The sequence below is a fragment of the Trachypithecus francoisi genome, unplaced genomic scaffold (genome assembly GCF_009764315.1).
Source record: "Trachypithecus francoisi isolate TF-2019V2 unplaced genomic scaffold, Tfra_2.0 Lachesis_group13, whole genome shotgun sequence".
NCBI lineage: Eukaryota > Metazoa > Chordata > Mammalia > Primates > Cercopithecidae > Trachypithecus > Trachypithecus francoisi.
The window spans coordinates 77,455,020-77,587,847 of record NW_022681458.1 but is presented as its reverse complement, the minus strand read 5'-3'; the positions used below and the strand labels follow the sequence as shown (position 1 = coordinate 77,587,847).

General features: G+C 36.9%; 1 protein-coding gene and 1 long non-coding RNA gene across 4 annotated transcripts; one reads left to right on the top strand and one right to left on the bottom strand.

Annotated features, from left to right (window-relative positions):
- Positions 1–11,770: 11,770 nt before the first annotated feature.
- SLC38A11 (solute carrier family 38 member 11) lies at positions 11,771–70,081 on the bottom strand. 2 transcript variants are annotated; one of them, XM_033231271.1, is made up of 12 exons: positions 69,734–70,081; positions 69,152–69,266; positions 67,234–67,308; positions 60,189–60,323; positions 59,167–59,232; positions 53,601–53,707; positions 51,474–51,553; positions 30,956–31,026; positions 30,164–30,325; positions 26,343–26,455; positions 23,360–23,491; positions 11,771–14,269 (listed from the first exon to the last, which is right to left on the bottom strand). In XM_033231271.1, the coding sequence occupies exons 1-12, from the start codon at positions 69,827–69,829 to the stop codon at positions 13,976–13,978; spliced, it is 1,446 nt and encodes a 481-aa protein (XP_033087162.1). In that variant the 5' UTR covers positions 69,830–70,081; the 3' UTR covers positions 11,771–13,975. The 2 variants fall into 2 exon arrangements, with proteins under 2 accessions (XP_033087162.1, XP_033087163.1); XM_033231272.1 differs by lacking the exon at positions 23,360–23,491 and having other exon boundaries at positions 69,734–69,855.
- A 38-nt stretch (positions 70,082–70,119) lies between these two features.
- Positions 70,120–78,617, top strand: LOC117094925. Of its 2 annotated transcripts, none has more exons than XR_004441728.1 (5): positions 70,120–70,246; positions 73,606–73,701; positions 73,813–73,882; positions 75,435–75,503; positions 77,469–78,617. It is a non-coding gene; the product is annotated as an uncharacterized LOC117094925 (long non-coding RNA). The 2 variants fall into 2 exon arrangements; XR_004441729.1 differs by lacking the exon at positions 70,120–70,246 and adding an exon at positions 70,270–70,359.
- The last annotated feature ends 54,211 nt before the right edge of the window (positions 78,618–132,828 follow it).

The window sequence follows — 132,828 nt, the reverse complement described above, 5'->3', positions numbered from 1 at the left end:
TACCCTCATCTGCTTCCCTTGTTACTTGCTAGATTATTTTGAAGAAAATCTCAGGTATAATTTCACCTATACATATTTCAGTGTGCATAAAAGATGGGATCCTTCACAAAACATAATCACAATATCATTTTCACACATAAAAATTTAAATAATTATTTATTATCTTCAAAGTTCTATCAGTATTTACATTTTCTCATTGTTTCACTCTGTCACTCAACTTGTTTGTTGTAATCAGGATCTAAAGAAGATTCATACATTGTAATTGATCAACATGTCTTTTGAGTCTCTCTTAATCTATAGTTTCCCTTCTTTATCTCTTACAGATTGGAAGTTAGATTTCGAGGCTTGATAATTCAAGTTTGATTTTTTCTTTTTACATTCCTACATAGGTGGAGTCGCAATCTTCCTTTGATGACAAATGCTATCAAGTTTTTTCTTTTGCTGATGTTAGGAGCTATTGGTGATCATTGCTTAGATTTATATTTCATTAGAGGGTCATACAATGATGATATTTTAATTCTATCATTCTCTTTGCATTTATTATCCAGAATATTTTAATAAAGAGAAATTTCTCCCTTGAATTCTTTGGTTATCCAGCAGTAGAACTTTTAGAAGAAAGCCTACAAAAATGCTTGATTTTCACCCTTTTACCGGTTTTCTTTTTTTTTTTTTTGAGACAGAGTTTCGCTCTTGTCACCCAGGCTGGAGTTCAGTGGTGAGAACTCGGCTCACTGCAACCTCCGACTCACTGGTTCAAGCAATTCTCCTGCCTCAGCCTCCTGAAGTAGCTGGGATTACAGGCACCTGCCCTCACGCCCAGCTAAATTTTTTTTGTATTTTAAGTTGAGACAGGGTTTCACCATGTTGTCCAGGCTAGTCTTCAACTCCTGACCTCAGGTGATCCACTGGCCTTAGCCTCCTAAAGTGCTGGGATTACAGGCGTGAGCCACTGCGCCCAGCCACCAGTTTTCAAATAATGCATTGGCTCCCTGGAATTCTCCGAGGATAATGAATAAGTTTTTTGTTGTTGTTTTGTTTTAAAAACATATACAAATTGTATTTTAGACCACTAGTGTTACTATTCTGATTGATGCTCATATTGTCCCATCTTTGACTAATGGAAACAGACCACTCCAAGATGACTTGCAAGGAATTTCGATACTTCTGCCTCTTTGTTTTCTACCACCAAATGATGCTCCATTTTTATCTTGTAACTTTTCTGTCCCACTCCTACAAGGAACCACTTCTCCAAAGAGCCCTGATTCTTTTCAGTGGGAAAGGCATTTGGAGACCACAATATTGGCATTGCTGTGTTCATTGTATTATGCATTGGTCATTGTTTCTCAGTCATTGCAGTTTATAGAACAAGGAAATATGTTTTTTAAATTTTTGGAGATAAAACATTTTTGAATTCATACACATATTTCCTGTTCAATTTTAAGATGACAGGAATTTTACCAAATGTTATGTATGTATTATATTTATTTATTTATTTTTGAGGAGGGTCTTGCTCCATCACTCAGACTTGAGTGAAGTAGTGTAATCACTGCTCACTGCAGCCTCAACCTCCTGGGCTCAAAGGATCCTCCCACCTCAGCCTCCTGAGTAGCTGGCACTGCAGGTGCATGCCACTACACCTGGCTAGTTTTTGTATTTTTTGTGGAGATGGGTTTTTGCCATGGTGCCCAGGATGGTCTTGAACTCCTGGGCTGAAGTGACCCACCTGCCTCAGCCTCCCAAAGTGTTGCAATTACAGGCACGGGCCATCTCACACAGCCTACAAAATTTATTGATGTTATATCTGCCTCTCCTTTATGCCATGTCCAAAATCTTGATTTTTAAGGACACCATTATAATTACTCCTTTGCCTTGAACCATATGCTCACGTAGCAGCCATGGAATACAATGCCTACACCACCACAGGTACCAACAATAAGGTTACAGAAAATGGTGTTTGTTTTTGTTGTTTTAAAAAAGGTCCTTTTCCCCCTTAAAGTATGTCTCTAGGAATATAGAGTCAAAACATTATGCTTTAAATCCATTTGGAACAGATCTTGCCTGATACTTAATATTTTTGGATGGTAATATTCACTGTTGATGTGTGGCAAATGGACCTTCATGTATACTAGTGACATTTTAAATTAGTATAGTTTACCTCAATTTTGAGTTTACAGCACAAAAAAAGGAAGAGCCTTAAAATTTTTATATTCTCTAATTCAGTAATTCTATTTTTAAAAAATTGTATTAAGAATAACATGAAATATGGTAAAAAGATTCACATGAAAGAATGTTCATTAAGTTTATTTATAACACAAATGAGGAATACCCTAAAAACAGAACAATAGCAAAATGATTATGGAACATAGGAAAAGTGGAATGTTCTGCAGCTGTTAAAAATCAGGTCTGCCTTGAAGAATTTTAATGGCAGAGGAAATGCTCGTAACATGATAGTCAAAAAATGGACATACCTCAATCTAGTGACAATATGCATAGAAAAATGACTGCAGGGTAATAAACCAAAATATGAAGTGTGCTAACTTTTTAATATTTATGTTATTATGTTTTACTTATAATGTGCATTTTATAATTTTTAATAAAATAAGACATAAACATAAACTGTGATTAATTAAAAAATAGGAGACAATAAGTGTAAAATATCTACTGGAGTTGAAAAATGACTTTTACAAAAATTACTAAAAGCTCTTAGATAAAAAATATTTGACCATGTAAAATGAAAAACTTCATTAAGTAAAAAATAAAATTAAAAGACAAATACAAAATTTATTTTAATTAATATTAAATTATTTATAATGGCATAATACTATTAATTCATCAAGGAAAAAACCAAGACCCAGTGGGAGAAAATAAGTAAAATACAGTGTATAAAATAATTCAAATGATCAATAAACATAAGAAAAACTCTCACAGAAACCTAGCATATGATAATTTCTTCACTTTAAAGATGAGGAAAGGAAGATCAAAAAGGTCATATCGTTTGCTTACATAAACAGTGACGAAATTCAGATTCAGCCTTGGAACTTTGGATCTCATGTTCTGTCACAATCGGGACTTAGGAAACCAACTGGCCTTCATCTAGATGTAACTTCTTTGGGCTTACTTCCTTTTCCCCCAGCTTTATTCAGGCACAATTGACAAACAAAAATGTTATATATTTAAGATGAACAGCAAGACATTTTCATGTCTGTATATATTGTGAAATAATTACCATAATTGAGCCAATTAGCATATTTATTACCTCATATAGTTACTTATTTTTTGTTTTTCATGTTAGTGAAAATACTTAAGGTCTCTTAGCAAATTTCTAGTATACAATCTGATATCAACTATAGCTAGTATGGTATACACTAGATCTCTAAAACTTCTTTATCCTGCATAACTGAAACTTTTTACCCTTTGACCAACATTTTTGCCAACACACCCCTCCAGCCCCTGGCAATCACCATTCTACTCTTGACTTTTATGAGTTTTTGGATTCTACATATAAGTGAGATCATGCAGTATTTGTCTTTCTGTGTCTGGCTCATTTCACTTAGCATAATGTTCTCCAGGTTTATCCACATTTGCAAAAGGCAGGATTTTCTCTTTTTTAAGGAAATTTTTGTTGTGGTTCCCCTTATTATCAAAAGTTCTTGAGGTTAGAATGAGGAATATTCCCCTTTCCCTGAACACCAGAACCTCACTAAGTTAAATTAAATTATGTGATGCAGTTACTGCTTGCTTATAAATAGATTATATTTTTTATTAAGCTATTAATGTGACCAAAATAATTGCATGTTCATTATTATTAAAGTCAAAATGTATTTTAAGTGGCTTTTCAGTCAACTTGGAGAGTATGTCTTATGATATTGAATATTTTATATTTAGTCAACCACTTAATCTAGAAGCAACATAAATTTTAGAGTAATTTTTGTGACTCTCATATATTTAACTATTAAGTTATCCTCTTTTTGCATTCAAAGTAAGTAGTATATTCAGGCTTTAAATGTTTATTGCAATGATTACCCTGTCCACAGCCCATCTCCTATTTGTTTGATAACAGATATGACTACTCTAAATTCAAAGCATATTCCCATCCTGAAAACTTTCTAACTGACTTGTTCATTAGGGTTTTTAAAATACAAACTAGAAATCAACAGGTTGTCTTTAAGCTTTCTTCATTTGTAGCATTATTTCTACCATAGTTAAAAAGAATTTGCCAGTGTGGCCTAAATAAAAGGTATGGATGGTGTGTTTCAATTTTAGGCAATAATGGCAAAAAAAAGTTTTATTTTATCTTTTTGAGATAAGGTCTTGCTCTGTTGTCAAAGCTGGAGTGCAGTGGTGTGATCACAGCTCATTGCAGGCGCAGTCTCTCAGACTCACGTGTTCCTACTGCCTCACCTTCGTGAGTAGCTAGGCCCACAGGCTTGAGCCACCACACTCGGCTAATTTTTGAATACCTTTTTGTAGAGATGGGGTGGGGCGTGGTTCATGATGTTGCCCAAGCTGATCTCAAACTCCTGGCCTCAAGCAATCCTTCCACTTCAGCCTCCTGAGTAGCTGGGACCACAAGTGCATGCCACTCTGCCTGGCTAAATTGGAAAAAAAATGTTTTTGACCACATGAATACAGGTAGAACAGATACAAATGGGCTTAAGTGTTATAGCCAAGAACCTTTTTTCTTCCCCAGGTTCCTGAAAGATTACCCCTCATTCTCATGCATGACAAAAGCCCCAGTGTGGGCGTAATAGACTCTCCAATAAGTGACTGCTTATTTAACTGTTTCCTAGCTGATTCTGATAGGCCCGAGGGACAAGGTCTCTTTTATGCTAGTGCTTCTCAAACTTAACTGTGCACATGAGTGACCTGTGGCTCCTATTAAGATGCAGATTCTGGTTCAGTAGGTTTGAGGCAAGGCTTGAGATTCTGTATTTTTAAAAAGACCCCAGGTCATGCCAATACTTTTGGTCCACAGACTATACTTTTTGGGATAAAGCAGTACAACCACCTCCAAGCTCTTAATCACCAGTAGATGCCGCACATTTGTGCACCCAGTTATGGGTCGGATGCATTTGTTTTTATCTGTGGTTAGGGTTCATTCTGCATTTAGTAAACCTTCTCCATTCAAATGGAGCAATTACAGAATTTGCAGCTCTATTTGCCACAATTGTTAAACAGTTTCTTTAACGTTTCCTGCAAATGATCCTTTCCTTAAGGCAGAAAGCAGAAAGTATGACAAGGAGGAAGAGAATAAGAGCAAGTCTTGCATGCTTCTCAGCAGTGGCAACAAAAATTCTAGCACATGGATAGGCCCAGTGGTAAAATAAACATGAAGTTGTTGTAGGGTGTCTCTAGCTCCCTGTGAAATCCCATGCTTCCTGGGGTCCTAAATGCTGGAAATCTGGTGCTTCATGGCACTGCTGTATATCTGCTTTATTGTCTCCAGGTTGTCCTCCCTTCCCTTTCTTAAGACCCCTTCAAAAATCATCTGGCATTGTCCAATCCATCCATTTTCTTGAACACTTATTTTGTACAAGGTGGTCTCAACATGGAAAAGAAATGAGTGGCCTCTCTCTATAAAAGACATGCAAAAGTAAATATTAAGGGTGTTCCATAACAGCTGTATTTTATTTCAACAGAAAACACAAGGCAGTACCTAGAAACTCAGCATGAGAGGAGAACTTAAAAATCATCAAGTTCAATTCTTATCCAGCACATTGCGGGCAATTGTTTGTCAAACCTTTGTTTAATTTGTTCCAGGAACAGAGGGTTCATTAAGACCCAGAGTAGTTTGTACCAACACTGGTCAGCTCTAATTGTTAGAAAGTTCTTATTTATAATGGATGACTCCTTCTAGCAAGACATACACTTACAGGTTACAGAGGAAGAAAAGTTATCGTCTGCTGTTGAAGGCTGGGAAACCTCTTAGAGTAGGAGGTATTTGGACAGAATCTTATACTCTACCGGAATTTAGGAAAGTAGAGAGAAGTTGGGAGGGCAGCATTCTCATTCTCTTAGAATTACACTTTCTAATTCTTCATCTAGATCCTCTAATTATGCTCCAGTGTTAATGGATATTCCTACTTTGAATACTAAAAAGCCATCAACAATGTGTCAGACACCATAGTATCATTCCATAGATGATATTTGAGAAAACATGTAGGCTTTTCAAATTCCCCTCACTCATAAAGCAGATGATTATCCACCCACTACAGCTGGGCCTGCTCTAATCTAATTCTAAAAGGCTAGATTTATCCAGAGGGCAAACGAAGTAGGCAGACACACAGCTGTTGTTTGGAGAACAGTACAGTGTTGGGGTGAAAAATAACACTGGCTAAAGATAAGCTCAATAGATCTGTCAGAGCACAGCTTTAAGCCACGTGGCTTCACTGCATCGGGAAACCACAGTGGGAGCTGGTCAACCCTGTTACCCATCTGGATGGGACGGTTTCTATTTAAAGCCATTAACCCAAGTTTTAGTTTTATGCAAGGCAGAACTTTTCTGGGCTTCTCTTTTCATGGAGAACAAAGTGACCAGAAATGTAATTCAGAATATAAACGAGAGTACATACGTGTAAGGGAATGGAAAACATATTTGTATTGATAGCTTCCATGTGATTTATTTATTTATTTATTTATTTATTTTTGAGATGGAGTCTCACTCTGTTGCCCAGGCTGGAGTGCAGTGGCACGGTCTCAGCTCACCAAAACCTCCATCTCTGGGGTTCAAGGGATTCTCCTGCCTCAGCCTCCTGAGTACCTGGGATTACAGGCGCCTGCCACCACGCCCGGCTAATTTTTGTATTTTTAGTAGAGATCACGTTTCACCATGTTGGCCAGGCTGGTCTCAAACTCCTGACCTCAGGTGATCCACCTGCCTCAGCCTCCCAAAGTGTTGGGATTACAAGCGTCAGCCACCGTGCCCAGCTGTGATTTTTTTTTTTTAGAAAGTGATTAGCATTTGTGTTGGGATTAAAACAATGATAAGGTGTGGGGTAAAGGTTTTTGTTTGTTTGTTTGTTGAGGGGGTATAGTGGGTCTCCTAGAAGTCTGGAGGTGCTGGGACCTCCCTGAGGAAGTGAGAGGGAAATATTCCTTGTTAATTCGGAGAAGGAGATGCAACATGAGAGGAGGAGAGGAGGAGCTCAGACAGGGATGTCTGAGAACTGGTGGAAGGCCTTTCTCTGGGATATGACCCTTCCTTGCAACCATTCTAAATCTTCAAGAGCTGCAACAACAGTATCAAAACATTTACACGCTGCATGATGTAAATGGATTTTCATGGAAATGATGAAAGGATTGTGTTTTGCATCTAAAATATTATGGAGCTTTACAGATACGGAACAAAAGAGTAATGGTTTATGGCAGCATAAGGACATACGAGAAAGAAAGCCCGAAGAATTTGCAGGAACTATGGAGTAGGCTTTGAACTGTGGAAGGGACATGTCCACAGCTGACATTTACGTTTCACATATAAAATTGCTTGCTCCTAGGAAACTCTGCACCTGAAGCTAACATTTTTTTAAATTGCTTATTTTCTTTTAAGAAATGTCTACTTTGAAAGGTCAGGCTGTCTTCTAGAATATGGAACATCTCCCACTATGTTTGTACAATTGAGTAGCCTCTACAAAGTCCTAGGATTTTCTAAGCCCTGTTTTTCTAAATGTTTAAGCTTATTTCCTTTCCCTCGTCTATATTTATAGCTTTAAAAAAAATCTAAATTTATTTTGAAATGCTTTGAGACATAGAGCACGTAAAACCCAAGGTCATATTAGTCAATTTCCACTCTACGTCATTCACGTAGGGACACAGTAGTTAAAAACTGTAGCTTAGACAATTCTTAAGACTTTACAAGAAGGCTAAATTTTGTTAGAAAAGTTATGAATCACTCAAAGACTGCCTTCCTGAAATAAAATAATTTTTCCTTTTTCTTAGAAGATACTTCATCGTTTTATCTTCCAGCACCTAAAGATTTAAAGAACAATGTTGTTATGTGATGGGACTTGACTATAAGAAGCCCGAACTGAATTCCTTTTTCTGGAACTGGCCTTGCTATCCTCTGGCAAAACAAAATTTTGAAAATGACAGATATATCACTGCCACTGGGGCTTGGAAATACGTTTCCAAAGTCTTTGAAAATTTAAACTGCAAGCTGAGATATAGCTTGAGGTGTTTCTCTTAAATTGTTCTTAAACTGCCTCTTCTCAGCGCTATATTAAATTACTGAGCTGTCTGCTGAAGTTAAGCAAGGTGATGGTTGTACCTAAACAATAAATGCATTTGGGTTTAAAGTTTTGACCCTTTGTTTCTTTTGAAATAATATTAAGTGAAGGGGATTAATATAGGTTTTCCTGCTAGGGTATAAATTAAAAGGGATTAAATACACATAAATTAGATAAATTCAAGTCATTAAATGTTTGTCAAGCATCTTAAATAAGATATATGAGCATACACTGGCAAAAAATAAAACTATGACATTGTCTCAGGTGTCAAGGAGCTTATAATTAAGAAAACTACAGGTACATGTTTATTTAGTGACAGAAAAGTGAAAAAAATATGTGCAGACTGGTGTGTACTTGAGTGGTTTTAAGAATATTTCAAGTAACTTCTCTGAAGGGTCTATGCATAGTAAAGAAAAACAAATAACCGAATTTAATTATCTAAGCTGGCTTGTTGGATGAATGATCACGTCACATTGCTACTTTACTGAATGAGAATCATTATAGCTGAAAATATCCAATAAAATAATTTGTGTGGCTAGAGGTGCAATTAACCATCTTCTCTTTTATACCATAAATCTCACATCAAATACTTAAGTGTTTGCTACATTTACTACATTCCAAGGTGCCACACTATAGGCTATGAAGAATAAAAAGAGGCTTTAAGACACACTCTTTGTTCTCCAGGAATTTTTAGACTGATTGGCCAGACAAGGTTCCTTCGTACAACAGTACTACAAGAATTCCAGAGCAGGAAGAACTAATTTGCAGTTAGAGTTGTCAGGAATGACAGGAGTATTGATAGAATTTTGATGGGGGTATTGGACATTTCAGATGAAAGAATGATAAGAATTCAGGGGTAAAAGTTAAAGGTGTACAGAGCATTTTTAGGTAAAGAAATGTTTTAGTTACATTAGAATAAATTGTTCCTTCCTGCAGTCGTGAGTGATAAGACCAAAATAGGATGTTGAGGACATATTAGAAAAGCTTTGAGTAGAGACTGCAGAGCGAGTACATCATTCTATAAGCATAAGAGTTTCATGGAAAGCTTTTGAGCAAGCAAGTGGTCAGAAAGCATTAGTTATCAAAGCATTTGTTTAATAAGAAGATTCTTGAAGTGATACATAAATTATCTTGGCAGGAGGAGTCTGAAGGCAGTATGCTCAGGTAAGCGGCCATAGCATTAGTTAGTGTGTGAGTTAGCGTATTAGTCCATTTTCATGCTGTTGGTAATACACGCCCGAGATTGGCTAATTTACAAAGAAAAAGGTTTAATGGACTCACATTATGGTTCTATGTGGCTGGGGAGGCCCCACAATCATGGCAGAAGATGAAAGGCATGTCTTACATGGTGGCAGACAAGAGAGAAGAATGAGAGCCAAGTAAAAGCAGAAACCCCTGATAAAACCATCAGCTCTTGTCAGTCTTATTCACTACCATGAGAGCAGTATGGGGGAATCTGCCCCCATGATTCAATTATCTCCCACTGGGTCCCTCCCACAACACACGGCAATTATGGAAGCTACAGTTCAAGATGAGATTTGGGTGGGGACACAGCCAAATCATATCATTTGGTAAGGACCAGAATCAAGTGAGAGAAATGAAGAACAGAATAAATCTGGTTTTTTGTTTGTTTTTGTTTTAATGGAGCATTTACATATTACCATACATGAATACTATCATAAAAATGCCAAAGCTAAGTGTATTCATAATCTTTATTATCAATGAGCAAACATTAATGGAATGAAAAAGTGTCTTATAAAAGACAACCACATAAATTCTTTATCTGAATGATGTTATCGTTCATAACCCAGTTTTACTCATGTTCCCTATGTAATTTTCCAAGTAAGCCATTCTGCTGAGAGTTTAGTCCTTGGGAAACTTGATGTTCTTTTGAGAAACTGATATATTTTCTTCCTTCTCATAATGGTAGCCATAAAGTTAAGACAACCTTCCCTGAGTGCTGGCAGGCTCAGAACCAGGCCTGTAGCTTAACCAGCATAGGTGTGTTGATTTTGGATTGTAATCTCTATTTTCTCCCGTGTTCATTCTCCTCCCATGTCCTTTGTCATTGCTCTTCACTAATATTATTGTCTTGGTTTCTCCTCTTCTCACTGTGTCTCTAAATGATTTTTCAAAGAGGCAAAGTATAACACATTTAATATGTATCAATTGCTCTCCCTCCTACATCTCCAGTCTCATTTTCTTCCCTGAGATCTAGCATGGTATTCCTACATCTTGCTTGTATTGTGTCCCAGCCTCTAAATAAATGGCTCCATCTAGCACTTTCTTATGTCCAACTTCCAACCTTTTTCAAACGTGATCCCTGAGCCAGCAGCAGCAGCAACATCACCTGGAAACTTTTCAGAAATACAAATTCTGAGGCCCCACTCCAAGTACTGAATCAAAAACTGTGGGAGTGAAGCCCAGCAATCTGTGTTTCAACAAGGCCTCCGGGTGATTCCAACACATGTTCAAGTTTAAAAGCCACTACTCTAGACAAAGACTGGGCTCTTTGTTTTCTCTCCTGGTCTATGTGTTCTCTAGCTCACAGCATCTCTGGTCCACTCTACATACTTGCTCTGCTATCATGGCAAATCTTTACACATTTTTTAGAATAAGCATAAATTCTTAAGAGCACTGATTCTATTGAGGTAGCAAATTATTATCCTTGCCACAGTTAGTAAAGCATTCACGGGTACCCTCACTGATGAGTGACCATGAGTTCACTCATGGTCACTCATTGATTCATGCTTGGGCCACTCTTGGACAACCCGACAACACTTGCTCCAGTCAATAGCCACCCCTAATTAAAAGACAGGGTATAATTCCTTTCCTAAGCAAGGCTACAGCACATAAACCAGGAGGAGACCTGTTCTGTTCAATAAATGTATCTTTAATTAAGTAGATGTATATAGTATGACTTCAGCAGAGGACTAACTGAAAACTTCTTAGTTTGGTAAAATGGATGCAGTCTCCGTTTAAGAAAGACAAGAGGCAACAATTATTGTTTGGCATCACTGGAAATAGTCCAGGCAAGGCAGTTTACCTGTTCTCCCATCCAAGTATTAACCAGGCCAGACCATGCTCAGCTTCCAAGATCAGATCAGATCTGGTGTGTTCAGGGTGGTATGGTCATAGACAGTTTACCCATTCTGATATTTGAAGACGGTTCAAGTTAGTGTTGATAATAAAGACTCTATAATAAGTGAACAATGACTCAATTTCTAAATTACACAGATGCTATCCAACTTATATCCTTAAGGGAAGTGTATTGCTAGATGTTCTCATTTGTGTGTAAAGATATGGTTCCTGCCTACCACCACCTTTTGAAAGTTAAGAAGCACTTTATACATTTAAGTGTAGTGACAGCTTCAAAAACTGGTTTAAAACCTTCAAGTTGCTTTGTTAGGGGCAACAAGTGGCAGGGATGGAAAGATTTTCAGGGGAATCTCTTATTGAACTGAGGCAGAAAATAGATTGGGGGGTGGGGTTCTTGTAGTTATGCATGGTGGCAAAATAGGCATACAAGTATTCTTGCAAAATAAATGTGAGTTCCTAGGATTTATTCAATTATAATTGGAAAGATGTCGGTAATCCATGCAGCTAATAACTGGGTCATAAGCAGTCTTGTTCTACAGTTGATTAAAAACAAACAAACCAATACATATTTATTAGGTACTAATGCTGCGCTCCCTTCCTACCAGGAGCTTTTATCTACTTGAAGAGTATGAAGCAACACTGAAGTACAAGATAAGAGATGGTTACGTGCTAAATTATGTTATCCTTGACATACTTTTCTTTGTACATGTTTAGAGATCTCATCCCTCATGACTTTATTTAATAACTATGTAGGTCAGTGTTTCTCAGTCTTGAGCAATGTAAGGACAGACTGTGGCAAAACTTGCTTACATTTCCTCATTTCTTACATGGAATGAAAGCATTTTTATTATACTTTACCTAAACACGTACCAATCTAAAAACAGGCACAAACTGCTTATACTATGACCCTTAACTATAAAAAACAAATTCATAAGTTAAATACAGAAAAGTTACTCAACAGAATTTAAATTAATTTAGTGGCAAGGATAATATTTTATTGAAAAAACAAATCACCACTAAAACTCTGAGCATGGTTCTACCTGCTAAAATGCATCCTCCTTTGTGTTCAATAGGCCTTTCTCACTATGAGTCACACAATGACTCAGCTCTTGCCACTTTATTCAAACTACTATGAACCTACCCTTTATACACTTCCTGTAGGTTTTTTGCATTTGATTTGTACGAACTTATCATATATGTATTAACTCTGCTTGTGATAGTTTCTTGTTATTTGGTAACAATTAATATAGTACCACAGATGGAAAACCTGGTTGGAATACAAATGAAATGGAAATCTTAGGTGATACTCTATATAAGGAAGCCATCCAGATGGCCCCAAATTTTCATGTTACTTTTTAAAGACTGTCATAGATACAAAGACACAAAATCCTCATTAAAAAATCATTTAAAAATCCTCGGTAAACCGAGGGCATCTGTGGTGGGCACAGCTATGTGTCCCAGATACCCCTGTAAGGAAGCATGTAGTGACCAAGCTATCAGTAGACCACCTCCAGCTCTCAGTTCCTTTAGGGTTTGCTCTGCTGCAAAAAGCTGCCTAGCCCAAGAACTCACCCTTCTCCAGATGCTCACATTCAATGACTGATGGAGGCAGCAGTATCAAAACCGGGTTATTACCCCCGAACAGGGACAACTCTGATGGGTCATGTACGCACCAGCTTCCCTGTGGAGTTGGCTGAGGTCAGCCTGCCTTGCAGTTCTACCTCTCCCTACCAATCCTGCTTTCCCCTCTCCCCCATTAGTTATGATAAACTCCATCTCACTATCTGCTCCCAAAGACCCAGTCAACAAGAGCTCCCAGAAATCTCTCTGAGGAACCCCCAGTGGACTGAGAAAGCTTCTTCGGTAGCCCTGATTCTTCTTACACGTTTCTAGTTTCAAAGTTCAGCTTCCCATTGTATATTCCTGACAGCACTGAAAATTCAACAGGTCCATATCACCAGTCTCTTAGGTTCTTGCCACAGAAATTTTTTTTTTTTTTCTGTTTTAGAATGGCGCTACCGTTGTATTCACACAGCAGCAGAAGATGGTGATTTTGATACCTCACTCACCTTGCTCCTCACAGCCAGTTTATCATTCAGGCTTCCTCACAAGGAGAGGTCTGTGCTCATTTCTCCAGGGATCCACTTCCCTTTGAATAAGGGATGCTGCTGAAATGATAATGGAGATCTCTTTGCTCTTGGGATATGTCTTCATTTCAATAGTTTTGGGTTTCCCTTCTCTTCAGTTCCACAGATTTTTAAGGACAAATAAAATGCCCCCCGCCCCCGACTAAAAGACATCTACACAAAATTCCAACCCACAATCGCCTACTTATTTTGGAACACAATATACTGGTTTGCATATTAAATAAAAGGGGGATGGCAGAAAATGCTAAAGGCTTCACTCTCCCTTCTTCAATCAGCATTAGTGTAGTGCAGTCATTAGAACAAAACACTTATTTTGTTCCAGTTAAAGGTGAAATACATTCAATTTTTCTTTTCTTTATCTTTGATATTGCACTAAAGAGTCATGAAAGCCAAGTCTTGAAAAATGCCAAAATACTAATTTTATATAATATAAATACAGACTAAAACATGTAAATGTTATGTGTTTTAAAGTCTATGAAAACATACATATTTTTTTAAGCAGTCAACTCATTGAAAGATACTAATATTTACGATAGAAAGTTGTGTTGTCTGCTGAATATGAGACTCTGAGGTATTTGTGAGCGAGAAATTGTCAGGAAAGCAGTAGAACATTTCCTGCCCGTGGGTGCAGTCTTGAGGATTTGTAATAGCCATGACGAATCCAAAAACCATCACTGCAGCACCAATGGGAAGCATGACATAAGACATAATCTTATCGGAGTGTGTCCTTGGTTCTTCAGACAGTTTCAGATAACAGGCTGACGGAATGATAAAAATGAGGGGAGTTGCACAGAGCACACCCTGCATGTTGAAAACAAGAAACAAGATAATGTGACTAGATGGAAACATTCTTCGGACAGCTTTGAAAAGCATTTACAAAATGTGTTTTTCATGCACATGTTAAACATGTGATGGGTTCAGATGAATCAAAGGGAGGAAAAATAATTCTAAGAAACACTTAGAAATAGCTGTTGCCTTTTCCACTGGCATATTTACAAATGAAAATAATGAAATAGTATAACAGTTTATCAGACTTAAGAAAATATTGTCAGAAAATTATATAGAAAATAAAGCAGATAATAGGACTGACTTCTGGCACTCTTGAAATTTCCTGTATTTTCAATTCATCGTATTTCCTTATATTCTTCATTAAAACTACTATGTATCCACTATGCCCTTCAAACATGAATGGTCTATTTGTCATTTGTGTATAAGAGGGAAATTTTGGGAAACTGAATAGGGGCCACGGTGTCTTTCTTCTTTACCTGAGCTTGTATGGAAATTGTGCCTATCTGTGTGAGAAAGAAAAACCATAACCCTAAGGCATGTAATGTGAAATAGCATTTCTAAATGCTCTTTCAAATAAAACTAAGCACATTAATTACTGAGAAAGTTGACAGCAGAGCTAAATGACTATAACTCATTCACCCTTGCCCGCATTAGCTAGGAATAAACCCAACCTAAGGAGGAATGTCAGATCTAAAATAATGAGTGGTAGAATTGTCTATTATAAAAATACCAACAGCTACTGATATCAAAGGAAGAGACTTTCCCCTTGAGTAGGCCTAATTCGCAATAGAAACTTAGCAAATAATATAAATGTTAACATTTAATACATTTTAGGTAATATGTTTTTCTAATTATGTTAAATTTTAATTATAGTATATTTAACAATGTAACATACATTAAAATTTTATGACCAATATTCTCTTAAACCATAAAACATGTTTTTTAAAAATAAATTCTATTGTGTATATTTGAGGTTTATAACATGATGTCATAGAATACATACAGATAGTAAAATGGTTATTGTATTGAACTAACATATCTATCATATCACATAATTATTTCTTTGGTGATGAGAGCAGCTAATATCTACTTATTTAACAAAAGTCTCAAATATAATACAATTTTATAAATTACAGCCCTCATATTGTACATTAAATCTGTAGACTTGTTAATCCTACATATCTGCTACTTTGAATTCTTTGACCTACCTCTCTACATTTCCTCCTTTTGTTTCCTGTCCCTAGTAATCACGGTTTTATTCTTTTATCTCTAACTCTATATATTAGATATTTAAAAAAATTCCATACGTAAGAGAGATCATGTAATATTTTGCTTTATGTGTCCAGATTATTTCACTTAACGTTCTTCAGGTCTATCCATGTTGAGGCTAATGGCAGGATCTCCTTTTTCAAGGCTGAATAATATTTCATGTTACAGACAGATCTATATGACATTCTCTGTATCCATTGATACATCAATGAACACTGAAGTTGTTTCCATCTCTTCACTATTGTGAATAATGCTTCAATGAATGTGGGAGTATAGATATCTTTATGAGGTGGTGATTTCATTTTTTTTGAGTATATACCCATAATAGGGATTCCTGGGTCATATGGTGGTTCTATTTTTAATTTCTTTAGGAACCTCTATTCTGTTTCCCATATTGAATATTCCAATGTACATTCCCACCAGCAACGTACTAGGGTTCCCTTTTCTCCACACTTCTGTCAACATTTGTTATTTCTTTTCTTTTTTATTATAGCCATCCTAAAGGTTATGAAGTGATATCATCTAGTGGTTTTAATTTGCGTTTTCCTGATGATTAATGATGTTGAGCACTTTTTCATATACCTGCTGGCCATTTTCATGTCTTCTTTGGAGAAATATCTGCTAAGGTCCTTTGCCCGTTTTTTAATCCAGTTAATCATTTTTCTGCTATGGAGTTATTAGAATTATTTGTAACTTTTTTATAGTAACCCTTTATCAGTTAGATGATTTGCAAATTTTTTTTCCCAATTTGTATGTTGTCTTTTCATTTGTTGTTGTTGTTGTTGTTGTTTTTTCACTGCAGAGGTCTTTTAGTTTGATGTAGTCCTATTTATTTATTTTTGGTTTTATAGTCTGAGCTTTTAGTGTGATATTCAAAAAAATCATTTCCAAGGCTAATATCAAGGAGATTTTACCCTATGTTCTCTTCTAGGAATTTCATAGTTTCAGGCCTTACACTAAGGTATCTTATCCATTTTGAATTGATTTTTGTGTATAGTGTAAGATCAGGGTCCGATTTCACTCTTTTATATTTGGAAATCCATTTTTCCCAGCATCATTATTGAAGACTATCCTTTCCCCATTGTGTCCTCTTGGTGCCCTTGTAGAAAATTAGTTGACCCTATATGTTTGGATTTATTTCTTGGCTCTCTTTTATGTTCCGTCAGTCTATATTTGTGTTTTTATGCCAGTACCATACTGTTTTGATTACTGCAGCTTTGTAATATCATTTGAAATCAGGAAGTGTGATGTCTTCAACTTTATTTTTCCTTTCAATACAGATTGTTTTTTCTATTTCTGTGAAGAATGCCATTAGAATTTTGATAGGAATTATGTTGAATCTGTATATTGTTTTGGGTAGTATGGCCATTTTAACAATATTAATTCCATTCACAGGATATCTTTCCATTTATTTATATATTCCATTTATTTGTGTCTTTTCCAATTTCCTTCATCAAGATTTTATAGTTTTCGGTATACAAATTTTTCACCTCTTTGGTTAGATTTATTCCAGAATATTTTTTGATACTATCATAAATGACATTGTTTTCTTGATTTCTTTTACAGCTAGGTTACTATTTGTGTATAAAATGCTACTGATTTTTGTATGTTGGTTTTGTATCCTGCAACTTTACTGAATTAATCAGTTCTAACGCTATTTTTGGAACCTTTGGGATTTTCTACATATAGGATTATGTCATCTGCAAATAGAAATAATTTTACTTCTTCTTTTCCAATTTGGAAGCCTTTTATTTCTTTTTCTTGTCTGATTGCTCTTGCTAGTACTTCCAGTACTATGTTGAAGACAAGTGGTGAGAGTGGGTATCCTTACCTTTTACTGGGTCTTAGTAGAAAAGCCTTCAGTTGTTCCCTATTAATTATGATGTTAGCTGTGGGTTTTTCATAAATAGCCTTTATTATGTTGAGGACTTTTCTTTCTCTAAACTGCTAAAAGAGTTTCTATCAAGAAATTATGCTAAACTTTGTCAAATTCTTTTCCTGCATCAGTTGAGATAATCACGTGTTTTTTGTTTTCTCTCTCTCTCTTTTTTTCTTTTTTTAAAATTTTTTTTTTTTTTTTTTTTGAGACAGGATCTCACTCTGTTGCCTAGGCTAGAGTGCACTAGCATGATCACAGTTCAGCCTTGACCTCCCAAGCTCAAGCAATCCTCCCACCTCAGCATCCTGAGTTGCTGAGACTACAGGCACATGCTACCATGCCTGGCTAATTTTTTTGCAGAGACGAGGTCTCACTATGTTGCCCCAGCTTGTCTGGAACTCCTGAACTCAAGTGATCCTCTTGTCTTAGCCTCCCAAAGTGCTGGGATTACAGGTGTGAGCCACCGCACCAATCTGATCATGTGGTTTTTAGTTTTCATTCCCTTAATATGGCATTTCACAAATGTTGTTCTCTGAAATAATAAAATGTAAGTTTTTAATATATAAAATCAATAACAAATGTGATATTACTTTACAACTAAATGCAAGTTTTCATAAACTATGTTTTTCTAAATTTAAAAGTTAATTTGTAAGCATATACAAAAGTAGAAAAATAGTATAATGAAATCCTATGCAACTATCATCTATGGTTTAAAAGCTTTTTGACACATTATTTTGGTAAATTTTCTCCAGGGAAAATAACAGCAAAGTGAATTTGAAGTTGGATGATGTAAAATTACCTTAAAAATAGCTTTAAAATAACTATATTCTCACGCCAGTTAATAAAATTGCTGTGTGTTTTATACAAAGCAATCTCTCCATACCAGAAATATTATGACTATGATCCCAATTATACAACTTTTTGAATTTTTACAAAAACAAAAGTATCCAGAGAAAGAGTAGTAGGGACCACACTGCATGGAAAATATTCCCAAAGTAAGAGACATAAGAATGAGAAAATACTAAAAAATACCAAAATCATGTTCTAATTTAGAATATATGGAAAATATAATTTTGCCACTCATAGCACTTGAATACAAATTAATATCTACATAGGTACACAAAAAATAAACAATTAGTTGTTATATGACTAGAATGAAATGTATTATGGATTCCATAGATTCTATCATAATATTTGGAATTAACAGTGCTTTTTAAGTTATGAAAGATACTGTAACACTTGGTCTGTATTTATAACAAAAAGTATTACCCTCTGATTTCTTTAAAATAACAATTTATGAAAACAATAAAAAGTAATTCAAATACAAATATGTGTATGTGTGTGTGTCTGTATATGTGTGTGTGTGTGTTGTAGTCTCCTCTTTGTAGGCACAAACATGTGGCTAATTCATCTGGAACTGTAGATTGTGAAAGTACTATCAGAATGAAAACTGCCCCCAGCTTCTGCTAAGAAGCTGTCATCAGTCAGCCTTTTGGTACTCTTCCAAACTTAACTTGCTGGGCAGTGCGAAGCAATGGGTGTTCTGTTTGTTATAATTCTTAAGTGTTGAGAAAGTAGCAATTAGAGGAAAGACTATATAGCTCATATTTCTACTAGAAGGATTCCAGTTGAGTATCTTGTTTAGATGCCAGCTACTTTCTTGATATTTAAAAACTCAGTCTTACTAAAGGTTGTTGCTAGAAGTCAAGATCAGGAGTAAAATGATAGTGTGGTTGCATCTGATCTATTCCCTACGAACTAGTCCAGATTATTTGCTCTATTTAATTAGACTTGCTTAGGGATACACCACTGGCTTTGGAATAATTTTTGAAATTGCTTGACAGGATGTAAAATCATAACTGCTTATTAAAAAGACAATAAAATATAGTCTAATTTATAAAGGCGGGACAATACTTATTAATTGATAACAACACTATGGATGTCAGGGCATTTTGCAGTTTGCTGGAGAGAAAGGACAGAAGCTATTGAAAATTTTTATTGCCAGTACAGATTGAAAAAGTGTCTGAATGTTCCTACCTGAATAGAAATTTCTCAAATGATGCAAGGAAGCTGAAAACTAAATAAAATAATGCTTATATGTCTTTTAAATTTCTACTTTATAATCAATCTAAACTCATGAAATTCACTCCAATACTTCAAAAAGAAACTCTCTCTTGCTCAGGAAGTCTTTGGCAATTGGGACTATGGCTTGCTCACCCCAAAGACTGTATTTCTCTATCTGGGCCATTGCTGGCATTTGGCTTGCTTTCTTCCTTCCACTGTAAACCACACATAAGGCTTGTTGAGCTGGTTACGCTGGCCACAGGCACCAGCTGCTTCATTTTCTCTCTTTGTACTGCTGCAAGTAGAAACCCATAGGGCCCAATTACTGCAGATGCCTCTTTTCTCCAATAGCAACGTTAGTGCTAAGATGCTGGATTCTTGTTACCAAGAATAGTGCTTATATTTATTTGATTTGCTTCTAAAATGAAACCTTTAAAACTTAGTGTGTTTGCTTTGGAAAAATATTTCATTGTTGTCTACTGCCATGCAAACAAGAAAAAAAAGGAAAGCAAAGTTCTATTTTTTTAATTTAATAACTAATATTACCTCAATTCATTTTATTCTATATTATTTGGTGATACTAAATAGTAGCACTTCCTTACTTTGCAAGACCTGATTCATCTCATCTGTGAAGCTCATTAAAAAAGAATTTTACACAATTTAAAATCTTATGCTTAGGAAATCTCAGAGTAGTGTAATGGTTTAAAATGTGAGCTTTAGGGTCCAAATGCCTGTGTTCAAATCTGAATTTTTTTACTTTTAACTAGTATGACCTCAGACTATTTAATCATGCAGTGCCTTAGTTTCTTCATCTGTCAACTTAATATAGATAAAAGGAGATGATACTGCAAAGCACCTGGTACAGAGTAAGTACTCAATACATGGTAGCTCACATTATTATTATTATTCATTTTTTATTTTTTAAGATGGAGTATTGCTCTGTTACCCAGGCTGGAGTGCAGTGGCGCAATCTTGGCTCACTGCAACCTCTGCCTCCTGGGTTCAAGCAATTCTCCTGTCTCAGCCTCCCAAGTGGCTGGGACTACCGGCATGTGCCACCACACCCAGCTAATTTTTATTTATTTTATTTTTTATTGTTTAGTAGAGACAGGATTTCACCATGTTGACCAGGCAGGTCTTGAACTCCTGACCTCAGGTGATCCGCCTGCCTCAGCTTCTCAAAGTGCTAGGATTACAGGCATGAGCCACTGCGCCCTGTCCACATTATTATTATGAAGTGGAGCACAGCATGCCTTAAGTTATTTCTAAAGTGTTGCATGATCCAGCATGTATTAGTTACTAACAAACATGACGCTTGATTTGGCTCTATTAGATATTGTAAGTATCCACACAAAAAAGAGTTGAGTAAAGATGTGAATATGTTCTTATGCACACCAAAAGACATACTGATGTGGAAAACACTTATTCTCAGGTGGTCTGAGAATGGAGATCCTAGAGTTTATTAATTCTTACAAAGTGCTTTAAAACTAGTGTAATTGTCTTGGGCTATCAGGTCATAACAGACAATTTGGCACTCTAATTTTTAATGTATGTCTATATAATCAGGTTTTAAAAACATCCAAAGATCTAGCCTTTGGCCTATGCAAAATTGGGAAGAAGGTAAAAGTTGCCTTTGACACTTGCTTACTTTCCTATGAGCTTTCCTTCCACTGTTGGTAGAATAGATAATTACCAGTCTCCTGAGGTTTTGGAAACTGCTTACTCCTCACTTTCCATTTACAAGAAAGTCCCCAGTAGAGTACCTGACTGAATTCCTTCCTGCCTTTGTATGGAATTTCAAATCAAAATGGCATCTGGATGACATAGTAACTTGGGCATTGACAATAACACCTTCACCTATGCCTCAATTCTCAATGAAATGAGTAAATGATGACTTGGGATCCCATCTGTATGGGTTTGCCCTCCCTGTGGTGCATGACCAATAAATGCTAACCGGTGGGTGATTCTGATGAGAAATTCTGTAAGGATTGAGAAGATTAGCCACTTTGTAGTGGTAGAACAACTTCCATTCCTATCTTAGCAAATGGTATAATTATTCTAGTTCCACAAAATAAAACCAAGATGTCATTCTGCTCCCGTCTTCCCAATGGAATCTGTGTCACCAAATTGTGCCAATCTTTTCTCAAAAATGTGTTCTGGGAATCCATTCGCTTCCCTCTGTCTTCTTCTTCTTTTTCTTTATTCTTTCTTTTTTTTTTTTTTTTGAGACAGGGTCTCACTCTGTTGCCCAGGCTGAAGTGCAGTGGTGCCATTGCAGCTCACTGAAACCTCTACCTCCTGGGCTCAAGCAATCCTCTCACCTCAGCCTCTCAAGTAGCTGGGACTACAGGCACGTGCCACCAAACACAGCTAATTTTTTGCAGAGATGGGGTTTCACTATGTTGCCCAGGCCGGTCTCCAACTCCTGGGCTCAAGCAATCCATCCACCTTGGCCTCCAGAAATGCTGAGATTACAGTGTGAGCCACCGTTCCCAGCTTCCTCTGTCTTCATCACCTATATTGCAGTTGAACTTTTATGTTTATTTGTGAGAATGCATAGATCCTTTCTTATCACATTCATCCTTATATTCTATTGTGTGGCACATAGTAATTAATAAATACTTGATCAGTGAATAAAGGAATTAGAAGTTGCACTGGATCTGGCTGGGCGCAGTGGCTCAAGCTTGTAATCCCAGCACGTTGGGAGGCCGAGACGGGCGGATCATGAGGTCAGGAGATCGAAACCATCCTGGCTAATGTGGTGAAACCCCGTCTCTACTAAAAAATACAAAAAAACTAGCCAGGCGAGGTGGCGGGCGCCTGTAGTCCCAGCTACTTGGGAGGCTGAGGCAGGAGAATGGCGTAAACCCGGGAGGCGGAGCTTGCAGTGAGCTAAGATCGGGCCACTGTACTCCAGCCTGGGCGACAGAGCGAGACTCCGTCTCAAAAAAAAAAAAAAAAAAAGAAGTTGCACTGGATCTTAAAGTCTTTGTAAAATGTAGACAGAAATGAAAGAAAAATAATTGTTATAGGAAATAAAAATCAGATAAGACAAAGAATAATGGAAAGAATTGATACGGCTTATTCACAGGCCAAAAAATAAGACTGACTAGAGCTGAGCAAAGATTTTTGGGAAGTAAATGGGAAATAGTTTTACATAGAAGACAAGATTGTAGAAGCAACAGAATTTATACTCGCTCTGGTAGGAAAATGCCGATAAACTGAAAGCAGAACTTAAATATATGATAGTTGAAACACAGCTGAGATTAATTCAACTGTGATATTATGAGGACTTCTATTTGGATGATGGCAGTGCAGACTATAAAAGAAAGGTCTGGAGAGAGAAAAATATTTAAATAAAAAGAAATTGTGTCATAGCAAGTGAATGGATATAACTTGAATCCTTTCATATTTTTCATAAATTTCACTAGATATATTATTTTTCAGCAAAGAAAAGTCCATATCACCTTAATTTATGGCTATTTTTAGTAACATTTATGTGTTGTAGTAAATTAGATATACAAAAATAAACTCTAAACCAGGGTTTATCAACCTCAGCACTATTGACATTTTGGATCAGATAATTCTTTGCTGTGAGAGGCCTGCACATTGTGGGATGTATATCCCTGGCCTCTGCCCACTCGAGGCCAATAGCACTGCCTACCCAGTTGTGACAACCTCATAGGTCACTAAACAACCACTGCTTTAAAACTATATAGTTCCATAAAGTGCACAGAATCATCATTGAAAATATTTACTATTACAAACATATTTTCATTCCACTTCAAAAGTGATACTTTTGTTAAGGAAAATAAATCTTACGTTAAATGTAATCATTGTCTTTTACAGAGAATTTTAGAGTGAAGGGGTAAATCTTTGAATGTACTCACATTGAGTTCTAAAACTATCCCAAGGCAATCAATCAGCAATGACACAAGCGTGGCTACAGTGATGACCACCACTGTTACAACAATGTGGAAAACCGACGAAAGATTCCCACCAAAAAACACATTGGCAATTACCTGCCGAATAAACAGATTATTTTGAGAGGGACTTTTAAAGGCATGCAGGATTTGCAGAGGGAGTATTTCACAATGGTCTTTAGGAATGTATAAAATACTACCAACAAGGCTATTAATCAAATCTCAGGTCACTAGAAATGTTCTATCTTTTCCAAAGTACTTACATATAGACACACATATCAATAACAAGTATTCTTTGTTGAACTATTAGTCAGTGGATTATATTACAGACCTATAGTGTGGCATACCGATGTTTCAATACATGTATCTTTCAAGAATAAGAGAGACTTTGGAAAGTTATCTTATTCTTCTTTCTTGAGTCCAACAGGTTACTACTAAAACAAACTAAACATGCTATTTAGATTATTTGCAGGGCCTCTAAGAAATAGCTGTCACATTTCCCTTATTAATACTGGATGTGTAATATCCTTTACTAACAGGAAATTAATTCTGTATAAACTAATTCCTATTTGTTACAATTTAAGTCTATTTTATCTTGCCTTTCCTCAACAAAAATGGGAAAGAGTTCATCACCATTTTTCATGACTACTCAGATCAGGAAAGCAATAAAACATTACCGACTTAATGTGTCCCATACTGTGATATGGTTTACACAGATAAAATGTCACGGAAATGATTCCTATTCTCAGGAATTAATTCTTGGAGGCATACAACCAAACTTAAAAAAGCAAGTAGAGATCAATTTATAACAGGACAAAAAAGATCAAAGAGAATTTAGGGCTAGAAGGAGCTTTAGGTATCTAGAGCTGTCTCCTTAGAGTAATCTCCTTTACAGCATCCCTGAAATATGCTTGACCTACCTTGGCTTGAGGTAGGGCTTGAAACATGCACAGGATTTGGAGCTGAATTACAGGCCGAGACAAGAGCATGAAAAAGAGCAAAGAGGTAAGAACAGGAACAATACCTATGGAGGATAAAGAGAAGATAGTCTGAATAAGTAGTTACCCTGTGCAAAAGAACAGTGAGACAGGAGTTGGAAATGACAGAAGTTCAGATACTGAGATATCATAAAGAAGCCAGCTCTCTAAGCGGTGCTGCCTGGATATGCAACATCTCCCACGTGTCACATACCACCATGACTTTGTTAATAACTTAATGGTGATATTAATAACATAAGTTGTAATGTCTCTCCAAATATTATCTTATTTAAGATCCGTTCTTACAGATGCCTCTATGATATCCTTGTGAGAGTGAAAAAATCACTTAGAGAGGCAGCTAGTAAGAGATATTTATTAAGGGTAGACAGCCTTTTTAGTGCTTTTATGAATCGAAACAGTTTGATTATATTTTTGTCAGTCGTACATTTGTGTGTGTACATGTGCATGCATGCAGAATAAAGAGCAAGAGAAGGGAAAGTTATAGACACCATTTCTCTGCTGAGTATTTGCTACTGTGGCAGAGATCTTGATTCAGTTCTGTCTTCCTGCCACAGCAGCTGGAAAGCAAACTCAAGTTTCAAGTACTAAAGACAGAAGTTGTGCAGGTGAAGTGACTCAGCCCGTCTGTAGGGAGTTTACCAGCAACCATGTGAGAATGCACCATCTGTTCTTACTTGTTGATCTAGAGATCAGATTTGAACCTACGTACTGGGCAGAAGCTAAAATAATACCATTTCCTGAATCTAACAATAGCTAGTAAAGTTTCAAAAGGCTCTTAAATTTAAAACAAAATGAGTTCAGTCTATTTCTCCTTTATAGTCAAGGTAGAGAACTGGCCTGTGAGTTGCACATGTGTGAGGGAGAGAAGTACTAGTTGTAAAGGACATACACAGTGCTGAACATTTCCCTCTTCTGTTTCCCTGTGCAGTCAGTTCCTTATCACTGGGACTGACTTAAAGTAAGCCCTGGCTTGCCTCAAGAAGCCTGCTGATTACTTAGTGTATTTAAAGCTCTGTAGATATCTCACTTCTCTCATTAGACCCTTTCACATGGTGTACTGTGTAAATAGCCTCTAGGAACAGATCCTAGATCTGAGCCCTTTTCATTGTGGACCCTGAAAGACCCACTGTGAAGCCAGATCACATTTTACTGCTCACTGGTAGAGTGGATTTTCAGCTGACAGCATAAGGGATTCCTGACGGCCATTTTATCTAATTTACACCAAATAATGAATTCTCTTTCAGAAAATATTTCTCTACAAATCCAAGTGGAATATATAACACAATTTAGAGCTGACTTTGACAATATATGTATATGTAAATAATATCCTATATATTTATATTATTATTTTATGTTATGTATAGTTGTAAATATATACATCTACATGTATAAATACATAAATAAAATATATCTGTAAAACTAAAAGTTTCAGTTGAACTTTGGTTCTCCAGGGAATATAAGATATTTTAGTTTTTTAAAAATAACAAAACCAGTTAGAATCTGTAGATTCTACAGTGCCTTTAATACATGTTGACTGATAAAACATCTAATTAAAAAGACAGTTTTGTAAAACATGTTTTAAATATTGGTACTTAATTTCTTTGTAAGAATGCCTTAAAAGCAACAAGTTTAGTTTGGCTGTTGCTAAAGGTTGGCAGTCACTTTGGAATGCAGTTGTATAAATATTTGTGCTCATGGTAATATAAGCCAACTCCACCAAACCTAATTTTCAAACCCAACTTTTGAAAAATTGTCTTGTAAACATCTGAATATAAATTCATCTTTAAACTACATAAATGACTACATTTTATAGTCAAAAAAGAAAATTTTATGAATTACACCATTTGTCATGCCCTTGGGAATTTGCCAAACTGTATTATTTATAAATCTTCCTAAATTAAATGTGGCAGAGAGATCACCTGGGTAAAGCGTTGGGAAGGAACTGTGCTTACCTCTCTCGTCACAAAGCATTCCATAGGGTATGTCAAAATGACAGTGACACCATAACAAAATCTTCCAAATGTTACCAGGTCATCATTTCTGCAGTAATTTTCAAATAAGTCTCCTAGATAATAACATAAAATAAGTTCATTTACTAGATACTAAATGTTTGAGATAACTATCTAATAAATGAAATATTAGATATTACAGTCATGCATCACCTAATGGCCCACATATATGATTACAATGCTGTATGTTTACTGTATTTTTTCCATGTTTAGATACATAAATACTTTCCATTCTGTTACAGTTGCCTACATAATTCAGTACAGAAACATGCTGTACAAGTTTATAACCTAGGAGCAATAAGCTATACCATATAGCCTACATGTGTAATAGGTGCTACCATCTAGGTTTGCGTAAGTATACTGTATGATGTTTGCACTATGAGGAAATCACCTAACAATGCATTTCTCAGAATGTTTCCCTGTCATTAAGCAACACATGACTTGTAAGTGAATCTCCATAAACTTCATTCCATTTAATTAAGAGAATAGATGACCAGGTCTAAATATAAGTTTTCGAATTCAATAACGATGTAGTTTTTCACTGATTTAAACCAGTACATGCTCCATGTGAAGATAAATCCATCACTGATAGTTTTTCTCTTATTATCTGTTTTTGGTAGATTTGCTGCAAATTTGTACTGACTTCTGAAAAATACTTTATCCATTGTCTTCTTACATCAGAATCAACTCCCTAAATTCTTGGGCACTGGCTTTGTAAACTGGTTTCTGGTCTTTGTTTCTGGTGAGTAAGTGACTTCATTATTTTTTAAAAATGTCTGTTAAAATAAACAAATTTCCTTTTGAAATGCTATTCTTAGATCAAGAACAATCCTGAAAGGAAGAGTAGACCAGTACATCTGGGGAGCTGAATTTCCTGTGTATCATGCTATAGGGTTTCATTGCAACCTTGGGGCCACAGCAAGAAATTCCAAACATATGTTGCCTTTCATGGCATCTCATGAGCCCAAGTGTAAATGCAGTGATTCAAAACTGTGAAAATATGGCTATGTCCCAGAAAGAACATTAAATTTAATAAGTTCCAGACTAGATGATGGACTAAATAGACCTTGAAACAATTCTTATTTAGAGACTATATTTCTCAGCTGCCTATGAAGAAATACAGGGATCTAACTAGGGCACAGATGTCATGTCATCAAAAAACAATTACCTACAACTGTACAGTAGTCCATGGAAGAAATAAAAAATAAATAAAAATAAAACAATGACTAATGCCAAAACAGAGTATTTAGGCTTGCTTATTTTCTGAATATAACACACTTAGATGTTAAAATTGTGGTTCCCTTTTTAAAATTAAACTTAATTGAAAATTAGGTCAAAGTCACTCAATACTACACCATTTAAAAAGAAGAAAAACTATACCTCGGAACTGTTTTTTTTTTTTTTTTATTACAAAGCTGAATATCCATTTTTTTTTTTTTTTTTTGAGACGGAGTCTCGCTCTGTCGCCCAGGCTGGAGTGCAGTGGCCGGATCTCAGCTCACTGCAAGCTCCGCCTCCCGGGTTCACGCCATTCTCCTGCCTCAGCCTCCCGAGTAGCTGGGACTACAGGCGCCGCCACCACGCCCGGCTAGTTTTTGTATTTTTTAGTAGAGACGGGGTTTCACCATATTAGCCAGGATGGTCTGGATCTCCTGACCTCGTGATCCGCCCGTCTCGGCCTCCCAAAGTGCTGGGATTACAGGCTTGAAAGCTGAATATCCTAAATAGTTTGCCTCTTCCCAAGATTTACTTGAAGTGGCTCTCTCCCCTCCCCCCATCAACTAGAACAAATCTACATTACTTTAGAACATCCCTTTTGGGCAGGAGGGGATTAAAACACAAAGGTGGCAGAAACCTGCTTCAAGGTTGACTGAAAAGATTCCAGTACTCTAAGAAAAAAAGACTGAAGTTCCCCGTTCACTAACCTCCACTAAAAAAAATGAGCCCTACCATCTTTCCAATAGAAATGTCAGGGAGAATCTTGAGTTCCCACTGCCTCACAAGCTGAAATTTATCTACTGAAAGAGGTTAGAAAAGAAGAATGCAGTATACACAAATTAGACTAGATTTACCCAAGGAGAGGTGGCCTGGAGGTACAATGTCAGCTTATTGCAGCCTGAATCTAACTATATTTTAAACAATTACAGCTAGGGGGAAAATGACATCAAACATCTGTCAGCTTTGTTTTATAAAGATGTAATTATATCTGAGCAATTACCACTGATAAAAGCTCCAGGAAGATATAACTAACAAAAAAGGTTTATGTCTTACAGAAAAGGCATTTAAAAACAAAGGTCCTGTACGGACCAGAGCCCACAGGCCATTTGCATTGGCAAACTATGTAGCAATAGTGATACATGGCAATGCTTTGGAACACAATTCTTATCAGAACTTTCAAGGTCACTTTGTTACTGCACTCTAGTGGCACATGCATGTATTATATTTTTGACTGCATTTGAATTTTGTTAATCATTATTTTTTGAAGTCATCTTCCTTCATTTCCTGAGAAATATTTGCCTAAAATCACAGTGATCTATAACCTCTGTTCAGAATAAGGCAGCCATCCTCCCAAGAGCACCCAAGTTTTCAGAAAACTAAGCTAATGGGAGCTAGAGGCAAAGGGACAACTTTCAGAGGGTCATGGTTGACCAAAATAGGGGAGGCAGAAAGAGGATGGAAAGAAAACTGAATCTGAGAGTCAGAAGACTTGTTTTCTGGTTTGTCACCAGCCAGCATGAGCGAGTTACTTCATCTCTTTGTGTTTTAATCAGGGGGTAGAACTAGTTATTCCACTTCCCTTCAAAGGGTTATTTGAAGGTCAATGAGATAATAGACCTGCAAGACTTGTGAAATATGTGAATTGCAGCCTATTGCTGGACTGTCCTGAATATTATACTACATTGATGATTGAATGTAAGGGTCAAGGGAAGTAGAAGAGAGGACTGCTCAGTTGTTGGGCCTGGGTGAATGCAAAAAAAGAGAGAAATATCTTTGGAGGGAGGAAGAAAAGGTCTGGTTTTAAGGGAAACATAATGTTTTGTGATTAAAACAAATACAGAACAACTGAGTAGAAATGTCCTACAGGCAGCAGGTTGGAGACAAAAAGAAAGGTCTGGGTTAGAGTCAAAACAATGAAAATATCTGGAAAATTGTTTGAGAGAAGAGCAAACAATAGGAAGGTCTGGGTTAGAGTTAAAACAATGAAAATATCTGGAAATTGTTTGAGAGAAGAGCAAACAATATGCTTGAGACTTTTATCTGGGTGGTGTGGGATGGAGTGGAGTGGGAGATTAGAGAAGGTACAGAAAAAGAAAAGAGAGAAAAAAATTAACAGAGAGAAAGAATAACAATGATAATATAGTAATACTTTTTCCTCTAAGGGAGGAAAATTTGAGCAAAGAAAGGAAGTTCAGTATTGGTAAGTGATTCAGAGAGATTCAGGAGAATCCAAATCGAGGTTGTTTGAAGATTGGGAGGCCACTGCTACCTTTGAAAATGAAGCTGCAGTGGAGGACAGCCAAAAGTCATGTCCTGGGAAGTGACAGTGTGTGGAAGGAGAGAGTATGGGCTACAGAACTAAATTGAGCAGTTTAAAAAGGTAAAAATTTGGAAATAGACAGGAGGGGGCAGGAGGATAGAGAGAATGGGTGGAAGAGAGTAATCTTGAAAATAGAACACTGGGCATACCTGTACAATAAGGAGTAGAACATTGGGTATACAGGTACCAATGCACATCAACACTATAACTGAATCTCTCACTTTACCTTGGGTGAAGCCAGTAAATGTCAAGTATCCACATGTAGCAAAGAATATACAGATAAATACAGAAATCACGATGGACATATGGATAAGGCGGGACCACTTAGCTACTGTGGGTTCTTCTAAAGAACTGTAAACTAAGAAGGAGTTATGGTGGCAAATAAATGCTGCAATACAAAAAAAAAAAAGGCATTATTAAAGCAAGCATCAGGGTTTTCTTTTTTAGTTCTCAAATTCAGAGACATGTACTACTTTAGATGCCAATGAACTGCAGTTTAAATATACAAATTTATCAATATGTCAGCAAATAATTTTTCTAATAGTTCTAGAAATGAGACCATTCACATCAGGCTTATATGGTCTTTTCACGTCACTCTGGATATAAACCAGGCCAGTCCGACCTTCTCTCCCATTTTCCTTTTCCTAATGACCCTTCCCATCTTAAGGAAAATCTAAATACCATCATTTTCATTCTGTGGCTTCCTTTGCCATTTGGGACATAATAAAGGGTTTGAAGAAGTCCATAACACTTGCTAGTCTTCCAAGTTAAGAAACAAGATGACTGTAATGAGTTTTCTGCATGAGAAATAGATTTCTTCAAATTGAAGCAAATTTCAGTGATGAGTGAGAAAAGTTTGAGCCTAATTTTATATTGGCACAAACTAGATCATATGCTGCTAATAGGAAGTCTAAAACTTAGGACATCTGCTATCCAGACATAAATATGAAACATAGCACTTTTTTCATGGAATAGAGAACTCCACATTGAGAAAGGGCCTTTGAAACCAAATACTCACCAAAAGACATAACCCCGACCGCTTGAATGGCATTGGGCTTTGCAAATACCCAAGCATCTTCTGTTTTTGGTCTAGAAGGAAAATCAGTTAACTTGATAAATTATTAAATAAATTCAAGCATAAGTATATCAGATAACAAGAAATAGTATCACAAATATAAACTGAGTGTCTTTAAGCCAGAAATTAATAAGGGGCTCCCATTAATCTTATGTAACCATGAATAAATTTCCCAGGAGCATGAGTGTTATCTCTTAACCCCAGTCCTCTAAAATGTATGTCAAATACTTGGACAGATTCTATTTTTACATATGTAAAATATCCAGACTCTGTAATTTTGTGAATTTGTTTATTTGCTCATCAATTTAACAGAAAGCACTGATTATACACCCACCAGTTAAGCTACTTTTTGAGGGAGATACAAAAATTAATAATGTCCAGTTACTGCTGTTCATTCCCCCCTTATTTTTTTCAGGCTTAACCTATCCAAGAAAAATTTAGTTGGCACTAAAATTTATTGAGGGAGGTAAACATGAACTAATACTAATTGAGGATGTACTATCTTCTAGCAACTCTACTGTGTTATCTCATTTAATTTTCACAATAACACTTAAGAATTATTATCACCATTTAACACATGAAGAAAATCAAGCTCTGGATGGTGATATAATTTGCCAAGCTTCCACAAATAATGAGTGAAGAAGCTGAGATTTATCTTCTTGATTTATTCACTGCCATATTTTTTCCGGGCTGTACCATCTGACAGTGGCCTCAAATTCCCACCTGTAGATGTATTTCTCAAGGGTATTTTGGAAATATATGCACTTTAAACAGCTTGAAACAGGCTACATCCTAGTGGAATTAAAATATTTGATATTGGCAGTGATCGGTGTACCTGGCTAACACACCCTGAGTAATGATGAACAGCATTGTTCTTCTGGCCTCTTTCCACTTATTAGCTGTGTGATTTTAGGCAAGTTACATGACTTCTCTGTGCTTCAATTTCAACATCTATAAATTGAGGATAATTGTAGTATCTAACTCATTAAGTCACTGTGTAGATTAAATGAGATAAAATATGTAAAACTTCTGGAAGAGAGTTTATCACATAGCATGTGTTCAATAAACAGTCATTAGTATTAATATTATTATCCAGCATTATTAATAAAGGTAACAAAAAGTCTAAAAGTATGATCAACTTCCTTGGGAAGGGAAGGCTTGAGTGAGACTCAGAACAATGCATGAAGAATGGAACAGGGAGATTCCTAGGAAGCATGAAAAGGCACTGGGTGTTTTCAATAAAAAACAGGAATTCATTCTAAAGATGAAGACCCATCTATTTCATAAGTTTATTCATTCTCTATGTAAAGAAGGTACACACAAAAAAATCTTGCTTGTTGTCCACACTTTGTGGGATTTATGCATTATGTTATCTTTTTTCCCATAAGCAGTTGCAGACACAAAGAAACTTTACAGAAAGGCTGGCCTGTAAGGGTAGGCCACGGATTGTTACAAGACTTGCTCCAATTCCCAGTTTTGGGAGTGGGAGCTACTGCCACCTGCTGCCTCCACTACTCTAAATGCAGTTGACATTAAAAGCAGCATAACCTGTTAAATTCCAACGTTAATGTGAAAAAAATACATATTTTGTACATGATCCTTAGAAAATGATTTAGATCAGGCAGCTCTAACAGTTGTAGAAACTTGAGGCTTCTCTAACTTTACAATATGTTTTAAATGGTATGCTTTCCCTCTTATGGTTTTTGCACTTGGAAAATATTCCCTCTTACTCCCCAACCCCAGTACAGATTGTGGTGGTGTCCTACTTTTTAAATCTTATATTAGTAATAAAATGTAGAAGTTTAGTTTTCATTTTTTCTCTTCCATTTAAATTTTTTCCCTAGGTCCATATGGTTCCTTGGGTATATTCCCAGAGTGTGAAACAATACCTAGAGATAATTTTGGATTTTCTCTGTTCATCATAATGATGATGGTTTTATAAGATGGAAAGTGCCAAAAAAGATGTTACAGATAGGAAAATGCATATGTCTAAATCTAGGGAAAGAGAAGGAAACAGATATTGAGTATGGCTTTCCAATCATTTATAAAATAGCCTACGATTGAGTTCCAGATACAACCAGTTGTACAGGAAAAAAAAAAAGAGAGAGAGAGAGAGAGAAGAAAGTTCTTGGGTATATTTTATGAGATTGCTGAAACTTTGAAACTCAACCTGGATGAAAACATAAAGTTATAGACCTTTTGACTTTAAAATGTAAATGTTGAAATATGAAATAAAATGTTTTCAAATGCCATCAAGCAATTTATAAGATAAGGAATTATGACTATGAATTTTTTTTCAATAAATGCAAGGGGAGTTTAATAACAAAATATTATTATAATCAATATTTATTAATAGCTGTTATATTAATAGATATTAGTGTAATTTACCACATTAACAGATTAATGAAGGAAAGAAGCTTATGACCATTTCAAAATATTAGAAAAGCATACAACTCAGTATTTATTTTGAAAAACATGCTGAGCAAACTAATAATAAAATAGAACTTCCTTTACTGGATAAGGAATGTCCACCAAATCCTACAGCAAATGACATACTTAAAAGTGAAAAGTTAGAAATATTCCACTTAAGGGATGAAATCAGATAGGATGTTCAATATCACTGCATTCAGAATATATTATTGATATTCCTAGCTAATTCAATAAAATAAGTGATGTGTAATCATTGAAAAGATTGTGTAAATTATTTGTACACAATATAATTATGCATATGGAAAATAAGCATATTCAGCAAGGTTACTGGATACAAGTTCAATACACACAAAACATCAAGTGGGTTGATGTACACTAACAACAACCAAATAAAATGTTTTTTAAAGTGTCATTGACAACAAAAACACTAAATACTTTAAAAGATGTGCATGATGTTAATGTCACGTTAAACTTTTATTTAAAGACACAAATAAATGGAGAAATATACCATATCCATACATACAAATGGGAAGACTCAATATCATATAAACATCAGTTTACCCCAAATTAATTTTTAAATTCAAATATAATAAAATACAGAAAAAAAGAAATCAAAGAATAAAATACAATATTGAGGCTGGGCATGATGGCTCACGCCTGAAATCCCTGCACTTTGGGAGGCCGAGGCAGAAGGATTGCTTTGAGTTCAAGACTGGCCTGGGCAACCCAGGGAGATCCAGGCTCTACAAAAAATAAAAACATTAGCCAGGCATGATGGTGTGTGCCTATACACCCAACTACTTGAGAAGCTGTGATGGGAGAATCACTTGAGCTTAGAAGGTTGAGGCTGCAGTGAGCCATGATCACCCCACTGCAGTCTAGCTTGGTCAATAGAGTAAGACCCTGCCTCAAAATAAATAAAATAAAATAAACAAAATATTGAAGGAGGAAAAGAAATTCAAAACTCAAAAAAATCTATAATATTAAAAATATAATAAAGTTAAAGATAATAAAACCAATGGAAGGTAAATATAAAACATCCATATGATAAAATTATTTATATACACATTTAAAAATATACAGGTAAGCTAAAAGCTGGAAGATGACATTGGTCATGCATATACAGTTGTCCCTTGGTACATGGGAGGGATTGTTTCCAGGACCCTCCGATGGATATCAAAAGCCATGGATGCTCAAGTCCCTGATATAAAATGGTTTAATACTTGCATATAACCTAAGCACATCCTTCCATATAATTTAAATTATCTCTAGATTGCTTACAATATCCAATACAGTGTAAATTCTATGTAAATAGTTGTCATACTTTATTTTAAAATTTGTATCATTGTTATTGTCATATTGTTATTTTTATTTTTTTTCCAATATTTTGTCCACAGTTGGTTGTGTCTGCACATGCAGAAGCTGTGAATACAGAGGGCTGTGATCAAGAAATAGTATACAGTGTATACACAGTACTCCCCTCTTATCTATAGGGTATATGTTCCAAGATATAACCTTGCAAGGTATCCTATTTACAGCCTAGCATATGCCCCCTGCCCAAATGAAATAACTTTCTGAGGCCAGGTGTGGTGGCTCACATCCGTAATCCCAGCACTTTGGGAGACCGAGGGAGGTGGGTCACAAGGTCAGGAGTTTGAGATCCGCCTGACCAACATGGTGAAATCCTGTCTCTACTAAAAATACAAAAATTAGCTGGGCGTGGTGGTGTGTACCTGTAATCCCAGCTACTCAGGAGACTGAGGCAGGAAAATAGCTTGAACCTGGGAGGTGGGGGTTGCAATGAACAGAGACTGTGCCCCACTGCACTCCACTCCAGCCTGGGTGACAGAGTTAGACTCCGTCTAAAAAGAAAGGAAGGAAGGAAGGAAGGAAGGAAGGAAGGAGGGAAGGGAGAGAAGGATGGAACTTCCCTAAGGCAGAAAATATATTTTAAATAAAATGTTTGAATTTTAATTAAACCCCCATGCAAATTAATAATCAAAAGTTAAACTTGGACACCCAGTTAAACATGTGTAGATGGGCCACATAAGTTTATCTTTTCTCTTTTCTGAGACCCCACTAAAATGCTACTAAAGAAATTTAAAAGAGGAATAAATTCATGAGGGAAAGGATAGTGGAAGAAGAGACATCCAAGGAGAAGACACTCTGTGGAAAGGAAACTGGATACTTCTGTAGTGAAGATGTTGCAGCCGTGTAGAGGGAGCTCATGATGAGAAAGACGTGATTCACTTTACAAAACCCCTGTATGTGCAGGACTCAGAGATACCAGAAAGCGACCGAGAATGCTCCAACAAAAGGAGAAAGGAAAGAAAATGGAAGAGCTGGGATCATGGATAGAGGGTATACAACACAAAAAGGAGGTAAAAGGAAGTCCTAGGAGGATCGTGGGGGAGCAAAGTGAGAAAGCAATCTGCCTAGAATGGAGGGCAGAACAGAAGGCTCTGGGATGGAGATTTTCAGGAAAAATAATAAAATTAATAGATTATATGTTTCAGCATCTGGAAAAGAAGTAACAAAAATGACCAAATTTAAAAGCTAAACTGAATATCCAGATAAACACAAAACTGAAATCAAGTGGTATTTGTAGAGAAAACAAAGGGAAAAGTGTACAAGAAGAGAAACATAAACTGTATTTTAAAAGTTGTGGTATTCTCCATGTATGTAAGAAGAGGAAGGATAGCTTGAGAGAGCTAAATCTTCATCTACTGTAAGAGAAGATAATAGTGAGACACCAAAAAAGGCACTTAGAATCACATTACTTAGAAATAGAGATGTGAATGCCAAGAGATAAGGCTTAAAGGGTTGAAATAAAACAGGTTTTGGTAGGAGGCTACTCTATTTCATTAAAAGTCATTTGTAATCTTTGGCTTTATAAAATCAGTTTAATAAATTTTCTTTTCTTTTCTTTTACTTTATTTGTGAGACAGGATCTCACTGTAACCCCAGGCTGGAGAGCAGTGGTGTGATCATAGCTCACTGCAGCCTCAAACTCCTAGCCTCAAGAGATCTGCCAGCCTCTGCCTCCCAAGTAAGCTAGGACTATAGGTGCATGTCACCACACTTGGCTATATTTTTAATTTTAATTTTTTTTTTTTTTGCAGAGGTGGGGGTCTTGCTATGTTGTCCAGGCTGGTCTTGAACCATTGGTCTGAGGGATCCTCCTGCTTTGGCCTCCCACAGTGCTGAGATTACAGGTGTGATCCCTTGCCTGGCCTGTGAATGTATTCTTTTGAGAAAAATAAATACATTGAATAAATGCAAATAAAAACAACATTGAGAAGAAGCAGAATTCCTTATAATACCTTAGAAAGCTTTAAAAAGATCTAGGCAAATAATGAAAGTTACTGTAAAATTTAGATCATTTTAACAGCAGTGATTCAAGTGTTTCAAAATATTTTAGTACTAACAAAAATAGGAACTGGCTTATAGCAGTTCGTAGCCTTAGAACAGCAAACACTTTTAAAATTAATTGCTTCCCTTACCCTGGAAAATCTAAACGAATGCTTCATTATATATTTTTAATAAACCGTTTGTGTTTATGGGGCTTGCGGTAGGAGATGGAGAGCTTTGGGGAGTTAAATTCATTTTGCAATATTGTCTCAGTTCGGATTCTTGCATTCTGAAATTTTAGCCTGGTTTTTAACAGGTGAATAACAATAAGGCAATGTAGTAGGAAGCAAGTCCTATCAAAGGGAGCTCCAGTCTCTGCAGACTGATAAAAAAGAGCCTCAGAACTTAAACCTCTGGATCAGGAGAATCAAAAAACATCATGCCTCTCTATGCTACCTGCCCAACCTCTTTCAGTTAAACAGAGGCGCTTTCAAATATACAATTCCAGCAGAGCCTGCATTTTTGTTGTAAGAGCCTCATGTATTAGCCTTTTTAGCCAGACACATCTGGGAGTTAAGTGCTTTGGATGACACAAAACAAAGGCTCCATGTTGCCTGTCACACCACAAGCTATTAATGACAAGCAAATCTGACCACTTCCGCCAGCTCCTGCATCCAGTGAAAGCTCTTGTCACTTCCTCATTCTCAGCTCACTTATATTCTGATTCTGTTCTATAGACAACCATGGTTTACATTAATATATAAAGCTGTTCAGGAAAATTATTCTTAGGAATCACTCTGAATATTAAAACTGATTCATTTAAACACACACACACACACACACACACACACACACACAAATGGGAAAACCAGTCTATGCTTTTGGATTGGAAGAATCAATATCATTAAAATGACTATACTACCCAAAACAATCTACAGATTCAACACTATTCCTATCCAACATCATTTTTCAAATTTAGAAAAAAAAATTCTGAAATTCATATGGAATGAGAAAAGCCCCATTAGCTAAAACAACCCTGAGTAAAAAGAACAAAGCCAGAGGCATCACATTATCTGACTTCAAACTATACTATGAGGCTACAGTAACCAAAGAAGCATCGTACTAGTATACAGACACATAGACCAGTGGAACAGAATAGAGAATCCAGAAATAAAGCCACACACCTACAACCATCTGGTCTTTGACAAAGTCGGCAAAAATAAGCAATGGGGAGAGGATTCCCTATCCAATAAGTGGTGCTGAGATAACTGGCTAACCACATGCAGAAGAATGAAACTGGACCCCTACCTTTTTCCATACACAAAAATTAACTTGAGATGGATTAAATATTTAAATGTAAAAACTCAAACTATAAAAATCCTAAAGAAAACCTAGGAAATACGCTTTCCGACATTGGCCTTGGCAAAGAATTTATGGCTAAGTCCTCAAAAGCAATCACAACAAAAACAAAGACTGACAAGTGGGACCTAATTAAACTAAAAAGCTTCTGCACAGCAAAAGATACTATCAACAGAATAAACAGACAACCTACAGAATGAGAGAAGATATTTACAAACTATGTATATGACAAAGTTCCAATATCCAGAATCCGTAAGGAACTTAATTCGACAAGCAAAAACCAAATAACTCCATTAAAAGGTGGGAAAAGGACATGAACAGACATTTTTCAAAAGAAGACATACAAACAGCCGATGAACATATGAAGAAATGCTCAACATCATTAATTATCCGAGAAATGCAAATCAAAACCACAATGAGATACCATTGCACACTAGTAGAAATAGCTATAATTAAAAAGTAAAAACAAACAAACAAAAAAAAAAACAGATGCTTCCCGCCTGGTCAACGTAACTGGGACCCCATCTCTACAAAAATAAAAAAATTAGCCATGCGTGGTGGCACACACTTATAGTCCCAGCTACTTAGGGGGCTGAGGTAGGAGGATTGCTTGAGCCTAGAAGGTCAAAGTTGCAGTGAGCCATGATTGCACCACCGCACTACAGCCTGGATGACAGAGCAAGACCCTGTCTTGAAAAATAAAAAATAACAAACGTTAGTGGGGCTGTGGAGAAAAGGGAACACTTATACACTATTGGTGGGAATGTGAATTAGTTCAGCCATGGTGGAAAGCAGTTTGGAGATATTTCAAATAAATTAAAACAGAACTACCATTCGGCCAAGGAGTTCCATTACTGGGTACATACCCAGAGGAAAATAAATCACTCTACAAAAAAGTTGCATGTACTTGTATGTTCACCACAGCAGTACTCGTAATAGCCAAGATGTAAAATCAATCCAGGTGCCCATCAACATTGGATTACATAAAGAAAATATGGTACATATACACCATGGAATCCTATGCAGCCATAAAAAAGAATGAAATCATGTCCTTTGCAGCAACATAGGTGCAGCTGGAGGCCATTATCCTAAGCAAATTAACACAGGAACAGAAAAGCAAATGCCACATGTTCTCACTTATAAGTAGGAGCTAAACATTGGGTACACGTGGATATAAAGATAGGAACAACAGACACTGGAACTGGGAACACAGACTACTAAAGAGGGGAAAGAAGGAGGGGCAAAGGTTGAAAAGCTACCCATTGGGTAATGTGCTCACTACCACAGTAATGACGGGATCATTTGTACAGGTGACTGGATCACTTGTACTCCAAACCTCAGTGTCATCCAATAAACCCATGTAACCAACCTACACATGTACCCCCTGAATATAAAATAAAAGTTGAAATTATTTAAAAAGTATATATTCTAATTAGTTCTGTACATCCTGTAAGAAAACCTTGAAGCAAATCTTTTCTAATTAAAAAAGACAATGGATCAAATTTTCATTAAACCTTAAAAATAAATTTATTAAAAAACTGATTTCTAGTTAAAATTTACATAAAACTTTATGCTTTTTTTACTGAAATATACATTTTTAAAATATGAATCGCATAAAAAGCTAGCACAGCTTGGCACCATAAACATCACAAATACTTCATTTTTGCCATTTGGGACACCAGTCTCTTTTAATTCTTATTCTGTCACCTACTGGGTGGTCTCTAATTCTTCTGTTAACACTTAAAAATTGGTGTTAACTGTGTTTACCTCTGTGGGTTTGGATTAAAAGGGCAGAGTATAGGTGGGAGGGGGCAGGATTTCACTTTTTTAATATAATGAAAACTTGTGAGAATTATGGGTGTTGCTTTGGTTCTTTGTTGTGCTTTTTCACAAAACAGAATTAAAATATCACGTGAATTTAAATTAAAAATAAATGTAATTTCAGATGTGATGACCACATAATTCTCTGTCATTGGGGTTCTACTTGGATTGTGCCTCTCTTCACCTTATATGCAGTCCCTGTACAGTTTTGTCCACATATCCTCTCCAAAATCCAGACTTGCATTTTCAAAAGGTTGGGTGACTTCTACTCCTCTTCCCACAAGGATTCCACAAAATGAGAATATATTTAAAATATACTATATATTTTTTTCAGATCATCTTTCCTTCATATCCTGGTAAATCACGTTAAAAAAGGTAGACCCCTGTATGTCTCTCTAGCAGCATATTCATAATTCTATTAAGTAGTCCACTGAGGTTATCTTTTATGTAACCTTTGCCCCACCACACATTCTAATAAGCTGTAAAGAGGTCTTCAGAAAAGGAGTGTGATATATTGGTCTTCATAGCCCCAGTACCTAGAAGAGTGACTTACCCAGTAGACACTTAATAAGTGTTAGTTTGCTGGCAGACTCTTCTATTTTCCTCCTTTGGCAGTGAGTTCTGGGCCATCTACCCATACAGTTCTCCAAGCTGGAAACTTTGGCATCACCCTAGGTAACTCCCATACCCTTAGTGCCTTCATTCAATCAGTCACTAAGTTCTCCTGATTTTATCAGTTTAAAATTACTTGAGCTTCCCCTCTTCTTCATTACCAGTCTTATCCTTATATCATTTCCACTGGCAAATGGAATCTTTTTGCCTGGATGCTTGGCTTGCTATAGATAGTCTCCTTCCAGGTCTTTATATTCCCATCTGTCCTCGCCTCCACTGCAAGAGAAGTCCAATTAAAATTGAGACTCGATCTAGTTACTCACCTGTATAAGAACTTTCAATGCCCCATTAACTAAAGAATAAATCCAAGTTTCTCACCACCACATGTAAAGCTTTCCTTCATCTTGGTTTCTGCCAAACTCTCTAGGCTCATTTCCTTTTATGCACTGGTACAGCTTTCAGCTCAGAATCACCAAAACGCTAGTTACTTTCTAAATACAGAAGCTGTATAGCTTGTGGTGATAGGGAAGTCAGGATCAGTGGGTGCTATGGTTTGAATGTTTGCATCCCCTCTAAAATTAAGGTTGAAACTTAATCCCCAGTGAAACAATATTAAGAGGTGGGGCCTTTAGGAGGTAATTGGGCAATTAGGGCAGAGCCCTCATAGATGAGATTAGAACCCTTATAAAAGTGCTTGAGGAAGTGAGTTCAGCCTCTTTTTGTTCTTCCATCCCTTCCTTCACGGGAGGATGTAGCATTTGTCCCCTCCAGAGGAAGCAGAGTTCAAGGTGTCATCTTGGGAGCAGAAAGAGCAGCTCTCACCAGATACCAAATGCCAGTGCCTTGATCGTGGACTTCCCAGCCTCCAGAACCGTGACAAACAAATTTCTATTCTTTATAAATTACCCAGTCTGTGGTATTTTTTTACTGTAGCATACAAAGACTGAGTAAGTACAGAACCACTTTCAGCAGTTTTTCAAAAGAGATAATATGGAGATATGACACTTGTTAAAACTATGATAAAATGCATTTGAGAAACAATGTGAAAAACAGAGTTTTGGAGAAAATTATCAAATGAGGGCCTTTATTTTTATGTGGTAGCTCCCCCAGCCAATGGCAAAATAACCCTCTTCTCCAAGTTCTTCCTAGTGTTAGAACTTCAAACTCCGTCTGCTGTTATATGTATCCCATCTCTGGTTCACACATATTTCTGCCTACAGTATCTTCTAACCCGTCCCTACCAACTTCCCGTCCCCCATGTCCCTTTTTGACTCAACTTATGCCTGTTTACTTTTTAAAGCAAAAAGCCACGTATTTTCTTATCCTGAAATATTACCTTCCTGCACAGGTTGGGCTAAGGGTCCTTCCTCTGTTTCCATAGCACTTACTCATAATTCTATTACTTATTATATTGAGATTGTCTTTCATAAGTTTGTTCCACAAACTATAGGGATTGAGGTCAAGGACTGTGCTTTCTTCATCTGATAGTCCCAGTACCTGGAAGAGTGACTGGCATCAGTTTTACATTTAATAAAATGTTATTGGTTCAAAGAACAGGTTCATCCATTTATGGATGGATTCCATTTATAAAATAACTAACGGTGAGTGAAATAAGTACTTAATATTGAGCAGCCTAGGCTGTTCCTCCAGTTCCACTAACACAGGGACTGGACTAATCCTCCCTGAGCACATATTATCTTGCAAATATCTTTCCTATTTTTATGTAGACTCAGATAAAGCAATAGTTCTATGCATTCTTTCATGTAGGCAATCTTCCTGGTAAAACATACCAATAGTTCTAACAGTGAGTGCTGCAGAGCCTGGAGTCAAATGGTGTTTTAGCAAATTGGTTAGCAAATGTTACTAGCATCAAAGTAGCCTTAGGCAAATTTTCTTTGACAGTGTTTGTATGAAATTTTTATTTGTCTCAAGACAATGTTTTCTTGTCTGATTACTTCAAAATTTTTGTCAGTTAAATCCCAAGTTGAATGAACTAAAACCAGAAGGCACATGGATTCATTCATGCATCCAATTGATGATTCAGCAATTCTTGGCTGAATTCTAATTCTTTGTTAGGCACTTTGCTGAGTAATGGGTATATAGTGTGAACAAAGCAAATGTAATCTCCCTTTTCATAGTGCTTACAATATAGTGAGAGACAGAAAATACACATAGAAGAAAACACACAGAATATAACTAAAGATAATTTAACAAATACATTATTATTTTATTTCTATGTGTAGATCCTTCTCACTTCCTATGGTGAGACCAATAGGAAATTTAACCAACCAGAATATTCATGTTGTGAACCTACTCCTATTTACCGCACTCTCTGATAATCATCTCATCTTTGAAAAAATATAGGTTATCAGGCATGAATACTCAAATTCCCTTCACTGATCTTTAGAATGTGTTCACAATTTACTCCTTATATTCTTATCCTATTGTTTCAAAAGGACAGTTATTATTTTAACTGCTCTCCAAGATCACCCTAACTGTATCCAAAAGTCTAGCCTTTCATCATTTCATGGAGGACTTTGGGTTCTATGTTTTGGCTTAGTCTATGTCACATGTCCAATATATTCCATGATAAAGATGGTACTTTTTTAGAGCTCTTACTCTCTCAAGCCACTGTTTCACCATGTTACTTTCATTCATAGATGTTCTTCATAAAAGAAGAAGAGAAGGGCAGGGAAGGGGGAAATTGGAGGAAGGATATTCCAAATTCACTTTCCTATCACTCACTTATATCTTAATTTTCTCTAACCTGGCTTCCACCCACATCATTTGATTGAAATTCCCATCACTGAAGTGGACATATGTAGTTTGCACCCTGCAATGGCTACTCCCCCTTCTGCTGGCATCACTGTCCTTTGGGACACCCTTTTCCCTATTTTTATTTCAAGTGCTTTAGTTGGGTTCATCCTATCCCTAGATCCAGGTGTGGGCATGTAACCTAAAGGCAAACAACTCAATATAGGCCATGATGATAGGGTCTATAATCCTCATATATCTTTGTTAGAGCCAATCAGAACTAATTCTGTGAGTGAGGTTGTAGGTACCTTAAAAGAGAAAATTCTTTCTCTTTCTATGGATTTGAACTGGAATTGATGTAGGTTGAGATTGCTGCCACCATCTTGTCAGGGAGAAAAGCTTTCAGAAACTAGAGTCAAAACAGGAAGTACAAGCAAGAGATGGTAAAAGAGAGACGATGTCTGATTTCATTAATTGAGCTCTTAAATCCAAGCATACTAATAATCCTAATAATAGGACTAATCTTGAACTTACAGTTAAGGGAGTAAATTCTCTTTTGCTTCAACCAGTCAAGGTTCTGTGCTTGTTTACATTTGCAACATAAAGGATGACAATTTATACATCATCAAAAAATTCGGTGGCTCCACACCAAAAAGTTAGACCTCAATTTAACAACCAAACATTACAAGTAAAAGAACTAAAGAACCACGAGACAGTTAACCCCAAAGCTAGCAGAAGACAAGAAATAACCAAAATCAGAGCTGAACTGAAGGATTTGAGACACAAAAAACATTCAAAAGATCAATGAATCCAGGAGCTGGTTTTTTTAAAATTCAAAAAATAGATAGACAGCCAGCTAGACTAATAAAGATGAAAAGAGAGAAGATCCAAATAAATACAATTCAAAACGACAAGGGGAATATTACCACTGACCCCACAGAAATAAAATAACAATCAGAGAATATTATGAACACCTCCATGCACATAAACTAGAAACTGTAGAAGAAATGGATACATTCCTAGATACATACACCCTCCCAAGACTGAACCAGGAAGAAATTGAATCCCTGAAGAGACCAATAATGAGCTCTGAAATTGAATCAATAATAAATAGCCTACCAACAAAATAAGCCCAGGACTAGAGACATTCACAGCTGAATTCCACCAGATGTACAAAGAAGAGTTGGTACCTTCCTGCTGAAGCTGTTCCAAAAAACTGAGGAGGAGGGACTCCTTCCTAATTTACTCTATGAGACCAACATCATCCTGACACCAAAATCTGGCAGAGAAACAACATCAACAAAAAAAACTTCAGGCCAATATCTTTGGTGAACATCAATGCAAAAATACTCAACAAAATATTGACAAACCAAATCCAGTAGCACATCAGAATGTTTATCCACCACAATCAAGTAGGCTTTATCCCTGGGATGCAAGGTTGGTTCAATATATGCAAATCAGTAAATGTGATTCATCACATAAAGAGAACTAAAGACAAAAACGATATGATTATCTCAATAAACACCAAAAAGAGTTTTGATAAAATTCAACACCCCTTCACATTAAAAACTCTTAATAAACTAGGAATTGAAGGAACATACCTCAAAATAATAAAAGCCATCTGTGACTAAACCACAGCCAACATCATACTCAATGGGCAAAAGCTGGAAGCATTCCACTTGAAAACCAGCATAAGATAAGGATGCCCTGTCTCACCACTCCTATTCAACATAGTACTGGAAGTCCTGGCCAGAGCAATCAGGCAAGAGAAAGAAATAAAGGGCATGCAAATAGGTAGAGAGGAAGTCAAACTATCCTTATTTGCAAATGACATTATCCTATATCTAGAAAACCCCACAGTCTCAGCCAAAAAAAGATAAGCCGATAAACAACTTCAGCAAAGCCTCAGGATACAAAATCAATGTATAAAAATCACTAGCACTCCTATATACCAACAACAGTCAAGCAGAGTGCCAAATCAGGAAGGCAATCCCATTCACAACTGCCACACACACACAAAAATCAGAGATGATACAAACAAATGGAAAAGAAATTCCATGTTTATGGATAGGAAGAATCAATATCATTAAAATGGTCACATTGCCCAAGGCAATTTACAGATTCAATGTTATTCCTATTAAACTGCCAATGACATTCTTCACAGAACTAGAAAAAACTATTTTAAAATTCACATGGGACCAAAAAAAGCCTGAATAGCCAAGGCAATCCTAGGCAAAAAGAACAAAACCAGAGGCATCACGCTACCCAACTTCAAACTACACTAAAGGGCTACAGTAACCAAAACAGCATGGTTCTGATACAAAAACAAACACATAGATCAATGGAACAGAATAAAAAGCCCAGAATCAGGGTTGCACATCTACAACTATCTGATCTTTGACAAATCTGACAGAAACAAGCAATGGTGAAAGGACTCCTTATTCAATAAATGATACTGGGATAACTAGCTAGCCAAATGCAGAAGATCGAAACTGGACCCCTTTCTTATACCATATACAAAAATTAGCTCAAGATAGATTAAAGACTTAAATGTAACTCAAAACTATGAAATCCCTGGAAGACACCCTAGGCAATACCATTCCGGACATAGGAATGGGCAAATATTTCATGACGAAAATGCCAAAGGCAATTGCAACAAAAGCAAAAATTGACAAATAGGATCTACTTGACCTAAAGAGCATCTGCACAGCAAAAGAAACAATCAGCAAAGTGAACAGACAACCTATAGAATAGCAGTAAATTTCTGCAAACTATGCATCTGACAAAGGTCTAATACACAGCATCTTATAAGGAAGTTAAACAAATTTACAAGAAAAAAAAACCATTAAAAAGTAGGCAAAGGACATGAACACTCTTCAAAAGACATACATGTGACCAACATTCATATGAAAAAAACTCAGCATCAATGATCATTAGAGAAATGCAAATCAAAACCACAGCGACATATCATCTCACACCAGTCAGAATGGCTATTAATGGAAAAATCAAAAAAATGACAGCTGCTGGCAAGATTGCAGAGAAAAAGTAACACTATACACCATTGGTGGGAGTGTAAAATTAGTTCAACCATTGTGGAAGACAGTGTGGTGATTCCTCAAAGATCTGAAAAGCAGAGCTACCATTTGACCCATCTATCCCATTACTGAGTATATACCAAAAGAATATAAATTGTTTTCTCATAAAAACATGTAAATGTGTTATGTTCATTGCAGCACTAGTCACAATAGCAAAGACATAGAATCAACCTAAATGTCCATCAATGGCAGACTGGATAAAGAAAATGTGGTACATGTACACCATGGAATACTATGCAGCCATAAAAAAGATCATGTCCTCTGCAGGAACATGGATTGAGCTGGAAGCCATTATCCTTAGCAAACTAATGCAGGAAAAGAAAAGTAAAGAACATGTATTCTTACTTATAAGTGGGAGCTAAAAGATCACAACACATGGACACAGAGAGGGGAACAACACACACTGGGACTTATCAGAGGGTGGAAGTTGGGAGAAAGAACAAGATCAGGAAAGAAAACTAATGAGTACTATGCTTAATACCTAGACGATGAAATAATCGATCCAACACACCTCCATGATACAAATTTACCTATATAACAAACCTGCACACGTACCCGTGCCCTTAAAAGAAAAGTTCAGTAGCTAATATTTGTCAGAATGAATCATTTATTTCCTTAAATATGTAGCCTTCCTCTGTCTTTACCCATTTTTAAAAATCCTTTTCTTAACCTCCTCTGCTTCTTCTTTATGTGTAGCATAAAACAGCAGAATTCAGGGTTTGAATGTATAAGGGTTAAGGAAACTAGTGTGCATTGAGATCTTCGTGGAAGACACATTTTATATGTATAAATGCCTAAGGTATGGACTCGCTTTTTGGAATTTTGTTTAGAATACTACACGATTAAAATGCTAAAAGAAAGATGTCATATGAGGGGAAAATAGTTGTAAATTTGGACTGCATATTATAATTTCCATTCTGAATGTAAAGAATTGAATATTAATAAGGCATTAAATGAAGGCTTTTTTGTTTTAACAGTGATAATGCCTCTGATTCTAGCTAAAAAAAATGGGAGAACTGTTATTGCATTTTTATATTAGCACACTTTCTGAAAAGCAATTAAATTTCCTCACCACCTCAGTTTTTAGAAAGCAAAAGGTTAGAAAATACAATAAAACTGAACATAATTTCCAAAAAACCTGAAAGTCATTGGACTGTGAGATATTTGAAATCATATCAAAAAGCAGAATTTATGGCCCTATGACTTATGGAAAAGAAAACTGAATTGTGTTTTATTTTTAAAACATAACCACTAAAATGGTGTTTCCATAGTAACAAGGTCAATACCAGTAGCCATTACAGACCTTCCCCTTTTCTGATGGTGGGTTTAAAGATCTTTTTCAAACACCACTTTAAAAGACCTATGAAGAAAACACAGGTTTTCTGATCACTCATCTGAACCGAAAATGAAGAAAACTACACATGGAGTATTGAATTTCTCATGTTTTATGGATTACAAGCATTCATCGCTGTCATATTTTCAGAAAGAAGCCTGCCTGACTAGCTACCATGCCAACTCCTGAACTTGGGATTTGATTAGCCTGATTGTAAATCAGGATGAACAGAAGTTGTTTGCAGTAGTATTCAAACAGACATAAAAGGTGGCACAGTATTAAAAAACATACTTCTTTAACATCTAAATATTGAAAGAGTTAAGTAAATAATCCTTGTTATTAAATTTCAAAGGCTCATATAAAATATTGTATCGCTACTAGAGGAAGGTCAGACAGATGTAGGCCACATTTTGTTGACAACAGAACTAAATAGCTCTTTGGCCATAAAAATTAGTTCATTGAGCCCCACCAGGAAGTGGACTGCCCTTTCTTTTTTCTCTATATCAAGGTACACTGCCTATATGATAGTCATTTGTATAGCTTTGTCTTCACTAAACTGCGAGCCCCTTGAAAGCAGAGATATTTTCTCTATGTATTCATGACAGTATTTCACATGATATTTTGTACATAAAAAATACTGAAAAAAACAAGCAGAGAATGCATCATGAAAAATAATCACAAAACAGTAGCTAAAATAACAAAATCTCTGGTTTAATTTTAGAAACAATGTATCAGTTAAAAATATGTACTCATGATTTTAATCTCTTTAAACCAAGAGGTTTTAGAATCTTTGTTCATAGAATCCCCAACAGCGAAATAATGAATCCAATTGCCTGCCCCCTAGATTAATTCCTTCAGAATCTCTACAGGTGGGGGGCTCTGGCATCAGTATTTTCTAAAGTTACTCAGATGATTCTTATGTGAAACAAGTGTTGAGAATCATTGCTTTACACTGTTCTCCCATGGTGCAACTGAGGATTAATTTACTTCCTACGTTAGCTATATTTCCCCCGCAATATTGCCTCATAATACTATATTTAGCAAACCTATAAGAACTTTTATTATGACCCAATGATTTTTCCCTGTAAACACTTTTTATAATAAAAAGTACCAATTAAAACAGTTTGGTCTTACACAATTAAAACTTTCAGCCCAAATTATCATTTATAGTATTCTGTTTAATATACTTATTAGCTTTCTGTTACTGTGAATTCAGCTTTAAGAACCAGAGCTGAATACAATACCAACGTAAATAAATATCAGTAGAATCAGTAAATAAATATCGGTAGAATTAAGTATATGTTTTTGTGCTTTTATACATACTTTTCCCTGAGTCTGTAATGCATACAGACTCACACCCTCTATGTATCTGGAAAAATTGCAATTCATCTTTTAAAACACACAGATCATATTTTTCTTCCTCCATGAAACCTTCCCTGATGGGGATAGATCATTAAGCACCTTCTACTTTGGCACTGTCTCTGCTTCCCTTTCCTGCTTCTGCTTTGCACTTATCACCTTGTACTGTCATGGATTTTTCTTCCTTTTTTTTTTTTTGGTTTTAATATAAGCCCTTTCTCCATTGTTGATTGTGAATAATTGGCAGCAGGTGCTAATTCAGGCCTCTCTGCTTTTTCTCTCAGGGCACAACACAATCACTGGAAACAATGGAAAGTCAGTAAGTGTTTACTAAAGTGAATGAATAAATGGCCATATTGAAGAGAAAGAGGGGCATTTCAAAACCACTAATGTAGGCCAGGCATGGTGGCTCACACCTGTTAATCCCAGCACTTCCTGGGGCTGAGGCAGGATTGTTTGAGGTTGGCCTGGGCAACATAGTGAGACTCTATCTCTACAAAAAAAAAGAAAAAAAAGAAAAAATTAGCCGAGTGTGATGGCACATGCCTGCAGTCCCAGCTACACAGAAGGGTAAGGCAGGAAGACTGCTTGAACCCAGGAGTTCAAGGTTGCAGTGAGCTATGATTGCACCATTGCACTCCAGTCTGGGTGACAGAATGAGACGCTGTCTCTAAAAAAAGGTAAAAAGAAAACAAAACAAAAAAACCACTAATGCTATGAATTGAATTGTGTCCCTCCAAATTTACATGTTGAAGCCTTAACTCTCACTGCGCTGGCATTTGCAGTTGAGACCTTTGGGAGACTTTGAGAGATAATTAGGGTTAGATAAGTGCATGAGGGAAGGGTAGAGCCCTCAATACGGGACTGGTGCCCTTATAAGAAAAGACACCTGAGATCTTGCTGTCTCGCTCTGCCATGTGAGAACACAGCAGGAAGACTGCCCTCAACAAGGCAGGAAGATGGCCCTCACAGAATCCTATCATGCTGGCACCCAGATCTCTGACTTCCAGCCTTCAGAACTCTGAGAAAATACATTTCTGTCATTTAACATTACTTGGTTTAAGTTTTTTTTTTTTTTGTTATTCTGAGATGACCAATACAACTGTGAATCAGGATTAAATTATTTGAAGAAAAAAAATAAACATTACAGATATTTATGCTTTCTCTCCTTTACTTCAATCCTTTAAAAACAGGCATTTGCTTTTTCAAAGAAAAGGCTATATCAAATGCACTTTGACAGGATATTTAATAGATATTTCACGCTTTTCCCCAATGAGCCTGAGGCCTTTTTTTTTTTTTTTTTTTTGGTATTTTCCTGATAAACTAAGAAGCCCATCAGTGGAAAATGAATTAATTTTGCAGAGCAACAATTAATCAATGAGAAAACATAAATTACCTTGGCCACTGCATTAACAATTAGGGCTATTCATTAGGTTTCCTTTTACGTTTTGTCTTACAGATGTCATTCATTAAAAACCCAGTATTCCTTGCACTGTGCTAAATATTACATCTTAAATTAATTTTTCTTTGTCTTGCTTAGAGAAAACATTTAAGATACCCTGGAAACTCCTTAATGTATTATTTATTTATTCAACTAATATTTATTGTGAATCGTGGAAACCAAATTCAGTGTTTAAAGCCTATCTAAGCTGGTTTCATTCTAGCATTTTCTTGGGACCGTGACTATAAACTGCCCAGTCCATATCTGGGGAATGTACTGTATAAGCAAAGCATACACACAGTGTAGTTTAGATTAACAATACACACACTTTTAAATTTCATGAATGAGTAACATTTTTAAAATTGGGGGAACTAACACCAATTTGTCAACATTTTACCTGACCAAATAATAACAGTAAAAAGAAACAAATACCACTATCAGTTTTTATCTTTAGTTCACAAATGGAGTATTTTAACACAAAATAATTAAGGAAAATAATCAGAAGAGAATAAAGGGTGGTTTTCAAAGTGTTCACATTTTGTTTAATGGATAAAAACATCCACTATGTCCTTTATTCTTCTTATTTCAGTCTAAATTAATGAAACTTTGTTTCTCTTTTCAACTATTCAAAATTCCTTTCTTATTCTAATTCTAATTATTTCTTATTCTAATTGTTTCAGCCATTAAAATAATAAGTAAACCTGGTTTAATTCTACCAGCCTTGTAGGGTCCAAATGAAAAATGCATGTTTAGTGACCTGTAATTATTTTACCTCATTTTGTCAAATACCAAAGATAAATGATGTTTCTGATACCATGGTTACTTTATATTTCTGCATCTATGCCCTCTAAATATCTATGTGAAGGCTATAAACCAAAGACTAACAAATATAACAACAAAACTTACACGTGTGGACCCAATGAAATTGCCCTCGCCATTACAATTCCAAGAATCAGAGTTGTTAAACCTGCAGAGATGAGGGAGACCTGTCAAAGAAAATACAAGGATATTGCCAGTTTAGGACAGAAATTATTTTATTTTAAATGTTAAGTCTTTCTCGTTTTTAATTGGGTAAACTTACATATAGATTTTTCTGCCTAATTCTTTAGTAGGTTATTCTCGAAGCTTGGTGTTGATAATCTCAGGCAGGTAACTTCTTATCAGATCATAGTGTTGGTCCCCGCACCCACCCCAAGTAGGTGAGCAAGTATTACATATGACTGTCATCACCATGCAATACGGCTTTGAAAAATTTTAGTGGCTCCTGCATGGCATATAAAACTGGTGATTTTAGCTTATAAAAGTAAAAGTGAAATTATGTTTCCTTTTTTCTTCAAGTCCTATTTTAGTGTTGACATGTGCCTTTTTACTATCTATAATTGCTGCTTCTACTTGTCTTACTCTCTTTCTTTCAACACCACATACATTCCTCTCCCTCCTTTTCTTATTTTTACTTTTATTTATTTTTTTTTTTGAGGAGGGGTACCTCAGTTTTTTCCTCTCTGCTCTTCAGCTCTACTTTTCCTACATGGTTGTGCCCTTTGCTCTATGTTTCTAGGCCTGTTTTGCTTCTTCCTGTCTGTTCTGTCATTATGTCAACTGGTTAAAATATAAACTGGTCTGTGTATGTCTGTGCCCTGTGCACTCATTATGCTAGGTTTGTGTGTCTAGTCTTAATTTTTTTAAATGAACAAGCACATTATGGATCCTTTCTCTGATAAGAAAAAATAAATATAAAACTGCTTGTAATTTATGTGAGTCTCATTAACCTTGTTTTCTAAGTTGTTAATTTTTAACTAGAAAGAAGTTTCTATTATGAATTGGCTTATCTTCTGAGGGAGAGAGAGATTAAACAACATCCCCAAGGTGACACAGCTGGAATGTGGCAGAGAGGGACCTCAGATACAAGCAGCCTGACTGCAGATTAGGGCTCCTAACCACTCTTCTTTGCTCATTGAGCGATTTATTTAGCTAACGCAATATGACACTTTTAAGGGGGATTTAGGAAAAAATGCCCAGGTATTAATAATATGACAGAATGTTAATAGTCTTCCTTTTATGAACGCCTCACTCTCTGCTCAGAAGATAACATCTATGTGTACACTGAATATGTGAAACGGAAAATAGTTCAAACATTTTATATAATTCACAAAAAAGCGTGTTTTGATACAGACTTGTTTGTTTCCGGATGGCTATTAGGGATGGTCAGAATACTCTGAAATATTATGTCTACCCTCAGCTCTACCTGGAAGGATGAACTTCATAACTGGATACACAACATCAAACATCACAGTGAAAAGTAAAATTCAGTCAAATGTTGGATTTTTCAAAATAGAATATAAAAATATTATATAAATAACTCTTTAAAAAAAATCTTGTCAGAATGTTTGACGTTACGCAGACATAGTACCAATAATATTTTGGGTAAAATACAAATATTCCTTGAGAGTAAGTGCAAATGAGCATCTGTAGTGAACTGAATAATTATTTAGTTGTTTTCATTAGAAGAGTTCAGTATTCCTCTTTAGTAATATGAATCATAAATATTGGCAAAATTCTCAAAAATTGACCAATCAACACCTTGAAAATTAAATTCACTGGATGAAAAATAAGCACAGTAGACATTGTAATTTACAAATAAATATATTTTAAGCCATTGAAGTGATTCATTGTTACTTCTTAATTTTAAATTGTTTAAACTACCTACACAAAAGATGGAACACTTTTCCAATAAATTAGATTTGCTTTAAATATAGTTATTTATATTTTCTAAATTTAAAATGTGTTGTCTGACATCAGGGTATCTACCTTAAAAAAGAAAAAGGAAGAATATATTTAGTTCATACTCATCAACTATTTAACCATCAGTTCTCACAAACTAATGATTCGAACACAGTTTACTCTAGCATAACCATTAAGTAAACTAGAAGAGACTAAAGATGAATACTGTAATTAAGAACTTTGTCAAGTAGACAGTAGATTACTGCAGGCAACAAGGTACTTTTCTATGACAATTTAAAATGTAAAAATTACCTTTCCAAGCTTCGCTATATTTCGGTACAAAGATAAAGGCAGAGTAAAGGTAACTGTGGAAAGCCCAATAATGAAGTGGCGACCAATAAACACGTTTTCAGGATCAACTAAAACACAATAAATATTAAATATTACAGGTATAAGTAACACATTGGTGACACACTAAATAGCCCAGCATTTAATTATAAACATTACTTAAACATAAATACTACCTCAACGACAATGATTTTGAGTTAATACTCTCCATGAAACCATGTAAAAATAAAAATAAATCACAATACAAACACAAAAAAACTTCAAGATGACTTATACTTCAAATGATGTTATAATATTTCACACTGAAATTATTTTACTAGCCTCCTTACCAGTTTTCATGCTTCTGCCTTCCTTTGTCTTCTTACAGTATACTCTTAACCCAGAAACTACAGAATTCCTTTTCTTATTTCTTTTATTTTTTATTTTATTTTTATTTTGTTATTATTACTATACTTTAAGTTCTAGGGTACATGTGCATAACGTGCAGGTTTGTTACATATGTATACTTGTGCCATGTTGGTGTGCTGCACCCATCAACTCGTCAGCACCCATCAACTCGTCAGCACCCATCAACTCGTCATTTACATCAGGTATAACTCCCAATGCCATCCCTCTCCCCTCCCCCCTCCCCATGATAGGCCTCGGTGTGTGATGTTCCCCTTCTCGAGTCCAAGTGATCTCATTGTTCAGTTCCCACCTATGAGTGAGAACATGTGGTGTTTGGTCAGAATTCCTTTTCTAAGGTAAAAAACATCATGTCATTCCCTGCCCAAAACCCTTTAATGACGAAACCCTTCAGGTAGAAAGTAAGCTATAGGAAGATGATGCATTTTCTAAGGTTTTTTTTTTTTTTTCCTGTACCCAAGAGACTTGGACAGTAATACTTTAACAAAATTTCAAAAATAAAGATTTAGATGAAAATATTTAATATATTTCTATACTTTTGTCAAGAAAAAAGTGGTTTCCCTGATTGGCAGAAGCAACATACTGGATAGGGCAGAAGTCACAGGGAAGCTGCTGTGACTGGTAGATGTGGCAGATTCTTGGCTATGGTCACATAAAAATAGAAAATTATATATATCGAAAATTATATATATATAATATAATTATATTTGTGTGATTATAACTATATTATATACATTATATATTAATATATAGATATAAATTAATATATAATATATTATAGCATATATAACATGTATAATTATATGTGTTGTTTGTATAATCAAACATAAACAGAAGTTTTAAACCTAAAATGAAACATACAAGGATTTATATATTTTTAAAGGTGTGCTAATTAAAATAGTCACTTAAGAAGCTATATATCTATTTCAATGAAGACACTACTGTTTAAATTTTGAGCTCATATTAAATTTCACTCAGAGATCATGTCATTATATTGTTACAATGTCTTCAGTGGTACCAAGTCATTGTGCATCAATTTCTGCATAGTCTAAAGTCTATAGAGATCCAGTCTTACATAAGTGAATGATTGTGGTAAGAAAATAAAAGTTGTTATCCTAAACAATGACACTAATTTTCTTAGATGGCTAATAAACTTACAAGAAAGTTTCAAGAAAGAAATTTCAAAATGACATAGGTTTTTACCACATATATATATTATACATATGGTTAATAGATTATTAGTATTTTCTATATGTGTAGTGTGTATATATGTATATGATGTGTATATATGTGTATGTGTGTACATATAGATTATATATATGGAATGGAATATTTAATTATTAATATTAATGGAACACTTGAACTCAGCCATAACTAAATAGTCATTATAAAATTAAGAATTGAAACAAAACAGGAAAATCAATTCCAAAATCCCTGAACTCACTATTTACATATTTGTCGTGAACATAATTTGAACCAAATTATTTGTGTATCTATTTCTATTTACTCTTTACACCTTTGCTTCACTGGGGGAAAGTGAAGGGCTAGATAAACGCTGACACAGACTGCTATGATCAACAGGTAGGAGCCTAATAACTGAGGATCTCATTTGCATAAAGGATGTTTTTCACTAATGATCTAATGATGAGATCTATTACCTAAACGGACCTATCAAAAATGCAACCGAGTATGCATTTTAAATGTTTAAACAACAGTAAAGAAAGGTGAAAATTGAAATTTTTGAAAATAAAATTTTTGAAAAAATTTAAAAGCATGTAAACATACTATTTTTTATACCAACATTTCTTGTTACTTTGACTTATATCAAGAGCTAAGGTTTTGGCTACCAGAGAAAAGTATAAGCAATTGCCTACTTGCCAATTTATTAGTGATGTATTTCAGAATAAAAACAGAACTTTGGTAAGAATTTTATAGCATCTGCTTCTAAAAATACTCTGGCATAATATTATGCCTCACAAGATATACAAACAGAGTGAACATCATAAACTGTCACACCCCAAAAGGGTGAAGATGCTGTAAGAATAAAGTTGTGTTCCTTGCCACATGACCTACATTTTTAAAAATCATTTTTGATGATTACAAAATTGATAACCAGGAAGAAGGCTTCAAGGGACCATTATTAGCCTGTTCTATAATGTTTTATTTTTATGAAGAGTGTTATACATACATTGCTTGTATAATTAAAAATCAATAAAAATTAACAATCAAAATGTTTCTATCAAGGAAAGTTAAATTAATTATGGCCACTTTAACTGTACAGTAGGTACTGTACAGAATACTGAACTTGCAGTAAAGCATTTATATATTTATGTTTTGATATGAGAATATGTTCTTAAAATATTACTAAGAGAAAGAAGCATGTTATTGAACAAGATGTATGATGTTATATTATTCTTATGAATATCTGAAATTACATGTATTCTTAAAACTCTGAAAGTATACATTAAAAAGATAAAAGGAAGGATGGAAGAGGAAAAACAGGAGGGGGTTGAAAGGGTGGTTACCACCTGGTTGTCCCAAGAGGAAGAGATTATTAGTCTTTTCTATTTTCTCCATTTTGCTTGTCTGTGTTTTCTAATATTTTTCCAATAAATCGGTGCTACTTTTTGAATAGGAAAATACAGTAATAAAATATATTTTTAAAATAGTAATTCTCTTTTGAAAAACCTTAGAGGCCAGGTGAGATGACTCATGCCTATAATCCCAACACTTTGGGAGGCTGAGGTGGGTAGATCGTTTGAGCTCAGGAGTTCAAGACAAGCCTGGGCAACATAGCAAAACCCCATCTCTACAAAACCGGGCATGGTGGTGTGCATCTGTAATCCCAGCTACTTGGGAGGCTGAGGTGGGAGGATCACCTGAACCTGGGAGGTCAAGACTGCAGTGAGCCAATTATGCCATTGCACTCTAGCCTGGGTGACATAGTGAGACTCTGTCTCAAAAAAAACAAAAACAGAAACAAAAACAAAAAACAGAGAAAAAAAGAAAACCCTTAAGAAAAATCTTGAAAAACAACACAGAAAACACCCCACAAAAATCCCATGGATCTCATGATTAAAAGATAACCACAGTGTATATGTAAAAGTATTTCTTTCTTATTTTTTCTTACTTGTATATGCAAATAGAAAATTTACATAATTTAGATTATATCGTATGTCTTGTATTATATTCTGACCACTTTCCCTTAGCATTCTACCCACTTATGTGGCCTCAGCTTATGCATTCATGCTTTGGAGTTTGGGGGCTGGCACAGAAGCTACAGACAGTTCAGGGTAACAAAAATAATGACTAACAGTACTGGGTAAATCTACTGTGTGCTAGGAACTACCTGTCTCACCTCTTTTGCTTCACACAACTATTCTATGAAGCAGATGATATTCTGATTCATAATTTAGAGATGAGGAAACTGGAACTCGGAGAGGACAACTAACCTTCTCAAGGTCACACAGCTGGTCATTAGTGAGTCTGTGATTTGACAGCTATGTCTCCATGATCTCAAGTTCCACTAAACCCTGTGTGAGGAATAGGTGTACTTTCTGGCTCTAGATTTTGTTTCATTTTGTTTTGTATGTCTCTAAAATGAGTGATTTAAGCACTAAGAGGAAAGGTGTTTTTGCATCAATCTCCTCAACTGTAATAGCAATTAGAGAGAGTGTCACAATGAAAGAGGGATTATGTAGCTTGGATGAGAAGCTCTTCAAAGCAAAAAGACACATGATCTCTGAATTATTCTAAAAACCATGACATAGTGAAAAGTTGAACAGGGAGTGGAGTTGTAGCAATATGTTGAAAAGGCCTACTTAAGAATGTTCACGCTGGCTTTTTTGCAATTACCCTAAACTGAAAACGACACAAATGTCCCTCAACTGGGTGATAGATACACTATTGTACATCCATAAAATGAAATGCTTCTCAGAAATAATTTGTTAAAAAGGGCAAACTACTGATATATCTAAAGACACAGCTGAATCTCAAATACACCTTTCTAAATAAAAGAAGCCAGACTCAAAAAAGCTACATATGGTATGATGTCATTTACCTGGCATTCTGAAAAAAGCAAAACTATAGGGAGAGAAATCTCATCAGGAGGTTGGCAGGGGGAGGTGGAGATTAGGGTTTGATAACAAAGAGAAATGGGGGAAACTGGAGGGAGTGATGGAATTGTTCTGCATTATTTTTATTATTTTTAGAGACAGACTTTCTGTATGTGGCTCACACTCCTGGGCTCAAGCAATCCTTCTGCTTCAAGTCTCTGGAGTAGCTGGGACTACAGGTGCACGCTACTGTGGCTGGCTTGTTGTTCTGTATTTTGATTGCAGACGTGGTTATATGACTATATGCCTTTGTCAAAACTCACAGAACTTAGGTTTTTGGGGTTTTTTGTTTGATTGTTTATTTGTTTTTTCGAGACAGGGTCTCACTCTGTTGCCCAACATGCAGGACATTGGCATGATCACAGCTCTCTGTAGCCTCCACCTCCTGGGCTCAAGTGATTCTCCCACCTCAGCCTCCAAAGTAGCTGGAACCACAGGTGCAGATACCATGTCCTGCTAATGTTTGCACTTTTTGTACAGATGAGGTTTCACTATGTTGCCCAGGCTGGTCTTGAACTCCTGAGCTCAAGCGATCCACCCTCCTCTGCCTCCCAAAGTGCTGGGATTATAGGTGTGAGCCACCTTGCCTGGCCACAGAATATAGATTTTAAAGGGTTAATTTTACTCTATTAAATTATACCTTAATACAAATAATGGGGAAAATAGCCTGCTTGCTTATTTAAGAAATCACATAGTTTAAATAGTACATGAAAAAATATTAGCCCAGAGAGCTGGTGATATGAAGCATAAAAAATTTAAAATATAAAGTATTCTAAGTATATACATAGTAACAACATTTTTTCAAACAGCTAAATAAGAACTAAATTATGTATAAAAGTAGGTCAGAACTTTAAGATCAAAATGGATCACGGAAATTGTGAGATACTTGAAGTAATCCAATAATTTCACTTTCAAATTTTTTATTTATAAATTATTATGAACCATGTTAACTATAAATAACTATATAAAATAAATATATTTAAATCCTCACAATTTTTATTTTGACTTACCTCCTGGGATTCTTTGAAAAACTTTGCTCAAAGTATCTCCAGCTATTATATTGTAACTTATCATCGCTAAAAACATAATTAAAATAAGAGTCATCAATAAGCCATCACATATTTCATCCTAAATATTTGAAAGCAATCAGTTATTACTTCCCAAACATTGGCATTACCCTACTCCTTTCAAATATATATTATGATTACCCATTTGGACAACTTTAAAGATAACTGGACAACAGGTCTATGGCAGAGTATCAATTTGTATTAAAAAAGGATTTTCTCTTTACAGGTTGATTCATCTCAGAATACCTTTAAGTAGCAAGTTCTGCTAGTTATTAAAAATGCAATTTATTTTGTTGTTAAAGTTCAGTTTCCAAACCTCTTTTCAGGAACATATGTACTGCGTAAAGTGAGGAATAATAATAGAAAACTTTGAAGACACTAAAATATCCCCTCCATTGAAAGCATAAGACTTTTTTGGGAAATATATTCTTAGCTTTCTGTGGAGACATATGGAACTAGTGGTTTGAACAATACCTTCCATAGTACTGATTTTTAAAAATGAAGTCAATCTGGCTATTGGTGAATATTAACATTTCATTTTTTAAGAAGTGTTAGCTGACATTCTCACCATTATGGTATAAACTTTAAATAGCACATTGGCCTAGTACATGGCTTCCACAAATCCTTAGCGTTTTTTTTTTTTTTTTTTAAGTATTAAGCCTTATAAGAAATGTGTTATTTCTCTTATTCACTCTTTATTCTAGATCATTCAATTTTTTACCAAGTACAGAAAGCCCAAACATTAACGCAGTGAAAATAACCCTCATTTTATTTAAAAGAAATAGAAAATAAATCAAAAGGACCAGAACGTAAGGAAGAAAATAGTTAAAGAAGTAAATATTTAATTTGGAAAAGATTTCAACTGCTATAATGATATTCTTTAAAGACTATTAAAAGTATTTTATTCAGAAATGACCATATGCTTATGCACATAATTGCAATATTTATCTTCACAGTCAACTTACCTATAAAAGGATACAAAAACTGAAGAACAGAGAGAAGGATATACCCTGGAAAGCCGAAGGTTTTATTGACCAAAGACTGGTAGGTGTCTGTTCCAGAGAGGGCCCCTCCTTTTATCAATAAAACGAGGGAAAAGTCTATGGCAAGAACATCAATTAAATAAATGTCAGACTACACATAATACAAATATTTTTCATGCTTTAACTTAATTACCATCGAGAAAAAGAGAAATTTTAAAGAAGCATTTAATTTAATGTTACAGTATTAGCAGAGCCAGGCTAACATTCTTTTCATAAAACATTACCTTTTATGAAACAGTAATGTTTCCAGTTACATATTTTTCAATCAGGATGCAAATATATACTTAACATACCCATGCAAAGAACAGGGCAGAAAAGAAAACAGACTCAAGTCAAACTGCCAGTGTTCCATTTTACTTTCCTGATAATATTTCCAATGCAGCAAATATTATCAGGTTGAGGCTCAATTGTAGGTATGTAGGTATCAAATATTTCATAGGTATTCAATGTGTGAAGACTGATAATTAAAGCTGTGGTAGCATTTAGAAAATAATACATTTAGGAGAGTCAGAGCATTTGTTTTATAATATAATAAAATTAGTAACTTTATTTTATAGTTATTATGGTTAAGAAAGAGAGACTCTATGAAATTTTGCTGTTGAAATTTACATTTGTGGCTGGCACAGTGGCTCACACCTGTAATCACAGCACTTTGGGAGGCAAAGGTGGGTGGATCTCGAGGTCAGGAGATCGAGGCCATCCTGGCCAACATGGTGAAACCCTGTCTCTACTAAAAATACAAAAATTAGGCAGATGTGGTGGCACACACTTGTAGTCCCAGCTACTTGGGAGGCTGAGGCAGGAGAATCACTCGAATCCAGGAGGCAGAAGCTGCAGTGAGCTGAGATCCTACCACTTCACTCCAGCCTGGTAACAGAGTGAGACTCTGTCTCAAAAAAAAAAAAATTTACATTTTAAGAAACTTCAATTGAAGTTAAAGATAGATATATACAGAAATTATATAATGAAAAGTCTGTCTCCCTCATTGTTTTCATTTAACTCAATGTTTTTTACAGAAAGACACTGCAGTTGTTATTTGGTACACAGCTACACATAATGTGAGATACTTGTTCTCTTTTTTCTCTTTCTCATTTTTATCCATTAAGTAATATGGAAATGCATTAAAATGCAAGTCCTTGCAATATGGTTTCCCCTTGATTCCCTCCCATGTCAGTGAAACTTCTTTCAACAAGAGCATCAGTGATCTCCAAGTTGATAAATCCAGTTGATACCTACTAGACCTCACTCTTATTTGCTCTTTGGGAACACTGTTTTTTGTTGTTGTTGATCCAAATTCCTTGTTTTCTCAAGCATTCTCCTTTGGCCTCTGTGACATCTCTTTCTTGTGGTTTTCTTCCTACTTTTTTGGTCATTTATACTCAATTTTTCACCAGTTTCTTTCACTCTGCTCAAGCCCTGGATTCTTGGACTTTTTTTTCTCACTTTTTTTTTTTTATTTTTTGAGATGGAGTCTTGCTCTGTCACCCAGACTGGAGTGCAGTGGCGCCATCCTGGCTCACTGCAACCTCCGCCTCCTGGGTTCAAACAATTCTGCCTCAGCCTCCTGACCAGCTGGGATTGCAGGTGCCCACCACCATGCCTGGCTAATTTTTGTATTTTTAGCAGAGACGGAGTTTTGCCACGTTGGCCAGACTGGTCTCGAACTCCTGACCTCAGGTAATCCACCTGCCTAGGCCTCCCAAAGTGCTAGGATTACAGGCGTAAGCCACCGCGCCCGGCTTTTTTTCTCACCCTTCAAGATGTACTAGTGTGATCTCACTTATGCTGTGGTTGCAATTTTCATTTAGATGTTAATAACCTCTAAATTTGTGTTTCCAGCTCAGACCCCCTTCAAAACTTCAGACTTCTACAGCTAGCTGCCTAATAAATATTTTGCCTTTAAGATCTCATAGACATCTTAATTTTAAAATATATAAATTCTAATTTGGTTATTGGTTCTGGAATTTGATTCTCTATCCATATTTCTCCAATCTGTAATTAGTATCAACAGAAACTTGACAATTTCCCCAGACTTATCTTATTAATCATTAACTTATTTCATTACGTTCTATATTCCTGTGGTTACTAAGTCTATTAACGATTGCATCAGAAATATTCAAATGTAGCCCCTAATCTGTAATCTTAACTTGCTTTACGGTAGAGCTTTGGACTTCATAATTTCTTGTCTGGAGTACTGAAATAACCCACTAATAGTTATTTTATCCACCAATCTGGCCCCCAACCAAGATACCTTTAATTTCTCCTCCCTACCAAGACATTCGGAGCATTCTCCCTCCACCAGGTGGATCTGGCCATAGATTACTATAAAACTAATTGTGTCTTCTGCTTAAAATATTTCAGGGAGACCCATTAATGCCTTTGGATAAAAATTATTTATTAGCTGTGTGACCTTGGATGAAAGATTTGAGTTCATCTGTAAAGAAAGGCAATATGGCACCCTTGAAGAGTGGTGTGAGGATTATGGTGTTTAAATATCCACCACAATGCCTACTGTCTTATAGAAGCTGAGTGGGAACTTACGCTATTTCTACTTATTTTTGACAAGCTGCATGTGACGGTGGGAAAAGTTACTGTATTTGGAGTCAGTTAATAATGATAACAACCATAAACTACTAGCAAATGCTTACACAATGCTTTTCTGTTCGGTAGGTCTTTTTCCAAATACTTTACAAATACTAATTAATCTTCACAACAACCAGAGGTAGGTGCTATTATCATGACCATTTAACAGATGAGAAAAGTGAGGCATGAAGGTTAAGTAAATTGATCTCTACAGAGGTAGTAAAAGAAGAATCAGGACTTAGGCCCTAGTAGCCTGGCCTCAGAATCCATGCGCTTAATTAAAATCTCAACTCTGTTGCCAGTAACTTCAGACCTTGGCTAAGTCATTTTAACCTATCGAAGTCTCAATTTTCTCCTCCAACAAAGTAAAATATGAACACTTACCTCAGAAAGATTTCACATTATATAAAACGTGAACACTTACCTCAGAAAGATTTCACATTATGGCTGCATTGTGCTCAGCATCTAGCTCAGGAAGTAGTAATGCTTAAAGGCTTTCTATCTGCCTTTGCAAACCTCTCCAACTTCCCCTCTCTCCATTTGCAAACACCAACCCTGCACTTTGGCCAGACTAAATCATTTGTTCAGTTGCATTTTGCATTCCCACTTTTCCATCTGCTTCCATTTTCTCTGCTAACTCACTTTTTTTTTTTTTTTTTGTGATAAATACGCAGAGGAAGTGTCTCCTCCTCCCTAGAACATTCTTGCTCTTTTGAGGCTAGGGTAAATGCCAGTCTCTGTCATGTACATATTTTTATTATAGTAGTTTTTATGAAGTAGTATAATTATGTTTTGTTTTGTTTTTTTCTGCTTGACTATATTGTGAGCTTCAAAAAGGCAGGGATAATGTTTCTCATTGCTATATCTGGCACACTGGTGATCAGTATATATTTGTTGAATGAATCAGTGATCAATATAGTAGGATTGCTATATGTTTACCCATCAGATTCCAATTCAATGTGATAAATGACCTAATAAATACATTTTTATTTAATTGATTAAATAATTTATTTATTTATTGTTGAGACTGAGTCTCACTCTGTTGCCCAGGCTGGAGTGCAGTGGCGCAATCTCAGCTCACTGCAACCTCTGCCTCCCAGGTTCAAGAGATTCTCCTTCCTCAGCCACCTCAGCTTCCTGAGTAGCTGAGACTACAGATGTGAGCCACCACGCCCAGTTAATTTTTGTATTTTTAGTAGAGACGGGGTTTCACCATATTGGCCAGGCTGGTCTCGAATTTCTGACCTCAAGTGATCCACGTGCCTCGGCTTCTCAAAGTGCTGGGATTACAGGGGTGAGCCATCGTGCCCAGCCCTAAGAAGTATTAATAGATTTTAAAATATCCTGCAAACACAAAGGACATATCAATGAATTCTACTTCCTTTGCTTAAAATTAGAAACTGCTTCACAAAAAAAGTTGAATAATGCCTTGAAGGAAGAACAAGGTTTCACCAGGTAGAGAAGAAAAGGAATGTCAGGCAGGAGGACTATCAATGGGAAGATGGTGTGAAAGCTTATTCTCTCCCTGGGTAACAGAATTCTCCGTAATGACTGAGAATGTCTGCATGTGACTATCGGTCACAGAGTGAGAGGGCAGTTAGAATAATTGGAATGAGACTAAAAATGCAGACTATGGCCAAACTATGAAGGAATTTACATGCAATATTCTGTTGTTGTTGTTGTTGTCCTTACAGAGTCTCAGAATGTTTTGATTAGGGGAGTTTACAGAGTTCAGCCTGAGGTTTTATAAAAACAATTTGCAGCAGTATGGAGGACTGATCAGAAAGTAGACAGATGCTGGAGGCAGGAAAACTGAACAGCAGCTCACTAGCCAAGAAGGAGAATCAATGAGCTAGATGCTGAGAATAATGCAGCCATAATGTGAAATCTTTTTGAGGTAGATGTTCATGTTTTACTTTTTTGGAGGAGAAAATTGAGACTTCAGTTGGTTACAATGGCTTGGCCAAGGTCTGAAGTTACTGGCAACAGGGTTGGCATTGATTCTCCTCCTTGATTCTCATTGATTCCTATGTAATTTATATACAATTTATATACTTATGTCACAGAGAGGAGGCAGCCAATTTCAAAGATGGCATGAAGGCTTGCTAAAGAAGGGTATAGTTGGGATGAGAACGCTGAGCATTTAATAAAAGTTCAAAATGATCACTTAAAGGTAAGAATGTGTTAAGAATTTAGTCAATAATAAGTGTAAATGCTTTCATCTGCTTATAAAATACAGGCTACAAATACATTCCCTTAAAAGTTTTAGGTATCTTAAGTATTAATCACTATAATATTTTGATCTCCCTTTAAATATATTATATGCAACTTTTTCAAAAATTCATGAATTAATCTATGTTATTTAACAGAGGAATTTTCTTTTAAATCATTTTGTATGCTCAGACAATAAAAATTATTTTACGTTAATCAACAAATTTGAAAATCTTAAAGCAAACTAGAATTATTTGCTGTAAATTTTCATAATTCTTTTTGTTCCCCAGCAGTTCACAAACATGAAAACAGAACTTAGAAAAACTTGTTTTACTGAACATACCTCATTAGTGGCCTTAAAAGGCAAAATAATAATTCTAGAGGCAAACCACTGATTAATTATAGCTCCAATCTAAAGAAAAATTCAACATTATACCCTACATGTAGATTCTGCTCTTAAAAGCCTAATTAAGAAAAAAAAAATGAATCAGCCTATATATTTTTTTCAATTTTATGTGGTCATCCTTTATCAGTTATTTAAGAATTTGGATCATGCAAGTAAATTTATGAGTTGGTAATTTTCATTAATAAGTAAATTTGCAACATGTGAATTTGCAAAGGACTTCTCACAGTTATTGTTATAAGTTTATATATGGCATTAGTTGAAAAAGTTATTCACATTATGATTTATTCATGTATAGTATGATTGGCTTTAGTATACTCTTCATTCTCTTCAAGTCCTGAATTCATATTTTTAAATTTTTTCTGCCTACCTGTTTACAATGTGTGTAAATGTTTACAATGCATTTAAATAAACCATGGTGATTACGGTGGAAATTGATTGTCAGTGCTGATGGGAAACAGGAAATTTAAGAATGACAGGGACAAATCCTTGAATCAGATTTTTTTTTTTTAGTGTAAAAAATGCCCCAATAAGTAGACTGCAATTTTTAAACACCAACAACTCTTAATAAGCACAAAATTATAGGTGCTTATGTTATAAATAAAGAGCTGTAATAACTAGAAGCACTTTAGGTCTTGAGGGTGGGGGATAGGAAGAAGGCAGGGAGTTCAATGCCTGTCTAGCTTTGAATTTGAAAACGATTTCATGCTTTACTGTCTCTTCGTCAGCCTGATAAAAAATAGCTGAGTGTTGGGCAGGTCTTAGAAGCCTGAGGTTTTACGAGGGATGGCATCTTGGCAGGATCTCTAGAAGCAGAGCTGAGACAGACATTCCTGGGCAAGGAGTCTGTGGATGAAGTACTCCAGAAGAAAGGGAATGAGAGGACAGGGCAGGGGAAAGAGCTCAGCAAGTACTGTGGTGGTGGAGCACTGGAGCTCCAACTGTACCACACATTGGTCCCTCATGGAGGCAAGGAGACCCCCTTGAGGCTCAGGGCAACACTCACTAGCTGGTGAAAGGGCATCTAATCCACCACAGCAGCAACTCCTGTGAGTGGTGTTTGTTTTTGATCATTGCCATCTCTTTCACAGTGATCCTAAGACAGAGGAAATATGCTGTGTTTGTCATAAGGTGAGATGGTGGGATGATAGGGCGGGGACGAGGACAACAAAAAGAGGAAATGATTATGAGTTGTAAACCCTGCATTTAAATGGGAGAGTGACAAAAGGTGGGTGTGAATGAACTATTTACATGAAGAAGCGGAAGCAGAACAGATGTGATATATTGCTGCATTTAAAGATAGTAGCGGGCAGCGAGTGTGGGTAGGCATAAGCCAGGTGGAGAGGCTTGAGGAGCCCTGCTGGTTGATAACCAGAACTTCAGTTCAGCCTCTACAAACAACAGCTGAATAAGGTTGTTCATTCACATGCACCTGCCCACGAAGTCCTGCTGTCTGCGCTTTCAGAGCACAGTCATCTCTTAGCCTTAATGAAGCTTTAAAATGACTTCCCCATCTACTACTTTCTGCATAAAGTGAAAAAGGCACATGAAAAGGATTTAGGCTTGGTAATATATAATGCTCTTCTACTTTTTCTAATCTGTTTAAAGGATTAGTAGGAAAAGTAAATCTCCTCAGGCATAAATGCTTAAATTCTTTAGGATTCTTTGATGCACTTTCTAATTAACTAGGAAATTCAGTTGCAGCATGTGTGTGTGTGTAGTTATTGCACAATTGAAGTTGCAGATATAAGAAATTATATAGTATTTTACCTGTAACATATGAAACCCAGAATAAAAGCAATATTCCCAAAGGAAACCCAGCTTGCTTCATTGAATAAGGCAATCCTGAAAAAAACATAAAATGCCCCACCCCTCACATTAATAAGAAAGCTAGAAATACAGAAACTCCCCCCTTCAATTTCTGCATATAATAAGTAAAGTCAATTTATAAACTTATATGACATACTTGTAAGTTGCACATAGGACAGTATTAACATTAAATGTTAGGCATTAATACTTATTTCAGAATAAAATGTTATTAGCTTAGGGACAAGTCAAGAGAGCAAGTTTATGAGGTGATGGAATAAGAATTAGAAAGCAGCAAATGAAAAACAAATGCCATTTCACACAAATAACGTTTACTTCAGGGTAAGAGTGACATAGCCCTGGAATATGTGGAAAGTCATTACCTCAAATCCTTTCTTACCTGCTAGCCAAGAAAGCAGAGTGGATAATAAGGAGCACAGAAGGGTTATGGAATATTAAGAAAGACAGACTCTAGAGTCAAAATGGGGCTACTATGCAGGAAAAAAAATGAGAAGGTGGAAGTATTTTTTATAATGCTGAAAAGGGTACGTATAATTATTTCTTATAATTTTGGGGAAAATGGGCAACTTTAGATTATGGACAATAAAATATCTAAAACAAACACAGTTAAAATATTTCCAGCCAAAATTTTTATTCTCTGAAAAGTTTTCCCTTAAAGAAAAGAAAACAAGTTGCTGAGCAGGATTCAGTGGTACTGTTTAGCATTGCTGACATGGCTTAGCTTAACATGCTCACATCAGGAATTAGCTCTAGAATTCTTCTAAGTACAGCTGCCCATACCTTTGTTGCACATGGAGGTAAAATTGTAAACAAGCCTTTGTCCCTGTTTCCTTCTACTTTATCTCAGGTAATGCCATTTTATGTATCATTTGGAGAAAAAAAAAGACTATCCATAGAAAAATGTAAAATCAGGAACCACATTAACTTGTGAAAAGTAAAAGTAACAAGAGTAAGAAAAGTAGCTCAATCCAGATAAATGTTTAATTTTCAGAAGATGATGACAGAGACAAAAACGTCACAACTTTATAACACCTTGTATTCTCAAAAAGTATTGCATTTTGCAGGATTTTGTTTTCTTCTTGTCTTTTCTGAGATAGAGTGTTTTCAGGTACCAAAAAGAATAATTACCACTGAAAATATAGCTGCTTTTATTACTATAATGCAATACACTTTTAACTTTTTTCAGAAAATTTCCCTTGCTTCTAATACAATGGGAAAATCTGAGCTATTTATTTCTTTTAATCCTGATTTTATGGCTCCTTTGCTGGGAAAATTATACGCATTTTCAATGAACAAATTTGCATTGTTGACTAAATGATATTTAAAATTAATATATTGTAATAATTTTGTATTTTAAAATTTAACATTGTATAGATAGGTAAAGAATGTATGAATTTAATTTTTCATAAGATTGGTATGTTTTCATATTATACTTTTCACCTCCAACATTTACAAATATCTGGAAGTTTTATACTTCTAGAAGGTTAAAGAAAGATGATTCAAATAATGATGGACGCTTCAGTAAGTGGAAAAAATACATTAGGTAACATTAGCAATCAACCACACAGCCTACAGAAAAAAGATTCACCACCGCCCATATGCAGTTTCACCTTAATCTACCACGTGTGGAAGATGCTCTTAACTGTGCAAGCAGTGTGAATTACAGCCCCATCTTCACAATAAAAGACACGCACACATACAGTTACACTAGAAAAAAAGGAAGGCTTTTATGGAAGAAAATTACCAATTTTCTTATTTAAGTCTTTTTTTCTTTAAAAATAATTAATGAACACTAGCAGCATAGCGAGTCTTAAATTTTGCCCTTTCACTTAAAATTTAAACCAAAACAAAATACACTTACCTATTATACCAGATCCTATAATCGAGTTGACAACATTAAAAAGAGCAGCAGACTGACAGGTTTTCTCTTTATACTCATGTTCAGAAACAAGGGTTTCTCTGTCATCTAGATCTCTCTATTTTAATAGATAAAATAGCAATTATAAGCAAATACTAGCTCAGAAAATTAGAAAAGTAACAAATATGTAACGCAGGATACTAGCACGATATTTCTAGTAATAATAAGTAATGTCACTAATGAAAATAAAATAATGCCAGGATAACAGTAATAAAGAACAACAATAATGGCTAGTAATTCAACAGAGCTTGGTAAGCTAACTCCATCCTAAAATTTCCAGATTACAGCTGCCCCAGCTGCTAAGTACAGGATCTGTTAGGAATTTAGTGATGTGATTCTGTGAAATTAAAGTGCCTGCTAAGGAAAAAAAAAAAACAAAGTCAGATTAAGGCAAAACTTTTTCTCCCAGAGAACTTTTCGCGGTGCTAAACCAAGAGCCCAGGTGAAGGTAGGTGACCTGACCTGTTGCAAGGTGAATGAAATTTCCGGAAAACTGGCTTCAGAACGCCCAGTCGCTAGTTTTACCTGCAGTGGGATGACAGGGTCCTGCCTCTGGTAGCCCATGGCTGAGCGGTTGTCCTGAGCAGGTAGAAGATGCTGGGGCCGAGTACCGGCTCGCATCCCGCCAGCCTCCAGAGCCACCTCGCACACAGCAGAGGTCCGCGTGCGGCCGCAGAGCTGCAGGGAGCCAGTTCCACCGGCGTCCCCTGCCCCGTCGGCAGGTCGCGAGGGCTGCAGCCCCACGATCTCTAGGCTGTGGCAGCTTGGGGAGCTTTTCCACCGGAGTTCGCCCAAATACAGTTTTCCTCCGGATGCGGAGATGCTGCAGGATGTTTCTGATCCGGGCTGCCTTGTCTCCCCGCCTCCCGCCTCCACACCCCCGCCTTCCTCAGAGAACAGGGAGAGCTACTCTTCCCTGAAGCTGCAGAGGACAACTTGTTCCACCCACGCTGCCCTGCCTAGATTGCACAGAGTTATGACCGCCTCGTTGCAGCCCGTTCCTAAATTAGCTGCGCCTTTGCTGGATCGGAAACCCAGGTAAGAGCACAGAAGCACCCTTGGGACCGTGGGACATCTTCCCTATTAGCATCTCCTCCTCGCTACACCTTTTCAATGGCAGAGACGACGGGTGAAAATTTGGGACTTTTATTGTAAGTGGAAATGGAAAGATTCATAAGAAAACGAATAGCAAAACAAAAAACTTTCCTAGGATTTTAGCAAACTTGACTACTGAGCATGCTTTGGTCAAACGCTTTCTGATAACTTTTTAGAAAAAGGAGTCATAGAGAAAATGAAGGTGGACTGTTAATGGATTCAGGTGATGAAATTTGAAAAGGGAAAGAGGAGTACAAGGGTTTGGAAAAGGGATGACACCTACAGTGTCTGAGCTAGAAGGAATCTTCGGTGACCACCTATACATTACAGATGAAGCAACAAGTCCAGAGAGTATTCAATATCAGAGACAGAATGCATGAGACAACAGTTTCAGGGGCAGTAAGAGCGGTGATATGCCATCATACTTACCAAATTCTACCTTCCCTTGATATCCGCAGGGGATTGGTTCTGGGACCCCTGCAGATACGAAAATCCAGGAATGCTCAGGTCCTTGATACTAAACGGCATAGTATTTACATGTAACCCAGGCACATTTTCCAGCATACTTTAAATCATCTCTAGATTATTTCTAATACCTAATACAATGTAAATGCCATTTAACTAGTTGTTATACTGTATTGTGTAGGAAATAAGAAAAAAGTCCGTATATGTTCAGTATAGACACATCCATCCTAGCCCTAACTACATTTTTGATCTGGGATTGGTTTAAGGCATGGATGCAGAACTGGGGATATGGAGGCCAACTGTACCTAATTAAAGAGGTTCTGTTTCATACATATTTACTTATAATTATGAAAAAAATTAAAACCGTGGGAAAACAAAAGACTTATAAACTTTATATACACTCTGCCATCAAATTAACAAATGTTAACATGCTGTCATATTTTCTTCAAATTGTAAAAGTAAACATAATGTCGCAATAGGAACCCCCTTGACCTTCTCCATTGCTTTCCATAGACCTTCAGCCCTGGAGTCATTGGTTCATCAAGTTAGTGTTATCTTTGCTACTCATGCTTTGTATTTTAATCCGTTCATTTACAGCCATAAACAATATATAACATTGGCTTTTGTGTTTTCAACATTTACGAAGATGGTACCATATTGTACATGTTATTTTTCCACTGGCATTTTTATTTTCAGCATATATGGTGTAGATAAATGCAGATACACTTTTTTTTTTCATTTTATCTAACAGTTAAGTCAGCCTTACCCCTACTGAAAGATAGGAAGGTCGTTTCTCATTTTACACTCTTACGGAGCATAAAAGTGACAGTTTCTCTAGATGTAGAAGTGTTATGTAGTAGGTCATGCACACTTTCAACTTCGTTAGTTTTTTTTTCTTTTTCGGATGGAGTTTCAGTTTTGTTGCCCAGGCTGGAGAGCAATGGTGTGACCTCTGCTCACTGCAACCTCCGCCTCCCGGGTTCAAGTGATTATCTTGCCTCAGCCTCAGGAGTAGCTGGGAATACAGGTGCCCACACCACACTCGGCTAAGTTTTTGTATTTTTAGTAGAGATGGGGTTTCACCATGTTGGCCAGGCTGGTCTTGAACTCCTGATATCAGGTGATCCACCCTCCTCAACCTCCCAAAGTGTTGAGATTACAGGTGTGAGCCACTGTGCCTGGCCTTCATTAAGTATTTTTAAATTGCTTTGCAAATTGATAACATGAATTTCACTTCTACCAACAGAGGTGAAATTCTTGTTTTTCTACATTGTCTGCAACACCAGGATTTACTTAATCTATTTTTTAAGTTTCATTGTTCTGCTGGATTTTTAAGTGGTGTATAATTATTGTATAAATTTGTATTATCCTAATTTACATTGAGACAGAAGATATTTTACATACTAGTTAAATATTTCCATTGTTCTCTTTGTGAATTTCTTTTTTTTTTTTTTTTGCCCATTTGATTTTGGTTGTAAATTTTTTCTATTGATTTGTAAGCATAATTTATATATTTGGGGTGGCAACCCTGTGTCATTTATATGTTTTATATGTATCTTTTCCCAGCTTCTCTCTTTTAAATTTTTTTTAATTCTGTGAAGTTACAGTTTTAATATTAGTAATCTTAATCCTGATACAAGTGCATTGAGAAGCAAAAATTATAACCCTATTTTATTCAAAAAAATAGATGCAGAAATTCCAAGCAAACTATTAGCAAGTTGAACCTATCTGTTCACAAAAAGTTAGCAATATCATAAAAAAGTTGAATATAGCCCAACTATGAAAGGATGGCTTAATTAACAAGAAAGTTCATAAATATAATTTCCAACATTAACAGGTAAGAAAAAACCATGTTATTATTTCACTATATTCAGGAAAAACACTTGATAATGTTGAATTCTTGATTTAAAAAAACTTTGTAAATCAAAAATATAATACAACTTCCTGATAGTGATAAACGATAGCAAAATATTTTCATTATGAGGAAATTTTGGAAGCATTCCTATTTAATCAGAAGTGAAAAAAATCAATGATTGTGACTTTAACTTGATATTGGAGTTCCTAGTCTAAAGTAATAAGAAATAAAAGAGAAATCAGATGTATGAGAATTGGAAAGCTAAAAATAAAACTGTCATCATTTTTAGATGATAAAAACTGTTTTAGATGATAAAATTGTTTTTATCATCTAAAAATGAAAAATCCAAAATAATCTAAGAGAAAAAAATTAGAAATAGAGAATTTAGAGAGCTTATTAGCATAAGATTAGACTAAAAATATATTAATTTCTCTACAGCAACAGCAAACAACTAGATATTGTAATTAAAGTATGTAATAGTGTCAGAGAATATCTAATACTAAGAAATAAATCCAACCAAAGAGAAAAATGTACACAGTCTCTTCAAAAAAAAAGATAACAATCAAGACACATTAAAGAAGGCCTAAATAAATTGAGATATACCTTATTCATGAATCAGAAAAGATAAATATTCTAAAGATGTCGAATCTGACCAAGTTAATCTATTGATTAATACAATTATTTTCACCACTACATTGACCACAAATCTCTGTCAAAACCTTTCCTTTCTGTTTGGTTACAAAAGAAAAATCTTTGTTCTTTAAAAAGTAGAAAATAAAATAAAAAGGATAAATTTTAAATGTTCAGTTATTTCCACTCCCAGTGATAACTTTATTTTAAAGATTTTTTTCAATATATCAGGTTGGTACAAAAGTAATTGCAGTTTTTGCCATTAAAGTAATGGCAAAAACTAATATTTTGCACCAGCCTAATATTATATGTGTCTCTGTATGTATGTGTTGTTCTTTTTTTCTTTTTGTAGATGATAGGCTCTGTGGTGGTCTTAAAATATATCCACAAATTCTCTGACATCCTCTCTTCAAGAAGTGGAGCTTAATTCCCTTTCCTTTGAGTGCAGGTATGACTTACTAACTTGCTTCTAATGAATAGCATATGACAGAAGTGATGTGTGTACATTCTGATACTAAGTCATGAAAGTCATTGTGAATTCTGCCTCGTTCTCGTTCAGACCACTCTGGGAGAAACCAACGGCTATGTCACAGGGAAATTCAAACCACCTATGGAGCGAGGCTCACATGGTGAGGAAGTAAAGCCTCTTGCCAATACCAAGCGAGTGAGATACACTAAAAGGGAATCCTCTAGCCCCAGTCAAGTTTTCATATGACTGCAGCCCCTGCCAGCATCCTAACTGCAACCTCATAAAAGACCCTAGCAATAGCCAGGTGTGGTGACTTATGCCTATAATCCCAGCACTCTGAGAGGCTGAGGCGGGTAGGTCAGCTGAGGTCAGGAGTTCAAGATTAGCCTGGCCAACATGGTGATACCCATCTCTACTGAAAATACAAAAATTAGCTGGGTGCAGTGGCATATGCCTGTAGTCCCAGCTACTTGGGAGGCTGAGACAAGAGAATCACCTGAACCCAGAGGCAGAGGTTGCAGTGAGCCGAGATCGTGCCACTGTACTCCACCCTGGGTGACAGAGACTCTGTCTCAAAACAAAAAAGACCCTAGCAAGGACCCCTTAACCAAACTGCTTCCAAAGACTGGGCCAACAAAAATGTGAGATAATTTGTTTTTTTAGGCCACTAGGTTTTGGCATTATTTGTTATACACCAATAGATAACTGATATAGGCTCATTCTATACATATTTTTGATGATCTTTTTAAAAGAACTTTTTCTTAATTTCATAAATATTTAATATAATTTCAAAATATTATATTCTCAATGAGAAAACTCAACAAAGAAAGAGACAGACACATAAAATCACTGACAATCCTCCCATGCAGAGGTAAACAGAGTTAACATTTTAGAACCCTACAGTTTAGTCAGATTATACAGTATTAAGTCTGTTGAAGTGCATATTCACATGCGCAAAAATAGTTTTATTGAGTCTGTCTTAGCCGCAGACAGAGGCTGTGGGAACTGGACTTTCACAAATATAGAGTCCTAATTTGAGCTTTTTATCAAATTATATAATTATGTAGATCATATACTAAGCCTTTGTAGAATTATTATGTTTCATTATTATTTGGTTACAGTCCAGGCGAGGTGACTTCCAAGGGTACCTAGCTCTCTTAGAAATAATAAAAGAAGGCTCTGTCTTGGCAGACATTCGAGTTTAGAAAGCTCTTCCTGATGTCTAATCTGACTCCTTTCTGATATTATTAAAGTCCAAATTTGGATGAGACTAAAGATAATAATGTTCAATCCATATCTCTAGGAAAGAGTGACTTTTTCCTCAACCCTAGAAATGAGTCTGTAAGAGGAGTACTTTTGTTCTTCTGTGAAAAACCGGATGCTTGACATTCACCACAGTATTGGGTTATTGGCTTCATTGCTGTAACAAACAGAGCACCAATACGTAGCGTTTAAAACAAGATAGACCTTACTTTCCGTCTTTTAAAATTTTCCACGGGTAGGAGTTCTCAATCTTTGTTGGAAAGTCTTCTTTAATATGTTCAGCTAAATAATCAAAATATATCTTTTTTAGGATTAATCACCTTAAACATCATTTTTGTAATTTATGTGTTCTATATACTACTCATGAAATAATACCTTATTTGTGTGGTACCATATTATTATTATTGCTTAATTAAGGTATTTTCGTGTTTTCTAACTGTAATTATTAGAATTCTGCAAGTCTGCTACAGTGACATTTCTGGTTAGGAGTCAGCGTGGATGGGGCACTGAGCAATAAGGTAAGTATTACTGTGTGCGTAAGCCCTGGTTTGCCCAAGATAGTTTTCATTTAGGTTTCCTGTCCCCATGTAATCACAAATAGCATTGTATTAATCCATTCTTGCATTGCTATAAAGAAATACCTGAGACTGGGTAATTTATAAAGGAAAGAGGTTAATTGGCTCATGGTTCTGCAGGAGGTCAGGAAGCATAACACTGGTATCTGCTTCTGGGAGGACTCTGGAAGCTTAAGGTCATAGCAGAAGTCAAAGCAGGAGCAAGAGAGCTAGAGAATTGCTATACACTTTTAAACAACCAGACCTCAAGAGAACTCACTGTGGCTAGGACAGTACCATGGGGAATGGTGCTAAACCATTCATGAGAAATCTGCCCCCATGATCCAATCACCTCCCACCAGGCACCACCTGCAACACGGGGATTACATTTCAATATGAAATTTGAGTGGGGACATACATCCAAACTATATCAAGCATCTTTGTCATTCTCAGAAGTGTCCCTGTTTGGATGATAGGTTACAATATCATGCTACCTATGGGGTAGGATGGGGGGAACTATGGGGTAGGATGTGGGAACTATGGGGTACTAATCTCACCTAATATGTACTTAACACTTCACATTTATCTCTTGTGGTACTCAAGTTGAGAAAGGATGCAGATTTTAAAGACATGTGCTTTGGGTTATTTAGTTAGTATAGTGTATTGGGAGCTCAGGCTCTGGAATCAGAAAAAAAACTGGGTCTGAATCAAAGTTCAAGATATCTTGGCAAGTTGCTTTATTCTTTGAGCCTTAATGTACTTATTTGTAAAACGGGAAAACTAAGAGCACCTCTCTCAAAGCAGTAGTTGTGGGAATTAAATGAGATAACCTATTTTTTAAATTATTGACACATAGTAATTGTACATATTTATGAGGGGCAGAGTGATATTTGATACATGTATACAATGTTTAATGATCACATCAGGATAATTAGGATATCCATCACCTCATTTATCATTTATTTGTGTTATGAACACAAATTTATTATCTATCTTTTTGAACATAGATAATAAATTGTTACCTATAGCCACACCATAGCACGATAGAACAGTAGAACTTATTTCTTCTACCTAGTAATTATGGAGATGACCTAGACTTCTGTTAGTTTCCTAAAGCTGCTGTAATAAAGTATCATAAACTGGGTGACTTAAAACAACTGAAATGTATTGTCTCACAGTTCTGAAGGCTAGGAGTCCCAAATCAAGGCACCAGCAGAGCCATGCTCCCTCTGAAACCTACAGGGGAGACTCCTTGCTAGTTTCTTGTGGTTGGCTTGCAGATGCAACACTACAATCCTCCATCTTCACATGGCATTTTCCCTGTGTCTCTACACACTGTTCCCTCTGTGCATGTCTTGTCTGCATCTGAGTTCAAATTATCCTCTCCATTTTTTTTTATTAGGATACCTATCATATTGGATTAGGGCCTACCCTAATGGCCTCACCTTAACTTGACTGCACATGCACCTACATCTGTTTCCATAGAAGGTCACATTCTGAGGTAGCAGGGGTTAGGATTTCAACATACCTTTTCAGGGAGACACAATTTAATCCATAATACTATTTTTAAAGTAGTTAGTTATTTGCTTGGCCCATAATAAGCTCTCATTGATCTTTTCTGCTGATATATCCAAACAGAAAAACACTTCATTAGGCCAAAATCATATAAGATAGAGGGAATTTTGGTCACTGCAAGAGAAACTGCTATTTGACTTTAAACATTTATTTTTCCTTCCTCCACCCTGAGAGAGACTCTGATTTTGGTCTCGACTGTGGCTACCTGGAAAGAGAACTGAACTGTACATCCTTACTTGTAACTAGTTGTGGTCATACAGCTAAGTTTGACCAAAAAGGTGCAGGTGGACTGTAAGTCCTTAATGAGAAGGAAAATAATGCCTTACCTTTCTTTTGCTCCTTCTCACTGGCCAGAATGAATGAAGATGGCTGAAGCTGGAGTTTTTCTCTGAAGCAACCACCTGTTGGAAACTTCATGTCGAAGATGCCTGAGTAATACGACAGAGGGGGTCTGGGTCCCTGGTGGATATTCCAGATCTGGGTGTTCACGGTGATATGAGAAAGCAGTAAACTTCAGTTTTGCCTAAATAGCTGTTACTTGGGGCATTCTGTCATTTACGGACAAATCTGACCTGGATTAATACACCTCCACTGGGTACAAAGACTGATCTAATAGTCAAAAAGGTTTCATTCCGTCTAGATATTTCTCTAGAACAGGACCTAAAGAAGTTCTTTAACTGAATTTCTTATGGAAGTAATAGGAGAATTCCTTGTGCTTCATTAAATGCTGTATTGGTAAATATATATGGTTTACAATTACATGCAAATATAATAAGCTATAAATCATTGGATTCTGATATTTTTAGTTTAATCTCATTAATGAATTGCTAAGAAATCTTGGATAACATATCTAGAATAATACTCTCTGTCTCCAGTGTGGTATGGATCCTTCTCTGTATCCTGTGTTGTTGGTCTCATCCATATATCCTTAAGTGTCTGGTCAGCATGGCTGTCAAAGGTTTACTTTGGGACCTACAGAGAATTCTTAGCCTTTGATCATTAACTTGAGGACTGACCCAGCAAAACTGAAGCTCTCACTGACTTGAGTGTACTCTCAGCATCTTTCACTTTACTGCCTGTATTCTCTGCATATGTGATAGAGAATATAATTTTAAAGTCTGTGTGGAAAAAAGTATTTCTACTGGAAATCCAAACTAAAATTCGATCCTTCTTTTTTTTCAGCTCATAATATTTTCTTTGTGAGATCATGTACCATTTCCTGGCTCCAGAAGCTGGAGGAGGTGACTGTTACAGCTTAGTCATTTTGTCAGAGGCATTTGAACCAGAGTAACTCCATCTTTAATAGGGGCTGAGCAAAATGAGGCTGAGACCTACTGGGCTGCATTCCCAGACAGTAAAGGCATTCTAAGTCACAGGATGAAATGGGAGGTTGGCACAAGATACAGATCATAACGACCTCACTGATAAAATAGGTTGCAGTAAAGAAGCCAGCCAAAACCCACCAAAACCAGGATGGCCATGAGAGTGACCTCTGGTTGTCCTCACTGCTACACTCCCACCGGAGCCCTGACAGTTTACAGATGCCATGGCAACATTGGGAAGTTACCCTATATGGTTTAAAAAGGGGAGGCATGAATAATCCACACCTTGTTTAGCATATCATCAAAAAATAACCATAAAAATGGGCAACCAGCAGCCCTCAGGGCTGCTCTAAGGAGTAGCCATTCTTTTACTCCTTTACTTTCTTAATAAACTTGCTTTCACTTTACTCTGTGGGCTCACCCTGAATTCTTTCTTGCACAAGATCCAATAACTCTTGGGGTCTGGATTGGTACCCCTTTTCTGTAACATCTTCATGCCAGCTATAATGCGAATAACATGATGCAAGACAGTAGGTAAGCAAACTGTGATGATCTTCAAATAGTATCAGCTTTTATCACTCACTAATAAATATGCCCAAAACACACCCAAAGTGACAAGGTAGAAGAACCAAAATTGGAGGCTGGGTACCGTTTAGTATCTTTTAATCAATGTGATCTATGAAGGTTACACTAAAATAAGTAAGAGCTCATTTACCGATTTTGATCTTTTTTCTTCTTTTGTTTTATTGAAGTTCCATTTGCATTATGTCATCCCTGTATCAGTTCAGTTTGGCCTGGAGAAAGGATATTGTATACCTTTTGGATGGGTTGGCCAGGAAGACCAGATTCTGGCAAGATAGTACACTTGACAGTGACAACTAAAGAACATGCACAGAGTGGGGTGCATGGGGCACCCCACTGGGGCACAGAGTGGGGTGGAACCTTGGCAGTAGAAGTATTAGGGACAACTGTGACTGTGTATCCTTTCCCAGCTACAGCAGTGCCTTCTCATACATGATGTTTGACAGAAATACTCTTCGCCACAAAGAAGGGCTAAAATCAGGAAGTGGGAGCAAAGGGACCAAAAAGACTTTGTGGCCAGAGCCAATATTGCCCATAGTGTAGAAATACGAGGTTGGCAAACTTTCCCCAAATCTCTGAATCTGACTTAAGTCTCTTTCTTTCTGATCTTGGGTAATTTTATTTACTTCTAAAATACAGCACTCAATCCTTTATTGCATGCTGTAGCTAAGTATGGTCACACCTGTGGGAATGGTAAGCTTATTGTGGGAAAGGATCACATTTATGTTGCTGTTGATGAAGATTTTTTTCCCACTGAACCTAGCATAGTGATTCACACAGTCACTGCTGCCCATTAAAAATGTTGCAAATGGAAGAAACAATCCAAACAAGAATTAGCAAGTAAAGAGCCTTGTTGTTAAGTGTCAGTAAATTTCATGTGAACAGCAATAAGGACCATCAGGAGAATATGTAAGTAATGAAATTATGATGTTCATTTGCCTCTAGGGCTTCTAAGAGACTGAGAAAAGCCTGGCTCATCTCCATTTACTAATGCAACCAGAATATTTTGAAAAATACATTTTAGAAAAGAGTGACACAAAATTGTGATACATGTCTAACCATTTGACAAATTAACACTTTGTTTTTAAACCCAAACGTAGTGTAATATTACTGTTATTCATACAATAATGAAAGGATGTGTTAAAATGTTTATTTATAATGCTTAAAATGGGGTGGTGTTATAATGTGTCATAAGTTTAAGATTAAGAGTGACATGTTTTAATTTTAGTGTATCTATGCCGCCCTAGGTGTAACTGCCCAGTGGGTTCTTCCCGACTGCTGAGCAAACAAAATCAATTCACAGAGACCATGGCATTTCAGTAAAGAAAGAGTTTAATTGACATGAGGCCAGCCATTGCTATGTGGGAGATGGAGTTGTTATTCAAATCAATCTCTCCAAGAATTTTATGGCTGGAGTTTTTCAAAGATAGTTTTGGGGAAAGGATGGGGGTCGTGAGGCAATGGGTGCTTGCTGCTGATTGGCTGGGGGTGCAATCATAGGGGTGTGGAAATGGTCTTCCTGTGCACTTGACTTGCTTCTGGGTGGGGCCACAGAAGCTAGTGTTTGGTGGGTTTAAGTGGGGCCTTTGGTTATGAAACATGAAAAAAATCCTTAAAAGATATCTCAAAAGTCCAATCATAGGTTCTAAAATAGTGATGCTATCTGCAGGAGTAATTGGGGAAGTTGCATATTTTGTAATCTCCAGAATAATGGCTGGCTATACTTTATGTGTGCACCTTAGCAGAATTCAGGCTCCTCTATTCTCTTAGCCTGGTGGTCTTTCCTTTGCTTTACAAAGGCAGTTGAGTTTATGGGAAGGACTATTATCACTTAAACTGTAAACTAAATGTTTCCCAAAGTTAGCTTCACCCAAGTCCAGGAATAATTAAGGACAGCTTGAAGGGTAAAGGCAAAATTGGGTGGCTAGATTGGATCTCCCCCACTGCCAGTGTTTTCTTACTGATACAGTTTTTGCAAAGGTGGTTTCATAGGTTTAACATCATAAATCTGAAGCTTTTCAAACACTGAAAGCTCAAACCAAATGGCCCTTCTCAACTGCCTGTGACAGACACTGTCTATCTTAGAAGTGTTTAGTAGAAATGTATTAAAAAGATGCGAAGGACACCCAAAAGACTAGCAACTGAAGTTATACATTATGCACTCACATTTCAAAAGATTATCTACTCATCCTCTATAAGAAGGGGAAAGGATGTACTAGGTTCCACAAATCAGCTCCAGTGCTGACATTGCCCCAGTAACATATCTGAAAGTTCACACGCTCTGATTAGAAAAACAATGTAGGATCTACTGAATATGTCTACATTTCTCACTTTTGATCATTACTAATTACCAATAAAGATTGTGTGTGTGGCATTCTATAGGTTCTGAAAACAAGATATGTATGCTCTATAGTTTGGAACCACTTCATCACAAGATGACTAACTTGATTAGGTAGTATAAGAGATGTACCAAATGAGTGAAATAGATATATTTATTGGAGCAATTTAGACGGAGTGATAATTATAGGAGGGTGAGGTGTGGGTGGTCAGTGGTACTTGATGGAAGGCTGGAAACATAAAATTTAGCCTAGCAAAAATGAAATTTAACTTACAAATACAGCATCCTGATCTTGAATCTGAACAACCAACTGTATAGGTGCAAAGTAAGAATGTGTGGGTTATCTCCAACTCATTTTTAATACTGGTTTTAATTAATAAGAAGTTTAAATAATGCAACAATTCAATGGGGCTGAGAAAAAAGTCTAACAGAGTCAGGTAAAGTACTTGTAATAATTACACAGAACAAGAATGATGATAATCCAGACCATCTGTATTGGTCACACCACACATGGATTATTGTTTTCAGCTCTGGAAACCACAATTTGAGGAAAGTTACAGATAAATTGGGACATTTACAATTGAGAGGGATCAGAATAATGAGAGGATACTGAGTCTCACAGTGCTTTAACTAGCTGGAGAATAAAGATTCAGAGGTTGAGAGGCTCACTCAATATTACCAATGGCTTTATAACCTAATTACTTAGAGTTGTCCTGGGATAAATTGAGTGGTAAATTGTTACTAGAGGTATTTAAACCTGAGCATGACCACTGGGCAAGGATGTTGTAGGGGATGATGAAGGATAGAAAGGGTGCTAGGTGTTCTCCTTTGCTTGTGAGTAAACAGAAACCTACTTGCGCTTCTTTAGGAGTGGGGAAAGTGGTGATTAGAACAATTTTTGTAATGAATCTAGGACTAGAAAATTTGTCACAATTCCAAGTATCCCTAGATTTTTCTTTTCTCTGTCTATCATGGCCAGCATGATCTTTTTCTCATGGAATCTTAGCTTTTTTTCTGTAGGTCTACTTCATTATTCTCTTGCAACTGACTGGTTAGTCACTGAGTTCTCTGGGGAAAATTCCAGAGCAAGTGAGTGTGACAGGCTTAGCTACATACCTTTGCCTCCATTGAGCACAGCTTGTTGAACCACACCTCCTCCTAGGAGGCTGCCAGCTGTTAAAAGATAAACTTAAGCACATTAACATTTTAAAGAGTTTATTTGAGCAGTGATTCATGAATTGACAGTGCCAAAGCACAACCATGTTGGGCTCCACTGAAGGGGAATAACGGAAAAAGTTTTATTAGGTGTTCTCAGAAGCAAGACAAAGAAAATATTTGATTGGCTAAAGTAGCCTTAAAGTCCCTAGTTAGAGGTTAGTTGGCAGTTTCTGATTGGTTAAGATTAAGTTCCATTTTCCTAGGCTATGACCATTCCCTCTGAGCTGGGTTTGAGTTCATATGTATGAACTCAGGGGCTAGAGTCACCTCAGTTTGATGATTTCTCAATTAATTATTTTAACACAGCCTAGGGATGAGCTCTTCTTGGGCTAGTTACCAATCTCTCATCCAGTCAATTGGCCATTGTGCCAGCTACAGTGACTTCCCTACAAAGCAACCGGGAGTGGGAATGAAGAAAACAGCTTGAGCTGAAGGTGGGTTTGAGCAGTGGCCTGCAGTGTGGTTCATATACATGGAAATACTAGATGGCATTAAAATTCCTCTACCACTTGTAATTCCTCAATTCCATGATGCTAATGTTATTGGTGGGTCTTTGTTTTCAGATCTCGCAAGATGGTGGCAGCTGCTCCCAACATGGCAGCAAGCTTTTTGTTCTCTGACCTGGAGTTCTTGGCCTCACAGATTCCAAGGAATGGAACCTTGGGCCATGCGGTGAGTACTAAAGCTCTATGAGAAGCCATGGGTCATGGAAGAGAACCATGGAACCCAGCAACTAGTATTCAATGACTAGGATGAACCCGGGCACTTAGCCATGCAGGAACAATGGCAAGCCTCTAGCCCGATCAGGAGTGGCACTGGGCGCCTCTCTGGATCAGAAGTGCAGCAGATACCCTGCCGGATCCGGAGGGGTGGAAGTCAGCAGCAGGTCTGCAACAGCGGCGATCAGCAGTGGTGGATGGCGAGTGAAAGCTGAGCTCGAGCCGGAACAAACACAGAGCAGAAGAGTGTGCAGTTGCAAGATTTAATAGAGTGAAAACAGAGCTCCCGTACAACGGGAGGGGACCCAAAGGGGGTTGCCTGATCCAGCTCAAATGCCTGGGTTTATATCCCGATCATGTCCCTCCCCCTGTGTTCTTAGGTGATAGATGATTTGACTATTTCCTTACCTCCTGCTTTTGGCCTAATTGATATTTTAGTGAGCTCTCTTTACTACCTGATGGGTCAGGTGTGAGCTGAGTTATAAGCCCCATGTTTGAAAGTGGGTGTAGTCACCTTCCCCAGCTAGGCTTAGGAATTCTTAGTCAGCCTAGGAAATCCAGCTAGTCCTGTCTCTCACTAGTAGGATTAGAATTGGACCTTATCATTAAAAATGAGATAAGGGGACTGTATTAGTCCGTTCTCATGCTGCTATGAAATTACCCAAGACTGGGTAATTTATAAAGAAAAGAGATTTAATTGACTCACAGTTCCACATGGCTGGGGAGGCCTCAGGAAACTTACAATCATGGCAGAAGGCACCTCTTTACAGGGCAGCAGGAGACAGAATGAGTGCCAGCAGAGGAAATGCCAGACACTTATAAAACTATCAGATCTCTTAAGAACTCACTCACTATCATGAGAACAGCATGGGGGAAACCACCCCATGATTCAATCACTTCCCACCAGGTCCCTCCCATGACATGTGAAGATTATGAGGATTACAATTCAAGATGAGATTTTGGTGGGGACACAAAGCCTAACCGTTTCAGGGAGAATATGTCAATTCCTGATATGGAGAATAAGAAACATGTATCATTGGGGTAAATAAAATAGTAAGGAGAAAGGAGTGTTTGGAACCAAATAAAGGTAGATTCTGATTAGTTTTATTATCATTTCTCATTATTTTTTAGTTTATAATATTATCTTTTATTACATACTTTCCTTCTGTTAACGTTGGGAGTGCCATGGGCCTATTGCTAGACAAACAGTAGCAAAGGTGCTCAATTTGCAAAGATGTAAAATATATTTTTGAGATATGAAGCACTATGAATGTTTCATGAGTTAAAAATAATATGTCATAGTAAGTGGCTTCCTTCTTATTGGTGGTTGGTTTCTCTATATCAGCCATGTGAGAAAATGAAGTCAAAGCAAGAATGCAACAAGGCATGTTTCCCCCTTGATTTCTTGGTATCTCTATGTTTTAAAAAAAATTTACAGAAAATGTTTGTTTTTTATTTCAGTTCATCTTTCTTTTACCCCTTCCTTAGCTGTCTTCCTTTCTCAAAGTTCTTGCAATCTATTTCTTACTAACATGAGACCCTAATGTATTTTCTAAAAAATGTCAGTATGAACAAAGTGACCACTTGCCATAGGAACTCAGCCTGACTTTTAAAAGAAGTTTTAAAATAGTGTGGGTAAGAATGATATGAATCCATTTAGATTTGTTATAAATACTACTACCTTCTTCAACTCAGTGTCCAAAAGGACCTTCATGTCCCTAAGGGCTAGAAAAGGAACAGCTCAGACAGCAGCCACGTTCCCATGAACTTGCTTCCCATGACCTTGCTTCACGGGCCTGACCCAGATGTGGTGGGAAGCACAGGACAGCAAATCCTTTACTGAATCTTTTTATGCATGAGGTTGGCCTGGCCTTAAATGTCCCTACTACAATGACTTAAAAAATGGTGATTAAATAATGTAAAACATATTGCAAACAAAATGTAAATTATCTAAAGGAAAGAAGCTACAGACTGAAAGATTGGAAATGTTTAACAGTAGCAAAATCCAAACTAAACCATAAGAAGACAGTGTGGAGTGTCTGTGTGTGTGTGTGTGTGTGTGTGTGTGTGTGTGTTGTAAGAATCAGGTGGCGTGTCCTACTGAAAAGCCTGTATATTTTACCAGTTGGTGCCTTTTGGGGAAAATAAGAGGAATCTAACGCATACACGCATATGTGCACATACACACACTCACACAGAATTTAAATGCTAGAGAAGAGTGAAAATAAACTATGTACACTGTTCCCTTTAGCTTAAATAGCCAGCGGCTATCAAGGCACCATAACTCCTTTTAGATTCAGTTAGAGGGAAAAAACTTTTCATTTGTATATTTTTCTATGCCCTAGTTAGAAGAAATATTTTCCTCTTAGAAATTCTTTTGAAATGATTTTCTATTCCACAGCAAACTCTGGAATTATTACTGTTCCATTATTCATTTGTTATAGGTTCTGTCTTGGTTCAAATTATCTCTAGTTACCTTTCTGGTAAGTTACTGACATTTTTTTGTGGGATGTGTCGGCTGATAAGATTCAAAGGAGACAACTCAACTCCTTCAGTGATTTCAGTGATAATAAAAATATGCACAAGAAACATGGTCTTTAGTAATTAAAGGGTTAATAATACATATGCATGATACCATGTTCTGGTCCTTCACGAAACAGGAAGTCCGGGTTCCCGGATCTATATTGTGAAGAGCTCAGATCTTCTGGGTCGGTCAATTGGGCTACGCAGTATTTCTGGAGAGTGGCATTTGGGGGTCCAGAAAATGGTGCAAACATTTAAAAACTTTTTCATCATGTCACCAGCTAGCCCAAATATAATCTGTCTGAGATGGAAATCTAGGAATTTATTTTTCTTTCTTTGCTAGCTTCCTTTTTCACCCCTTCCATCTATCAATTTCCTCAATCTATCCTTTCTTCTTCTTTCTTCCCAGAGACTGGATTCCATTTTGGATGGAGTGGTATTGAGGCTTTACTATTTCATGTCAGGAGATTTAGGTCCTTATCACTGTGCTCAGTGGAACAAGGAAAGGCTGATGCTTCTCAACACTATTAACCGCTACTTATGTATTCACATGCGCACAGTTTCTATTTTCTCTTCTGAAAACTCCTTCCTCACCATTTTAATTTGTAACATCTCCCCCTCCCCACATACATCCTTTAAAGCAAGAAGCACCAGCATCTGCGGTTTTATGAAATTGACTGAGATGGTGGAAGTGTCAAGATTTTTTTTTTTTTTTAAGGCAATCCGATTGGAACCAGAGAGGAGGAGAGTGAGGGTGATTGGTGTTACTTGTTTGTCTGGAAGTTGTACTAGCATAGCAAACATAGTGTAATTAAGACACTACTTTATTTTTCTCCCTTACTTTTCCCTTTAAAATGTATTCAATGGAGAAACGTTTTCCTGCTACTGAATGACATTTCCAACAGGCCCCATAACCACCATGCAATAGAGTCAGAGGGTCTCAATTTAGTAATTAAGGCTTTGCAGAGAAGCAGGTGGGAACCTGTGGTCTGAGAGGGCAGTGGGAAGGCTGGTTGGCTTCACATCTCTTCCTTGACCCCCTGCCCTCCTCATTTTTGCCAAACTCAGATTTTGGCAGCTCTGGCATTTGAAAGTCTGGGAAAATCCTTTCTTTCAAGTTCATACATGACTGGTATTACTATAAGCAGACTTCTTAAAAGATGAAAGTGTTCCCTTTCTCTTGTGAATGGATTTCATGGGTTCCAAAAATCCCTCTGACATCCCTGGTGGTTTCTCAACTCAAATTCCTGTCATTACCTCAAAGGTTGTTTAATCCCTCCGAAGCTCCTGGAAATCTTCAGAAAACCGAAGCACTGCACATTTTATTTATTTATTTATTTGTCTGGTTGTTTATTTTTGAGATGGAGTCTCTCTCTGTTGCTCAGGCTAGAGTGTAATGGTGCAATCTCTGCTCACTGCAACCTCCACCTCCTGGGTTCAAGTGATTCTCCCGCCTCAGCCTGCTGAGTAGCTGGGATTACAGGCACCTGCCAGAACGCCTGGCTAAGTTTTGTATTTTTGTAGAGATGGGGTTTCACCATGTTGGCCAAGCTGGTCTTGAACTCCTGCCCTCAGGTGACCCACCCGCCTTGGCCTCCCATAGTGCTGGGATTACAGGTGTGAGCCACTGCACCCAGCCAGCACTGCACATTTTAAGTGTATGTTCTATGAATTTTGAGAAAGGTATACATGCATGTAACCATCTTGCTAATCAGGATATAGACTATTTCTATCATGCCCAAGGAGTTCCCTTTTGCACTTTGCAGTCCATCAATCTTCCTCTACCCCTTAGCTCAGACAACCATTAATCTACTTTTTGCCATTATAGATTAGATTTTCCTGTGATAAATTTTTATGCAAATAAAATAATACACTAAATATTCATTTGTGTCTGGCTTCATTAATGTAGGATAATGATTTTGAGATTATTCATGTCAATCAGTGTTACCATTCATTGATTTATTTCATTGTTGGATGGTATCCCACTAAATTGATGTACCACAATTTGCTCATCAATTTACTTGTATGTTTTTGAGTTGTTTCCAGTTTTTAGCTCTGATGAATAAAGCTGCTGTGAACATTCATGTACAAGCCTTTGTGTAGACAATTGTTTTCTCTTGGTAAATACTTACTGGTATTGTTGGGTAATATAGTAAGTATATGTTTAGCTTTACAAAGTGCTGCACCATCTTAATCTCCCACTAGCAATGTAGGAGTGTTCCAGCTGCTCCACATTTTTCTCAATATTTAATACTGACGACTTTAAAATATTAGACAATCCAGTGGATATATAGTGATATCTCATTTAGATTTTAATCTGCAATTCACTGATGATATACTATTGAGCATCAGATCTTTCATAATGTACTTTAAAACTATTTTGCTAAGACACATACCCAACATATAGAAGACCCTCAATAAATATTTGTTGAACTTATACAAATAAATACAGAAAATGCAGCTCATCAAAGGATTTGAGTTAATTTCCTGGCATTTATGAAATACTGAGCAAGTTACCAAATGAAAGCACTTAAGCTAATTCTCAAGTATTTAAAAGAAAGCATACAGCCTCATCTGTCTACCAAATATGGCCCCCAGGCAATTTGCTCAAGGTCAAATAGTGGTGGAACAATGATTAGAAACCACATTTCGTCATCCTCAATTTAATTCTCTTTATATTTGACTCAGGATAAATGTGAAACATTGATTTTTCATATCATTTTATTGAATTTATGTTTTATTCAATTACTGTTTTGCCACAGTATCTCTCCCTGTTCATTATTAAAAACTTCAGCTCTTGATAAAAACCTAATCACCTAAAATTTATTTCCTTTCATAAAAATGTATTTCAAGTTCCAGATTCTTGATTAACAAATGAACCTTCAAATAAGTGTTTATTTGGGGAAATTAACATATTAGGTAGCAACTTTGTTTCCCATCTTATTATTTTATAAACAATTAAAGGTTAACCAATTCAAAGGTGAATTGCTTTAAATAAGAAGTGATCTATGTATCAGCTCTGAGGCCTGTAATTGCATTTAGCTGTAACTCAAATGAGTTGTATTTGTGCTGTGTGCAATTAACTGAAAGTCTGGGATGCTCCGTTGCTCAAGCCAGGGCATCAGCACCATTTAAATGCTTGTTAAGATCAAATAGCCAGCAAGAAACAATTCAATAAATGTCTCTGGCTTCTACAAACAGAGGTTCAGATAAAATATTGCCCGAAGCAAAATTCTATTTAGGCGAGGAAACAGGAAATAGAGCATTATAATATGACTCTGATGTCAAAAACAGGAAACTTCTGAAAGCATCACTGATTTAGCAATTTTGATTAATTTTTTAACCAAAAAAACTGCTCTTTTGTAGTACTTTTTAAAAGAGAAAAAAGGGAAAAATGCCTCACTAGCCCTTGGCACACATTTTATTTTTCATTTCTAACATGGCACATCACATTGACAACTCCTTTTAAGTTTGAATTTTTCTTACTAAGTCATCATTTGTGTATGCTATTTTTTCACTGAATTGCAGTGTATGAGAAGCAGTCTCTCAAATCACCAGATAGAATATGTGACAATCAGTTTAGTTTGTAGTCAATGTTCATTATTCCTCTACATTTCTTTATTTTGGTAGTTTAATCATAGTTCTTAACAACTGCCTTGAAATGTAGAGATAAAAGTAATGTCTAATTTTGGTATCTTTAGTCACAAAAATAGCTGTGGAACAAACTGTAAACTAGGAAGATAGAAGGGTGAGTCTTCAAATATCCTATTTCATATTAGTTGAAGAAGATTTCTTAAAACATTCCTGTTTCTCCCTACATTTATTCAGGAATTGGTTGGGGGAAAAGGAAAGTAGAGAAATTCAACAGATTCTTAATTTCTGGTTGGTGCTTTGCCTATATATTACTGTACTGTTGCATTACTGACACTTATCACAGTGTGGGTTGCTAGTTATTAAATGTAATGGAATAACCTGATTTATTGTTTATAACACCCATAATTTAGAAATGTTGGAGATGAAGCTCTTCAGTTTAAATTGATAAATTATACAAGGTTATATATTAATAGTATGTGCTTGATTAAGTCAGTGAACCCAGATTTGGGCAATTCTGAGGTTCATGTTCTGTTTACTATGGCAATACTATAGTATTGCCATAGTAAAATTTACACAACATTTCATGAAAAGAGACATGTGACAATTGGGAAAGCCACAAGAATTTATGAGTTAATATTTACGAAGACCTCTGAAAATCCATAAGTATAGTAGATTTTTATTTAGTACGTGTTTTTCAGAAGAAACAAATTGCAGGTATTTGCTTAGTTTTCGAATAGTTAAAATTAGGCAGTTAAAATTTATTTGGAAACTGGACAACATAGTGAGATTTTGTCCCTACTAAAAACAAAAATGTTCTGGGTGTAGTGGTGTGTATCTGTGATCTCAGCTACCTGGGAGGCTGAGATGGGAGGAGAGTTTGAGCTCACGAGGTCAATGCTGCAGCAAGCTGTAGTTTGCACTACTGCTTACCACCTTGGGTGACACAGTGAGACCTTGTCTCAATTTTTTTTTTTTTCAATTTGGCTCAAGTCAGTCACCTTTTATATTTAATTATAATGCAAAGTCAGTGATGTTTTGAAATTTTAGATTACATACATATCATGGAAGATTAAAATCATAACATTATTTTGAATTTTTTTCTACTAGGTGAAAAAGGATATTTTTTTAATGCATGCTCTAAATCTAAAATACATATAATCAAGTCATAATCCACAGAAACTTGAGTATGTTATCTGGGGTACATACTATTATTTTAATATCTATAATGGGAAACTCATTCTGGCAGAAACTCAAGAGCTTCCTTTAAATTTGATCTTCCTCTTTCTCTGAACGTGTTACGATGCTTTCTAAGCATTATGAGGTTCTAGAGAAGAGATTTTCACTTTAATTTGTATCAAATTCATGAGTGAATAAATTCTGCAGTATGCTTAAAACACTCTGAGAAGTAGGATAGAGAAAAACTCTATAATCCTCTTATGGGGTTTTAAAAAAATGTGTTAATAAAATAATAATATGCCATTTACTTAAAATCCTTTTTGAAACAAGGTGCAGGGATAAATAAATAATCCAAGTAACATGGTATTTTCAATTTTAGGCAAAGGACTGATAAGAGTTTGATCCTTCTTCAAGGCCTGGTGGGTCTGAAATAATCTTAACCACACATGAAAAACATTCAAGGCATTGAAAGGACCTGGCTATAATTACACAGTTCATGGTGGCAGCACATAGAATAAAGTTCAACTAATTCATTCCTTAGTCACATGTTATCCATTAGTTTAGCAATCTTGGATTCCTTAAGATTAAAGTATAATGAATAGTCTCTCTTCATTTGACTAACAAACGGGACTAATGCCTTCCACAGAACAGAGCTTTTTCTTTTCCTTTCATGATGCTATATTTACGTGTTCTCATAGCAAATCTTTCATCTTCCAGTTGCTCAGAATAGATAAATGAAGAATAATCTATCTAATATTAACATAATTCTGCAAAGAACTATAGCAATGTCTTGTTTACAAAAGCCAATTATACAATTATTATGCATAATGCACTTAGGAGTCCATTTAAACCAGGGGTTTTGAGTTACATGTTTAAGCAATATAAGTACCAGACGATGGTTGTTTCCCTGGTGTATGATGGAGCCAACACCAGTCAGAGGTATATTATTAAATCTGATTAATTTAGCAGTCAGGATAAGGTAGGCAATTCTCTGGTAACAAACCATCCTCAAATCTCAGTGCTATATAGGCACTATTTCTCTCTCTCTCTCTTTTTTTAATTATACTTTAGGTTCTAGGGTACATGTGCACAACGTGCAGGTTTGTTACATATGTATACATGTGCCATGTTGGTGTGCTGCACCCATTAACTCGTCATTTACATTAGGTATATCTCCTAATGCTATCCCTCCCCTCCACCCCTCCCCACAATAGGACCCGGTGTGTGATGATCTTGCTGCACTAGATGGCTCATACTTGCTCACACTACCCATCATGGGTCGTTAGAAGATCTCTGCTTATGGTCGCTCAGGAATTCATCTGACAAATCAGCCGCCACCTTGAAAGTCATGGGTCACTGTGCTGGAAGCAAAAGAAAGAAATGTGGTGGGTTTGTCCTCAACATTTAAATACTCTGGCCCAGAGTGGTTTGTCACTTTTGCTCATCACTTATGGGTGACAAGTGCTAGAACTGGTCACCTAACCCCACCACAAGGGGACGAGCATATACAATCTTACCATATGGATGTAAGGAGACAGAACAGGAAATATCTGTGAAACAGTGGTATTGTCAAAACCAATGTGTAAGATTAACTTCTGCTTTAAACAAGTATATATATTACTGCAGCAATGCTGTTCAAAAATAACTGCTGGATGGAGTAGTAGGTTATAGAAATTATGTAGACTGGGTACAACTTGCTACAAGTGAGGTGAGCTGCATGGTACCTAATAAAGATGGCATATTTTCTGGAACATATGAGCAATTTGTCTTTTTAAGCATAAAGGAATGAGGTCAAGACAATAATGATTTCCACTGAAGCAGTTAGTTACATGGAGCTGACCAGTTGTTTGGATACTTTTCAGACACTCTGGGACAGAATTATATGGTGGAAGTATGTGCACTGTGATGGTTCAAGACTTGATTGGTGATATTTTGGGTATCTTAAACCTCTTCTTTAAATAGGCTACCAAAAATTTGAAATCAAAAAGGCTGAGAATCACTGCTTTAAAAAGTGAGGTATGATTGGAGGGAAAAGGGTCCACCCTCTAATAAACAGTAAAGAAATCAGAAGTCCTGGCTGGATGCAGTGGCTCACACCTATAATCCCAGCACTTTGTAAGGCCCAGGTGGATGGATGGCTTGAGCCCAGGAGTTTGAGACTAGATTGGGCAACCTGGCAAAACCCTGTCTCTACATAAAATGCAAAAATTAATCAGGTGGCGCCCCTGTGGTCTCAGCTACTTGGGAGGCTGAAATGGGAGGATCATTTGAGCTCCAGAGGTCAAGGCTGCAGTGAGCCAAGATTGTGCCAGTGCACTCCAGCTTGGGCTGCAGAGAGAGACGCTATCTCAAAAACTAAATAAATAAATAAGTAAAATGAATAAATAAACAAGTCCGGTTGTCAAGAAGTCAATAGATGATTTTTCCTAATATAATGATCTTAAGGACTTCATTTTTCCCATTTTTATTTCATTTTATTTACACCACATTTCTTATTGGGTTTTCAATGCAATAATGCAATGATTTTAAGTTTTTATTCACTGAGATTTGTGGATGGTTTGTTACCAGAGTATTGCCTACCCTATCTCAAAAAAATAAATAAATAGCTATATAAGAGTTTATATAAGCACTTTACTTATTGCTTATATAAGAACACTTATAAAAGCACTGAGGCTGGAGTACAGTGGCATGACCATGGCTCACGGCAGCCTCACCCATGGAGGCTCAAGCGACCCTCCCACCTCAGCGTCCTGTGTAGCTGAGACTACAGGTTACCATGCCAAGCTAATTTTTAAATTTTCTGTAGCGACAGGTTTCACTATGTTATCAGGGCTGGGCTCATATTCCTGGGGTCAAGCGATCCTCCTGTCTTGGCCTCCCAAAGCACTGGGATTACAGGCATGAACCACCGCACCTGGTTTGATCTTAAATACAACTTTTCTTGAAAAAAAGTTACCATGACAAGTGCTAACTTTTTTCTCCTACTATTTGTTTTGAAAAATTTTAAACATAAAGGTTAAAATAATAGTACAACAAATATCTATATATCTTTTTACTTAGAGTCACCATTTGTTTACATTTTTTCATATTTTCCTCTATTTTAATCAGTCTACATAAATGTATACATATACATACTGAACGTATGTATACATGTATGTGTGTATATACATCATATACTCACACATACACATTAATATTACTTTTTTTGTGAAACTATTTGAGAATAAGTTTAGACATGGCATTTTTGTTCTAAATACTTCAGTATGTATCTTATAAGTACATGGATATTCTTCTACATAAGCATGACATAATTATCACATTCAGAATTTAACAACAATGAATTAAATATTTAATGTACAGCTCATTTAAAAATTGTCCTTGTTGTCCGAGTAATAACCTTCATAGCCACCTGCCCTTCCCCCATCCTTAATCCAATCATGAATGAAGCCTTCTATTTAGTCACAGCAGAGACTCTGCTATGGGAACCTAGATCTGCTTCTCTCCTAGGGAATAACCTCAGGCAGCCAGGACCTGCTCTGCCTCTGGGGCTCACAGATTGCGTGAAGTACAAGGACGAGCTGAAAGTGTGACTCCCAAGCACCAACTGATGGGACAACTCTGAGGTCATCTACTTGCCCTCAAGGGACTGAGGCAGCTCTCTCTGTGAGATTGCCGATATGCAACTGGGCTTGGCCTCTTTATTCTTCTTAGACTGACTTGACTTCTCACTTTCCTGTATCTCCTGGGAACACTCGTAAGGAATGGCTCAGTGAATTTCCTTTTCAAGGTCAACTTTGGGGATATATATTTACACATATAGTATATGTATATATGTAACCAACAAAGACCATTCCTTTTACAGATTGTTCTCAATTTGGATTTTTCTGATTGTTTCACCATGATTAGATTTAGACAAAATATTGTTGACAAGAATACTACATACTACATAAGTGATGATGTGTCTTCCTAATACAGGTTTTTGAATTTTTAAATTCTGATAACTGCTTTTCTTCCAAGAAATGCCATTATATTTTGGCCAGTACTCAAATGAAATAGAGACATTCTTTTAAAATCCAATGTATTCCATTTTATTATGCTTTGCATTTCTCCTCTTGAATTTCTCCTAGTTTACTTACCTCTCTACAGAGTAATAAAACATTCTTATTCATAAGGAAAAGAAAAAAAAACCTGATGCAACTGAAATTGCCTTAAATTATTCACCTCACACTATTCTTACTTTGATGTTTAATATTATTATTTTATCTGCTTAATCCCATAATACGTATTCTGACATAAATCTGCAAATTGTTGAAAACAATTTACTTAACATTTCAACTACTTAAAATTGTATTTTATTTCAGCCACCTAGAAAAACAATTCTAAATTCTATAAAATCAAAAAAAAAAAAAAAAAGGATTTTTGTTGGACTCTGTCAGAAGTTTGAAGCCTACCATCAGATCTGCCCCAGACATAACTTCTCAGAAAGCTCTAATGGGATTTTGCCCTGTATGGTTTCACTGAAACAAAAAAGCGACAGCTGCTCCTCTTTCCTTCCCTTCCTCTTCCTTCTCCCCCACCTCCTCCTTCTCCTCCTCTTCCTTCTCCCCCACCTCCTCCTTCTCCTCCTCTTCCTTCTTCTTCTTTCTTCTTGCACATGTTTGATCTCTTTTTCCTGGCCTCTAATTTAGCAGCCAGTGATTGGGTGACAAATGACTAATCTGAGGGTCAGAGCTTCTTTCCTGAAGCTTCCTGAAAAAAATCCCCCAGTAATTATAGGTTGCAAAAACCTCTTCTACTTATTTAGCCATTCGCTCTTTTAGGTTCTCTTCATTTATTTCAGATTAAATGATACTTTCTTTTCTCCCAAAATTCAAACGGGAGTTTCTTTGACTTCCTTCAGGTGCTGCTAAATTAATTCAATGCATGTTACATTTTTAATGAATAATTTTAGGTAGTGAATTTCAAGTTCTGTAGGAATTTCATTAATTCTACTTAAGTTGGGTTCCCACCAAAATGAACTTTTAAACGTGTATTATTGTTTGGCCAAAAGCACGAAATGGGTGTTCAGCTTACATTCTAATGACTTCCCTTCCTTCTTTCCTCACTCCCTCTCTCCCTCTTTTCCTTCCTTCTTTCCTTCCTTCCTCCTTTCCAGCATCAGCTTTAGCAAGGAGCCTTAGCAGAAGACACCAGAAGGTTTCCAGCTGACTTGTCTTTTTTGTTCCTAAACCACTACTAACAGCAATATTAGTCATCACTTCCCCCACTGCCCGCTGCGCTATTTAAATCTCCCTTTTTGGGTATATTTTTTCCTAAGTTTCCTTTTTCATTCCGTAGTCAGGGCTGTGGGGGAAACACTCCAGGCAACACCTCCCACACATGGCCACATAAATATTTATTAGTTTTTTATTTGTATCAATCTGTTCTGTACAACCTGTACAGCTTTTCATTGCTGACATCCTTTTTATTATTTCAAATGATAGTTTAGTATGATAGTTAAAAGGAATATATCTTTGTTCTTGTTTTGAATCGTATAAAACTTAAACCGTCACAGGCCAGTGAGAATGTATGATTCCTTTTAAAACTTTTAACAGGCATAATTTTGGCAGACTTTGTTTAACTGGCTTAGTAACTCTTGTATGACTGGAAATTTTCTAAAGCTACCTTAGATCAGTTGATAGGCTATGTTTTCTCTTTCAATCTGTATGAATTCAATAAATGTTTTATTGAGGGTTTTCTAAGCACCAGATGCTGTATCAGGTACTAGGGATGACTATGAAATGACTCAGCTCCCAAGCACTTTATAATAGGGCTTAAGCAGTGTCATAACTAACACAATCCTAATAAAAGCATGCTGTGTGTTCAGACCTAAAAGCTTGCTCTGTGTGTGCGTTTAGGTAAACAGTTGAATCTCCCTGGACCCTAGCTCCTCTCTGTAAAATGAAATAGTTGAATTAAATGATATATTCTATTATATAACACCATGAAAACACTATACCATGCAGTGTGCTTGTCCTGGACCTGTTTGCACTCAGACCCATCCTTCTGCTCTGCTTTGCTCTGGGGGGAAGCAGCTGATCCTTGGCAGGGTGACTTTTTCAGGCTCCAGAGAATTTCTGGTAGGATTGAGTCAACGGTCAGCAGGATTATATCAACCATGGGAAATTAGAGGGCAGGGTGAGAAGTGGTTTTTAAGACAGGAAGACATCAAGACACTCCCTCCTGTGTTCAACCTAAGGTGGCCTCTGCAGTGGCTTCATCTTCTCCGTGACTCCAGCCCCCATAGTATCAAGGCCACCAGAGATCCAGTCTCCTAGAGTGGTCCTCTTGGTACCAGTAATTGCATGTTTTCCTTTTGTCTCTCCAGCCCAAGAATGATAAAGACTTCCTGCTATCATCAATCTCCCAGGATTATTTTGGAGCCCACTGTTTACTTCTCAACCTCTCCACTCTTCATGGACTCACCTCTGCTTTCCATTCCTTCTACTGTGAACATTTGAGATGATTTCTGCTGTCTTGGTTACTCTATGGCTAACTACAGTGTTCACTTCTCATTTATTCTATAATTGAGGAAGGAAAATACAAGCATAGATACATTAACTGAGCAGACCCAAACTAGTTCCTTATGTCCAAACAAAATGAAAGAAAGTTGTATCCAAACCTTCTTTTGATGCTGGCATCTATTGTTTGGTGCTTAGATACCAGTATCAAAGGAAGGTTTGTTTTATGCTTATTCTCACGGCCCAATAACGAGATGCAGATGAACTGGGATAGAAGAGAGTTTATTTCTATAACTAGGTGCAGAGAGAAGGCTGGGAAATGTTGCCAGACCAACTCAAAATTGCAAAGTTTTCCAGAGCTTATATACCTTCTAAGCTATATGTCTACATGTAAATGTGCATTCATCTAAAGACATAAGTCATCAACTTCCTTTTTTTTTTTTTTTTTTGAGATGGAGTTTTGCTTTTGTTGCCCGGCTGGAGTGCAATGGTGCGATCTCGTCTCACTGCAACCTCTGCCTCCCGGGTTCAAGAGATTCTCTTGCCTCAGCCTTCCAACTAGCTGGGATTACAGGTGTGCACCACCATGCCAGGCTAATTTTGTATTTTCAGTAGAGACGGGGTTTCTCCATGTTGGTCAGGCTGATCTCAAACTCTCGACCTCAGGTGATCCACCTGCCTCGGCCTCTCAAAGTGTTGGGATTACAGGCGTGAGCCACCGCTTTCGGCCAAGTAATCAACTTCTATAACTAAGATCTGAGTACTGAAGACCTTCCTCTTGAGCCTCAGTAAATTTTCTTAATTTAAATGGGTCCAGGTGCCAGGGTGATTACCTTATCTTGTCTCCTGCTAAATCATGGAGGTTTGGGGAGTTCCTTTAGTCCTCAATAAAATTTGTTTGTAGAGGTCTACAGAATTCCTTTAGACCCCCAATAAAACTTGTTTAATCCCAAATGGGTCCTGTTAAGAATTCCTTCATTATCTTGCCATGCTTCAAGGCCCAGGAAAGACCTAGGCAAAATCTTGATGGGCTTTGTTACATTCCAGTCTTTGTATGAGGATACTGGTCCCATCAGTGTTTAATATTTAATTTCACCACTCAGTCAGTGCTTAAATAGTTGTCAGGGAGGCCTGCCTGTTCAGCTGTTAGTGAGACCTGGCCTGCCATACTTTCAGTCAACTATTGAAGGACACACAAGATCCTCTTTTATTACTATTATTTTATTATTATTATTAAAGCTGCCATGTTGATTCTCTTGAAAGTTAAGGCCCAGGTAAATCGAGGTGGGGGAAATCTTTAGTGAACTACATCACTGTGTGTCCTTCTTGGTTCTTAGGATAGATGACTTTATTACAGTCTTGAATCTATCAAATGTGTCATTTTTTCTCCAGGAATATTAATTAAAAATAAAATTACAGTGATAAATGTATTAGCAACCTAAAGTTTGGTAAGAGAAAGATATGTAAAAAACTCTTTTTTAAAGACTTGACTTAGGCATCATGCTTCTTCTCCAACTCTTTTATCTCCATTTCCTTTAGGTTGGTAAGACACTTTCCACATTTCTAGCAATTTCACCAGAGAGGTCAACAATCAAACTAAAGTGGTTTTACTTTAAAATGATAGGTAGGCAAACTTGTGGAGATAGATGCTCTTTTATTTAACTTATTCATTAAAAAAAGAGGTGGGATGAAAATCCACCCGATTGCCACCACCCCTTACTTTGGGTATGGGTATGAGAGGGGAAAAAGTTCATGGTGATTGGGTGACAAGGAAAGTAATGGTACCGTTGCTGATACAAGGAGAGTCCCAAAGAGAGAAACTAGCTGGAGGTTAGAGTATTAGTTTCCTGTGGTAGGCGGCTTAAAACACACATTTAATGGATTAAAACAACACACATTTATTTACTCACAGTTTCGGAGGCCAGAATCTGAAATCAACATCACTGGACTAAAATCAAGGTGGCAGCAGGGCTGTCTCCCCTCTGGCGGTTCCAAGGGGGAATCTGGTTCTCACCTCTCTGGGTGTCTGGTGGCTGCCAGCATTCCTTGCCTTGTGACCACATCACTTCAATCTCTGCTTCCATGGTCACATTGATTTTTTCCTGTTCTGTGGTGAAGTTTCCTTCTCAATCCCTCTCATAAGGACACTTGAAATTGCACTTAGGGCCCACCTGGATAATCCCCAGGATAATCTCCCTATCTCAAGACTCTTAGTCACATCTGCCATCTGCATAGTCCCTTTTGCTATGTAAAGTAACATTGACAGGTTCCAGGGCTTAGAATGGGGACATCTTTGGAGGCCTTTATTCAGCCTACTACAGTCAGATAAAGCACATAGAGAGGCTGGTGTGGGTTTTACTTGTATGTTGTCTCTGAGTGTCTTCAAGGTTAAGATCTTTCAAAGACTGAAGAATATTGGTTAGTTCCTAACATCCTGGGCTATACAATAAGTGTGGAAAGAATATGCCGTTTTGAGGTGGATGAGACAAAATGCTCACACTTTATTAAAACCGTTATAGTGGGAGGTCGGGAGCAAGATGGCCGAATAGAAACAGCTCCAGCCTTCAGCTCCCAGCACGAGCGACACAGAAGATGGGTGATTTCTGCATTTTCAACTGAGGTACCAGGTTCATCTCACTGGGGAGTGCCGGGCAATTGGTGCCGGTCAGCTGATGCAGCCCAACCAGCGAGAGCTGAAGCAGGGCGAGGCATCGCTTCACCTGGGAAGCACAAGGGGGAATGGAATCCCTTTTCCTAGCCAAGGGAAACTGAGACACACAACACCTGGAAAATTGGGTAACTCCCACCCTAATACTATACTTTGCCAAGGGTCTTAGCAAACGGCACACCAGGAGATTATATCCTACACCTGGCCCAGAGGGTTCCACACCCACGGAGCCTCCCTCATTGCTAGCACAGCAGTCTGAGATCTAACAGCAAGGCAGCAGCGAGGCTGGGGGAGGGGCACCCACCTTTGCGGAGGCTTAAGTAGGTAAACAAAGCCTCTGGGAAGCTCGAACTGGGTGGGGCCCACAGCAACTCAAGGAGGTCTGCCTGTCTCTGTAGACTCCACCTCTGGGTGGACTCTGAGAGCTGTCTGACAGCTTTGAAGAGAGCAGTGGATTTCCAGCACGGAGGCTGAGATCTGAGAATGGATGGACTGCCTGCTCAAGTGGGTCCCTGACCCCTGAGTAGCCTAACTGGGAGACATCCCCCACTAGGTGCAGACTGACACCTCACACCTCACATGGCGGGGTACACCCCTGAGATGAAGCTTCCAGAGCAAGAATCAGACAGCAACACTCGCTGTTCAGCAATATTCTATCTTCTGCAGCCTCTGCTGCTGATACCCAGGCAAACAGGGTCTGGAGTGGACCTCAAGTAATCTCCAACAGACCTACAGCTGAGGGTCCTGACTGTTAGAAGGAAAACTAACAAACAGAAAGGACACCCACACCAAAACCCCATCAGTACGTCACCAGCATCAAAGACCAAAGGCAGATAAAACCACAAAGTTGGGGAAGAAGCAGGGCAGAACAGTTGGAAATTCAAAAAATCAGAGCACGTCTCCCCCTCCAAAGGAATGCAGCTCATCACCAGCAACAGATCAAAGCTGGACGGAGAATGACTTTGACGAGTTGAGAGAAGAAGGTTTCAGTCGATCAACTTTCTCAGAGCTAAAGGAGGAACTGTGTACCCAGCACAAAGAAACTAAACATCTTGAAAAAAGAATGGAAGAATGGATAACTAGAATGATCAATGCAGAGAAGGCCATAAACGAATGACAGAGATAAAAGCCATGACACGAGAAATACGTGACAAATGCACAAGCTTCAGTAACTGACTCGATCAACTGGAAGAAAGAGTATCAATGATTGAAGATCAAATGAATGAAATGAAGCTAGAAGAGAAGTCTAGAGAAAAAAAAGGAAAAAGAAATGAACAAAGCCTCCAAGAAATATGGGATTATGTGAAAAGACCAAACCTACGTCTGATTGGTGTGCCTGAAAGTGAGGGGGAAAATGGAACCAAGTTGGAAAACACTCTTCAGGATATCATCCAGGAGAACTTCCCCAACCTAATAAGGTAGGCCAATGTTCAAATTCAGGAAATACAAAGAACGCCACAAAGATACTCCCCGAGAAGAGCAACTCCAAGGCACATAATTGTCAGATTCACCAAAGTTGAAATGAAGGAAAAAATCTTAAGGGCAGCCAGAGAGAAAGGTCGGGTTACCCACAAAGGGAAGCCCATCAGACTAACAGAAGATCTCTCGGCAGAAACTCTACAAGCCAGAAGAGAGTGGGGGCCAATATTCAACTTTCTTAAAGAAAAGAATTTTAAACCCAGAATTTCATATCCAGCCAAACTAAGTTTCATCAGTGAAGGAGAAATAAAATCCTTTACGGACAAGCAAATGCTTAGAGATTTTGTCACCACCAGGCCTGACCCACAAGAGATCCTGAAGGAAGCACTAAACATGGAAAGGAACAACTGGTACTAGCCACTGCAAAAACATGCCAAAGTGTAAAGACCATCGAGGCTAGGAAGAAACTGCATCAACTAACGAGCAAAATAACCAGCTAATATCACAATGACAGGATCAAGTTCACACATAACAATATTAACCTTAAATGTAAATGGACTAAATGCTCCAATTAAAAGACACAGACTGGCAAACCGGATAAAGAGTCAAGACCCATCAGTTTGCTGTATTCAGGAGACCCATCTCACATGCAGAGACATACATAGGCTCAAAATAAAGGGATGGAGGAAGATCTACCAAACAAATGGAGAACAAAAAAAAGCACGGGTTGCAATCCTCATCTCTGATAAAACAGACTTTAAACCATCAAAGATCAAAAGAGACAAAGAAGACCATTACATAATGGTAAAGGGATCAATTCAACAGGAAGAGCTAACTATCCTAAATATATATGCGCCCAATACAGGAGCATCCAGATTCATAAAGCAAGTCCTTAGAGACTTACAAAGAGCCTTCGACTCCCATAAAATAATAATGGGAGACTTCAACATCCCACTGTCAACATTACACAGATCAACGAGACAGAAAGTTAACAAGGATATCCAGGAATTGAACTCAACTCTGCACCAAGCAGACCTAATAAACATCTACAGAACTCTCCACCCCAAATCAACAGAATATACATTCTTCTCAGCACCACATCGCACTTATTCCAAAATTGACCACATAGTTGGAAGTAAAGCACTCCTCAGCAAATGTACAAGAACAGAAATTATAACAAACTGTCTCTCAGACCACAGTGCAATCAAACTAGAACTCAGGACTAAGAAAATCAATCAAAACCACTCAACTACATGGAAACTGAACAACCTGCTCCTGAATGACTACTGGGTACATAATGAAATGAAGGTAGAAATAAAGATGTTCTTTGAAACCAATGAGAACAAAGATACAACATACCAGAATCTCTGGGACACATTTAAAGCAGTGTGTAGAGGGAAATTTATAGCACTAAATGCCCACAAGAGAAAGCAGGAAAGATCTAAAATTGACACTCTAACATCACAATTAAAAGAACTAGAGAAGCAAGAGCAAACACATTCAAAAGCTAGCAGAAGGCAAGAAATAACTAAGATCAGAGCAAAACTGAAGGAGATAGAGACGCAAAACACCCTTCAAAAAATCAATGAATCCAGGAGCTGGTTTTTTTAAAAAGAGCAACAAAATTGACAGACCGCTAACAAGACTAATAAAGAAGAAAAGAGAGAAGAATCAAACAGACACAATAAAAAATGATAAAAGGGATATCACCACCAACCCCACAGAAATACAAACTACCATCAGAAAATACTATACACACTTCTACCCAAATAAACTAGAAAACCTGGAAGAAATGGATAATTTCCTGGACACTTACACTCTCCCAAGACTAAACCAGGAAGAAGTTGAATCCCTGAATAGACCAATAGTAGGCTCTGAAATTGAGGCAATAATTAATAGCCTACCAACCCAAAAAAGTCCAGGACCAGAGGGATTCACAGCCAAATTCTACCAGAGGTACAAGGAGGAGCTGGTGCCATTCCTTCTGAAACTATTCCAATCAATAGAAAAAGAAGGAATCCTCCCTAACTCATTTTATGAGGCCAACATCATCCTGATACCAAAGCCTGGCAGAGACACAACAAAAAAAGAGAATTTTAGACCAATATCCCTGATGAACATCGATGCAAAAATCCTCAATAAAATACTGGCAAACCGAATCCAGCAGCACATCAAAAAGCTTATCCACCATGATCAAGTGGGCTTCATCCCTGGGATGCAAGGCTGGTTCAACATACGCAAATCAATAAAAGTAATCCAGCATATAAACAGAACCAAAGACAAAAACCACGTGATTATCTCAATAGATGCAGAAAAGGCCTTTGACAAAATTCAACAGCCCTTCATGCTAAAAACTCTCAAGAAATTCGGTACTGATGGAACTTATCTCAAAATAATAAGAGCCATTTATGACAAACCCACAGCTAATATCATACTGAATGGGCAAAAACTGGAAGCATTCCCTTTGAAAACTGGCACAAGACAGGGATGCCCTCTCTCACCACTCCTGTTCAACATAGTGTTGGAAGTTCTGGCTAGGGCAATCAGGCAAGAGAAAGAAATCAAGGGTATTCAGTTAGGAAAAGAAGAAGTCAAATTGTCCCTGTTTGCAGCTGACATGATTGTATATTTAGAAAACCCCATCATCTCAGCCCAGAATCTCCTTAAGCTGATAAGCAACTTCAGCAAAGTCTCAGGATACAAAATTAACGTGCAAAAATCACAAGCATTCTTATACATCAGTAACAGACAAACAGAGAGCCAAATCATGAATGAACTTCCATTCACAATTGCTTCAAATAGAGTAAAATACCTAGGACTCCAACTTACAAGGGATGTAAAGGACCTCTTCAAGGAGAACTACAAACCACTGCTTAATGAAATAAAAGAGGACACAAACAAATGGAAGAACATACCATGCTCATGGATAGGAAGAATCAGTATCATGAAATGGCCATACTGCCCAAGGTAATTTATAGATTCAATGCCATTCCCATCAAGCTACCAATGAGTTTCTTCACAGAATTGGAAAAAACTGCTTTAAAGTTCATATGGAACCAAAAAAGAGCCTGCATTGCCAAGACAATCCTAAGTCAAAAGAACAAAGCTGGAGGCATCACGCTACCTGACTTCAAACTATACTACAAGGTTACAGTAACCAAAACAGCATGGTACAGGTACCAAAACAGAGATATAGACCAATGGAACAGAACAGAGCCCTCAGAAATCATACCACACATCTACAGCCATCTGATCTTTGACAAACCTGAGAAAAACAAGAAATGGGGAAAGGATTCCGTATTTAATAAATGGTACTGGGAAAATTGGCTAGCCATAAGTAGAAAGCTGAAACTGGATCCTTTCCTTACTCCTTATATGAAGATTAATTCAAGATGGATTAGAGACTTAAATGTTAGACCTAAAACCATAAAAATCCTAGAAGAAAACCTAGGTAGTACCATTCAGGACATAGGCATGGGCAAGGACTTCATGTTTAAAACACCAAAAGTAACGGCAACAAAAGCCAAAATTGACAAATGAGATCTAATTAAACTAAAGAGCTTCTGCACAGCAAAAGAAACTACCATCAGAGTGAACAGGCAACCTACAGAATGGGAGAAAATTTTTGCAATCTACTTATCTGACAAAGGGCTAATATGCAGAACCTACAAAGAACTCAAACAAATTTACGAGAAAAAAACAAACAACCCCATTAAAAAGTGGGCAAAGGATATGAACAGACATTTCTCAAAAGAAGACATTTATACAGCCAACAGACACATGAAAAAATGCTCATAATCACTGGCCATCAGATAAATGCAAATCAAAACCACAATGAGATAGCAGCATCTCACACCAGTTACAATGGCAATCATTAAAAAGTCAGGAAACAATAGGTGCTGGAGAGGATGTGGAGAAATAGGAACACTTTTACACTGTTGGTGGGATTGTAAACTGGTTCAACCATTGTGGAAAACAGTATGGCGATTCCTCAAGGATCTAGAACTCGAAATACCATTTGCCCCAGCCATCCCATTACTGGGTATATACCCAAAGGATTATAAATCACGCTGCTATAAAGACACATGCACCTGTATGTTTATTGCAGCACTATTCACAATAGCAAAGACGTGGAATCAACCCAAATGTCCATCAGTGACAGACTGGATTAAGAAAATGTGGCAGCCGGGCATGGTGGCTCAAGCCTGTAATCCCAGCACTTTGGGAGGCCGAGACGGGCGGATCACGAGGTCAGGGGATGGAGACCATCCTGGCTAACACGGTGAAATCCCATCTCTACTAAAAAATACAAAAAACTAGCCAGGCGAGGTGGTGGGCACCTGTAGTCCCAGCTACTCAGGAGGCTGAGGCAGGAGAATGGCGTAAACCCGGGTAGCGGAGCTTGCAGTGAGCTGAGATCCAGCCACTGCACTCCAGCCTGGGCGACAGAGCGAGACTCCGTCTTAAAAAAAAAAAAGAAAATGTGGCACATATACACCATGGAATACTATGCAGTCATGCAAAAGGATGAGTTCATGTCCTTTGTAGGGACATGGATGCAGCTGGAAACCATCATTCTCAGAAAACTATCACAAGAACAGAAAACCAAACACTGCATGTTCTCACTCATAGGTGGGAATTGATCAATGAGATCACCTGGACTCTGGAAGGGGAACATCACACACCAGGGCCTATTATTAGGAGGGTGGAGGGGGGAGGAATGCCATTGGGAGTTATACCTGATATAAATGACGAGTTGATGGGTGCTGACAAGTTGATGGATGCAGCACACCAACATGGCACGAGTATACATATGTAAGAAACCTGCACGTTGTGCACAGGTATCCTAGAACTTTAAGTATAATAAAAATAAATAAATAAAATGTAAAAAAATATAAAAAAATCTGTTATAGTGAATTTTACTGTTTGTTCTGTGAATGTTACAGAAAAAGGCATATTCTCTGTATAGTCTAAAGCTTAGTTATGCCTATTAAAGGTATTTTGTCATTCTTGAAATTCTGTTGTATCTCCTTGATGTAACTGTTACAGTTATGTTTAAGTTTCCTTTCCTTGCTAATAGTTTTTATTTTATGTATTTCCTCAGTGTATGGATTATTTGTGATGCTTATGTTTGCATTGTGCATTGTAACTTTTACAGATATATAATAATCATTTTATCCATTTCATATTTTTTGCCATGATACATGATGCTGTGTCTGATTCTAATATTTCTACCCCTCTATTTCTTTAAGTTTTGACCAGGAAAACTTTTGAACCCTTTTATTTTCAACATTTCTTTGTGAATTTGTTTATATATGTGCTTCTTATAATTAGTAAATTTAGATTTTTACCTTTTGATATAATCTGATTGTATTTGCCTTTTATTGTTACCTTTTAAGTCATTTATATTCACTATGCTAAGTCAGGTATGGTCTATTTTGCCATTTTATTTTATTCTTTTTGGTTTATACTTACTGTTTTCTTCATCCCTATACATTATATGTCATTATAGCTCTTCTTTTTTCCTATTAGTTATTTTTTCTACAAATTTTATTCTATATTCCCATTTGTAGAATGCACATTTTTGTTCTACAGTTATATATACATATATTATATGCACATATGCATATTATATGTATATAAATATACATATACACCATATACACACAGATTAACATACATATGTAATTTTCAACCAATTATAAGAATAGAAGACTGTTATTGGTTCTCCTTTATAACAGACTTATCACACTCTTACCTTCCTCCTCTCTACTCCTGCTCGACATGTATTAGTTAATTAGTTTTTTAGGCCAAATTCTTGGTATTACAAATGTTATGTTTTAATTTTGTGTATTTTATTTTCCAAGGAATGTATTTGATACAAGAATTATGTAACATATTTATGTTAAAAACTAGTAATTATTTATTAATGTGAATTTTAATGGGTGCAGTACACATAATCAATTTTTAATATCCTATTACCTCTTGAGATTTAATAGTTTTATTTATTCTTTTAGTCAGCTGTGGTATTTTCTCAAGTATCAAAGAATTGTTTCCCCCATGAATGGTAAATGAATCCTTGCATTTTCTGATTTCCTCTCACTTGAATAAAAGTTTGGTTGCCTGCAGAATTTTTTATTCCTAATTCACTGATGAATACTTGGGTTGCGTCTACATTTTAGCTATTCTGAATAATGCTGTTGTGACAGTCATTTAAAAATATTTTAAAAATTGGAGCATTCTTTTGGAATTGAGATATGCTCAAGATAAATTAACCATCATAGGAGAACATAAAACATAAATATCTAAGGGTGAACCAGAACTTGAAGGCCTAGTCTATTAATAAAATCCTGGGTCATAGGATATCATGGAAAGAAAAGAGTAACCCATACTGATGAAAATGTCACTTACCAAGATGATGATCTTACAGTGTAGGAACAGTAATTGTTTAGCTACACAATGTGTGGTAATCATGACTTGCAGAAAGGAGACTGGTAAAGTCTGCCGGAAACTTTCAGGATTCCTAAAACCAGTCCTTTGTCCAAAAGTCTTTCGTAGTAGTGGCCATATCCTGAATGAAGTTACTCAGTTCTTAAGAGCCTACTGTCTAGGTCTGAAGAAGAATATGGAGAGTGAAGGCAGATTCATGGACCGAGCAAGGTCTTCACAAATAGAACATACAATGGGGGATGAAATGATTTTAAGGGGAAATGACAATGACAATGACAGCCGTATGTAGTATGTAGGGGGACTATTGCTTCCAATCTTGGAAGATGAGTTCAAGTTTTGATTGCATCAAAATGGAGCTACACTGAAGTTCTCAGGTAGAATTAGCCATACATCCTTTGCTTCTGGGTTTCTGAGATGTTGGTGACAGAACTGAAACTAAGAACAGATCTATTGTCAACTATGATTGCCTTGCCTCCTTTTTTTCTCTGATCTTGTTTACTGTCTGAGTTTCCCTTCACGTTATACCACCACAACTAAGCAGGGACATTATTTATTAAGGGTACATTCTTGCATATTTCTGCTTTAACATAGCATTAGTTCAGTATCATATGAGTGAATTTTGGGAAAAAGTAAGCAGTGTCTGTATCTACTACAGACAATGAGAAGATTGTCTTACTGCAATGTTTTAGGCATCTGCCTTGACTTTGAATGACAGTTTCTGTCCATAACCTAAAGGAGAAAAGAGTGGCACTCATATTTGTATTAAATATCCCCTAGATGTTAGCGAATATATGGACCACTTTTTTAAAGCAAATCTGTAAGGCCAGTTGTCATTGTGGAGAATTTGAGGTTTAGTCAGTCTCCCTTAATAATACAAATGGAGAAAATTTAGTTAAGAACAGTGTTGAATTTTTAGAGGTCCAACGATATCTCTTTGTGGAGAGAGCATTTGCTTTATCAAATCTCCGTTAGATAAACTCACATTTTTAGGGGAGTGGTAAGAGAAAATGTCTCCAAGTGTTTAAGCCTGGAAAATGAGAGAGGGGAAATGCAGAACGAGGTCATGTGAACTGTCAATTGTGGATAAGAGGAAAAGTCAGAACCAAAGAAAAGCCCTTAGTGTGTAGAAGAGGTAGAGATTGAAAATGAGCTGTCAAAAAGAAATGTAAGGGATAAGCTAGAATAAAACACCTAAAGAATAAATTTCAAGGAAAAAGAGGAACATTAATAGGGCCAAATTAACTTGACTGAGATAAAGAGAGAGAGAAAGGTGGTTTGATTTGAGGATTAGGTTATTAGTAACAATCTTCCTAAGCAAGTTTCAAACGACTTGTAGTAGTAGAAACTGGGATGAAGGTGACTATGGTAATTCAGGAAGGACAGGTAGAGTATCAGTATCTTTGAAAAGTTTGCAGGTGATGAGATCAATGAGGATAAGTGGCAATTTAATGGGGTGTCACGAAACCAACTTAAGTTGGCTGGTGAAGACTTGGGCAGTTTTTAGGAATAGATTATATTAATATTAAAAATAGCAAAAAAAGCAAAGAAAGATATATTAGGACTTTTAGCTTCATGGTAAACAATTAACTCTAGTTTCACTAAATACATTTGACATATATTAATTATAGAATTTTCCTTGCAAATGTTACAAATTACATTATATTGGGTTATTTCCTTTTTTCCAAGTTTCCTCTTACAAGGTAAATTCACCTAATCTTTATTATATTTGTAAGGGGAATTGAATTATAAGTTTTCTCAGGTTAAAATAAGGACAAAACAGAAATTTTCTGATAAAATGTTCTTGCAGTATGCCACCATTTGCCAAAGGAAATCAGCCATTATAGCCTTTTCTCTAATCTTAAGTTTTTTGGACAAATATCTATTGTCCAAAACTAAAATTTAGTTCCAATTCCATTCATATTAGATATATTTATTTAATACAGTATTCTGTTTAATACAGACTTTATAAATAGAATCACATTTTATTTTAAATGTCATATCCTAGAGGAATGTTTGTACAAATCATTTAAAAATAAATAGTTTAAAAATAACTTAGCTATAGTCTTTAAGTATTTACATACTGATTTGTCATACATAAAAGGACATTCTTCTTCTTAATTATATCTTGCTGATACTTAATTTTAAAGTTTTTTCTTGTTCGTTTTAATTACACAACTAGTGGTGACAATATAACCCTAGATGACTATAGTATATTTGTTCAGGTGCCTTGAGAAATACCAAAAAAAATGTGACAATTATTTTTCCTTTGGGCCAGATCTTTTTTATTACAGTGAAAGAGAAATTTCAGTACACTAAGAGACAGAGACTCTATACAGAGCTTCAGTTTCCCCTTAGCTCCTATAAAATGGAATATCATGCTATCCTGAGATATGTCATGCACTGCTCTTGCCTTCTGTCTGAAGATGGGATTCATGAATTACCTGAATCATCTGGAGCCCTAGAATTGGATTAGTGGCTTAGACCACTCCACCTTTTGGGGCAGATGATAGAGGGTGTCTATTTCCCACAGCTAGGTTTTTGCAGTAAGATTACATGACTCTTATTCGATCTTTCTCATTATTTTCTTCAGGACATAAATTGTGTTCCAATTCTGATATCCAGTGATCTTACCTCATTTGGGGTAGGTTAAAGTTGATACTCATTAGGACTCTAAGGAGCATATTTTTCTACTTAGTGCAAACGTCAGAAAGTAAGTAATGATGTTTAAACCGACAAGAGCTTTAACCAGGAAGTTGCCTACATCACAAGATCTCCTTCCTGTGGTAATGTGCATGGAGTCTTCCACAAACAGACAGACAGATGCCTGCAATAACCGGCTTAAGAAAAGATAACCATCAATACCACTGGTTGATTTCATCTCTTATGAGAAGGACAGATTGTACATGGTGCTGTCTGATGATCTCAGACCATAAAGAGATTTCCTGAGAGATCATTATAATATTGGGATAAAAATTTACTACAAAAAAAAACTCATAGAGTGAACAAATCATAGAGGTAAACAAAAGTTTATTCTATTAAAACTTATATTTTGCAGCTTATTACAACATATGTTATGATTTGAATGTGTCACCTCTAAAGTTCAGTTGTTGCCATGTGATGGTATTAAGAAGTGATTAAGATAGGCATTAAGATGGTCTTTAAGAGGTGATTAGGCCTTACAGTCTCTTCCTGGCTAATGGAGTTAAAAGGCCCTTCTGAAAGAGGCATCATGCAGTGCTTGGCTAGTTGCCCTTCCACCTTATGCCATGTGAGGATGCAGCAAGAAGGCCCTCACTAGATCACATGCCTAGAGCTTTGACCTTGTACTTTCCAGTCACTGAAACTGTGAGAAAGTAAATTTTTTTCTTTATAAAATAGTCTGTGGTATTTTGTTATAGGAGCACAAATGGCCTAAGGCAACGTGCATGTAATTAACAAATGGGTCTTGGGTATAGGCATGAAGGAGATAGCTTCCCAGTTTGCTAAGAGATGTCTAAACTGGACATCCTTAACAGCTGCCCCTCCAACCATAACCATTGCACCAGTTTCTGTATAAAAAGTCAGAACTCTGGCCACTGCACTCCAGTCCGGGCAACAGAGCGAGACTCCGCCTCAAAAAAAAAAAAAAAAAAAAAAAAAGTCAGAACTCTGCCTTTTACTTTGAGAACTTCTTTTTTGGAAAGGTCTAATAGCTTACTATCCATCCTATTATAACTAGCTGTAATAGTCTGTCAAACTCCTTCAAATTGATTTAAATTGATTTCTCTGTCTCAGACCACCATGCCCATCATAATTCTGAAAGCTGAAATAGGATGAGCACCCTCTTCTCTACAGATAGCCTTATATGGATCCCTTGGTTTCTGCTGAGATAAGATTTGAGATAGGAGAGAGAAAAGCTAGTTTGCCAACCAGAGGGAGGATGATGTGTTCAGTTTCCAAATGGTAAGATTTAGATGTTCTGCAGACAACTAGAGGTATTGGAATCCAGGCTTGGATGAGAGGTTTGGTTTGGTACACCAATTGAGCAGTCATTAGTATAAAAATGACAACTGGGCCAGGCGCGGTGGCTCATGCTTGTAATCCTAGCACTTTGGGAGGCCAAGGCGGGTGGATCACTTGAGGTCAGGAGTTCGAGACCAGCCTGGCCAACATGATGAAACCCCATCTCTACTAAAAATACAAAAACTTAGATGGGTGTTGTGGTGGGTGCCAGTAATCCCAGCTAATCAGGGGACTGAGGCAGGAGAATTGCTTGAATTCGGCGGGCGGAGGTTGCAATGAGCCGAGATCACACCACTTCATTCCAGCCTGGGCAAAATTGTGAAACTCCATCACCCCCTCCAAAAAAAAAAAAAAAAACGGCAACTGGAGCTAGAAGGCAGGATTGGTAGGCAAAGGGGAAGTAAGTGGATAGAGATTGGGATTGGGATTGAGGACCCAGTCTTGCCACAAGAAGAGGAAGAGAGTTATTGAAGGAGATATGAAAGCCAGGTAGAGAGGTAAGAGAAACCTATTACAATGGCCCCATCATAGTGGACCTTCACCTAGGCTTCACATTTGGATCTCTAAATAAAATCATGTCTCTATATTTTGTGAATATGTATTAAACTTTTAATTTAGAAGCAATAAATATTTAAAACATACTGAAATGTTGGGACGTTTTAAAAGAAATGGGCTGGGTATAGTGGTCACACCTGTAATCCCAGTGCTTTGGGAGGCTCAGATGGGAGGACTGATTGAGCCCAGGAGTTTGAGACCAGCCTGGGCAACATATTAAGACCCTGTCTCTACAAAAAAAAAGTTGGGTGTGGTGGCACATGCCCATAGTCCCAGCTACTTGGGAGGCTGAGATGGGAGGATTGCTGGAGCCCAGGAGTTTGAGGCTGTAGTGAGTCATGATCACACCACTGCACTGCAACCTGAGCAACAGAGCAAGACTCTGCTTCAATAATAAATAAATAAATAAAAGAAATAAAAGTTGCTCGGATTCTTACTAACTTGTGATTAGTCTTGGGAGGAAGATTAGAAGACTATTCCAGGAATAGGTAATTGAGGATGTCAGAAAAGTCAGATGTTGGCAAGATGTCAAAGAGAATAAGAGCTGAGAGAAGACCATGATGTTCAGCAAGGGGGCCACTAGAGCTCCATAATAGAGAGGCCTGGGTATTGTGGTCAGAGGAAGTCAAGGAATTAGTAAATGCTAAAGAAAGTGGGACAGGTCTCAAGCATCCTTTAGAGAAGTTTGGCAATTAGAACCCTGTGTGTGTGTGTGTGTGTGTTTGTGTGAGTGTGCGCCACTGATCATTTTTACCTCTCATTTCATATCTCATCCAATACCTAATATTCTCTAGGGAAATGGAATCCTGGCTGAAAGGCAGGCTTGTTCTTCAGCTGTCAAAGTGCCCAAGAAGCGCGCAGCAGGGAGTCTTTTTTTCTTTTTCTTTCTTTTTTTAAAATTTATGCTGTGGTGCTGGGAGACAGAGATAGAGACAAAAAAAGTTGTCCTGGAGTCTGTTGCATTGTGACTGAATCAAGTTATCCACAAAAGGACCCAAAATAGGAGTCTGGGTTCACAGCTTATAAAGGAATGAGGCTAAACAGCAGAAAGGCTCAAGCAACCACTGGTGGAGGGTAACAAGTAAGAACTTGTCTGAAGAAGTTTGGAGCCAAGTATAAATACCCATTGCTGACATTCACACATTCCCAGCTTGCTTGTCCAAGGGCAAGCAGGAGTCATTTAGAGCCTGAACCTAATAGGTATCTGATATTGTTACATGCTGTTACATCTCAACCACCACCATCACCACTCCCAGTTAGCACTCATGGAGCACCTGACCTGGGAACAGTGCCTGAATCAGAAACAGAAACTTCTAGACTGATGTGGTTCAGTGGTGCTTACATAGGCTATTATTTACTTCATCTGCACCAACCTTTCAGGAAGCATTTGGCTTGTACATTTAGCTCTGTGGCCCATTGAAGAGAATTTCTTGTGGGCAGTGGGGTGAGGAACCCTGTCTTAATCTGCTTCTCAGGTATTCTACTCCCCTGCTTTTATGTGTCAGAACCTGTAAAATCCTTGTAGGGCCTATCTAGGAGTAGGCAGAGCCAGATTGCCCATTCCTGATTTCCACAAAGTATAGCAATGCACCCAGGCTTGATTTGGAGCCACTCTTGCCTTCCTGACTGTTTTCAAAGATATGTTGCATGGCCTCTGAGCCAGTGCAACAAGGCTTGCAGGCATTGGCATTTGCACAACAAATAGTTTTTTGTTTTGTTTTGTTTTGTTTTTTTGCTTAAATAAGGGAAATAGGGAATATTTATCATAGTTATACATTGATTCATCATTTAATTCCCATTTATTTATCGTTCATTTATTCAAACATTTCTTAAGCATGCGCCATGTGTCATGCCCATCTTAGAGGTCACAAAGGTTCTAAAACTATTACTTGCCAGCAGAAAAAGAGACCCATATACATGTAGCATTATGTCTTATGGGAATTCAGAGCAGGAAGAGAACACATCTGGCTGGGGGCAGGATGAGGAAGGACCTGATGAATTTTCTCTTGAACAATTACTCTAAATAAGGGTGCTTTCTTTAGATGGTAAGGATTAGACCAGGATTCAAGATTACTGGATTTTGAGTCAAAGTTTGAACTCCTTGGGGAAAATCTGCATATATGCAGAGTCATGGTGGTAATTACAATATTAAGCTCCATGTTGGAACACTTTAATCTGATCTGATTCAAAATTTTACTTCCTGAAAGGTTTACTCACGTCATATTAAGGTACTCTAGTCTTTTTATTTGCTAACTCACTTAAAATCTAAATACTGCTCTCTTCTTTGGACTTGGCTGCTTTTCAGTAACAGGAAGGAACAATACTGTTTTCATCAGTTTTGCACATGGGCCACGAGAGGGCAGCATTTTACTTCTTTTAAGATTTAATGCTGGTCTACAAAATGCTGAGCTGTGCCTGGAGGGCTTTGTGGTGTGGAAAATCTTCAGAAATGTTCAGTGAAACCCAGCATCCTCTGATTCACCTTTAAAGAGGAGAAAAAATTATTCTACGTGTCTTTATTACCAATCTTTGGGCAGAGAACCAAATAATTTGGTCAAGCTCTTAGTCTTCATGGTTGAGAAGTTATCAGGAAATTTAAAATTTAAATTCATAGTTACAGAGCCACTAGTGAAAATTTGCTTTTTAATGAACTTTTTTTTTTGGTCTATATTTTTACCCTCTGGGGTGGGGGCTCTTTTAAATGCCTTTATTTAACCATACTGCATCCAGAAATGTATACATATCACAAACCTGTTGGTAATGATACCATTGCAAACTCCGTTTCCCTTCCTGTCATCTGTGGATCACACCTACACCAGCGCTTCCTTCTGCGCATCCTATCGCACCCGTCTACTTTCTGCTTTGGGAATCCCCACAGAGGCTAGCACAGTGCTGAACTTGTAAAAGGTACACAATAAACGTTCTGCTTCTTGAACGACATTGGATAATATTGCAATCTCTCTCTTGTGAGAGAGAGGAGAGAGAGAGAAGAGAGAGGAGAGAGAGAGAAAGAGACAGGAGAGGTGAGGGGGGAGGGGAAAGAGACACAGAGACAGAGTCAGAGACAAAGAGAGACAGAGAGAGACGAAAAGGGAAAAGCCGGCGGCAGCAGGGAGGCAGGCTTGAGGAGTTGGTGTCTGATTTACGTGGGGGCCACAGATTGGTTTGATCAGGTGTGAAGTTTACACGGCGTGGGGAACGGCGTGGGGAAAGCTGGTTGCCCCACCCTAATTTTTTTTTTTTTTTTTTTGAGGCGGAGTCTCCTCTCTCTGTTGCCCAGGCTGGAGTGCAGTGGCCGGATCTCAGCTCACTGCAAGCTCCGCCTCCTGGGTTTACGCCATTCTCCTGCCTCAGCCTCCCGAGTAGCTGGGACTACAGGCGCCCGCCACCTCGCCCGGCTAGTTTTTTTTTTTTGTTTTTTTTTTGTAGAGACAGGGTTTCACCGTGTTAGCCAGGATGGTCTCCATCTCCTGACCTTGTGATCCGCCCGTCTCGGCCTCCCTAAGTGCTGGGATTACAGGCTTGAGCCACCGCGCCCGGCCCCACCCTAATCTTACGCAAATGGGCTTTCCACTTGCTCAGCGCCATCTTGTCTACTCCTTACTGTACACGCGGCTGGCAAAGAGAAGGGAAGACAGAGCTCTCGTTTTGAACATGTAATTCCAGGTAGTATTTTCCTACTGGCATAATTTCAGGCATTTGCCTGTGCATGCTTCCACCTTGCTTGCCTGTGTCTGCAACTTCATTTTACAGTCTGCTCTTTGTTAGGAAAAGAAATGATTTGAGGGCTGCTTTTAATTAAAAGGAAAACCTTACCTAGGAATCCTCTACACTCACTATCTGCTTAACTAATTTCTTCGTAACTCCTATATCAATAAAACCCCATGATAATTTTTTCCTATGAAAATATGCTTTATTTGAAGAAATTAATGTTAACTGGGTGTGGTGGCTCACACCTGTAATCCCAGTGCTTTGTGAGGCCAAGGTGGGAGGATCCCTCGAGGCGAGAAGTTTGAGACCAGCCTGGGCAACATAGGAAGACCCTGTCTCTATAAAAAGTTAGCAAATTAGGCGAGCATGGTAGTGTGCACCTGTAGTCCCAATTCCTCGGGAGGCTAAGGTGGGAGGATCATTTTTGGCCCCAGGAGTTTGAGGTTACAGTGAGCTGTGATTGTGCCACTGCACTCCAGACTGGGTGACAAAACAAGACCCTATGTCTAAAAAAAAAAAAAAGAAAGAAAGAAAAAAATTAATATAAAATGTGGAACTTTTCGCTAGTGGAGATAAATGAATAGAATATATAGTCTGCAGATTTATAGAAGTATGACATCTAAAAAGACCAGAATAATTCCTAAATGAAGAGGGGAAGGATATGCCCTAGAAGAGGGTGTAACTGAATGTCAGGGGAAGGTTTTCAAACTTTACTCCTTCTTTTCTTTCTTTTTTTTTTTTTTTTTTTTTGAGACGGAGTCTCGCTCTGCTGCCCAGGCTGGAGTGCAGTGGCCGGATCTCAGCTCACTGCAAGCCTCGCCTCCCGGATTTACGCCATTCTCCTGCCTCAGCCTCCCGAGTAGCTGGGACTACAGGCGCCCGCCACCTCACCCGGCTAGCTTTTTGTATTTTTTAGTAGAGACGGGGTTTCACCGTGTTAGCCAGGATGGTCTCGATCTCCTGACCTCGTGATCCGCCCGTCTCGGCCTCCCAAAGTGCTGGGATTACAGGCTTGAGCCACCGCGCCCGGCCACTTTACTCCTTCTAATGCAAACCTCTGTGACCCCTTACAACCTCCCCTTCCTGATGGATATCATTCCATATCATTACAGGCAGTACTGAGAGGGAGATTACAAATCATAAACATTTTCAGAGGTGGGGGAAGAAAAGATGGAAACCACAAAGACACAGCTATAAAAAAGGTTGATTGCATATGTATTTGGTTATGTAATTTTTGTATATACGCTTCATATCTTTTATATTCAGTGTGTTAGTGTCAAATAAATATGTGGAACTTACTTTCAAAATATTCTGCTGTTAAAGTGCCCAATTGTACCATAGTCCAACACGAAGCCCTTTTATAAGAGAGATGGAATAGCATGCAGAATCTAATCATTAGATTCAATAAGTAAATATGTATTGAGTACTGATGAAGTACTAATTAAACATTGTGATTCATTTTGATTAAACAAGCCAGTCGCATTAATAAGAAACAGCTTGCTCTGGCTGGAGAACTTGTTCCCTACTTTCGCAAGGTTGACTTCTTAATCCCATCAAATGAAAATATCATGTTCACCAGAAAGGCCATTTCTGACCATCTAATTTGTAGACTGAACACCCCTCATCCTGTGATTCTACTTTACAGAACCTTGTTCTGTTCACAATTTATAATTGTATTATCACCTGTTTACTTGATTAATGTCTATCTCATTCATAGATTGTAAATTCCGTGAAAGCAAGAATCAAATCTGTTTTGAAGCACACCCAGCATTTAGGGAAATACCTGAAGTAGAAGGCATTCAGTAAATACTTGTGGAGTGAATGTATATATTTCTTGTTCTATATGTGAAAAAACCATTATTATACAAATTAAACTCTGATGTCAGTATTATGTCAGATTAATATTATAATGTCATATTCATTAACAACGAGGCCCATAGTAAAAACGAAAATGTATTTTTCAAACAGTTCATTAGTAGGAAATTGAGTTTAGTGTAGCATGAGATTTTCAGGTAAGATATTCTAATCTTTTTGAAGATATGACAGTATACTTAAGCTTTGGGCAGGGTGACTTTTTTTTTTTTTTTTTTTTTCTGAGACAGAGTTTCACTCTTGTTGCCCAGGCTGGAGTGCAATGGTGCGATCTCGGCTCTCGGCAACCTCTGCCTCCCGGGATCAATCAATTCTTCTGACTCAGCCTCCCAAGTAGCTGGGATTACAGGCATGCGGCACCACGCCCAGCTAATTTTGTATTTTTAGTAGAGATGGGGTTTCTCCATGTTGGTCAGGCTGGTCTCGAACTCGTGATCTCAGGTGATCTGCCGGCCTCAGACTCCCAAAGTACTGGGATTATAGGCGTGAGCCACTGCGCCCGGCCTGGGCTGACATTTTTGTTTCTCAGAGATGTTTACACCAGAATGGCTGTTGCCTATTTTGATTGGGTCAGTGTCTGAGGGCTGATTGTTTGGTGCCTGTATCATAACAGTTGTTAAATAATTTGAATATATAATGTTTAAACATGTAGTTTGTCTTTGATCTTTTGACAACGGAGATAGCTTCACTTACCTAAAGGGGTACTGATTTTAAAAATTAATTCATTTGAATTTAAACACATCATATGCTAGACAAAACTTTTAGGGAAAGAATATGTATATTTGTGCATGTAAGCCACACAGACTGAAAGAAAAGCATTCAGTACCTAAATTACTAGGCTCAAGTAGGAGTTCACTCTAGAGTTAGCTGCTACTTATTTTCAGAATTTGATTTTATATTTTGAATTGGAAGAATGCTGATCTGAGAGTCAAAAACTCTTAATTTTGAGCCATGGATGCATAACCTTGGGTATCTTAATATTGGCTTAGTTTACTGGTTTGCAAAATGAGATGAGTGGACAAGATATCTTTAAAGTCTATTCTAGGCATGAATTTTTGTGATTCCACAGTATATGTTCCTTTTAACAAGTGAGATATTACCAGGATAAATATAAGAAAAACTAGTAGCATCCCCTTACCCCTCAACCCTCCTGAGTAACCAATTTAATATGCACTGAACACCCTTCTATCATCCTTTCTGGCATACACAAACATATATAAACAAAAATAATTATATGTAAGTTTTCTTGCCTGAAAAAAGTAAAATAAAATATACATTATTCATATGTGTTTCCTTGCTAATAGACATCTGAATATCTTCAGTTTTTATTTTTGTCACTATAAATAGTATTTCAGTAAACATCATTGTAGAAATATCACTATATGCTGATGCTTTTGTTTTTTTTCTGTCAGATACATTTTTGAAAATAGGATATCTGGGTCAAAGGTATATGCAGTTTTAATTTTAATAGGTAATTGCTAATTTATTTATAAAATATTTATGGTGATGTAGAATGATAAGAGTGCCAATTTCCCTGTATTCTTGCCAGCACTGAGTTAATATTTTGTTTTCTGTTGCTGCTCATCTGAAGGCTAAAGATGAAGCCATTTTTGTTTAATTTGAATATCTAGATTTTGTTAGAACAAGAAAAAGGAATTCTACTTGCACCTTTTCAAATGATGGGTCTGCATACCATCTACTATGAATTGGCAGTTCATAGACTTTGCATATGTCCATTTTAAAATGATCAACTTTTGGATATTATATATACTGTAAATATTTTTTCCAGTCTTTAGTTTGTCTTTCTGCTTATGGTTTACATAGCCAGATATACTTCTCTTGTTTATAAAATAGGTGGTTTGTTTTCTGTCTTGCTTAAGTGAGAAGAGCTTCACCAAGGGCTTCCTTCTGGAATTTTTATAGGTTTATTTAAAAATATTGAATTCACCTGGACTTTAAAAAATGTATAAAGTAATAGTCTACATCTGCATTTTTACATGGGGTTTTTAAAGGAGACGTATATTTTATCTTATATAAAGCTCTCGTGTACTTGGATGTAATTCTAGATTTCCCGCTCTCTTCTCTAGATTTTCTTATTCATGTGCCAGTGCTATACTATTCTGACAGCTTCATAGCAAGTTTTAATGGCTGTGGAATTATATTAAATATATATATTAATTTGGAATGATTAAGATATGAATATAATATGGTGTCTTCCATTTCAGTATCATTTTGTGCCTCTCCATTTAATAATATATTGTTTTCTTTGTATAGCACCTGCATGTTCCAGGAATGTCAACCTTTTATTGTTATACGAATGTTTTGGTTTCATTTCCATTTCTAACTGTATTGATGAAAAGTTAACCTACTGATTTTGGTATATTTAACTTATAGGCAGCCCTTATTAAAATTTCTTATTAATTCTAGGAGTTTTTCAGTAGAGTCTCTTCAGTTTTCTAGTCACATTATAATTATATCTGCAAATATAGATGATTTTGTTTCTTCTTTTTCAACATTCATAGCAAATATTTTATTTTTTATAGTATTGCAATTACTAGAAACTCCAAAAGAATGTTGAATAACCATAGTCTGAGTGGGTATTCCTACATTGTTCTGGATTTGAACAAAAATGGCTTCAGTATTTGTATTAGTCCGTTTTCATGCTGCTGATGAAGACATACTCGAGATCGGGCAATTTATAAAAGCAAGAGGTTTAATGGACTTACAGTTCCACATGACTGGGGAGGCCTCACAATCATGATGGAAGATAAGGAGGAACAAGTCACCTCTTACATGATTGGCAGCAGGCACAAAAATAGTTTTTGCAGAGAAACTCCTCTTTTTAAAACCATCAGATCTTGTGAGATTCATTCACTATCAGGAGAACAACCCAGCAAAGACCTGCCCCCATAATTCAATCACCTCCCACTGAGTTCCTCCCATGACACCTGAGAATTGTGGGAGTTACAATTCAAGATGAGATTTGGGTGGGGACACAGTCAAACCATATCAGTATTTTACCTTTCTGCCTTTGCTACTTTTTATTTTTTAGAGAAGGGGTCTTGCTCTGTTGCCCAGACTGGAGTGCAGTGGCACAAACATAGCTCACTGCAGCCTCAAGCTTCTGGGCTCGAGCCATCATCCTGCCTCAGCCTGATTAGCTCGGACAACAGGTATATGCCACTACACTCAGCTAATTAAAAAAAAAAGTCATGTTAGAGATAGGGGTCTTGTTATTTTGCATAATTTTGTCTTGAACTCGTGACTTCAAGAGATACTCCCATCTCAGCCTACCGAGTAGCTGGGATTACAGCCACTATTGCCTGCCGGTTTGTTTATATTAGATATTCTTTAGCATACTTATTTTCCTTCTAGTCATGTTTTGCTTAGAATTTCTTACACAGGGCTAACTGTTGGATTTTTTTCAATGGACTTTTGGATGTCTAATTATAGAATCATATGACTTTTTGCTTATATTTATGTTATATGTATATTGTATATTCCAGTGATGAACAATATTTTTATTCCTAATGAAAATTCTATTTTGTTATCATATCATTATTTCAATATAACTGCTGAATTGACTTGTTACTGCATCATTTATAATTTTTGCATCTGTATTCATAAGATAATTTTATCTATAAATTTAAAAACTATTTTGTGAGGATTTTAAAATTTGGACTGTCATAACTTTATGAAATAATTAGAGAATTTTCTTTTTCTGTTGTATGGCATAGTTTAAGTAGTAGGCAGATTATCTGATCTTCAAGATTTTAAAATGCCATTTATTTGAATATAACTCTTTTGGTGTGCTAAAATGTATTTTGAGGGATATTACATTTGCTAGAAATGAAATTTGTTCAAAGTTCATTTCTGCCGTAAAAAGCATGTATGGCAGAATTGAAAAGGGCAATGCTTATTTCCACTAAGGAAGGATGCTGAAAGTCTCTCTACATCAGACAATTTCCACAAAGCAATTTTGTAGGAAAAATAAATAAGAACAACCCAAACGAGGAATTTATATCACCATAATTTGCTGAAACAGAATCTTTAAAGTGGGGGAACCAAGGAAATTAAACCTACTAGGTAAGTTTTATGTTGTTCTGATATGGGAGTAAAACCATGCCTATTTCATTGTAAGCACAGAGTTATAGAGATTCATATGTCATTTGATATAAGAGGAGAGAGTGAAAATGACTTCTATATAGATCCATTCCACGGAGACTGATAAAAAATTATTTATTTATGAAATATCTGCATCTTGGACCATACAAAATGACCCTTTCATAATTGACCCATTCTTCAAGACCATAAACTATTTTAGCTTGGAAATCTGTCCTTATTCACCTAGTTTCATTTCAATGGCACTTCTTTGCCTTCTGTTTAATTGAAGATTAATTATCCTACAGGCAAATCCCAGACTCCTATCCAGGAAATATTGCCTCATTTATTTTTTTCTTTGCCTTGACCGATTATAACTTCTGGAATCCACTGAGATTTTCGTATTGTGTAGTTAATTATTTTGCATAATTTGGAACCAAAGTCTATTCTGGTAACAATTGTCTGTGATTTTAAAACTATTTCCTGAATAGTCTCTGTCATTCTGTAAGAAGACTGCAGGTCTAATACAGACGTTTGAACTGTTAGTTTCCATCTCTAAGATCATACCACAAAGATTTTTGTGAAGCAAAGACATTAACACAGTTCAAAAACCAATTTAAAATCTGAACAATCAGCATGAGGGAAAGTGAGATATTCCGTGTAGTCTTCATAATTGCTCTGAACCAATATATCCTGAAGGAATGTGCACAGATACACTTTTGAGAAAAAATTATGAACATGGGATGAAGAAAGATTCTGTGCATTTCAACTCATCAGGGAGAAGAGAGCATGTGTCCTATTTTATTCAGATATGTAATAAAATTATGTAGAAAAATCACAAAGACCAGAAAAAGCCCTGAATGCTCTCTATGCACTCAGGGATTTTTATTTTATACACTCTTATTTGAGGTTTTAAAACTAGAAACTTTGGAAATTAAGTTTTCAATTAGAGATACACATGAAAATATATTTCTGTGGATCATGAACATAGAATTAGAAAAGAACAGAGACATGGGAGGCTTGAGATGAGTGTGGAAGCAATAGGCAAGCTTCAGAGAAAGACTAGAAATTTTAACTATGAGATTAAGAGCTCAAAGGGAGAGTCTATGTAATTATCAAAATGTCTATTAAAAAATTATTAGGCTGTGTATTTTTCTTCTTCTGAGAGGCATTTAAAAATGCTTAGATACTTCTAAACACTGATTTTTGTTTACCATTCATTTTTAATTAGATATTTAATTGTTAGATATTAGATATCAATTTTTATTGGGGTGAACTGGAATATTACTAAAATCAACTAAATATTATTAGTTTTAACTTTCTTATGAAGGTAATGCATTCTGAGAGTAACGTTGGTGCATTTGTGTTACACAGAGGAGTTCACTTCAACATGAATATAGTTTCTATTTCTATTTAATTCATTATGTATTCTTCACATTATTTCTGTATTATTAACCAGATTGACAATACCACATCAGTGATTGCTGGCATTTTTAAGATGTGTTTAAGATGCTTTCATATCTCTGTACTTCCAGCATGATATTTATAAAACTCCAAGCATATTTGGTTAGGAATTAATAAACTATTTAAAACAACACCTTCAATCGCACATTAATGAGTTTAACTTCTGAAAGCTTTCTGTTTTGATCAGGATGTGGAGGCGATTGCGTTTTCTTAAAACACACACACACACAAGAAAACCTGCAAACAGGGAATGGTTGAGGTTTGCTAATGTGGAAACCAGATCCAGTTGCTTAAAAAAGAAAAGTATGTAGGAAGAGCCTCTAATTTTCACTACTCTCTTTGTGCTTGGAGAAATGCCCAGGTTAGTGACAAAGGGAACTTTGGGAAAAGACTCTGAATCTACCACATTGTAAGAGGGAAAATGGAAAATCAGATGGATGGCTTCATTAAAAACATAAGCCATCTAAAATTTTTGAGAGTTCAAGGAATAATAGCAGGATTTCTATTGATTTTTTTTCCAAATTGAAATATTACTATGATTTAACAATTTCAATTATTTTGAAAATAAGCAGCAAGGTAGCTGTAAGCCAGTAACTATAGTCAAACCCACGGATCTGTTTTTCTTGGGGGCCAGTTTTCATATACCGTCAGTAATGGGATCTTGAAACCTTATTGCCTTCTCTGATCTTTATCACTTTTGGAAGCACAATTTCTCTTGCATCTATCTTTTATTTTTCAGATGCTATCTTATGATACCTAGGCTATTGCTTCTCATATTTTAATGTGCACACAAATCCCCTGAAGATCATGTTGTAGTGGAGATTCTGATCCCATGGGTCTGAGGTGGGGCCTGAGAGATGCTAGGTTTTGTTTTTGTTTTTTTGAGACAGAGTCTTACTCTGTCACCCAGGCTGGAGTGCAGTGGCGCTATTTCTGCTCACTGAAGTCTCCGCCTCCCGGGTTCAAGGGATTCTCCTGCCTCAGCTTGCCGAGTAGCTGGGATTACAGGTGCGTGCCACCATACCCAGCTAATTTTTGTATTTTTAGTAGAGACGGGTTTTCACCATGTTGGCCAGGCTGACCTTGAACTCCTGACCTCAAGTGACGTGCAGGAGGATGGGGTTTGGCCTCCCAAAGTGTTGGGATTACAGGAGTGAGTCACCGCACCTGGCCGAGAGATGGTGTTTTAACAAGGTCTCAGGTAATGCTGATGCTGTTGTTCCGCTGCCCATACTTTGAGTAGCAGGGGTCTCTAGGATATTGAAATAGCCACCTATGTTATTATTTATCACTAGACTGATCTTTCAATAACAGGGGTCTCCAACCCCTGGCGGCGTACCGGTACTGGTCCGTGGCCTGTTAGGAACTGGGGGCACAGCAGGAGGTGAGCCGGGTCCAGCTAGCTTACCGCCTGAGCTCCGCCTCCTGTCAGATGCCTCCTGTCAAATCAGCCTTGGCATTAGATTCTCATAGGAGCACGAACCCTATTGTGAACTGCGCATGTCAGGGATCTAGGTGGCGCCCTCCTTACGAGAATTGTACTAAGGCCTGATGATCTGAGGTGGAAGAGTTTCATCCCGAAACCATCTGTGGTTCTCTGGTATCATCTTCATTAGGTTTAATTAGCAACGTTATACTTAACGTTTCGAAGAGTTCTTTCTTTTTCTATGTTTTGGAACAACCTCAGCAGAATTAGAATTATCTGGTATTTGAGGGTTTGGTAGAATTCTCATGTGAAGCTAATCTGGGCCTGTTGACCTTGTAGTGAAGTGACTTTTTTTCATAGACTATTTCCTAAGAAAATTAGTCTACTTAAGCTACCTATATTTAATGGGATCAGCTTTGATCAATTGTGTTTACTGGGAAATTTCTGTTTTATCGCTATATTATTTTCATAGAGTGGTACAAAATAGTTTCTTAAAACATTTTGATGTTCTCTCTTTTAATTTCCTGTGTTTATTTTCTGTTGTGTGTATTTAGGTTTCTCTCTTTTTTATCCCCACATAATTTACCAAGTGATTTACCCCGAAAGAAACAATATTTTAATTTAATTCTATTTTTTCTAATAATTAATTTCTGCCTTCATAATTACCATTTTTTTCTTGCACTTTCTCATGGTTTACATTGTTTGTTTTTCCTAGGATTTAGGGCTGAAATTTTAATTCAGTTATTTTTATTGATATGTGTTAAGACTATAAATTTCCCTGTGATCATGGCTTTGATTATAACCCATATATTCTGATACGTAATCTTTTTATCATTGTTATATAAAGAAATCTGCAATTTCATTTAGTATTTCCCTTTTCACCAAGGAGTTTTTTAGTAAAGAGTTTTTACATTTTTCAGCTGGAAAAGCTATTTTGTTTTATGTTTGTTTTTCTTATTAATTTCTGTTTATATTGTACTCTGATCAGAAAATGTGGTTTGAATTATTTCTACTTTATCGAAATTATTGAAGATTTCTATGTGATATATATGGTCAATTTATGTAAATATTCCATATGATCTTGAGGAGGTGTGTAAACCATTATTGTAATAGAATTGAAAATATATTCATAAAATCTACCTTATTTGTTATGTGATAAGTGTTTTATACCCTTTCTTTTTTTTTGTCCTCTTGATTTTCTTGGACAGGGAATGATACATTCAAGTTTCATATTATCGGTTTGTTTTTGACCATTTCTCTTGGAATTTCCTGTGGTTTCTGCTTTATGAAGGTGGTGGTTGTATTCATGGCTATTTAAAAAACTTAATTTTCTTTATGAGCAATATGATCTTTATCATTTTAACATGTCCCCCCTTGTCTCATTTAATACTTCTGGACCTGATTTATACCTTGTTCAACGTCAAGATCATCAAACCTGTCATTTTACTGCCTACATTTGCTTAGTATAACTTGTCCATCCACTTATTTTTAGCATTCTTGAATCTCTTTAAGTGTGTCTATAGTATGTAGTAGAGAGTTGGGTTTTACTTTGTGACCCAATCTGAAAATCTCTTTACTAGGTAAGTTAAGCTCATAAACATATATTAATATGAGTAATATGTTTGGTCTCAATGTGTCATATTATTTTTTATATTTACTATATATGTTATAGTTACTATGTTTCTCCATGTGGTTTGTTCCCCCCCCCCTTTTTTTTTTTGAGATGGGGAGGGAGCACTATTTAATTTGATATTTAGGAAAGTTTGTATTTTTCTAGTGGTTACTTTTCTACTAATACCTTTTATATTGCCATTAGTCTCTTTATGCCTTATTTAGGCTTCTACTGTTTGGTTCGTAAGTTTAAAATGATTTTCTTTTATCACTATATGGTATTCGGTATGTATATTTCACTTTTCCTTTCTTTCTCTTTTATGCTCCCATTATGTAGTTGTGTATTTTTTTACTTTGTCAGAATATATATGTTACATATTATTCTTTTACCTCTTTTCTCACTTTCTTCTAGTCTTAGATCTACAATTTAATATATTTCTTAATATATTCAGTGATACCAGATGGCTTTCTTTTTGCTGGTTTCCCCATTCGTAACTGATAGGATGAAACTCTCTCTCTAGCAGATTCCTAAAGAAGGACTCTCATGAGGACTGTATTCTTGGGCTGTTGCATATTTAAATTTTTCTTCTATCACCTTGACTCTCTTTGTTTAGGAGTGAGAGACTTGGGTGGTTTACTGGGATTCTTGGTTTGAGAATGCCTTATCCTACTGTACAGTGAAGTACAGTTTCTATGATAGATGGGACATTTTGCAGAGGAAAGTTGATGTATATCTTCCGGTTCTGATTCTCTTTGGTTTCTTCTTCATCTTCCTTCATTTCTAACACTTCCTTCTACTTTCTCTTCACCACTAAGTCTCCAAGGGCTCCACCTCCCTGTCCCTCCCAGGCCATATCTTCCTCAGACTGCTACCTCTGGCACTGCACGTGTTTTTGTCCCTTCCTTTCACTTCTCCAGGAGCCAGGGTTCTGATTCACTAGGCTGCATCCCTGTTTTCAGTATTTCTCCACTCCAGGCAGAATTTCCTCCTTTTGGGAGTGACTTTTTGTTTTTCCGTGTTCTGCTGCTGCTGAGTCCCACCGCCCTCTCCTCATGGACCCTGGAGTGGCCCCACAACTTTGCTGAGTCTCTCCTCACATGTAAACTGAAGTGTGTCACACTATTTCCCAAGTACACTGGAGACATGGATTATAGGTGGTTTTATTTGCTCTGTTTTTGGATCAATGTGGGTTTGTTTTGGAGAATGTGAACAGAGATTAAAATTTAGGTTGTCACCATCACCCTGTGGGATGTTGAAGGGCGATGAACACCACTTTTTTATTTTAGTAGTTTGAGCCCATTATACTCTAAGAACTTTATATTGTAAGAACTTTAGTGTCTGGGGGTACCTCTATTACAGTATCAGGCTTGTAGTAAATTATAACTCAGTATCTAATGGCTAAATGAATTAATGGATGTTATAATTCACCTTGCTTTAGCAAAAGAGATTATGGAGGAGCTATTCTAATATTTAGAGCAAAATAATTATAATCATGTTTTCCTTGTCTAAACTTCCTTAGTTGCTGACTCAATGGCTTAATTGCTGATAGTCTATCACTGGTATAATATTACAGAAACTGAATACAGAAATTTTTTAATTCACCTGGATACAATTCTGAGAGGACAAAGTGAGGTGAGCCCATATCAGGATAGAAAACAATGTGGTAAAGATGATTGTCTCTTAATAATTCATGAGGTGAGATAAAAAATTTTAGGTAAAGAATGGAATAAGCTAGGTAGTTGTATTTCTTTGATTAAAAAAGTTCACATATATTAAGCTGTCTTCTTTTAGCTACTTGGAAGGATGTCATGAAAGAAAAAATCTTGAAAAATGCATGGAAACTTGCCAATGACTTTGATCAAAGATTGTTGGCAGACTGTGGGAAGTGTGTGATAAAGTAAATGTTGCCAAATAACTTCTATGTTTATAGTAGATGGTTTTCTTAAACTTAATTGTGTAGTTCTGTGATGACACAAAAACAGAGGAACTCAGAAAAGAGGAATCAGTGCCACTTTCAGGGGACAGAACCAGCAGTGACTCCTATCACTCTTCAGAGCAGAACTTTCTGTGATGATGGGCATGTTCCATATCCGGGCTGTCCAGTATTAGCCACCAGCCATATGTGGAGAATGGACTGAGGAACTAAATTTTAACTTGCTTATTTTAATTAGTTTATATTTAAATTAAGTGGCCACATGTAGTCCATGGCTATTGTATTGGATACTGCAAGTGTCCAGAGAGACATTCGTGGGTTCAGGCTTGAAGTTATCTAGTTTGGGTGGCAGACAAAGAATAAAAGAGGAATTTGAGGGGAATGAGGAAGTGGAGCTATCTATCAATATCCATCTATTATCCTTCTATCCATCTGAGAAAGGAAGAGAGGGACTGGTTTTTGATGGGGGGAGAAAAGGGGAATGTGCTTTCTTACTCTTGGGTAAGTCCAGGACTACTTGTACAAAGTGTCAAAGACCTTCTCTTGTTGCCTCTGCTGTTTTGTATTAGGCTCCAATATACACATTTATGTGCATCTCTACTATCTCCTGATTATTACTTCATATTACTGAAACCCATAGATAGGATATTACTTTGTGAACTGAATATTTTGAATGCTAAGCTAGGGAACACACACACATACACATTCATACTAAATCCACATTTGTCCATCCTCATATGTGTCCTGCTGTTAATCCAGGAGGTATATACAGACTTGTTAATCACATCTGTGGTTTACTGATCTGCTGGGTTGCCTAGGGCTTAGGCTAGGATATAGGACACAGACTTCCTGGGTTTGGGTACTGGAGCCTCCCGTTACTGGGTGTATAATTCTTGGATAGATACTTAACACTTGCATCAGTTACTCCATGGTGCTACAGTGAAGATTAAGTGAACTCATGATTGTAAAGTGTATATAACAGTGTCTTACACTGTTTATTGAACACATTAACCTTAAAAATTTTTAAATAGATTAGATGCTACCTTTATCTATGCCATTTCCTTATTCTGCAGAACATGTGCAAATATCTGTCACATGGTGGACATCAAAAACACCCATCAGGCCTGGTGCGGTGGCTTATGCCTGTAATCCCAGCACTTAGGCTAAGGCGAGTGGATCACTTGAGTCCAGGAGTTCAAGACCAGCTTGGCAAACATAGTGAACCCTGTCTCTCCTAAAAGTACAAAAAAATTAGCTGGGCGTGGTGGGGCACACCTATAACTCCAGCTACTCAGGAGAATCACTTGAACCCAGAAGGCGGAGGAGCTGAGATCATGCCACTGCACTCCAGCCTGGGTGACAGAGCAAGATTCTGCCAAACAAACAAACAAGCACCCATCAAGTAACCAACCAGGTTTCTGGTGGTTTAGTAGGCTTTATGCCTGATAGCCTTCATCTCCAGGGCTCAAGATGGTTGCAAAAGCCTTTTTGCTTTCCACCACTAGGCAAAGAGAGAGAAGAAATGATGAGACCTTTATTGAGATCAGCCTGACTTACTGCAAATAGAAAAAACATATCTGACTTTGCCATTAAATATCTTCCAACTTAGCAATCCTGAGACAAATCTGTTTGCAAAATGTGACTAGATACCCAGGTTTGGCTGGTGGAATATTCAATATTCTGTTGCTAAGGATCTAAGCCTATTCATGGTGTCCTATTTTTAGAGTATACAAGAATGAATCAGAGACCTATGATTAATTATTAATGATTGTGAAATAACATTGTTGGATGACAGAAAGTTGAAAGTTTTAATAACAGCTGCTTTGAGACTTTTAACAAACACATAAAAGGAATTTTAAAGTTGTATTTTTTCTTTTTGGAATGTTGCTTGTTTTGAAATTGTTTTTTTCCTAAATGTCTGTGGTTTAGTCCTATCTTGAAAAGAAAAGAACCTGGCAATAAGAATCTTTGAAAAGATTAATTATATCTCTCTATTTGTGTGCAAACTAAATTCTTATTTGTAAATGTCTGGCAGCCTGTCAGATTAATTTTCTTTTCAGTTTGGTTTTTAGTGTCTATAATTAGTTTATTGATCACTTACTATGCTCAGCCTCTGTTCTCTGCAAGTTAAGTAGATGAGAAAACTCAGGACTAGAAAGGTTCAATACTTGGTTAAGCTCACACAGGTAGTAAGGGATGGATTTGATCTCTAGAAGTCCGACTCAAGAGGCTGTTCTCTTAACACTGAGTCATTTTCTGGTTCACATCATACATCATTAAGCAAGAACATTGAATGGTTTCATTGTGCACTGTTTCATTCTTCCAAAACTTACTATAAACTCTTTTGTTTAACAAACACTGAACACATACTATATCAATCATGAATCATTTTATTGAGTATATATTAGCTAATGATTTAAATATATCATCTTATTTAACCCTTACAGCAAACTCATGAAGTAGCTTAGAGACCTTAAATGACCTGCTAGTGTCTCACAGCAAGTGACTGTGGAGGCAGGAGTTGAAGGCAGGGATTCTGACTCCAGTCCTGATGCTCTCAACACATGACAAGCAAGGAACTGTACTCAGTGCTGTAAAACATGAAAATAGCATAAATCGCATACCTTTTTTTCAAAGAACATAGGTTTCACTTTTGCTGTTAAGATATGTACACAAATAACTGACACATATGGGAGGCGTTTAATACTCCTAGTGGTACCAATAACATGATATTGGTCAGAGAGAGCAGTTACGTCGGACAAAACAGGAGAAACCTAATAGAAAAGGATATTTGAGCCTAAAAGTAACATTTGGAAAGGGAGAGATTTAGGAGATAACATTCAGGTAGTGAAAACTACCAAGAGAAATTTGAAAGGGGAAAAAAAATAGCTTGAAACCAAGAGGCGGAAGTTGCAGTGAGCCCAGATCGCGCTGCTGCACTCCAGCCTGGGCGACAGAGCAAGACTGTCTCAAAAAAAAAAAAAAAAAAAATCACTACAGTCATGCATAAGCTGGTTTCCATTTTATTTTATTTATTTTATTTTTTATTATACTTTAAGTTCTAGGGTACATGTGCATAACGTGCAGGTTTGTTACATATGTATACTTGTGCCATGTTGGTGTGCTGCACCCATCAACTCGTCAGCACCCATCAATTCATCATTTATATCAGGTATAACTCCCAATGCAATCCCTCCCCTCTGCCCCCTCCCCATGATAGGCCCCGGTGTGTGATGTTCCCCTTCCCGAGTCCAAGTGATCTCATTGTTCAGTTCCCACCTATGAGTGAGAACATGCGGTGTTGGTTTTCTGTTCTTGTGATAGTTTGCTAAGAATGATGGTTTCCAGCTGCATCCATGTCCCTACAAAGGATGCAAACTCATCCTTTTTTATGGCTGCATAGTATTCCATGGTGTATATGTGCCACATTTTCTTAATCCAGTCTGTCACAGATGGACATTTGGGTTGATTCCAAGTCTTTGCTATTGTGAATAGTGCCGCAATAAACATACGTGTGCATGTTTCTTTATAGCAGCATGATTCATAATCCTTTGGGTATATACCCAGTAGTGGGATGGCTGGGTCATATGGTACATCTAGTTCTAGATCCTTGAGGAATTGCCATACTGTTTTCCATAATGGTTGAACTAGTTTACAATCCCACCAACAGTGTAAAAGTGTTCCTATTTCTCCACATCCTCTCCAACACCTGTTGTTCCCTGACTTTTTAATGATTGCCATTCTAACTGGTGTGAGATGGTATCTCATTGTGGTTTTGATTTGCATTTTTCTGATGGCGAGTTATGATGAGCATTTTTTCATGTGTCTGTTGGCTGTATGAATGTCTTCCCTTGAGAAATGTCTGTTCATATCCTTTGCCCACTTTTTGATGGGCTTGTTTGTTTTTTTCTTGTATATTTGTTTGATTTCTTTGTAGATTCTGGATATTAGCCCTTTGTCAGATGAGTAGATTGCAAAAATTTTCTCCCATTCTGTAGGTTGCCTGTTCACTCTGATGGTAGTTTCTTTTGCTGTGCAGAAGCTCTTTAGTTTAATTAGATCCCATTTGTCAATTTTGGCTATTGTTGCCATTACTTTTGGTGTTTTAGACATGAAGTCCTTGCCCATGCCTATGTCCTGAATGGTACTACCTAGGTTTTCTTCTAGGGTTTTTATGGTTTTAGGTCTAACATTTAAGTCTCTAATCCATCTTGAATTAATCTTCGTATAAGGAGTAAGGAAAGGATCCAGTTTCAGCTTTCTACTTATGGCTAGCCAATTTTCCCAGTACCATTTATTAAATAGGGAATCCTTTCCCCATTTCTTGTTTCCTCAGGTTTGTCAAAGATCAGATGGCTGTAGATGTGTGGTATTATTTCTGAGGACTCTGTTCTGTTCCATTGGTCTATATCTCTGTTTTGGTACCAGTACCATGCTGTTTTGGTTACTGTAGCCTTGTAGTATAGTTTGAAATTAGGTAGCGTGACGCCTCCGGCTTTGTCCTTTTGATTTAGGATTGTCTTGGCAAT

Bases quoted from the DNA above. Each gene is read 5' to 3' on its own strand.
- SLC38A11 (XM_033231271.1), bottom strand. From the start codon at position 69,829: ATGCGAGCCGGTACTCGGCCCCAGCATCTTCTACCTGCTCAGGACAAC. The intron at 67,309-69,151 runs GTAAGTGTATTT...TGTTTTTTTCAG, and splicing joins TATAGGATCTGGTATAATAG to GATTGCCTTATTCAATGAAG. The intron at 14,270-23,359 runs GTGAGTACATTC...TTCAACATGCAG, and splicing joins GGATAGTTTTAGAACTCAAT to GGTGTGCTCTGTGCAACTCC.